Consider the following 144,179-nt stretch of genomic DNA (forward strand, 5'->3'; position numbering starts at 1 on the left):
TACATGGCCAACAGGTACTTTCAATGATTCCATCAAGGAGTGGCATCAGCAGTGGTTTTACATCACCGAGCCGCGCGGCAATGAATGGGCCGCTGCTCTGGAATTCAGATCCGGAGCCCCTCTGCGACTCACGTTCTGGCCCAAGAAGGGCCTGGACTGGGCCTCGTCTAACGAACTATCGGCGCTCTAGACACGCGTTCGAGATATGGAAGACAAGAGCATCAAGCTCGTCAATGTAGTCCAGGTGATGTTAGTTCGCCGAATTCTACCTTGTCAACACCGGGCTTGCAATTTATGGGAGTTCGACCCGGCCAAGCACTAGACCCTGCTAGAGCTCTTAGGCTCTTTGCATGAGGACATCTGGAAAGTGCTTTTCAAGTCCGGCAAATCGTGACCGGACTCCACCAAGGACCGCGGGTACCAACTGTCCTGCCCTGCAAGTTCGGTAAGTAATCGTACATTGATAATTCATATGTTTTATTAGCATATCCTTAGGAAAATGCTTAATGTGTTTCCCACAACTTCCCTAGGGCTGGGCGAAGAAGGCAGGATGGATCTACTGTACGGCCCCGTTGCCAGAGGAACCGGCCGGCCCACTTCTGACGAAGATGCTGTTCCCGACACCTTACAAGGCTCCAAAGAAGAAGGCCGAAAAGGAGGCTAAGAAGACCAGGGGCGGCCTCCGTCGCCACGGCGCTTCGAACATGAAATCCAAGGACTCCAATGCCCATCCTTCCTCCGAAGAGGGCGAGGAGGAGGAAGATGAATCCCCCACGGGGGGAAGAAAGAAAAGGACGGCCTTCACATCCTTGAAGGCCGAGCCGTCTAAGAGGGGGAAAATCCCCTTCTAGAGGAGTCCACTGCCGCTGCCGATAGCAGCCCAGAGTGGGATCCCAGGGCCCAGCCCCTGGTGAACTCGTGAGTATAAAATCCGAGCATGCTTACGCGTCCAGACTCGTTGTGGAATAACATTTTAATCTGAGCCATGTTTTCTTTTATAGTCCTGCGAGGTCCCGCGCCAAACAATCCTCGTCGGAGGATTTGCTGGGTTCGGATGCTATGGAGAGCGGGACACCCTCGAAGGCCCCCTCCCACGGACATGTGAATGGCACTGAGGTTTTGTCCCAGAAGGACCCAGGCCACGGAGGGGAGGGTAAGATCGTGAAGGCGGCACCAGGAGGCCGAACTTCAGGGTCCGGACACACGGGTGAGAAGGCTCCCGTGGATATCAACGGCGGGGGTCGTCTTGAATCCGGCCCCCAGCCGGACACGATCCCGGGACCAATAAGGCCCCAGAATCAGGCAGGCAGCCTCCATTGGCTGGAGGGGGTGTGTCTGTTCCACCAGCGACCTTTGTCCAACCAGAGGTGTCGGATGCTTTATTGGCGGCACTGAAGGGCGCCTCCATCGTTGATGAACACCGTGCCATTATGGGTGCGGTGATTGAGAAGATTTAGTCTGCTGAGAGTGGACTGAATGAATCCTGTATCAGCCTTATAAAAGGCTTCGAGGTATGTTTTATGAGTTTTGGAAGAATGTCATAGTATAGATAGCAGCCCCTGATACATTGTTCGGTGAAAAGAAGAACCGGACGGAGGATCAAATTTACGTTCGCAGGAGACTCACTTGATGACATCTATCTCTTTTAATAAGCAGGCGTCTGTAGAGACTGCCGCCTCTCATGCTGCAGAAGTATCCGGACGGAGGCGCAGTCTAGAGCAGGCCAAAGGAGAACTTGGCCAAGTGAAGAAACAACTGGAAGATAACCAGGGTATGCAGAAACCTTGTTCATTCAGCACAAACGATTAGGTGTACATGATGGAAATAATTTTATGATGTGCTCTAGGGGCGATGGCCGAAATTGAAGCTCTTAAAAGAGCTTTGGCCGAAGCCGAAAAGAAGGCAGCCACAAAGCAGGCTCACCGTGAGAAGCATGAAGCCAGGGTTATTGAGGCCGAGCAAGAGCTCCAAAAGGTCGTGAAGAAATGCGAGACCTTGGAGCAGAGTTTATCAGGGAAAGAATCCGAACTCTCCCAGGCTCGCCAAGCTGCAAGTGATGCCCGGGGGGAAGCCCAATGTGCCTTAAAGGAAATTCAGGAGGCGAAGAAGATTGCGGCTGGTAAGGCTTATTCTATACAAAGCAGGTATTTGAAAGGTGAAAATCAAGTTACTAATTTGAGTTCTGATTTCTCCAGGGGTATTTGTGGAGCTGTCGCGCAGCATATCTGATGCTGCTCAATTCTACCGAGCCAAAGAAAGGAATACTACGGATAAGCTCTTCTGGATGCAGTATCTGGTGCCAAATTATCCGGTGCCTTTCTCCGATCAACTGAAGCAGCTGATCGAACTACATAAGGCGGTCGAGCTAGCCAGGAAGGATGTGATTATCCGGCTGTGGCCTGCCGATCCAATTCCGAGCAGTTACTTCGGGCTCGTGAAGCGGCTTATGAGTGCCTGCCCTTGACTCGAGGTCATCAAACGGTCGGTCTGTATAGAGGGTGCGCGAATGGCCTTCGCCCGTGCAAAAGTGCATTGGGGGAAGATGGATGCGGAAAAGCTGATGAACGAGGGACCACCGGAGGGGAAGGAGCACCGCAAGCCCGAACTGTATTATGAAGGTGTCTTAAAAGGAGCCCGCCTTGCGGCGGAGCAATGCACCAAGGACATTATATTTCCATGAATACAGTCATGTTTGTCCTTTGTAATGTCTGGACAAGGTCATTTCTATTATTTATTGCCTGTTCTTTGAAAGTTTTTCCTCATGTGCGGCCGTTTTATATATTAATCCTGATAGTTGGCCGGTCGCCGGCTTCCGCCCCCACGTAGTAAGTACGGGGGGTGTTCGGGATAAACCTGAGCACTCTTTATCCCAGTTTTGGGTCCTTGAAGCAGGTGTTCAGCACAACGAACTAGGCAATCAGACTATAGGGCTTTATCACTCTCACTTAGCCATAGGAGTTTTGAAAGTATGGTAGGCGCAACCCCTGGTGTTTGGAAGACCGCACGAGGGGCTCTATAAAGTGCCTGGTCGGAAGAAAAACCGATCCTTCGCACGCTGCATTGGTTATGGCATTATGCAGAAGAAATCCTTAAAGATTTTACAACCTCTCGAACAGCGACCAGCTCTCGCCGCATCATGATAGTCAGTTTTCGGCTTTCACTACTGAGGTGCTCGTCCGGAAGAACCGGGACACAATCGCAGTAGTTCTCCCTGCGCTACCTTAGCCGATATAGCGAAATGTAAGGTACCAAAACATAGGAGTTGAGAAAACCCAACTATTGACCCAAGATATGATTCGGAGCTGATGCATATAATGCTATAAGTTCGGGGTGCCGAACTATCACAAGGGTGTTCAGACTTTATTGCCGTAGTATGGGTATAATGAAGCCCCTGGCAAACTGACCGTACCAAAGTGTACGGGTGCAATTTTATAGTATATAAACAGTCAAGGAAAAAAGATAAAGAAGATATAATAACAAGCTGACGTTGTATGTTTTTCCATTGTTATTTAAATGATACGTCAAAGCGTATGTATACAAGTAATGTGATAAGCAAGAATAGGACTATTTGACATGTCCTAACCAAGGGCAGGCTGCGTCTGTGTATGTAAAACATGTATAACGATCGTTATAAGAGACCACCTGGGTATTCCCTTGTACGTCAAAGCTTCTTGCCTCCTTGGTTGTTCCTTCCCGTGATGAGTCCGATAATCAGGCTATCTGAAAAGGCTTCCCGAAAGTAGGGTCCTGAAAGAAAGAAAATGATGAAGGTATACGGGTCCCGGGGCGGTTGAGCCGCATTGTGGACCGCTTCATAGCCGTGCCTCCACCTATGCCCATGGTATTTTAAGTGCGTAATTATGTACGTGCAGCATGGGTTTTGCCGCTTGGCTGGGACTAGGACGGAGGCCGAATTGCTAGTCGAGCTCTGGACGTGCCGGATGATCCTGTTGCGGGGTACTCCGGACTCGTTTGACGGTGTCCGGGTTCTTTAGTGCCGAATTGGTTGTTTGCCTGAGAAGGCTGTTTTGTACTTATACCGTGAGGGCCGCAGTGTGCTCCTCCATACGGAGCGAGCACTATGTGTTTCCATTAACTGTTATAACCATGCAAGGTCCTGGCATTTTGAGCTTGAGGTATGCATAATGTGGTACCGCATTGAATCTGGCGAATGCGGTTCGTCCGAGCAGTGCATGATAGCCACTATGGAAAGGGGAAATGTCGAAGATTAGCTCTTTGCTTCGGAAATTGTCCAGAGATCCGAAGAACACTTCTAGTGTGATTGAGCCCGTACAACAGGCCTCTACACCTGGTATTACACCTTTAAAGGTGGTTTTGGTGGGTATCGGTGTCAAAACAGGCGGATCTCGAGTAGGGGGTCCCGAACTGTGCATCTAAGGCTAATGGTAACACGAGACTGGGGACATGATGTTTACCCAGGTTCGGGCCCTCTCGATGGAGGTAATAGCCTACTTCCTGCTTGATTGATCTTGATGATATGAGTATTACAAGAGTTGATCTACCACGAGATCAGAGAGGCTAAACCCTAGAAGCTAGCCTATGGTATGATTGTTGTTGTGTCCTACGGACTAAACCCTCCGGTTTATATAGACAACGGAGGGGGATAGGGTTACACGAAGTCGGTTTACAGAGAAGGAGATCTACATCCGAATCGCCAAGCTTGCCTTCCACGCCAAGGAGAGTCCCATCCGGACACGGGACGAAGGCTTCAATCTTGTATCTTCATAGTCCAACAGTCCGGCCAAAGCATATAGTCTGTCTATCCAGATACCCCCTTATCCAGGACTCCCTCAGTAGCCCCAAACCAGGCTTCAATGACGATGAGTCCGGCGCGCAGATTGTCTTTGGCATTGCAAGGCGGGTTCTTCTCCAAATCCAGCACACCCAGCATAGCAAACGGTGTCCGGCCTCCAAGTACGGTTGTACTCCTCGGCTTCTGTGCTTTAATAATGGCCATCTCCACGTGTCGAGCAAAGACGAGGGGCTGGGGCATCTTTACATTTGCCACCCTAATCCCGTAGGCAAGACGTCTATTTGAAGAGACGGGAATTCTCATATCCAGATCACACCACCTTCTCCCGAGCAAGCATTCCGTAGAGCGCGTCCAAAAGAGGCCATCCCGTCATGTCTGGTCGCTGCAGCCCTGCCCGTCGCTCCCCTAGCTCGAAACCAGGGGATTGGGAAAAGTGTTCCATCCCTCACAGCCGCCTAATAGAGCTGTAGACCAAAGGGTTCCTTCCGCCCGCATACATGGTCCCCGTCCGATCCGGACTAGCCACCTATAATGGCGGGGAGCAAGCGGAGAGATTGCCTAACCCATCTCGGGGGGAGCGGGTATGCCTCATCCCATATCTGCTAAGAGGCGTCGGGTTTCCAACCCACCCATTCCTCCGCGGGCTTCTGGAGTTCTACGGTCTCCAGTTGCATAATCTTACCCCTGCCTCCATACTGCACATCGCGGGCTATGTTGCCCTCTGCGAGCTGTTCCTGGGCTGTGAAGCTCATTTCAAGTTATGGAAGAGGTTATTCTGCCTCGTCCCCCCAACCAGGAGGGATCTATGTATCAAGTGGGCGGAGCCGAAATATGGCGCATCGCCCAGACCGGATACCTTCTCGGTACTCCCAGGAAGGCGTCCGAAGACTGGCCCTCGGAGTGGTTTTATGTCGATGATGTTCCCCTTCCGGACCCAGTCCGGACGGGCCTTCCTGAGTTTACCAATGCTCCGCTGAAGAAACGCCAAAGCTGGCACCCTCGGAGCCCCTAGGAGGAAGACAGAGAAGTCCTCTATCTGATGAGCCGGATAAAAACCCTGGCCAAATCAGGATTGACAATAATCGAAGTTATGTCAATATGCGTAATAAGGGGAGTGGAGCCACTTCAATATAGGGGAAAACCCATGTGGCACTTCAATGGAGAAGACGATGCCTCCCGCTACGGTCGCAAATGTCCGGACTCTGCCACATCTTTGGCGAGGATACTGTCTGATTCATACAAAGGAGAAGAAGAGGAGTTCCTCCGCATTAAACCGCGGGATGGGTTCTCCATGTATAACCCCCGAAGCTGGGTAAGATGTCATCCTTTACTCGACTCTATCCATTCTTACCTTCCTTGTCACAATTATTTACCTTGCCGTTTCAAAATAGGAACTAAGGAAGGCCGTGAAAGAGTTCAACAGCCCCTCCCCGCAGCCAGAGGATCCCGGCCGGGCTGTTGATCCCGGACTTGAAGAAGATCCGGACATATCCGTGGAATTCGCTAACGGGACTTTCTACCAGGCAAGAAGTGGCGGCTCTTCAGTGGCCATCATCATGGATTATCCCGGACTGCTTCCCGTGTTGCATGTAAGTAATGTCGGGGTCCCAACCTTCCGAAAGGATTCCTTCATTTTGCCGTACCTTATGCTCACATGCCGTATTCTTATAGAAACAACAGTCGGGACGTCGTGTGGAACCCGCGGGGGCCTCTCAGCGAGAGGCGCCTAGACAAGGTAGGCTTAAAAGGAAGGCGGTTAGGAGCGAGACGTAGGCGCAGAGGTATTCATTAAACTTGCCCCGTGGTTATTTGGTCTTTTGGCGAGACGTGACGGCTTTAATTATGTCCTGGCAGGAAACGCTGGACTATATCCGGGGATCCTACCGGCCACGCCTCCAGCAGCCGGATTCCTGAACTGGATTCACCGGCAGAGGTTGATGTGGGGACAACGCCGAACTGTCCTCCTGCAGAGGATTTGGATAGGCTTTCCGCCACAAATTTTGAAGTGGAGAGTGCCATGTATCACCGGCGCCGACCGGCCGTACTTCGCGGTGGTATTTTTTCCAAAGAGGTGTTTAATGCCTTCAATTCCGGACACGCATATATCCGCGCTGCTCAAGATGGACTTGCCAGAGCAACGGACCAGTATGTGAAGGATATACGGGTAAGAAAATTTAATAAGTATGTGTAGTGGTAGCCCCTGAGACTTGAAACAGTTGGCACAACTGATTTAAGGATCATTAAATGCGTAGATTCTTGTAGAGAAGAATGCCCAGTTGTCTCAAGAGCTAGAGGAATGTAAGGCCCAAATGAAGGCCAATCTTGCCGAACAAGAGGAATCCAAAAAGGCCTCTTCTAGTAATAATTTCCTTCTACCAGTTTGTTTGTTCGGCATGTTTTATAAATCTGATGAAAGATTCGGCAGACGCTCCCGGAGGAAATCCGAAGACTGTGGGAGATAATGAGCTGCACCTGCTAAGTCAGCTGAAGGCGGGCGAACGCATGCTGATGCAGTCTATCCAGGAGAAAAATAAGCTCCAAGATGCTAATATCCGACTGAACATCGAGTTGAGAGATGTGCGGGCTCAGCTCGCGGACTCTGTGATGGAGAACAGGAGGCTTCGACGCAGCATTTATAGTAAGTGCTTTAAAAAAGCTGCAAAACAGTTTAGCAAGGAAGCGAATTAATAGAGTTATGTCTGCAGGTATGTTGACAGGCCGTCGCGGAGAGGAGATGCCCGGATCCGCGGGTGATATGCTGCAAGATCTTTCACAACTGCACGAACGAGCTTGGCAGGTGATGCAGGGTATTGCCCAGGCCTTGTGGCCATCCGCTTCCCTGCCAGGAGGCATGAGCGAACTTGTAGAGATGCTCAAAGGAGCACGGCGGCGCTTCCGGTTATGGAAGATATCAGCTTGCCGGCAAGGCGTGAGAGAAGCTTGCGCCATGGTGAAGACACGGTAAGCCAAGGCTGACCCGAACCATATGGCCGAAGTTGGACCGGTGGGGTCAGATGGACAAGAGGTACCCGTTAGTCTGGTATATGACTAGGTAGCGTTAGCTGCAAAGTATTCCCAACGGGATTGTAAGCTAGACAACCTGTTGGATGGTATAGAGGAAGAGTACAGCCAGTCTGAATGACTATGTAATTTGAATGGGATTATGTACTCCCTAGCCGGATTGAAAATCATTTGTCATGGCGGACCGTTTCGCTTCAGCCCCCGGACCCGACAGTCCGGGGTGTATCTGAACACCCGCACAGTTATGAAAAACTGGGGTATGCTTTGAAACCAGGCGTAGGGGTCATAAGTGCTTGAACAGACAAGTACCCAACTAGTTATGTTATATTACATGGATAAGAAACATCTTCCAGAGAGAATAGTTCCGTTAGGGGTTCCTTTCTCTAGGTGTGCATGCATCGATGTGCATGTCTGGACTACGAATAGAAGCACAGGAAACAAAACATCTGGGTATTTACGTTGTAATGAACAAGAATATCTTTTGTTCACCAACCGAATATTCCCTTAAGAACGCTAGCTTTCGGCTTCACCCAGTCTGAGGTACACATCTGTCTCAACCGGCAGCAACAATCGCAGAGGTGCTCCCCTTATGCCCTAGCCGAATTAACGGGAACGTAGGGCATAAATACAAGAGCCAGGCAACCCAGCATGGCCAAAACTTAAGTCATATCGATGCATATAATGGTGAAGAAAAGGCACATATGGAAAGAAAAATGCATATGTGCCTGGCAAGGAGCCATTAAAGTAGTTATATTTAGCTTCCGAATAGGAAGCCCCCAGGTATAGTGTGCACGCATAGTGCGGCCGGAGTGATCAGGACATCCGTACAGTTTTAAGGCTGTATGTTAAAAAAGGAAAAGGAGGGCGAGAAAGGAAGAAAGAGAACATAATTGAATAGGCGGAGTTAAGGAGACGAACGCTGAGTTCGGCACTAGGCGAAGAATCTCCGGAGTCTGGCCGCGTTCCATGGGTTCGGCTCGAGTCTGTTATTAGATGCACTACGCAGACGGTACGCTCCTCCGGTGAGAACTTTATCGATGATGAAGGGACCCTCCCACTTGGGTTTGAGCTTGTCCTTCTTCTTCTCGGGGAGGCGTAGAACGAGTTCTCCAATGTTATAAGTTTTGGCCCGTACTTCTCTGCTTTGATACCTTCGAGCATGTTGCTGATAGAATGCCGAACGGGCTTTAGCGACATCATGCTCCTCTTCCAAAGCATCTAAGTTTTCCTGCCGATCTAGCTCGGCTTCCTTCTCTTCATACATGCGCACGCGAGGTGAGTCATGGATTATGTCGCAGGGTAGCACTGCTTCTGCGCCGTACACCATAAAAAATGGAGTGTATCCGGTGGTACGATTCAGCGTGGTCCGCAGTCCCCAGAGTACAGAGTCGAGTTCCTCAACCCAATGTGTGTCTGATTCCTTCAAGGATCGCACTAGTCTGGGTTTAATGGCACTCATGATCAGACCATTTGCACGTTCGACTTGACCGTTTGTTTGGGGGTGATAGACAGAGGCGTAGTCGAGCTTAATGCCCATTTTGCTGCACCAGGTTTTCACCTCATCGGCTGTAAAATTCGAGCCATTGTCAATGATGATGCTGTGTGGGGACACCGTAACAGTGTACAACCCCTGATATGAAGTCTATCACTGGTCCGGATTCAGCCGTTTTAACTGGTTTGGCTTCTATCCATTTGGTGAACTTGTCCACCATGACCAATAAGCATTTTTTTCTTATGGCTTCCCCTTTAAGGGGTCCCACCATATCTAGCCCCTAGACCGTGAAGGGCCAAGTTATGGGGATTGTTTGGAGACCGGTAGGGAGCATATGGCTCTGATTGGCAAATAGTTGACAACCAACGCAATGTTGGACAAGGTCCTGTGCGTCTGCCCGGGCTGTCGGCCAGTAAAAACCTATCTGAAAGGCCTTGCTTACGACAGCTCGGGCTGTCGCGTGGTGCCCGCCTAGTCCGGAATGGATTTCGGCTAAGAGCTGCCGCCCTTCCTCTTCGGAGATGCATCGTTGGAACACTCCGGTGGTGCTCTTCTTGTAGAGCTCTCCTTCATGGACTTTGTAGGCCTTAGAGCATCGCACAATACAACATGCCTCATTTTTGTCCTCGGGGAGCTCTTGCCTATTTAGGTAGGCCAAGAAGGGCTTGGTCCACGGGGCGATGATAGCCATTATTTCATGGGCCGAAGGTGTTATTTCGGTGGCAGAGCCTCCGATTACGTCAGATGGTTCAAAAACTGGGGTTGTGTTCGGAGCCGGACTAGTAGTGCCGAACTCACCCTCCCATGCCACGGACGGCTTGAACAGCCTTTCTAAGAAGATATTGGGTGGGACGGGGTCGCGTTTAGCGCCGATGCGGGCGAGGATATCGGCCGCTTGATTATTTTCTCTGAGCACATGGTGGAATTCGAGCCCCTCGAACCGAGCTGACATTTTGAGGACGACATTGCGATAGGCTGCCATTTTTAGGTCCTTGGCATCAAAGTCTCCATTTACCTGAGATATTGCAAGGTTCGATTCCCCTCGCACTTCGAGGCGTTGGATGCCCATGGAGACTGCCATCCGAAGACCATGCAACAGGGCCTTGTATTCGGCTGCATTATTGGAATCTGTGTATAATATTTGGAGTACGCATTGAACCGTGTCTCCGGTTGGAGATGTTAGGACAACACCCGCTCCCAATCTGGCCAGCATTTTAGAGCCGTCTAAATGCATGATCCAATTTGAGTACGTGCCGTACTCTTTAGGGAGTTCGGCTTCTGTCCATTCGGCGACGAAGTCGGCCAGTACTTGCGACTTAATGGCCCGCCGTGGTTTGTATGTTATGTCGAGCAAGAGGATCTCAATAGCCCATTTAGCAATTCGGCATGTTGCATCGCGGTTATTTATTATGCCATTGAGTGGTACTTCGGAGGCCACCGTGATCGAACACTCTTGAAAGTAGTGTCATAGTTTCCGGGATGCCATGAAGACCGCGTACGCTATCTTTTGATAGTGTGGGTACCGAGATTTGCATGGGCTGAGGACAGTGGACACGTAATATACCAGCTTTTGGAGCGGGAGCTTGTGTTCGTCTGCCTCTCGTTCGACGACGAGCACTACGCTCACAACTTGGTTTGTTGCGGCTATGTATAATAGCATGGGTTCGCCAATGTTTGGCATGGTCAGGACTAGGTTTGTGGCCAAGATTGCCTTTATTTCTTCCAGTCCGGCCATGGCCGCATCCGTCCACTCAAAGTGTTCGGTGCGTCGAAGAAGGCGATACAGAGGTAGTGCCTTTTCTCCTAAGCGGGAGATAAAGCGGCTTAAGGCAGCCACGCATCCAGTTAGTTTTTGGATCTGCTTGAGGTCTGTTGGGATAGCCAACTGTGACGGACCTCAGATTTTTGCCGAATTTGCTTCAATTCCTCTATTGGAAATGATGAAGCCGAGAAATTTCCCGGAGGGTACCCCAAAGACACATTTCTCTGGGTTGAGCTTGATGTCGTATGTTCCGAGGTTGTCGAACGTAAGCCTCAAGTCATCTATTAAAGTTTCAACATGTCTTGTTTTGATGACCACATCGTCTACATAGGCCTCTACTGTCTTGCCGATTTGTTGAATATTGAATAAATCTGTGTGGGTGGGTGGTTTTGAATCCGAATCCTGACCCAATCTGAGACCCAGGGGCAAGGAAGTTCCCGAGATTAATGGCTCGGGCTCTGGGATGTTGCCCAATTTGTTTGACCCGTCGCCCGATCCTAAGTTCGGAGTTTCGGTCGTGTCCTCCCGCGTGCGGGTGTCCGGCTCAGAGAGCTCGGAAATCCAGACACAGTTCATCCTCAAAATAGAGGGAGAATTCGTATGATGCTCCTCCACTACCGCGATCTCGTGGGTGACCGGCGGCGAATGAATCTCTCTTTGGTCGGGTTTGAGCCCAATCCTATCATAGTCCGTAGCGACGCCCAGGGCGGCGATGCGATCCAAGAGCTCATTAAGGGAAGAGAGCTCCATTGGATCCATCTGTTCGGCGAGTTCCGAACTGACGTGGAGGCTGTTTTTGATGACCTGAGAAGTCATTGTCGGCGCGACAGCCGATTGGGCGGTCATGACGAAACCGCCCAGATGGAGAGTTTGGCCTTGGGCCAGTGCTCCTTCAGAGGTGATGTTGTCCCTGACAACGAGGCGTGCCATGAAGCCTTACTGCAAAGACACAGAGGAACTCTCAATGAAAGCACCAATGTCGGTGTCAAAACCGGCGGATCTCGGGTAGGGTGTCCCTAACTGTGCGTCTAAGGCTAATGGTAACAGGAGACTGGGGACACGATGTTTACCCAGGTTCGGGCCCTCTCGATGGAGGTAATACCCTACTTCCTGCTTGATTGATCTTGATGATATGAGTATTACAAGAGTTGATCTACCACGAGATCAGAGAGGCTAAACCCTAGAAGCTAGCCTATGGTATGATTGTTGTTGTGTCCTATGGACTAAACCCTCCAGTTTATATAGACACCGGAGGGGGCTAGGGTTACACGAAGTCGGTTTACAGAGAAGGAGATATACATCTGAATCGCCAAGCTTGCCTTCCACGCCAAGGAGAGTCCCATCCGAACACGGGACGAAGTCTTCAATCTTGTATCTTCATAGTCCAACAGTCCGGCCAAAGCATATAGTCCGGCTGTCCGGATACCCCCTTATCCAGGACTCCCTCAGTGGGTTTGATCCTTGAGGGATCGATGCCCATTTTGCATGTTGTATCCTGATAAAGCAGGTTCAGGCTGCTGCCAGCGTCCATAAGGACTCGTGTGAGGTGGAATCTGTCAATGATTGGGTCAAGGACCAATGCGGCAAAATCGCCATGATAGATATTGGTAGGATGGTCCTTGCGATCAAAAGTGATCGGACAAGAAGACCATGGGTTGAACTTTGGGGCAACTGGCTCCATCGCATAGACATCCCATAGTGCGTGCTTCCGTTCCCGCTTGGGAATATGGATTGCGTATATCATATTAACCATTTTCACTTGGGGAGGGAATTTTTTCTGTCCTCCTGTGTTCGGCGGCCGGGGCTCCTCGTTGCAGCCCCTTTTCCTTGTGTTCGGCATTCAACTTGCCGGCCTGTTTAAACACCCATCATTCTCTATTGGTGTGGTTGGCTGGTTTATTGGGGGTGCCGTGAATTTGACATGAGCGATCAAGGATGCGGTCCAGACTGGACGAGCCCGGGTAGTTTCTTTTGAATGGCTTCTTCCGCTGTCCGGATTTAAAGCCTCTGAATCCGGCGTTGACTGGCATGTCTTCGGTGTTGTCGCCAATGTTTCGACGCTTGTGTCTATTGTGTCGTGGCTTGCCATTGCTATCTCTAGTGTCTGAATCACCGGAGTTTTTGGTGTGACGTTGCTACGAGCCAGCCAGCTGTCCTCGCCCACGCAAAAGCGGGTCATGAGTGTCGTGAGGGCTGCCATGGACTTTGGCTTCTCTTGGCTGAGGTGTCAGGTGAGCCACTCGTCACGGATGCTATCCTTAAAGGCCACTAGGGCTTCGGCATCCGGACATTCGATGATTTGGTTCTTTTTAGTTAGGAACCGAGTCCAGAATTTCCTAGTTGACTCTCCAGGCTGTTGGGTTATATGGCTTAAGTCATCTGCATCCGGTGGTCGCACGTAAGTGCCCTGGAAGTTGTCAAGGAATGCGTCTTCTATGTCCTCCCAACTGCCAATGGAGCTTGCTGGCAGGCTATTCAGCCAATGCCGAGCCGATCCATTGAGCTTAAGTGGTAGGTACTTGATGGCATGTAAGTCATCGCCGCCGGCCATGTGAATGTACAGGAGAAAATCTTCAATCCATACCGCGGGGTCTGTTGTGCCATCATATGATTCAATGTTTACAGGTTTAAACCCTTCTGGGAGTTCATGATCCATTGCTTCATTAGTGAAGCATAGTGGGTGTGCGGCGCCTCTTTGCCGGGCTACACCCCAACGCAGTTCAAATGAATCTGGTCTGTTGTATTTGGCCTGGACGGACTTTTGTTTAATGTATCTGACGTGATGGTCATCGTCACGCGTTGTGGCGCGCCCCCGTGATCCGTAGATTGATCTTGACTGTCCTGCTTTGTTTTCCAATACTTCTCATAGGTCCTGCGTGTTGCCCCGGACCTTAGTATTTTTGTTTGATTGGCGGTAGGGTGCGGGCGGATGTTCGGTCTGATACGCTGCTTTGTCTTGGCCACGAGGTGGCCAGTCCGCCTCATCCTGCGCTGGTAGTTGCTATGTCTTGAGCTTGCGTTGGTTTTCCTTGAAGAGGAAAGGGTGATGCAGCACAGTAGCGTAAGTATTTCCCTCAGTTTTTGAGAACCAAGGTATCAATCCAGTAGGAGGCTCCTCACAAGTCCCATGAACCTACACAAACAAACAAAGAAATCGCAACCAACGTGATAAAGGGGTTGTCAATCCCTTCATGGCCACTTGCAAAAGAGAGATCTAATAGAGATAATATTATAAGATAAATAAATTTTTGGTATTTTATAATATAGATGCAAAAAGTAAAGATGCAAATAAAAGTAGATTGAAAGCTTATATGATAAAAGATAGACCCGGGGGCCATAGGTTTCACTAGAGGCTTCCCTCAAGATAGCATGAGTATTACAGTGGGTGAACAAATTACTGTCGAGAAATTGATAGAAAAGCGAATAATTATGAGATTATCTAGGCATGATCATGTATATAGGCATCACGTCCGCAACAAGTAGACCGACTCTTGCCTGCATCTACTACTATTACTCCACACATCGACCGCTATCCAGCATGCATCTAGAGTATTAAGTTCATAAGAAAAGAGTAACGCATTAAGAAAGATGACATGATGTAGAGGGATAAACTCAAGCAATATGATATAAACCCCATCTTTTTGTCCTCGATGGCAACAATACAATATGTGCCTTGCAACCCTTTCTGTCACTGGGTAAGGACACCGCAAGATTGAACCCAAAGCTAAGAACTTCTCCCATGGCAAGAAAGATCAATCTAGTAGGCCAAACCAAACCGATAATTCGAAGAGACTTGCAAAGATAACTCAATCATACATAAAAGAATTCAGAGAAGATTCAGATATTTCTCATAGATAAACTTAATCATAAACCCACAATTCATCGGATCTCGACAAACACACCGCAAAAAGAGTTTAGATCGAATAGATCTCCACAAGAGAGGGGGAGAACATTGTATTGAGATCCAAAAAGAGAGAAGAAGCCAACTAGCTAATAACTATGGACCCGAAGGTCTGTGGTAAACTACTCACAACTCATCGGAAGGGCTATGGTGTTGATGTAGAAGCCCTCCGTGGTCGATTCCCCCTCCGATGGAGCGCCGGCGAAGGCTCCAAGATGGGACCTCGCGGATACAGAAGGTTACGTTGGCGGAAATATTTCTTCAGTTGCTCCCTGGATGTTTTTGGGGTACGTAGGTATATATAGGAGGAAGAAGTACGTCAGTGGCCACTCGAGGGGCCTAGGAGACAGGGGGCGCGCCCAGGAGGGGTGGGCGCGCCCTCCTATCTCCTGGCCGCCTTGATTGCTTCTTGACTTGAACTCCAAGTTCTCCGGATCACGTTCGTTCCAAAAATGACGCTCCCGAAGGTTTCATTCCGTTTGGACTCCGTCTGATATTCCTTTTCATCGAAATACTGAAATAGGCAAAAAAACACAGCAATACGGGCTGGGCCTCCGGTTAGTAGGTTAGTCCCAAAAATGATATAAATGTGTAAAATAAAGCCCATAAACATCCAAAACAGGTAATATAATAGCATGGAACAATAAAAAATTATAGATACGTTGGAGACGTATCAAGCATCCCCAAGCTTAATTCATGCTCGTCCTCGAGTAGGTAAATGATAAAAACAGAATTTTTGATGTGGAATGCTACCTAACATAATTCTCAATGTAATTTTCTTTATTGTGGCATGAATGTTCAGATCCAAATGATTCAAAATGAAAGTTCATATTGACAAAAGAAATAGTAATACTTCAAGCATACTAATAAAAGCAAGCATCTCTTCTCACAATACATGGCTAAAGAAAGTTCATCCCTACAAAATCATATAGTTAGGCTATGCTTCATTTTCGTCACACAAAGATGTTCCCAAATTCTACACCCCTGATGACAAGCCAGGCAATTGTTTCGTACTTAAATAATCTCAAACTTTTTCAACCTTCACGCAATATATGAGCGTGAGCCATGGATATAGCACTATGGGTGGAATAGAATATGATGATGGGGATTGTGTGTAGAAGACAAAAAAGGAGAAAGTCTCACATTGACGAGGATAATCAACGGGCTATGAAGATGCCCATCAATTGATGTCAACTTGAGGAGTAGGGATTGCCATGCAACGGATGCACTAGAGCTATAAATGAATGAAAGCTCAACAAAAGAAAACTAGTGGGTGTGCATCCAACTTGCTTGCCCACAAAGACCTAGGGTATTTGAGGAAGCCCATCGTAGGAATATACAAGCCAAGTTCTATAATGAAAAATTCCCACTAGTATATGGAAGTGACAACATATGAGACTCACTATATGAAAAAACATGGTGCTACTTTGAAGCACAATAAATGAGACTCACTACATGAAAAACAAGGTGCTACTTTGAAGCACAAGTGTGGAAAAAGAGATAGTAACATTGCCCTTTTTATTTATTTTCTTTTTTTTCTTTTTTCTTTTTTTTCTTTTTCCCTTTTTTGGGCCTTTCTCTTTTCTTTTCTTTTGACCTTTCTTTTTTTTTTTTTTTTCTTTTTTTTCTTTTTGGGCAATGCTCTAATAATGATGATCATCACACTTTCATTGATTACAACATATAAATTACAACTCGAAACTAGAACAAGATATGACTCTATATGAATGCCTCCGGCGGTGTACCGGGATGGTGCAATGAATCAAGAGTGACATGTATGAAAATTATGCATGGTGGCTTTGCCACAAATACGATGTCAACTACATGATCATGCAATGGCAATATGACAAAAGTAATGTATGTCATGATGATAACGAACGAAATGGTGGAAAGTTGCATGGCAATATATCTCGGAATGGCTATGGAAATGCCATAAATAGGTAGGTATGGTGGCTGTTTTGAGGAAGATATAAGGAGGTTTATGTGTGATAGAGCGTATCATATCACGGGGTTTGGATGCACCGGCAAAGTTTGCACCAACTCTCAAGGTGAGAAAGGGCAATGCACGGTACCGAAGAGGCTAGCAATGATGGAAAGGTAAAAGTGTGTATAATCCATGGACTCAACATTACTCAAAAGAACTTATATACTTATTGCAAAAATTTAGAAGTCATCAAAAACCAAGCACTACGCGCATGCTCCTTGAGGGATAGATTGGTAGGAAAAGACCATCGCTCGTCCCCGACCGCCACTCATAAGGATGCACAAGCGAGGTACACTTCATGTTTCAAATTTGTTACACAATTTTAACCATACGTGCATGCTACGGGATTTGCTAACTTCAACACAAGCATTTTTTAAATTCATAATCACCCAACTAGCATGACTTTAATATCACTACCTCCATATCTCAAAACAATTATCAAGTATCAAATTGATCATAGCTTCCAATTCACTTCCTATGATAGTTTTTACTATACCCAACTTGGATGCTCATCATTCTAGGACCAATTTATAACCATAGAAAATACCATGCTGTTCTAAAATACTCTCAAAATAATATAAGTGAAGCATGAGATATTAACAATTTCTTCAAAATTAAACCACCGCCGTGCTCTAAAAGGTATAAGTGAAGCACTAGAGCAAAAACTATCTAGCTCAAAAGATATAAGTGAAGCACATAGAGTATTCTAATAAATTTCAATCAAGTAGGCTTCTCCCAAAAGGTGTGTACAGCAAGGATGATTGTGGTAAACTAAAAAGCAAAGACTAATATAATACAGGATGCTCCAAGCAAAACACATATCATGTGGCGAATAAAAATATAGCTCCAAGTAAAGATACCAATGAACGAAGACAAAAGAGGGGATGCCTTCCCGGGGCATCCCCAAGCTTAGGATTTTGGCTATTCTTGAATATCTCGGGGTGCCATGGGCATCCCCATGCTTAGGCTTTTGCCACTCCTTATTTCATAGTCCATCAAATCTTTACCCAAAACTTGAAAACTTCACAACACAAAACTCAACAGGATATCTCATAAGCTCCGTTAGTGAAAGAAAACAAAACCACCACATAAGGTACTGTAATTAACTCATTCTTTATTTATATTGGTGTTAAACCTACTGTATTCCAAGTTCTCCATGGTTCATAAACTATTTTACTACCCATAGATGCTTCAAAATAAGCAAAAAACACACGAAAAACAGAATCTGTCAAAAACAGAACAGTCTGTAGCAATCTGTAACTAACACAAACTTATGGAACTTTAAAACTCCTACCAAAATAGGACGGACTGGAAAATTTGTTTATTGAACATCATCAAAAAGAATCAATGCAAAATGTCGTTCGGTGATTTATTAATTTTTTTCTCGTGAGCGCAAAGTTTCTGTTTTTCAGCAGAATCAAATCAACTATCATCATAGGTTATCCTATAGGTTCTACTTGGAACAAACACTAATTAAAACATGAAAACACATCTAAACAGAAATTAGATCCAAAATTTATTGAATAACAGCAAGTAAAAATATTGGGTTGTCTCCCAACAAGCACTTTTCTTTAAAGCCTTTTAGCTAGGCATTGATAATTTTAATGATGCTCACATGAAAGACAAGAATTGAAGCATAAAGAGAGCATCAAGAAACACGTGACAAACACATCTAAGTCTAACATAATTCCTATGCATAGGCATCTTTTAAGCAAACAAATTATCAAGGCAAGAAAAAACTAGCATATGCAAGGAAGAACAAAGAGATGATAGCAATCTCAACATGAAGAGAGGTAATTTAGTAACATGAAAATTTCTACAACCATATTTTCCTCTCTCGTAATAATTACATATAGGATCATAAGCAAATTCAACAAAATAACTATCACATACAATATTTCCAACACGATCCACATGCATGCGAAGTTGACACTCTTCCAAAGAAGTGGGATTAACATTAACTAAAGTCATGACCTCTCCAAACCCACTTTTATCAAAAATACCATAAGATTGAACATTCTCCAAATATGTGGGATCTAAAGTTGACACTCTTCCAAGCCCACTTTCAATATTATTGCAAACACTATTATCAATCTCATATTCATCATGGGGCTTAAATAAATTTTCAAGATCATAAGAAGAATCACTCCAATCATGATCATTGCAACAAGTAGTAGACATAGCAAAACTAGCATCCCTAAGCTTAGGGTTTTGCATATTGTTAGCACAATTGACATCAAGAGAATTTATAGGAAAATCATTGCAATCATGCTTTTTATTCAAGGAGTTATCGTGAATCTCTTCATAAATTTCTTCATCATTATTTTCAGATTCACAAATTTTGAGAAAAGTTTCATAAAGATAATCTAGTGCACAAAACTCACTAGCAATTGGTTCATCATAATTGGATCTCTTACAAATATTAGCAAGCGGATGAGGATCCATAGATCTTAGGTTCTCTGTTTAGAAATAAATAAACAACTATTCCAACCAAACAAGCAAACGAGCCAAGTAAAACATCAAAGCAAAAAGACGAACAGAAGAAGGGCGAATAATGGGGGAGAGGAAAACGAGAGGCAAATGGCAAATAATGTAAATGCGAGGGAGATGAGTTTGTAATGGGTACTTGGTATGTATTGACTTGAGCGAATACCTCCCCGGCAACGGTGCCAGAAATCCTTCTTGCTACGTCTTGAGCTTGCGTTGGTTTTCCTTGAAGAGGAAAGGGTGATGCAGCACAGTAGCGTAAGTATTTCCCTCAGTTTTTGAGAACCAAGGTATCAATCCAGTAGGAGGCTCCTCACAAGTCCCACAAACCTACACAAACAAACAAAGAACTCGCAACCAACGCGATAAAGGGGTTGTCAATCCCTTCACGGCCACTTGCGAAAGTGAGATCTAATAGAGATAATATGATAAGATAAATATATTTTTGGTATTTTATAATATAGATGCAAAAAGTAAAGATGCAAATAAAAGTAGATTGAAAGCTTATATGATAAACGATAGACCCGGGGGGGCATAGGTTTCACTAGAGGCTTCTCTCAAGATAGCATAAGTATTACGGTGGGTGAACAAATTACTTTCGAGCAATTGATAGAAAAGCAAATAATTATGAGATTATATAGGCATGATCATGTATATAGGCCTCACGTACGCAACAAGTAGACCGACTCCTGCCTGCATCTACTCCTATTACTCCACACATCGACCGCTATCTAGCATGCATCTAGAGTATTAGGTTCATAAGAAAAGAGTAACACATTAAGAAAGATGACATGATGTAGAGGGATAAACTCAAGCAATATGATATAAACCCCATCTTTTTATCCTTGATGGCAACAATACAATACGTGCCTTGCAACCCTTTCTGTCACTGGGTAAGGACACCACAAGATTGAACCCAAAGCTAAGCACTTCTCCCATGGCAATAAAGATCAATCTAGTAGGCCAAACCAAACCAATAATTCGAAGAGACTAGCAAAGATAACTCAAACATACATACAAGAATTCAGAGAAGATTCAGATATTTCTCATAGATAAACTTACTCATAAACCCACAATTCATCGGATCTCGACAAACACACCGCAAAAAGAGTTTAAATCGAATAGATCTCCACAAGAGAGGGGGAGAACATTGTATTGAGATCCAAAAAGAGAGAAGAAACCAACTAGCTAATAACTATGGACCCGAAGGGCTGTGGTAAACTACTCACAACTCATCGGAAGGGCTATGGTGTTGATGTAGAACCCCTCCATGGTTGATTCCCCCTCTGGCGGAGCGTCGACGAAGGCTCCAAGATGGGATCTCGTGGATACAGAAGGTTAGGGTGGCGGAAATATTTCTTTGGTGGCTCCCTGGATGTTTTCGGGGTACGTAGGTATATATAGGAGGAAGAAGTACGTCGGTGGCCGCTCGAGGGGCCCAGGAGACAGGGGCGCGCCCAGGAGGGGTGGGAGCGCCCTCCTATCTCCTCGCCGCCTCGATTGCTTCTTGACTTGCACTCCAAGTTCTCCGGATCATGTTCGTTCCAAAAATCACGCTCCCGAAGGTTTCATTCCGTTTGGACTCCGTTTGATATTCCTTTTCTTCGACATACTAAAATAGGTAAAAAAATTAGCAATACGGGTTGGGCCTCCGGTTAGTAGGTTAGTCCCAAAAATGATATAAATGTGTAAAATAAAGCCCATAAACATCCAAAACAGGTAATATAATAGCACGGAACAATAAAAAATTATAGATACGTTGGAGACGTATCAGTAGTGTAGTCTCTAGCGCCTCCTCCTCGAGTTGGGGTAGCAACAGGTGCTTCAGGTAACTTTTGGTTGGGTGCTCGAGTCCGTATTCCTCGCCTGCTAGGACCTCAGTCCATCTATCTCTTAGCAGATATTGATCAGCTTGAAGCTGTTGCTGCTTCTTCTTGAGGCTTTTTGCAGTGGCTATAAGCCGGCGCTTGAAGCGTTCCTACTCGACAGGATCCTCAGGCATGACAAATTCGTCGTCGCCAAGGCTCACCTCATCTTCGGAGAGAGGCATATAATTGTCGTCCTCCAAGTCTCCGTTCGTTGCCTGTTCATCTGGGCTAGCTTGCCCATCCTCCTGCTCGACTTGCTCGAAGTCAGGCTGGGCTGGATTGTTTTCGTCTTTGGCACCATCCGGAATGCTATCATCTCCTGTGCCGGTACTGCTATTTCTGCCATGGCAGGGCTTAGAGCGGCGCCGATGACGCCAGTGCTTTGATTGCTTTCCCAAGGGATTATCCTCTGTTGCCTCATCGTCATTGTTTTCTTTGGGGGTGTCCACCATATATATATATATCATATGATGAGGTGGTTGTCCAGCGCCCTGCGGGCGGTGGTTCCTGTTTGTCTCCTTCATCACCGTCCATACCGTCGATGTCTTTGGAGTTGAAGTCAAGCACGTCGGTTAAGTCATCGACCATGGCTATTAAGTGGGTGGTGGGTGGGGAACGAATTTCTACGTCGTCTGCTTCCCACTCGAGCCGGACATAGTTCGGCCAAGAGTCTCCTGACAAGGAGAGAGACCTTAATCAATTTAGCACATCACCCAAGGGCGAGTGCTGAAAGATATCCGCGGAGGTGAACTCCATGACCGGTGCCCAATCTGATTCGATAGGCACGGGCGTACGCGGTTCGGATCCTGTAGCCGGAGACGAGTCCGAGGGTCCGATGATACCGGCCTCATAGGAGGTGGGGTCAGTGTTCAGCTCCGACGCCGATGAGTATGCGGCCTCCGAGGCGGGGTCCATCCACCCGCCCTCGGATGGCACAATTTGCTCCAGATTGATTCCCAGAGCAGTCGCAGGCGCGATTCCCCGCATACTGTCCGATGGCAGATCTAAGTCATGCTCGTCGTGACTATTCGGCGCACCTGACACGGGCTCAAATCCGTCAAAGATCAAGTCTCCGCAGATGTCGGCAGTGTAGTTCAAGCTTCCAAACCTGACCTAATGGCCAGGGGCGTAGCTACCGATCTGCTCCAGATAGCCAAGCGAGTTGGCCCCCAGTGTGAAGCCGCCGAATATGAAGATCTGTCCGGGAAGGAAAACCTCCCCCTGGACAGCGTCATTGAAGATGATTGAAGGAGCCATCTAGCCTTATCGCGACGGCACAGTGGAACTCTCAATGAAAGCACCAATGTCGGTGTCAAAACCGGCGGATCTCGGGTAGGGGGTCTCGAACTATGTGTCTAAGGCTAATGGTAACAGGAGGCGGGGGACATGATGTTTACCCAGGTTCGGGCCCTCTCAATGGAGGTAATACCCTACTTCCTGCTTGATTGATCTTGATGATATGAGTATTACAAGGGTTTATCTACCACGAGATCGTAGATGCTAAACCCTAGAAGCTAGCCTATGATTATGATTGTTGTTGGCCTACGGACTAAACCCTCCGGTTTATATAGACACCGGAGGGGGCTAGGGTTACACAGAGTCGGTTACAGAGAAGGAGATCTACATATCATAATTTCCAAGCTTACCCTCCACACAAAGGAGAGTCCCATCCGGATACAGGACGAAGTCTTCAATCTTGTATCTTCATAGTCCAACAGTCCGGCCAAAGTATATAGTCCGGCTGTCCGAGGACCCCTCAATCCAGGACTCCCTCAAGAGTCATGCCAATTTTTTTGTGATTTGTTGTTCCTAGTGCGTTTTTGTTGATCTCAATCCCTGAATCTGGTGTTCAGCAAGTAGATCCACCATCTATTGCGTCCCCATAGCCTAATTTTCTCCCTCCCTTCAAATTTGAGTTTGAAGTCGTGATTTCTCCGCCACCCCGGTGTCCACAGACCCCAGGCCCCGTGTTCACAGGCCCCCACAAAGTTCCTGGAAACCCCGTGCCCATGGCCTTGTACTATGAATATGGGACCCCGTGCCCATGGGACTTAGACCCCGTGCGCATGACCCCTACACACCAGCCAGCACCGCTTCACCGTTTCGGCCATATCTCCCACTCCCGAACTCTGATTGGGTGTTCTTCGGCTCGTTGGAAAGCTAGCAACGTCACCAAGCTGCTCATATTGGTTTTACCACCATTTGACTCTATAAAATTTTGTGCATTTTGTCATCTTTGCATAGGCCCTCCGCCATAACTTCCGCACCACCACATAAAAAATCTCCAACCTAACCCAATTTGGTTCTTATTGCATTTGTGGCTGTTTGAGTTGTGATTTGGGTCTCCTAAGGTGTTTCGGGTACTTAGGGACGGTTAGATCTTCATTCACCACCAGATACTTGTATCGTTCCATCGACTACATCGGCTATGAGCTTCCGCATCGGCGACGACCATCCATCCTTTGAGACCATCTTCAACCAAAAGCAAGGCCGGTTAACCCTGACTTTGTGAAAGGTTAAATGTGATGAAGGTATCCATTCCGTCATAAAATTTTCCTTCCTTGCCATTACATCTTGATAGGCCCACCATCTTCACGCATACTGATATGTCCATTTTGCATCATGCTTTTATATTGATATTTATTGCATTATGGGCTGTTATTACACATTATGTCACAATACTTATGCCTATTCTCTCTTATTTTACAAGGTTTACATGAAGAGGGAGAATGCTGACAGCTGGAATTCTGGGCTGTAAAAGGAGTAAATATTAGAGACCTATCTGAACAACTCCAAAAGTCCTGAAACTCCACTAAAGTCATTTTAGGAATTAATAAAAAATACTGAGCGGAAGAAATACCAGAGGGGGGCCACCCACTGTCCATGAGGGTGGGTGTGCACCCTACCCCCTGGGCGCGCCCCTGCCTCGTGGGGCCCCTGGCAGCCTTCTGGTGACCATCTTCTGCTATATGAAGTCTTTACCCTGGAAAAAATCATAAGCAAGCTTTCGGGATGAAACACCGCCGCCACGAGGCGGAACCTTGGCGGAACCAATCTAGGGCTCCGGTGGAGCTGTTCTGCCGGGGAAACATCCCTCTGGGAGGGGGAAATCATCACCAACATCATCACCATCGATCCTCTCATCGGGAGGGGGTCAATCTCCATCAACATCTTCACCAGCACCATCTCCTCTCAAACCCTAGTTCATCTCTTGTATTCAATCTTTGTCCCAAAACCTTAGATTGGTACATGTGGGTCACTAGTAGTGTTGATTACTCCTTGTAGCTGAGGCTAGTTGGTTTATTTGGTGGAAGATCATATGTTCAGATCCTTAATGCATATTTATACCCCTCTGATTATGAACATGAATATGATTTGTGAGTAGTTATGTTTGTTCCTGAGGACATGGGAGAAGTCTTGCTATAACTAGTCATGTGAATTTGGTATTCGTTCGATATTTTGATGAGATGTATGTTGTCTTTCCTCTAGTAGTGTTATGTGAACGTCGACTACATGACACTTCACCATTGTTTGGGCCTAGAGGAAGGCATTGGGAAGTAATAAGTCGATGATGGGTTGCTAGAGTGACATAAGCTTAAACCCTAGTTTATGTGTTGCTTCGTAAGGGGCTGATTTGGATCCACATGTTTCATGCTATGGTTAGGTTTACCTTAATACTTCTTTTGTAGTTGCGGATGCTTGCAAAAGGGGTTAATCATAAGTGGGATGCTTGTCCAAGAAAGGGTAGTACCCAAGCACCGGTCCACCCACTATCAAATCATCAAAGTAACAAACGCGAATCATATGAGCGTGATGAAAACTAGCTTGACGATAATTCCCATGTGTCCTCGGGAGCGCTTTTCTCTATATAAGAACTTGTCCAGGCTTGTCCTTTGCTACAAAAAGGATTGGGCTATCTTGCTGCACTTTATTTATTCTTGTTACTTGCTACCCGTTACAAATTACCTTATCACAAAACTATCTGTTACCGATAATTTCAGTGCTTGCAGAGAAAACCTTACTGAAAACCGCTTGTCATTTCCTTCTGCTCCTCGTTGGGTTCGACACTCTTACTTATCGAAAGGACTACGATAGATCCCCTACACTTCTGGTTCATCAAGACTCTTTTCTGGCGCTGTTGCTGGGGAGTGAAGCGGTTTTGGTAAGTGGAACTTGGTAAGGAAAGATTTATATAGTGTGCTGAAATTTACTGTCACTTGTTATGATGGAACATAATCCTTTGAGGGGCTTGTTCGGGGTATCTTCACCCCGACCAGTAGAGCAAAGAGTTGCTCCTCAACCTACTGAACCTACTGAAAATGTTTACTTTGAAATTTTTTCGGGTATGATAGAGAAACTGCTAGCTAATCCTTTTACAGGAGATGGAACATTGCATCCCGATTTGCACCTAATCTATGTGGATGAAGTTTGTGGATTATTTAAGCTTGCAGGTATGCCCAATGATGTTGTCAAGAAGAAGGTCTTCCCTTTATATTTGAAGGGAGATTCATTGACATGGTTTAGGCTATGTGATGATATGGGATCATGGAACTACAAATGATTGAAATTGGAATTTCATCAGAAGTTTTATCCTATGCATCTTGTTCATCGTGATCGTAATTATATATATATAATTTCTGGCCTCGCGAAGGAGAAAGCATCGCTCAAGCTTGGAGGAGGCTTAAGTCAATGTTATATTCATGCCCCAATCATGAGCTCTCAAGAGAAATGGTTATTCAAAAAATTTATGCTCGGCTTTCTCTCAACAATCGCTCCATGCTCGATACTTCTTGTGCTGGGTCTTTTATGATGAAGACTATTGAAATCAAATGGGATTTATTGGAAAGAATTAAACGCAACTCTGAAGATTGGGATCTTGACGAAGGTAAGGAGTCAGGTATGACACCTAAGTTTGATTGTGTTAAATCTTTTATGGATACCGATGTCTATCGTGAATTTAGCACTAAATAGGGCCATACCACCTCCTAGGCTCCCCTCCTAGGCTCCTCCAGGGCGCCAACCGCCGGTGGCCACTCCGGCCCCGGCGACCACCTCTCCCACCGCCGGTTGCCACTCCAGCGCCGGCGGCCACCTCCCCTCTGCCACTTGTCACTCCGAGGGTGGCAGCCACCAACCTTGTTTTGTTTCTTTGCGCGAGGAGCTGGGGCAAGGAAGATGGCCATGAATCCTCCCTCACTCAACTTTGCTCGAGGTAAAGATTTCCAACGTTCGATGAGGCAAAAGTTTGGTCATCCAGTGGTGTTTTCGCCTGGTTTTCATCAGCGAGAGTTCACTTTGGTGGTTTCTTTCTGCCGTGCTCGTTTTCGGTTGGATTGTCACACGGTTAGTATCGCTCTCCAATCCTGCTTTGGTGGATATCCTCAAGGTTTTCGTGTGCTTCATCTCGAGGACAGATCATACAAATTTTCGGTTGCTTCAAAAGCAGTGGGTTTTGAGATCTATAATCATGGCCGTGTGGTTGAAAAGGATTTTGAATTAGTTTTCAATCTGTGGGGTTTTGGAGGCCCCAACTGGTTGCATGAAGAGCAGCTTTTCTATCGTGAAGAGGAAGCTTCTTGGACTTTGGTCACTAGTGGTCCGCGCCCGCGATCGGCCGCCGGCGATGCTTCCGGTCATCAACTCCAGCCATCAGTTTTTGCTCGCCTTGCGAATATTCTGACCTCTAGCCATAATGAGGCCTCGGGCAATAATGAGCCCTCAATGATCAATGTTAATACCTCAGGAGAGGTTCATGCTACGGTTTCACAGGGCGGGAATCAAGGTCTTTCAAATAACTCGCTTCAGTGCTATGCATGTGGCAAGTTGGGCCACTTTGCCAGGGAGTGTCATGAGAGAAGTCTTCCTGGGCTTTTTCCTTTCCTCCAGTTTGCTTCCTTCCCCAGCCCACCTAGCGAGGCCAGGGATCTGGATGCAGTCCAGGACTGGTTTAAGTCTGTTGGCCCGGCCCGCGACCCTTCGCTGGTTTCCTCTTTTAGCGAGCTATGTTTGGGATCTTTTCCTAATTTTCAGCCTCGTCCTACACTTGTCTCCTCAACTTCTACGCTCTGCTCCTCTGTTTCTCCATACTGCACAAACCCCGCTCCCGTCACCTTGAGCTCGCCATCAACGGTGACCGCTCGTGCGGCGGCTCAGATGGCCAACATCCCGATTAACCCACGCCCCTTCGTACCCCATGGCTTCGACATTCAGCAGGTTCAGGGCCGCAATGGGGTGGCTCGGGTGGTGCTTCCGCATCGTCCTCGTCGCCATGAAGACTGGGCGATTGCGACCATCCATCCCCTTCCAGCCGATGCTCCATTTCCAAATGTAAGAGATGTTCTTGAAGAGTTTATCGTTGAGCATAGGCAGTTGGGGTTGAGGGATATTCAGAGATGTCCATTCGAAGAGGCTTATGTGCATCTGACGAGGGTTCGAGACAGGGATAAGTTGGTGCTAGATAGCCCGCATGAATTTGGGGATGTGTTCATTTAAGCATGATGAGGGCAGAAACCACAGAAGGGTGCATTTCAATAGGACTGTTTGGTTACTTCTGACGGGAGTTCCGTTTGATTTTCAAAACACTGAAGATTTCGCTAACACTGTCAGTAAGTTTGGCCGTATGATTTCCTGGGACAAGCAAGATGACCACATGGGGCGTATTGTGGTCAAAGCCAGAGTCATGAATCTTGAAATCATTCCCAAAAGTATGAGATGGTCTGAAGGAGATGAGTTTGAGGAAGATGGATGGTCTTCATCCATTGAAGTACTGGCAAGTGAGCTCCTTGGTGGGGGCCCAACAGATGAGGATCCTATTCCTCCTGACAATGTGGACCCACACCCATTGCCTGAGAATGTTGTGCCTGGAGCTGGTTTTCATGATGATGCTATTGACAAAAATCCTATGGATGTTTAGAATGAGGAGAATTGGGATAATTGGAATGTGAACCAGCAGGATAATCAGAATGCTGCACTTGATGATCTACTCGATGCAGTTCAACATGAAAAATTGGCCTGGGCAGATGGGGAAGAACTGCTTCCTGCACCCAGTAATAGTAGCTTATCTTCAGATATGTCTTTCTCTAAAGGAGATAACACAAACTTACTTCTGCCTCCAATGGCTGTGGACAACTTCCTCCCACGGGTTGTAGAGCATGCTGCTTTGCCTCCTCCTGCCATTGTGATTGCTAATGGCTTACAAAACATTATCTAGGCCTATCTATCTGATGATGAGGAGCCCCTCTTGCTGCAAGAGCAGAACCCTGATGCTGCAATGAATGAAGTAGACCTGCATGATCAAGTTGCTGAAACTCAGTTGCAACATGTTGCATTCAGTCCTTCTTCTGGACTTCTGGGGCAGATGACACTGTTACTGTTCCTGAAGCTCAAGATGTAGTTCCTCTCCCTCCTGTATTGCAATTGGAAGCTACTTTGGAGTCTGGCCTGGCCTCAGTCTTGCCTTTGGATACTATGGCATCTTCTGAGCACATTTCTGCCTCTCAGGCTGGTGAATCTTCCACTAAGGCCATTGTCTGCAATACTGACCACATCAATACTTCTAGAGGAAGCCTTCAGCCAGTTGAGAACTTGGGGGATCTTCAGTCAGGGCCTCAAGGTAACTGGGTTAATCAAATCAATGAGCATTTTAGTATGGCACCTTCTCTACTTGGTTTGAAATGCATTCAGATGGCTGCAACTGCTAACAATGACCATGTTGTTTCTGAAGAAGGCATGTTGCTGCGGAAGCAACATTTTCAACAGCAACCTCTGGATAACAAGATCTCTTTCTCTACCAACATTCCTGTAAGTTGGTTTAATTTTATTGTTCACTTACTTCTGTCCCCGGATAAGTTTGTTTGGACTGTCAATATGTTAAAATCTGGAATGTGGGAACTTTTCACTGCTGTGGAGAATATGGATCAAGCCATTCTGTTTCACATACCTGATAAGTGTCCTACCTCACATGCACCTACTTGTCAGGCCATGGAGGAACATGGTGCTAAGGAAAAGGAAATAGAGAATATTGGTGTGCCTGCCAATATGCAGGATGGAGAGTCCCAGGCTCTTCTGCAGCCTTTTGGAGCAGAAAATTTGAGGAAGGGGAGAAGTGGAAAAACTCCCCTGGTTGAAACCCAGGTAAGGAGAAGTGATAGAATAAAAAAGGATAATGCTGGTTACAAAAGAAACTCATGCTCAAATAATACCTGTCTACCTTGCAATGTTGTCCCTCCCATCATACAAAAATCAGTTGTTAAAAATCTCACTGCCTCCTTTTGTAAGGTTGCTGAGAGGGAGCTGGAGGACAAACTGGCTAAGAAGCCCAAGAGAAGGCAAGAGGATGTTTTGGACAAGGTGCCCTTGGCCAAAGGAGAAGGACACACATCCGACTCTTCATGATGATAGAGGTCCTTAGTTGGAGTAATGTGTTGAGGAGTAGTGTGTTTGGACACTCGTTTCCTATTTTGGATATCTTTATGAATGGTGTAAGACTTGGATGTTGGTGCTTTATGAAACTTGTTTACCTGGTGATGTACTATCTCCATAGTATGCATGTGATATGTGGTTGTGGGATGCTCTGCTGGTTATGTGATGTGATGTGGTTCAGAGTCTTTTGCCATATTCTACTTTTCCGGTTGATCAAGTGCTGGTGCTTGATTTCTAGTACAAATTATCATGTGTGTATCCATGAATAACACAAACAGAAACTGGAATATTCTAAACTAGAATATTAAAGGGTTGAATTCTGAGAACAAATGGTTGGCTCTAAGGCAGAAAATAGATGAGAGTGGCTGCAATATTCTGTGTCTGCAAGAAACAAAGAGAGAGTCCTTTGATACAACTTACATTAAAAACTTCTGTCCTAATAGAATTACTAAATTTGCTTTCCTCCCCTCTATTCGAGCTTCTGGGGCTCTTCTTGTGGCTTGGAATGGTTCTCAATTTGCTGGAGAAGTTATTGCCCAAAACAGTTTCTCCCTCTCAATTCAGTTTACCAGCCTGCTCTCTAATCAATCTCGGATCCTTTCCAATATATATGGGCCTTGTGACCCACAGGACAAAATTGAGTTCATTAATTGGTTTTTGAACATTCACATGCCTGATGATGTGGATTGGATCCTCATGGGAGATTTCAACCTTATGAGGGCACCTTCTGATAGAAATAGACCTGGTGGGGATGTAAATGACATGCTTATGTTCAATGAGGCAATCAGTAACCAGGGTTTAGTTGAATTGCCTTTACATGGCAGAAAGTTCAGTTGGAGTAACATGCAACATGACCCTCTTTTGGTCAAGCTTGACTAGTTTTTTACATCTGCTTCTTGGATGACCTCTTATCCAAACACCATTGTGCTCCCTCTTGCAAAGCCTATTTTAGATCATCTGCCCTGTGTTATAAAAGTTGGCACTTCTATCCCAAAAGCAAGAGTGTTCAGGTTTGAAAATATTGGCTACAACATTCTGACTTTAAGCAGGTGGTTGCTGCTGCTTGGAATATCCATGTGGGAAATCTAGATGTTGTCAAGTCTTTGAATGCTAAGTTTAAGAACCTAAGGAGAGCTTTGAAGATGTGGGCCAAGTCTCTTTCTTGTCTCAAATCTCAAATTGCAAAGCTAAATGAGCTAATCTTCTTTTGGGACTTCTTTGAGGAATTTAGAGAGTTGGACATTCATGAATGGAACTGCAGGGCTATTCTTAAAGAACATCTGATCATCCTTTTGAGAAACCAAAATATCTATTGGAAGCAAAGGGGGAAATCAAGGGAGTGAAATTTGGAGATGAGAACACAAAAAAATTCACACTAAAGCTTCCATCAATTATTGGCACAATCACATTGCTGTGCTCCAAAATGATGACCTAGCTGAAATATCTGATCATGCTGGGAAGGCTGCAATTTTTTTGGAAACTTTTAAGAAACGAATGGGCACATCCCAAAAAACATCTATGCACTTCGACATGGATTCCTTGTTTGGACAGAGACAAGATCCTGCAATTTTTGATAACCTTGAATTACCTTTCACTGAAGAGAAAATTAATGATGTGGTCAAAGATCTCCCAATGGACAAATCACCAGGCCCTGATGGTTTCAACAATGAATTTCTCAAGTCTTGCTGGGACATTATTAAAGGAGATATGCTCAAATTCATTTATGATTTCATGCAGGACCAATTTCCCTTGAAAGCCTAAACACATCATACATCACTCTTATTCCAAAAGGGAGTACTCCTTTGCCAGCAAATGACTTTAGGCTAATCTCACTACTGAACTGTTGTCTGAAACTTGTCACTAAACTGTTGGCAAACAGGCTACAGAAAGTGATTCTCAAGTTAGTTCACATCAACCAATATGGCTTTGTTAAAGAAAGATCCATACATGACTGTTTGGGTTGGGCCTATGAATATCTGCACCAATGTCATAAGTCCAAAGAAGAAACTATTGTGCTTAAATTGGATTTTAAGAAGGCTTTTGACACCATTGAGCACCAGGCAATGTTGGACAATTTAAAAGTCAAAGGTTTTGGGGACAGATGGATTACCTGGGTCAAAATGTTGTTCACTTCTGCATCTTCTGCTATCTTGCTCAATGGGGTCCCTGGCAAAAAAAAATATTGTCTAAGAGGGGTCAGGCAGGGAGACCCCCTGTCCCCCCTTCTGTTTGTGCTTGCTGCTGACCTACTACAGTCGATCCTCAATAAGGCCATGCACCTTGGTTTTGTTACTTGACCCTTGCAAGTGGAGTCATGTCCTGATTTTCCAATTGTTCAGTATGCAGATGACACTTTGGTTCTCCTCCAAGCAGATGCAAAGCAGCTCCACTGTCTCAAAGCCCTACTCAATACTTTTGCAGATGCTACTGGCCTGAAAGTGAACTATAAAAAATCAAGTCTGATTCCAATCAATGTGCCTGATGAGAAGGTGGAGATTTTGATCAATACTTTTCACTGCAAAAAGGAAACTTTTCCCATACAATACCTGGGAGCACCTTTAGGTATTCAGAAGCCTACTGTTGAACAATGTTTTCCTCTTGTCACAAGATTGCAGAAGAAACTGGTGGTTTTGTCTTCCTTCCTGACCATGGCTGGGAGACTGTTATTGGTGAAATCTGTCCTAAACTCTCTGCATATTTATCTCATGGGATGCCTTGATGTGCATGTCACTATTAAAACTCAAGCTATCAAGTATTTAAGGCATTGCCTTTCGAGAGGCCCTGACCTAGAGGATCACAGGCCTGCCATGGTGGCCTGGAGCACTGTTTGTCGACCAAAAATCAGGGTGGTTTGGTGGTGATGGATATTTTGTTTAAAATAAAGCTCTCCTGCTTAAGAACCTGCACAAGTTTTATAACAGACACAATATTCCATGGGTAAACTTGGTTTGGGAATCCTATTATAACAATGATTTGCTACCTGGCAGTAGTTGGATTGGATCCTTTTGGTGGAAGGCAAACATTAAGCTCATTGATCATTTCAAATCTTTGGCCAAATGCAACATAGGAGATGGAAAAGGTGCTTTATTTTGGACTGATCTTTGGCACTCAGCTTGTTTGCAGGACATGTTCCCCCACCTCTTCTGTTTTGTGAAAAACAAGACTTCTAATGTCCACACCATCATTCACACTGAATACCTGGAGGATCTATTCCATTTACCCCTGACTGTGCAAGCTTACCAGGAATTTGAAGCCATGGAAGACATTTGCATTGCATTAAGAGCCTCTGACACTCTTGATTGCATTGATACATGGAGTTATATTTGGGGAAATGAGCAATTCTCAGTTGCTAAGGCCTACAAAGTGATGATGGGTGTTAAAATAGTGCCCCAACATTTCAACTGGATTTGGAGCAGCTCCTGTCAGCCCAAACACAAAGTGTTTTTCTGGAGGCTACTTCATGACAGGCTCAATACTAGGAATATTCTAAGAAGGAAAACTTTTCATCTGGACAACTATAATTGTGTTGTCAATAATTGCCCTTAGGAGGAAACACTTCAGCATCTTTTTTGGACCTGCCCCTTTGCTGCTCAATGTTGGGACCTGATTTGTCCCTCAAGACAGGCCAATGTTTCAGTGCTTGAAGCTTTTGATGACCTTAGACAGAAACTTCATGTGCCCTTTTTCATGGAAATAATCATCCTTGCTTCTTGGGCTATTTGGATCTCAAGGAACAACTTGATCTTTCAAGCAATTCATCCTAGTATTCAGAGATGGAAAGTTATATTCCTGGAAGATCTCAACTTACTCAGATTCAGAATTAAGAAGAGCTATGCTGGAGCCTACTGTTCATGGCTTGACAATCTTCTTTTGTAGTCCTAGTAGCTAGTTTTTTTTCTGTTTTCTCTCTTTCTTTCTTGGCTTATCTCAAGCCTTTTGTACAGTGGGACCTTTGTTACTTGTTTCTTTTATATAAAATGAAAAAATTGCAGTGGGTTTTTTCCCTATTGTGTACAGTCAAAAAAGAATTTAGCACTAAATATGGACTTGACTCTGAGATAGTAGCTTCCTTCTGTGAATCATTTGCTACTCATGTTGACCTCCCTAAGGAGAAGTGGTTTAAATATAATCCTCCCACTGAAGTAAAAGTAGTTGCACCTATTAAAGTTGAAGAAAAGACTATCACGTATAATGATCCTATTGTTCCTACTACTTATGTTGAGAAATCACCTTTCCCTGTTAGGATAAAGGATCATGCTAAAGCTTCAACTGTGGTTCATAAGAGTAATACTAAAATGCCTACACCACCTAAGCAAATTAAAGTTGAACCTAGTATTGCTATGGTTAAAGATCTCTTGGCTGATAATATTGATGGGCATGTTATTTACTTCTATGATGAAGCTGCTAGAATTGCTAGACCTGATGCTAAAAATAAACATAGACTTGTTGTAGGCATGCCTGTTATTTCTGTTAAAATAGGAGATCATTGTTATCATGGCTTATGTGATATGGGTGCTAGTTCTAGTGCAATACCTATCGTGGTTCTAAGTCTGACAGTAGAATGGGGGGTAGGTATGGAGAGGCAAGATCCTAGCTATGGAGTAGTTGTACACACAAGTGTTTAGCGAGTTCAGGCCCTTCTCGGAGGAAGTAACAGCCCTACGTCTCGGAGCTCAGAGGCGGTCGACTGATTTCTGTGTATATGAGTTACAGGGGTGCGAACCCTTCTACCAGTGGAGGGGGGTGGCTTATATAGAGGACGTCAGGACCCCAGCCATCCCACATAGCAGAGGATTAAAGTACATTAAGGTCGGGCGTTACTGGTAACGCCCTACTTAAAGTGTCATCATGACCATTAATACTACTTAATTACAGACCATTTGGATGCAGAGTAGATCCTGAACTCCTGATGGTCGAGTGGGTCTTGATGGTCGAGTGTCTTCTAGCCGGTCGAGTGGAGTCTCTCTTGGTCAACTGGAAGGTAGCTTCGTCTAAGGATGTCCTTGGGCATGGTATCCTAGATAGGTCTATGACCCTACCCTAGGTACATATCCTCATCATTAGCCCCCGAATGGATCGAGGTTCGAGTGAGGAAGGAGTTGATGATTTTCTCCGACTCATTTCTTGCGCTTTGATTGTGTCGTATCTTGGATTGGCGATTTTTCTTTCGGTGTTGGCGTCAACTTTTACTTCAGTCGCCTTGATCCATTCCTATCTTCTGTCGAGTGAACTTTTGAACTTTGGAGAACTCCCGAGCGACGGATCGCGGTAAAGATATTGTCTGACAGATTGATCTGCTGCTAGCGGATTTTTGCGGGATCCGAAATTTGGGAAGCGCGCGAAGCGGGGCGGTCCGCGGCAATTGGACGGGATAAGGCGTGGACGCCTCGATTTCTGCGCCGCCTTTTTCGCCACGTATCGTGCGTGCGCGACTGTTTCGGGATGTGACAGGATCGCTCGGACCCACTCGTCAGCCACTCGGAAACGCCCTTATATAAAGCGCCGGGGGAGGGTTTTTTGAACAGTGCCTTCCCATTCTTCTCTCTTCCCTCTGTGCCTCCGCCCACTGCGCCTGCTCCCGGCTCCGCCTATCCACCTCTCGCGCGCTTCGCCGGCGACAATGGTGAAGGAGAAGACGGCGGCCCTAGAGCGCGCGAAGAAGGCGACGGCGACGGGGCAAGCGAAGGGGAGACCGTCCAGTCGGGGCGGATCTTCGTCGAGGTCCCGCCTGCCGAAGGGTTGGGTCCAAGGGGATTGGATCCGCTCGACCATCACTGAGAAAGATCTCAACGACCTGGCCAATGAGGGACTGATCCCCCACGGGTCAGCGAGGCTCCCGGGGTCCGAGTGTCAACCGCAGCCGCAGGAGGGTGAGTGCGTTCTCTTAGCCACTCACGTAGATCGTGGTTTTTCTCTGCCGCCGAGTGTGTTCTTCCGTGGGTTTCTGAATTTCTTTGGGGCGCAACTCCACCATTTCAATCCCAATTCCATCGCCTATCTTGCTGCCTTTGTGTCCATGTGCGAGAACTTCCTGGGTTGTCGACCGCACTGGGGTCTCTTCAAGCACATATTCACCTGTCGCTCACAGACAGTAAAAAAGGCGAGTCCGGATGATGAGAGGACCAAGGTTATTCAGATGTGCGGGGGTCTTGGGATTCAGTTGAGGAATAAGAGCACTTTCCCGGCCATGACCCTTCCTGAGTCGGTCAGAGGGTGGCAGTCGACTTGGTTCTACTGCCAAGACGAGTCGACGCCGGGGCAGTCGACTGGTCTCCCTCCGTTCTCCATGGACCGAGTGGACAAACCGTCTTCTCTGAAGGTGCTTCCTGAGGAGAAAGCCGAGGTAAAAATGTTGATGGAGCGCGTGGTCCAACTCGTTCGGGACGGAGTGACGGGCATGGATCTTCTGGAAGTCTTCCTTAGGCGGCGCATCCAACCGCTCCAGTACCGAGGCCACCCGATGTGGCTGTACTGCGGTACCGAAGACACCACTCGGGTCCATCCAGAAGCAGTCGACGACGCCACGCTGGAGAGGTGGGTGGCCGCCATCACAGGGAACAAGGACAACCCTCGAGGGGCTAGGAGGATCCCGCCACTCGACTGTACTTATACGCCGGACGCGGTATGGCCACTTATCCCCGATTGTGATCTTGCTTTATCCATTCTGCTTTGCCGCGAATTGGTCGATTGATCTTTGTTTTGCTTTGTTGTCTGACAGGCCACCACTGAATTGTACTCGATGCCCAATGGGGCGCAGACGCCGACTGAGGAGGAGGAAGGAAGCGGGGGCGAAAGCCCGGAGGAGTGGGATTCGGATGCTGACGACGACGACGAGGGTGATGACTCTGGTGAGGAGGAAGAAGAGGAGGAGGAGGAGGAAGTTGCACCTCCCCGCTCGGAAAGACGCTCGAAGCTTGCCCATGATCCCGCGACTGAGCGGGGTAAGGGGGTCGCAACCGCTTCCCAGTCGACCAAGCGCCCTCGGACTACTTCTCCGGCACCGACTGAGAAGGCTCCGAAGCAATCTCGAGTGGCACCGTCGAAGCCTGCAAAGGTCTTGCCGAAGATGAAGATGGTGATCCCCACTATCTCAGGGTAATGGTAGTTTTGAGCTTTCCCTGTTTCATGAACTTGTTCTTGGTCGACTCATGGGCCAATCGACTGACTTTTGGAACTGCAGCGCTGCTACTTCCGACACTTCGGCGAGGGCCGAAGACCACGAGATGGAGGATGCTGCAACCTCGAAACCTGGTATGACTCTTGTGCTGCCGTTTTCAGTCGACTGACTTATTGTCTCTAATTTTGATTCTTTCTGCAGTTTCATCTAACATTGTTATTGACCTTCCTGACGACGACGACGAAGAACCACCACGGCCGAGGAGAAGCAAGAAAACGTCTGCTGGCAAGGCGACTCAGGATGTGCCGGCACCCGAGACGTTGGTCGTGGAGGGAGACAATGTCACTCGACCCACCGTAACCTTCGCGGTGCCGTTGACGAGTGCTCGCCCTTCGTCGTCGAGTGCTGCTCAACCCTCGCTTTTCTCCACCTACCCCGTTCCAGAAGACCAAGCCAGTGCTGCTAGAGAAGCGATACGCCAAGCGGGGGTCATGATGGAGCAAGTGAAGGCGATACGAGAAGCTAGCCAGGCAGCCTATGACGCCAGTTCAGCTCTTCAGAGTAATGTTCAGGTCAGTCGGTCACTGCCTGTTCTGTTAGGATATGATATCTGTAAACTCTTCTTTCTGCAATTCTTAGAGTTTGTCCTGCACCCACTGGGTGTGTCGATTGAAATTCCGGACTAGTGGGGGCACGCTGAGTGCACCCACTGGGTGTAGTCCCCAAGGCTATGGTCGACTGCTGGCAGTCGACTATAGTCTTTATGTCTTAAGTTTTTTCCTTACTCGACTAGGTCGAATAGATTCATAGACCGGTGGGGGCACGCTGAGTGCACCCACTGGGTGTAGTCCCCGAGACTGTGGTCGACTGCTTGCAGTCGATTATAGTCTGAAGAACACCTCCGGTTTTTTTTGTGTTGTTGGTCGACTGGTCGACTCTAACTGATGAAACTAGTGGGGGCACGCTGAGTGCACCCACTGGGTGTAGTCCCCGAGACTATGGTCGAATGTTTGCATTCGGCCGTAGTCTTAGAAACGCTATGATTTTTCCTTACTCACTCGGAAGTGAATTGTCTTTGACATCTGTCGATTGGTTCTTCGTAGAAATCCTGTGACCTTGCGGCTCGTTATACTGAGTTGGAGAACAAACACATTCAGCTCGAGCTCGATCTGAAACTGGCCCAAGAGAACTTGACGAAGGCGAAGGAGGAAGCTAAAGGTATGCTTGGTGAGGCCTTTGACGACTGCCTTTGCCTCTCACTTGTTTCCGAATCTAATCTCACTGTAACTTTGCAGGCAAAGTGAGGGATGCCCTGAAGAAACAAGAGCTTGACTTGGCTGAGATGCAAAAAACTGCTTTAGAGAAGACCAGGCTTGCGGATGAGAAGCTGGCTTCAGTGACTAAGCTTGAAGAAGAAAACACCAATCTGAAAGCTGCTCTTGATGCTGCCAACCAGGAGGTCAGTCGACTGAAAAGCGACAAGACCACCCTGAATGACAAGGCCAGTGAGTTGAAGAGAAAGAAGAATGATCTAGAGGCTTATCTGGGTGGACTCGCCAAGAAGTTGTTCCTCATGCTTGAAGGTAATCCTTTGTATCAAACAAATATTTTAATTGTAACCTCCGACTGTTTGTCTTGACTCGGTGGTTGTGCTTGCAGAATTTTGTCAGAACTTTGAAGAGGAGACTGGTCGACTGGAAGTAAACCTGGACCCCATCAACTCTCCTGTGAAAGATGAAGTCGCCATGAACGTGCTCCGACTTGAATCTCGTGTTGCTGCCGTCATCGATTATCTCGCAAGGCTGAAGGTCGCAACTTCCCGCATCGACACAACACTCTGGCCAAGAGAGACACTCCAGAACGACCTCGAGTCTCTGATGACTCGACTGAACGAGGTCCCAAGTCGAGTGCAGGAGTGGAAGAAGTCTTCGGCCAGGTGCGGCGCGGATGTTGCTCTGTCTCTGGTCCGCGTTCACTGCAAGGATGCACGAGAGGACAAGCTGGTGGCTCTTAGGGTGGCCAACACCAAGAAGCACGATTTCAGATCTTTCATGGAGACCTTCATTGCCGCTGCCACTCGGATTGCAGATGGAATTGATCTGGACGAGTTTGTGGCACCTTCCAGCCCTCCACAGGAGGGGTAAAAAACTTCTGAGCTTGATACTTTAAATTTGCCTCGGTATGCCGAGTGAGTTTTGTAACCGACAAACCTTAACAGGCCTAGCGCCTGAGCACTTTCGGTTCCGTTAGGTGTTATCCGAACTTGGGTTCGTCGCTGAATATGTTTGCATTTGGTTTGAGGCGTCTTTTGCAGGTTAAAGCGAAGCGCTTATTGCCATCGACTTGTCCCCCAATTCACTTAGGCGAGCATTGGGCTGCAGCTAAGTCCCGGAGTGAGAGGTTTGCCCTCCACTCGGTAGGATTTTTAGATACTTAGGCGAGCACTGGGCTGCAGCTAAGCCCCCGAGTGGGAGGTCTGCTCTCCACTCGGTAGGATTTCAGACACTTAGGCGAGCACTGGGCTGCAGCTAAGCCCCCGAGTGGGAGGTCTGCTCTCCACTCGGTAGGATTTCAGATACTTAGGCGCGCACTGGGCTGCAGCTAAGCCCCTGAGTGGGAGGTCTGCTCTCCACTCGGTAGGATTTCAGACACTTAGGCGAGCACTGGGCTACAGCTAAGCCCCCGAGTGGGAGGTCTGCTCTCCACTCGGTAGGATTTCAGACACTTAGGCGAGCACTGGGCTGCAGCTAAGCCCCCGAGTGGGAGGTCTGCTCTCCACTCGGTAGGATTTCAGACACTTAGGCGAGCACTGGGCTGCAGCTAAGTCCCCGAGTGGGAGATCTGCTCTCCACTCGGTAGGATTTCAGACACTTAGGCGAGCACTGGGCTGCAGCTAAGCCCCCGAGTGGGAGGTCTGCTCTCCACTCGGTAGGATTTCAGACACTTAGGCGAGCACTGGGCTGCAGCTAAGCCCCCGAGTGGGAGGTCTGCTCTCCACTCGGTAGGATTTCAGATACTTAGGCGAGCACTGGGCTGCAGCTAAGCCCCCGAGTGGGAGGTCTGCTCTCCACTCGGTATGATTTTTGAATTGGTGGCGCAGCTCGGAAGGAGAGGGTAGCAGTCGACCTGCACCTCGTCCTCCTTGCAGAACGCACGTTGTACTTGTACTTAGGCGACTTCTTGGACTGCAGCTAAGCCTCCGAGTGGAAGGCTGGCTTACCACTCGGTAGGATTTTATTTATCTTAGGCGAGTACTTGGACTGCAGCTAAGCCTCCGAGTGGAAGGCTGGCTTACCACTCGGTAGGATTTTATTTATCTTAGGCGAGTACTTGGACTGCAGCTAAGCCTCCGAGTGGAAGGTTGGCTTACCACTCGGTAGGATTTTATTTATCTTAGGCGAAACGGATTTTGCAGCTAAGCCTTCGTGAGGGAGACTGGCTCACCACTCGGTTAGGATTTTTTTTACAGACTTGGGCGAATCGGATTCGCAGCCAAGCCACCCACTGGGGGATTGTTTTGAGAGGACAAAAGAAATAACGATTACAGGGAAGATTATAAAGCTTTCGTCTTTAATAAACAAACTACAGAAGTACTTTTATTACAACTCGTCCGAGTGAATACTTAGGTGTAAAAGGGGCGGAGAAGTTCCGCGTTCCAAGCTCGGGGCTCGTCGATCTGATGCTCGACATTGTAAAGACGGTATGCTCCATTGTGGAGAACCTTGGTGACTATGAAGGGACCTTCCCAAGAAGGAGCAAGCTTGTGTGGTTTCTGCTGATCCACTCGGAGAACTAAATCTCCTTCCTGGAAGGCTCGACTCTTCACGTTTTTGGCGTGGAAGCGACGCAAGTCCTGTTGGTAAATGGTCGATCTGATCAGAGCCATCTCCCTCTCTTCCTCTAAAAGGTCGACTGCATCCTGCCGCGCTTGTTCTGCTTCTGCTTCAGTGTAGAGCTCGACTCGGGGAGCATTATGGAGAAGGTCACTCGGCAAGACTGCTTCAGCCCCGTAGACCAAGAAGAATGGAGTTCTCCCAGTCGACCGGTTGGGCGTGGTCCTTAACCCCCAAAGCACTGAGGGAAGTTCTTCGACCCATGCACCAGCCGCATGCTTAAGATCACGCATCAAACGGGGTTTCAACCCTTTGAGGATCAAACCGTTGGCTCGTTCTGCTTGTCCATTCGACTGTGGGTGAGCGACTGAAGCGTAGTCGACTCGCGTGCCTTGAGATGTGCAGAAAGCTCTGAACTCTTCGGAGTCGAAGTTTGACCCGTTGTCAGTGATGATGCTGTGCGGGACCCCGTATCTGAATATCAATTCTCTGATGAAGCTGACAGCAGTACCGGCATCGAGGTTCTTGATGGGTTTAGCTTCGATCCACTTAGTGAACTTGTCGACTGCTACCAGCACATGGGTAAAACCGCTTCTGCCTGTTCTCAAAGGACCGACCATATCCAAACCCCACACTGCAAAGGGCCAGACGAGTGGTATAGTCTTCAAAGCTGACGCGGGCTTGTGTGACATATTGGAGTAAAATTGGCATCCCTCGCACTTGTCGACTATCTCCTTCGCCATTTCATTCGCTCTTGGCCAATAAAATCCGGCTCGGTATGCTTTGGCCACGATGGTCCGAGAGGACGCATGATGGCCACAGGTTCCCGAGTGAATGTCATCAAGGATTATTCGACCTTCCTCTGGCGTTATGCATTTCTGACCAACTCCAGTCGCGCTTTCTCTGTACAACTGTCCCTTTATCACGGTAAAGGCTTTAGATCGGCGGACGATCTGTCGAGCCTCTTCTTCGTCCTCCGGGAGCTCTTTCCTCAAGATATACGCGATATATGGTACTGTCCAATCTGGAGTGATCACTAGAACTTCCATGATCAGGTCGACCACCGCTGGGACTTCAACCTCAGTCGGGTCCATGACACTCTTAGGTTGCGGGGCTTCATCGGTAAAAGGATCTTCTACGACTGACGGAGTGTGGATGTTTCCAAAAACACATCACTGGGGATAGCTTCTCTCTTGGATCCTATCTTCGCCAGATCGTCAGCTGCTTGATTTTTCAGTCGGGGTATGTGGTGGAGCTCTAACCCCTCGAACTTCTTTTCGAGCTTCCTCACCGCATTGCAGTATCCAGTCATGGCTGGGCTTCTAACGTCCCACTCCTTCATCACTTGATTGACCACCAAATCTGAATCGCCATAGACCATAAGGCGACGGACGCCGAGTGAAATGGCCATGCGTAATCCATACAAGAGTGCTTCATATTCTGCTTCATTGTTGGAGGAATCAAAGTGGATCTGGAGCACATATCTGAGCTTGTCTCCTCGGGGGGAAACCAAAACGACCCCAGCACCAGAACCATTTAACATCTTAGAGCCATCAAAGAACATGGTCCAATGCTCCGAGTGGACTTGAGTCGGCTGTTGTTGCTCAATCCACTCGGCAAGGAAATCTGCTATAGCCTGGGACTTAATGGCTTTCTTTGCCTCGAATTTGATATCAAGGGGAAGGAGTTCAATCGCCCATTTAGCCACTCGACCAGTTGCATCTCTGTTGTGCAGAATTTCTGACAATGGTGCGTCGCTGACGACTGTAATGTCATGATCAGAGAAATAATGAGCAACCTTCTTCATGGTCATGTAGATCCCATATACGAGCTTCTGATAATGAGGATATCTTTGCTTCGATGGGGTCAAAACTTCAGAGAGATAATACACTGGGCGCTGAACTTTGAAGGCTTTCCCTTCTTCTTCCCGCTCGACCGTAAGTACTGTACTGACGACTTGTCCTGTGGCTGCAATATAAAGCAACAGAGGCTCTTTGCTGATTGGAGCAGCAAGCACCGGCTGGGTGGAGAGCAGAGTTTTTAACTCGGCAAACGCTGCATCAGCTTCTGGAGTCCACTCGAACTTGTCTGCCTTCTTCATCAGTCGGTAAAGAGGCAACGCCTTTTCACCGAGGCGAGAGATGAATCGACTTAACGCGGCCAAGCATCCAGTAAGCTTCTGGACGTCGTGCACACGCACAGGGCGCTTCATTCGGAGTATGGTACCAACTTTTTCTGGGTTAGCATCGATTCCTCGTTCGGAAACGAGAAAACCGAGTAACTTTCCGCCAGGTACTCCGAATGTGCACTTTGATGGATTGAGCTTGATATCATACCTCCTGAGATTGGCAAATGTTTCAGCTAAGTCAGTCAACAGGTCGGAACCCTTTCGCGACTTGACCACGATATCATCCATGTATGCTTCCACATTCCGACTGATTTGAGTGAGTAAACACTTTTGAATCATTCTCATGAACGTGGCTCCGGCATTCTTGAGGCCGAATGGCATGGTGATATAGCAGAAGCACCCGAATGGAGTGATGAAAGCTGTTTTGATTTCGTCGGGCCCATACAGACGGATCTGATGATACCCGGAATAAGCGTCTAGAAAAGACAATCTCTCGCACCCTGCGGTCGAGTCGACAATTTGGTCGATGCGAGGGAGAGGAAAATGATCTTTCGGGCAGGCCCGATTGATATGTTTGAAATCAATGCACATACGAAGGGAATTGTCCTTTTTGGGAACCATGACGACATTGGCGAGCCACTCGGAGTGGTATATCTCTCGGATGAACTCTGCTGCAAGGAGTCGAGCCACCTCCTCGCCAATGGCTTTTTTCTTCTGAACGGCGGACCGTCGAAGATGTTCCTTAACAGGTTTTGCTTTTGAATCGACTCTAAGGCGATGTTCAGCCAGTCCCCTGGGAACACCCGGCATGTCAGCTGGCTTCCATGCGAAGATGTCCCATTTCTCACGGAGGAACTGGATGAGCGCTTCTTCCTATTTAGAGTCGAGTGTTGTGGAAATATGGGTCGGAGCTGCATTGGGGTCAGTCGGGTGGATATGAACTGGCTTCGTCTCACCGAATGACTGAAATGCTGACTCTGTGGCGGGCTTCTTGGCCCGCAGTAAATCACTCGGATCTGCATTCTTCTTGTATCCCTCTACCTCTACCACTGTTATCTGGTCATCCGCAATCTTTGAGCCTTTCTGAAAACACCCTTCCGCTTTCTTCCGGTTGCCAGTGATGGTGATCACGCCTTTGGGGCCAGGTACTCGAGTGGACTCCAGACACTCAAACTTGTCTGTCTTCTTCTGGAGTCCACTCGAACTTGTATGTCTGAAAACACTCGAACTTGTCTGTCTTCTTCCGGTTGCCAGTGATGGTGATCAACTTGAGGTACACATAGCATGGTCGAGCCATGAAGCGGGCGTAGGCTGGTCTTCCCAAAATGGCGTGGTAGGCGCTCTGGAAATCCACGACTTCAAATGTCAGCTTCTCTTTGCGCAAATGTTTCGAGTCGCCGAACACCACATCCAGAGCTATTTGGCCGAGTGACTCGGCCTTCTTTCCTGGGATGACTCCGTGAAAACTCATGTTGCTGGAACTGAGTCTGGACATCGGAATGCCCATTCCCTTGAGCGTCTCCGCATACAGTATATTCAACCCGCTGCCGCCATCCATCAATACCTTTGTCAGTCGAGTGCCTTCGACGACCGGGTCGACCACCAGCGCTTGCCTCCCAGGGGTGGCAATGTGAGTAGGATGGTCAGACTGGTCGAAAGTAATGGGAGTTTGCGACCATCTCAGATAGTTTGGTGTCGCCGGGGCGACCATATTGACCTCACGGTTGATCACTTTCAGTCGACTTTTGCTCTCTACATCAGCAAAAATCATCAGAGTGGAGTTGACATGAGGGTACTCTCCATCACTGTCCTCCTTGTCCTCAGCCTTGTCCGACTCCTTCTCTTTATCTTTCGGCTGTTTCCCTTGAAACTGCTGGATTAAGAGCCGGCACTGGCGAGTGGTATGCTTTGGGTAGATGAAGTTACCCTCTTCGTCTTTCTTCGTGTGGATATGACACGGTAGATCCATCACATCATTACCTTCCTTATCTTTTACCTTCTTGGGGTTCCAAGATCCTTTGGGCTTCCCTTTGAATTTGCCCTGAGTCACGGCCAGAGCCTCTCCAGGAGCTGCTGGCTCGGCCTTCCGCTTTTGCTTCCGACTGGAGTTTCCTTTATCCGACTGACTCGGCTTGTACTTGCCGCTCCGGAGTCGGTCCTCTTCTTCGCCGTTGGCGTACTTGGTGGCTATTTCCATCATCCGACTCAGGGTCATATCTCCAGTTCGACCAAACTTCAGGCTCAACTCTCTGTTCTTGACGCCATCCTTGAAGGCGCAAACCGCTTGATGGTCTGACACATTCTCTACAGTATGATGCAAAGTGATCCACCTCTGGATGTAATCCCTCAGTGTTTCACTCGACTTTTGTACACAAACTTGCAGCTCAGTCAATCCGGCAGGTCGCTTGCAAGTTCCCTCAAACGTCCTGACGAACACTCGAGAAAGATCTTCCCAGGTGTAAATGCTGCTAGGAGCTAACTGATTCAACCACGCCCTGGCCGAACCCTCTAGCATAAGTGGCAAATGTTTCATGGCCACCTCATCATTACCGCCACCAATCTGAACAGCCACTCGGTAGTCTTCGAGCCAAGTTTCAGGCTTAGACTCTCCGGTGAACTTACTCACCCCGGTCGCCAACCTGAAGTTGGGGGGTATCACTGCGGCTCTGATCGCTCTGCTAAAACATTCTGGACCTGAAACATGGACTCGGCTGCTTGTGGGCACATCTCTGTCATGACCACCTCTATGAGCTCTGTTTCGGTCGACCAAACATTGCACGATGATGGATCTCGCGTCAAAGCCTGGCTCTCTGGGGTCGACTGGAGCTCCCCGCCCAACACTGAGCTGGCGTCTGTCATCTTGCTGCCGATGGGCGTTAGACCCACTTCTCGGAGGAGGAGTGGGCACTCGATGCCTGTCATCACGATCAAATCGATCATCATAGTGGTCCCGCCGGCCTTCATGTCACATGCGCCTCAGAGGCGACCTTGGACTGTGAGCCGACTGAACAGTATTCGCAGCGACGGATCGACTGTGAATCCTGTTGCGCGACTGTGACACAGCTGAATTCTGATCTCCTGCCGCCCGGAGCAAATCTCTGATCTACATCAAGCCTCTTCCAGCCTCTGACTGAGAGGGCTGAATTGACTCCACTATGCAGGCTACAGCTGCCAAATTCTGAATTGGGGGTCGATATACCTGAGTTGGTTGCGGAAAGAGATGACGTCCGTTGGAGTTGGTCACTCATTGACGCGCACGCTCGTCGAGTGCTCGCTGGAGGTTCTCCAGTCGAGTGCGTTCAGCCAGGTTGGCTAAACGCGCCTCTTCCAGGGCACGAGCCTCAGGAGTTTCTCCTGCAATGGGAGTATGCAGGGCATCCATGTTCCGGCGGCGAAGTTCTTCCCTCTGCTGGGAAGTGAGCGGCTCGGGTTGGTACTCTTCATGGGCTTGAGCAGGGTCGTCCTCGTCGTCCATCCCGTCGCCGCGGGGGAAACCGGGAGGACTACGGGGCCCGTTGACCATCAGGACCTCCGCCGCTGGATCACTGCTATCGCACTCGGATGCAGTCTCTACGGAGCCAGTCGACAGGTCGAACAGGCCGTAGAGAGATTCATCGGGCTCAATCTCCGCGACTTGGGTGGTGGCCGATTGGCGAGCCACTGCGTGTCTCACCCATCGCTGGAGCCTCGGCCGACTGGAGCGCTTGCGCTGGCGGGAGACAGGGAGGGAGGACGGCGCAGGAGTCGACCGGTATGGGGTCGACGGCTGCCGCAGCAAGATGACGCGGACACACGCCCGAAAGTGCGTCGCCCTGCGGATGGGGAGCGCATCGATGTCGAGTGGTGCCTCCTGGAGCCAAGCGGAGTCGTCGGCAATGAAAGTGAGCGCACCGAGATGGATCTCGTGGCCCTCGACCAGAGCTCCGCCGGAAACCATGATGAAGGCGATCTGACAAATTGTAACTTCTCCAAAAAAGTCGCTAAGACACCTGCCCCACGGTGGGCGCCAACTGTCGTGGTTCTAAGTCTGACAGTAGAATGGGGGTAGGTATGGAGAGGCAAGATCCTAGCTATGGAGTAGTGGTACACACGAGTGTTTAGCGAGTTCAGGCCCTTCTCGGAGGAAGTAACAGCCCTACGTCTCGGAGCCCGGAGGCGGTCGACTGATTTCTGTGTATATCAGTTATAGGGGTGCGAACCCTTCTACCAGTGGAGGGGGGTGGCTTATATAGAGGACGCCAGGACCCCAGCCATCCCACGTAGCAGAGGATTAAAGTACATTAAGGCCGGGCGTTACTGGTAACGCCCTACTTAAAGTGTCATCATGACCATTAAGACTACTTAATTACAGACCGTTTGGATGCAGAGTAGATCCTGAACTCCTGATGGTCGAGTGGGTCTTGATGGTCGAGTGTCTTCAGGTTTGTCGAGTGTCTTCTAGCCGGTCGAGTGGAATCTCTCTTGGTCGACTGGAAGGTAACTTCGTCTAAGGATGTCCTTGGGCATGGTATCCTAGATAGGTCTATGACCCTACCCTAGGTACATATCCTCATCAATACCTCATTCCTTATATAAAGAAATTATGCATGATATTGCACCTGCTGAGATAGAAGAAATAGATGTTACAATTAAGCTTGCTAATAGAGACACTGTTTCACCAGTTGGGATTGTTAGAGATGTTGAAGTCTTGTGTGGGGAAGTTAAATATCCTACTGATTTTCTTGTTCTTGGTTCCCCACAAGATAGCTTTTGTCCCATTATATTTGGTAGACCCTTCTTGAATATTGTTAATGCTAGGATAGATTGCGAAAAAGATATTGTTACGATTGGTTTGGGAGATATGTCTCATGAGTTTTATTTTGCTAAGTTCCGTAGACAACCCCATGATAAAGAATTGCCTAGTAAGGATGAAATTATTGGTCTTGCTTCTATTTTCGTGCCTCCTAATGATCCTTTAGAATAGTATTTGCTAGACCATGAAAATGATATGTTCATGAATGAAAGAAGGGAAATAGATGAAGTATTCTTTAAACATGGACCTATTTTGAAACACAACTTACCTGTTGAAATTCTAGGGGATCCTCCACCACCCGAGGGTGATTCCATGTTCGAGCTTAAACCATTATCTGATACTCTTAAATATGCTTATCTTGATAAAAAGAAGATATATCATGTTATTATTAGTGCTAACCTTTTAGAGCGGGAAGAGGAGAGGTTATTGAAAACTCTGAAGAAGCATCGTTCTCCTATTGGATATACTCTTGATGATCTTAAGGGCATTATTCCCACTCTATGTCAACACAAAATAAAATTGGAGAAATATGCCAAACCAGTTATTGATAACCAACAATGGTTAAATCCTAAGATGAAAGAAGTGGTAACAAAGGAAATAATAAAGCTCCTAGAGGCAGGTATAATTTATCTCGTTGCTAATAGTCAGTGGGTAAGTCATGTCCATTGTGTCCCTAAGAAGGGAGGTATTACTGTCATTCCTAATGATAAAAATGAAATGATCCCACAAAGAATTGTTACAGGTTATAGGATGGTAATTGATTTCCGCAAATTAAATAAAGCTACTAAAAAGGATCATTGTCATTTACCTTTTATTGATAAAATGCTAGAATGATTATCCAAACATACACATTTTTTCTTTCTAGACAGTTACTCTGGCTTCTCTCAAATACCTGTGTCAGCAGAGGATCAAGAAAATACCACTTTTACTTGCCCTTTCGGTACTTTTGCTTATAGACGTATGCCTTTTGGTCTATGTAATGCACCTGCTACCTTTCAAAGATGCATGATGGTTATATTCTCTGACTTTTGTGAAAAGATTTGTGAGGTTTTCATGGATGATTTCTCCGTTTATAGATCTTCTTTTGATGATTTCTTGAGCATCCTTGATCGAGTTCTACAGAGATGCGAAGACACTAGTCTTGTCTTGAATTGGGAGAAGTGCCACTTTATGGTTAATGAAGGCATTGTCTTGGAGCATAAAATTTCTGAAAGAGGTATTGAAGTTGATAAAGCTAAAGTTGATGCTATTGAAAAGATGTCGTGTCCCAAGGACATTAAAGGTATAACAAGTTTTCTTGGTCATGCCGGTTTTTATAGGAGGTTCATTAAGGACTTCTCTAAAATTTCTAGGCCTCTGACTAATCTCTTACAAAAAGACATTCCTTTTGTCTTCGATGATGATTGTGTAGAAGCATTTGAAATACTTAAGAAAGCTTTGATTTCTGCACCTATTGTTCAGCCACCTGATTGGAATTTACCCTTTGAAATTATGTGTGATGCTAGTGATTATGATGTAGGTGTTGTTCTAGGACAGAGAGTTGATAAGAAACTAAATGTTATTCAATATGCTAGAAAAACTCTAGACGGTGCCCAAAGAAATTATGCTACTACTGAAAAATAATTTTTAGCAGTTGTATTTGCTTGTGATAAGTTCAGACCTTATATTGTTGATTCTAAAGTAACTATTCACACTGATCTTGCTGCTATTAAATATCTTATGGAAAATAAATATGCTAAACCTAGACTTATTAGATGGGTTCTCTTGCTACAAGAATTTGATTTGCATATTATTGACAGAAAGGGAGCTGAGAATCCCGTTGCAGACAACTTGTCTAGGTTAGAGAATATTCTTGATGACCCACTACCTATTGATGATAGCTTTCCTGATGAACAATTAGATGTCATAAATGCTTCTCGCACTGCTCCACGGTATGTTGATTATGCTAATTACATTGTTGCTAAATTCATACCACCTAGTTTCACATACCAGCAAAAGAAAAAGGTTTTCTATGATTTAAGACATTACTTCTGGGATGACCCACACCTTTATAAAGGAGTAGATGGTGCTATTAGATGTTGTGTACCTGAGCATGAACCGGAATAGATCCTACGCAAGTGTCACTCCGAGGTATATGGAGGACACCACGCTGGAGATAGAACTGCACATAAGGTATTGCAATTTGGTTTTTATTAGCCTACTCTCTTCAAGGATGCCCGTAAGTTTGTCTTGTCTTGTGATCAATGTCAAAGAATTGGTAATATTAGTAGACGTCAAGAAATGCCTATGAATTATTCTCTTATTATTGAACCATTTGATGTTTGGGGCTTTGATTATATGGGACCGTTCCCTTCCTCTAATGGGTATACACATATTTTAGTTGCTATTGATTACGTTACTAAGTGGGTAGAAGCTATTCCAACTAGTAGTGCTGATCATAACACCTCTATTAAGATGCTTGAAGAAGTTATTTTTCTGAGGTTTGGAGTCCCTAGATACTTAATGACTGATGGTGGTTCACATTTTATTCATGGTGCTTTCCGTAAAATGCTTGCTAAGTATGATATTAATCATAGGATTGCATCTCCTTATCACCCACAGTCTAGTGGTCAAGTAGAACTGAGTAATAGAGAGATCAAATTAATTTTGCAAAAGACTGTTAATAGATCTAGAAAGAATTGGTCCAAGAAACTTGATGATGCATTATGGGCTTATAGAACTGCATATAAAAATCCTATGGGTATGTCTCCATATAAAATGGTCTATGGAAAAGCATGTCACTTACCTCTCAAACTAGAACATAAGGCATATTGGGCCATCAAAGGGCTCAACTATGATTTCAAACTTGCCGGTGAGAACAGGTTATTTTAAATTAGCTCACTTGATGAATGGAGAACCCAAGCCTATGAAAATGCAAAATTGTTTAAAGAAAAAGTTAAAAGATGGCATGACAAAAGGATACAAAAGCATGAGTTTAATGTAGGTGATTATGTGTTGCTCTTCAACTCTCATATAAGATTTTTTATAGGAAAACTTCTCTCTAAATGGGAAGGCCCTTACGTTATCGAGGAGGTCTATCGTTCGAGTGCCATAAAAATAAACAACTTTGAAGGCACAAATACGAAGGTGGTGAACGGTCAAAGGATCAAACATTATATCTCAGGTAATCCCATAAATGTTGAAACTAATGTTATTGAAACCATAACCCTGGAGGACTACATAAGGGACACTTTCCAGAATGTTTCAGACTCCAAAAAGGAATAGGTATGTGGTACGGTAAGTAAACCGACTCCAAAATAGTTCTAATAGAAATTTTTCTCCGTTTTGGAATATTTAAGAAAATAGGAAAATAAGAAGTAGCGGGAAAGACACGAGGCGTCCACGAGGGTGGAGGGCGCGCCCTACCCCCCTGGGCACGCCCCCCTGTCTCGTGGGCACCTTGTGTGCTCTCCGACAAGTGGCAATATAAAGTGACGTTCTTTTGCATTAAGATTTCGTGCATCCAACCATAAAAGCACATGAAAACCTCTGCTTCCCTCTGCAAAGGGCCTATCTTTTACTTTTTGTATTATACATTATGCAAGAGTCATGGTGATCTTCACCTTTCCCTTTTATATTTTATCCTTTGCCAAGCACCTCGTGTTGGAAAGATCCTGATATATATATCCAATTGGATGTAAGTTAGCATGAACTATTATTCTTACCCTTGAGGTAAAATGTTGGGAGGCAACACTATAAGCCTCTATCTTTCTCTGTGTCCGATTAAAACTTCGTACCCATAAGTATTGCGTGAGTGTTAGCAATTGTAAAATACTAAATGATAATTGAGTATGTGGACTTGCTGAAAAGCTCTTATGTTGACTCTTTTTGCTGTTATGATAAATTGCAATTGCTTCAATGACCGAGATTGTAGTTTCTTAGTTCTCAATGAAGTTTCTGATTCATACTTGACATTGTGAATGGATTGTTACTTGAGCGTAAGAAATCATAGGACAATATAAAGATGACCATTGTCAAAATCATTTATCTAATGAGTCACCCTCTCTAGGAATTGATCCACCACATGAAGATGTTGAACATGGATACTATGATGAGGATGATGATAGTGACTATGATCTTGATGATGCAATGAGACACTTTGGTCTTATGGCAAATCTTCGGGGATACATGGTAGGAGGAAAGGAATGGGTCCTTGATAGTGGATGTACCGGTCACATGACCGGAGATAAAGATATGTTTCGTGAGCTTGCTGAAAATGACGGCCCTCGAAAGTACGTCATTTTTGGTGATAACTCAAAGGGTAAGGTGGTTGGCCTCGGCAAGGTGGCCATCTCAGATGATAGCTCCATACAAAATGTCATGCTCGTTGAATCTCTTGGCTATAATCTGCTTTCTGTTTCTAGACTAGCTGACTTTGGTTTCAGTGTCCTATTTACCAAAGTAGATTGCCAAGTGTTCCGTAGAGATAATCATAAAATGGTCTTTACCGGTATACGTAAAGGTGATCTATACATTGTTAATTTCACTAAAAAAGGCTCAACCTAGAACTTGCTTAATTGCTAAATCTTCTAAAGGCTGGTTGTGGCATAGGCGGTTAGGTCATGTGGGCATGCGAAACCTTGACAAGCTTATTAAAGGTGATCATATCCTTGGTGTTAAAGATGTCATATTTGATAAGGATAGACTTTGCAGCGCTTGCCAAGCAGGAAAATAGGTTGGAGGAAGCCACCCCGTGAAGAACATCATGACCACAAGGAGACCGCTCGAGCTACTTCACATGGATCTTTTCGGTCCCAATGCTTACAAAAGTCTCAGTGGAAACTCATTTGGTCTAGTTATAGTTGATGATTTTTCAAGATTTACGTGGGTGTTCTTTCTTGATGATAAATCGCAGGTCCAAAAGATCTTTAAAAACTTCGCTAAGAAGGCCCAAAATCAATTTGAAGTGAAGATCAAGAAGGTTCGCAGCTACAACGGAACGGAGTTCAAGAACGCCAATGTGGACACCTTTCTTGACGAAGAAGGGATTTCACATGAGTTCTCAGCTACGTACACACCTCAACAAAATGGAGTTGTTGAGAGGAAGAATCGGACGCTCATCGAAATGGCAAGAACGATGCTTGATGAGTACAAGACGCCAAAGCACTTTTGGGCAGAAGCGGTTGAGACAGCTTGTCATACGACAAATCGCTTGTATCTTCACAAGCTACTCGACAAGACGGCATATGAGCTCCTCATTGGTAACAAACCCCAAGTTGGATACTTTCGAGTATTCAGCTCAAAGTCGTCGTTCTAAATTTGCTCCTAAATCTCATGAAGGTTTCCTACTTGGTTACGGCTCAAACTCTCACACTTACCGTGTCTACAACAACTTCACCTGAAAGGTTGAAGAGACAGTAGATGTGATGTTTGATGAATCTAACGGCTCGCAAGTAGAGCAATTGCCAATTGATGTAGGAGATAAAGATCCTTCAGAAGCAATCCAAGAATTATCTATTGGCAAGGTTCGTCCAACGGACGTGAAGGAGAGTACCTCGTCCGTCCAAGTGGAAGCTTCTACCTCACGACAAGGTGAACCAAGAGTTGATATGGAAGCATCCACAAGTGGGGCACACTAAGATGAAGAAAACGAGGAAGTACACCAAGATGAACCTCATCAACCTCCTTCTCCACCACGACAAGAGAACGACAACGTCAACAATGATGAAGGCCAAGAAGAAGAACGAGATGATGAAGAAGATGTTCCACCCCGATCAAAGCAAAAGCTCTCACGAGTTCGAGCAAGAATTGCTAGAGACCATCCCGTCGAGAAAATCTACAATGATATCCAAACCGGGAGAATCACTCACTCTAAACCTCGTTTGGCTAATTTTTGTGAACATTATTCATTCATCTCTAGCATTGAACCCATGAAGGTTTAAGAAGCATTTGAAGATCCGTATTGGATAAACGCCATGCATGAAGAACTACACAACTTTGAGAGAAACCAAGTGTGGACATTGGTCGAGAAGCCCGACAACAACCATAACATCATCGGTACCAAATGGGTGTTTCGCAACAAGCAAGATGGAGATGGACAGGTAGTTTGCAAAAAAGCACGTCTCATCGCCCAAGGCTACACTCAAGTCTAAGGTATGGACTATGGTGAGACATATGCCCTCGTTGCTACACTTGAGTCCATTCGCATCTTATTTGCCTACGCTAATCACCATGATATCACTTTATACCAAATGGACATTAAAAGTGCTTTTCTAAATGGTGAAATTGAGGAGGAAGTTTATGTTAAACAACCTCCCAGGTTTGTTAATCCTAAGAAACCCAATCATGTTTACAAGCTTCACAAAGCTCTTTATGGTCTTAAGCAAGCTCCTAGAGCGTGGTATAAATGCTTGACCAAGCTTCTTGTTGAAAAAGGCTTTGAGATTGGAAAATTTGATTCTACTATTTTCACTAAAAGGGTTAATGGAGAATTATTTGTGTGCCAAATCTATGTTCATGATATTATATTTGGATCTATAACCCTCATTTTAGTGAGAAGTTTGGGAAGCTTATGTCGGAGAAGTTTGAATTGTCTATGATGAGTGAACTCAAGTTCTTTCTTGGTTTGCAAATCAAGCAAACTAAGGAAGGTACCTTTGTCTCTCAAACGAAGTATACCAAGGACTTGTTCAAGAAGTTCAATATGCAAGAATGTAAAGTTATGAGTACACCCATGCCTACTAGTGGACATCTTGACTTGACCAAAGATGGTGAACCCGTTGATCAAAAGGTTTAGCGCTCTATGATTGGTTCATTATTCTATCTATGTGCCTATCGTCCCGATATTATGCTAAGTGTGTGCATGTGTGCACGATATCAAGCGTCCCCTAAATAATGTCATCTTAAGGCCGTGAAAAGGATAGTGAGATACCTAATACATACACCATATTTTTGGCATTTGGTATCCAAAGAGATCCTCTTTTAATCTTGTTGGCTACTCCGACTCGGACTATGCCAGTCACAAGGTTGATAGAAAGTCCACTTCGGGTACTTGTCAATTTCTTGGTAGATCTCTTGTGTCTTGGTCCTCCAAGAAACAAAAATTGGTATCCTTATCCACCGCCAAAGCGGAATACATTGCCGCCGGTTCATGTTGTGCTCAATTGCTTTGGATGACCTAAACTCTTAGAGATTATGGGATATATGTGAAACATGTTCCTTTGCTTTGTGACAATGAAAGTGCTATTAAGATTGCTCACAATCCCATGCAACATTCTCGAACTAAGCACATCGAAGTTCGTCATCATTTCATTCGAGATCATGTTGCCAAGGGTGATATCAACCTTAAGCATGTTTGCACCGACAAGCAATTGGCGGATATATTCACTAAACCACTTGATGAGAAAGTGTTTTGCAGGTTGAGAGGTGAATTGAACATCATTGATGCCTCAAACTTGGAGTAGGAACTCTATTTGGATACATGCAAGACATGAGCCTATGACTAATCCTTGATATTTCTCTTATGATGATAATCACATATATTGGATATATTTGCACCCTTGCATGTCATCTAATCCTTGTAGATACTTGGATGGATCTAAATCTATGAGATTGCAACTCACTCACATCTTGAGCAATCTCTACATCACCAAGTCTCTAGTTTACGGTTGTTGAAGACAATGAAGCATGAAACCCTTCAAACATATCCTTTGACAAATTCCTAAGTCAAATTTCATGATTGTCATTTTGGATACACAAGTGCTATTCCTTGCAAGGCTAACTCATGTAGGTAGATGAACTTCAATTACAAGTGGTGCTCCAAATGAACTACATCAACATTGAGCATCCCACAAGTTCAACTACATGATCAAGATCATCATCACCACCCAAGGTATGTCATTCCATCTTAGAGAAGCTTTACCCCAAGATATGGGTCAAAGCAACTCAACAAGATGTGAATACATCAAGATGCTTAAACAAAAAATGGCAACCCCATTTTTTAGCTTAAACGATGAGTATGACCTATGATCAAGTGTCTTCACTTGACAACTAAGTCAATATACTCTAACATAGGTGACTTTGTCGCCGACCAATTCTAGATGAAGTTATCTAGTGTATCTCCTTGTTCTTGCATTTTGTCTCATGCATATTTGTTCCTGCATTTTGTCTCATGCATATTTGTTCCCCTTTCAAAAAAAAGTTCATCTAGATTTCTTCTCTTTTGTTTCTGTTCTGCATTTCTCTGCATTTAATTCCTTGCAAATCCTTGTGAGATCCTATTCGCTTAGTGAGCTGAGGTGACTAGTGCCTTCTCTCTATGATGAACTTGGCCAAACCAATTTTCCTCTTTCGGACAAACCAAAACTTTTCGGTGCCACCGAAGGAATCAACTCGGTGTAGCCGATTTCAATGCTGAGAAACCACCTTGTCACTTGCATCTTGCACATTTTGTTCTAGCTCCACTCGATGATTCTTATCCTCTACCAGCATCATATTCTATATGCTGCGTTGCTCTGTGACTCAAGGACCAAACCTATTTGCATCACCGTCCATAAGAACCATTCTTGGAAATTGATGTTAAAGGGGGGGGGGAGAGAGAGTTCACATCAAAGCTTAATCACTCCAACAGGGGGAGAGAGCAACAGGGGGAGAAAGATATTCTTTTCAAAAGAGAGACCCCAGTTGCTTGGTATTCAAAGAGGAGAGAATTTACATGTCTTTAGAGGGGAAAGACATGTTCATGTTGTTTATATGTTTACTTTGCTTTTCTCTGATTTTCTTTTCCCTATCTTCTCCCAATATCCATTATAAGATTCAGGGGGAGCAAGATATCTAAGGGAAGGAAATCTTCAAATTCACTGCATATCTTTACCTTTGTGGACATGTCGACACTCAAATAGAGTACCTAGTACTCACTCTATACATGTCATTCCAAATATTGGTACTCTTGTGGTTTACTGCTCTTGCTCTGTTTGGTAGATGTTTTTGTGTTGTATAACCTTGTTTACTCAGGTTCATCTCTTCCAAAGCTAGCTCAAGACCACAAGGTAAGTATATGCATCACACTCATGTGCATGAGGATCTCTTGCTAATGTACATATTGTTTGCAAGAAGGACTCATGAACATGAAGATACATTTCTCATACTCACATCATTTACTCTGATGCATATAGCCAAGATACATGTAACTCATTGCTTTCTCTGTCATGACTATGCACTCACATGATCTTATGTTCCATATTTACATGATTGCATACATGTAGGAGTAGCCTATGCATGTTACATGTCCTTCCAAAGCTTTACTTGTCTTTCACTATATCTTTATCTAAAGCTTTGATGTATGTTGTCATCAATTACCAAAAAGGGGGAGATTGAAAGCACAAGTGCTCCCTGAGTGATTTTGGTAATTAATGTCAACATATCTATTGTTGGACTAACACTTTTATCTAGTATATTTGATATAAGTCCAACAGTGGAGTGGCATGGACAAGAGGATGTGGAACCCCTTCAAGATGCTAAGGACAAAGGATTGGCTCAAGCTCTAAAGCTCAGGACTCTACATTTTCTATTTTAGTGATCCAAGATCACATTGAGTCGATAGGAAAGCCAATACTATTAAAAGGGGATGAGGTGTTGCTTAATGGCTTGCTTGCTCAAAATGCTTAGTGATATGCTCCAAAGCCCTCAACCACTTTCTCATATCCACATATGTCTCAAACCAAAAGTCAAACTCGGCCCCACCGATTTGATCCATCCGGCGCCACCGAGTTCACTTGACATAGCCACTTCTAGAAACCCTAATCAATTCGGTCTCACCGATGGGATCTCGGTCCCACCGAGATGGGCTTGCAAACTCTCTGTTGCCTATTACAATAATTTCGGTCCCACCGAGATGATGTAATCGGTCCCACTAAGTTTGCTTGACCAACTCTCTGTTTCTCTTATTACCCAAATCAGTCCAACCAAGTTTGTGTAATCGGTCAAACAGAGATGAGGTTCTACCCTAACCCTTGCACATTGGTCCCACCGAGTTGATCATATCGGTCCCACCGAAATTCCTGACGGTCACATTATGAACTAAATCGGTTCGACCGAGTTTTCTGATTCGGTCCCACCGAGTTTGGTAAATTGTGTGTGACGGTTATATTTTGTGTGGAGGCTATATATACCCCTCCACCCACTCCTCATTCGTGAGGAAGCCATCAGAACGTGCCTACACTTTCACTACTCATTTTCTGAGAGAGAACCACCTACTCATGTGTTGAGATCAAGATATTCCAATCCAACCATTTGAATCTTGATCTCTAGCCTTCCCCAAGTTGCTTTCCACTCAAATCATCTTTCCACCAAATCCAATCCTATGAGAGAGAGTTAGTGTTGGGGAGACTATCATTTGAATCACAAAAGCAAGAAGTTCATCATCAACACACCATCTATTACCTTTTGGAGAGTGGTGTATCCTAGATTGGTTAGGTCTCACTTGGGAGCCTTCGAAAAGATTGTGGAGTTGAACCAAGGAGTTTGTAAGGGCAAGGAGATCGCCTACTTCGTGAAGATCCACCCTAGTCAGGCAAGTCCTTCGTGGGCGATGGCCATGGTGGGATAGACAAGGTTGCTTCTTGGTGGACCCTTCGTGGGTGGAGCCCTCCGTGGACTCGTGCAGCCGTTACCCTTCATGGGTTGAAGTCTCCATCAACGTGGATGTATGATAGCACCACCTATCGGAACCACGCCAGAAAATATGTGTTTCCAATTGCGTTTGCACACTCCAATCCCATCCCTTTACTTTCTTGCAAGTTGCATGCTTTACTTTCCGCTGCTCATATACTCTTTGCATGCTTGCTTGAATTGTAATGTGTTTGCTTGACATTGTGCTAATCTATTACCTCAACTTGAAAAACTTAAAAACTGCCACCTTTGTTTGTTGAGGGTCTAATCACCCCCCCCCCCTCTAGACACCTCTTCTCGATCCTTTCAATACGATATCATATTGTTGCATCATTGGATATATCATATAGTGCAATTGCTTTTTCACGTGCATATCTTGTGGTACTTATCTCATGTGTTTGGTTGAAGCTCAATAAGCATAGTGGAAAGGAATAAAAGAGCAAAGAAAAGCTTTTAATCAAGGAAAGAAAGATCATAAGCTTATAAGCAAAAGAGTGTTGAGCATGAAAAGAGATACTTGTGCATGAGGATACATGGAATAGGAAACATTTTGCTTTCATGCATATAGGTTGGTGCCAAGTGGTGAATCATGCCCAAGTGTGCAATCAAGCTAGTGCTCTCCTAGTGTTTGTGCAACACGAGCTTAGTCTTCGTTAGGCAATTTTGTATTGCTCATCCCTATAGTTGCACAAGCCCCATTATCCCATCGTGTGTGTTTCTTTATTTCCCTCCTCTATATTTGTGATCACTTTATTTGCATTTTGAGTCCTTTGGATTGATTTCAACATTTACATATCTTGGACTTCAATTTGCATGAATTTGTGCCACTTGTCCTAACCAAGCCACTCGATAAGCTTTACTTTGTAGGTGTGAGTGAACAAGTGAGGTACCAATTCCACTATTCTACATTGAGTGACATGGGATACATCATCAATATTGGGAAAAGGTAGCTTCTTATTGCTTATCTCATTTCTTACTCACCTTTGCTTGAGTCTTGTGATGGATAGGCAAAGCACATCATCTCCGGTCTACAACCATGATGACGAGTTTGATGCAATGAAGAAATTCATCGACGCCAAGATGGACAAGCACTTGGCGGAGCTCAAGATCCTCATCAACAACCGCAAGAGATCTTCCTCATCTTTGAGAAGATGCTCAAGTGCACATGCTTCTGAGCTACCATCTCCGACAAGTACACCCCGGCATCGACACTGACAAGACCAGAAGCTCAAGGCCATCAAGGACGTACCACAAGAATGGAAGAGAACCCTTTCAAGAGTGTGTTGGCTTCTCTACCAACCCCGTGCGCACGGGCATGCAACCCCCATGCACACAGCCTTCTACACCCCCGTGCACATGGGCTATACAGAACCACGACATCGACCCCAAGGTTGCGGCTTCTTCAACAACATTCACATCTTCGCCAACTGACTTCAAGGCATCTTCGCTTTCGGATGTACGGCATCTTCGGCTACTCCACGAGCTCAACTCCACTACCTCCACGAGCTACTTCGACTTTGATGATGACGTTGAGATTCCATCCTTTGGGACTCAGACCCCGAAGAGTACCTAGAGTGGGAGTGCAAGATGGACGACTACCTCAAGCTACATCAAGTTCCCTCCGAAGATCAAGTGAAGTGCGCCACAAGTACTTTCCACGACTACGCTTTAATATGGTGGCTTCACACACCTTTGAAGAGCTTCAACATGAGTTGGTCCAAGATGAAGAAAGCGATGCGGCGAGAATTTGTGCCTTCCATCTACACAGAACATCGTCTTCGCCAATTGGAGAACACCATACAAGGATTCAAGCTCCTCAACGAGTACTTCAAGAACATGAAGAAATCCTTGCGATGGGCTGGTGTGGACGACCCAATTTGGATGAAGTTCTACTTCACGCTGGGATTGAACAACAGCATCACCAAGACTCTCTTCATCAACAAATACGAGTCCCTCGATGACATGTACTTTGGTGCTCTCAAGGTGGAGCAAGAACGCGTGAAGGCCAAGTCTACTCGACCCCAAGCAGACTTCGTGACGACCACGCTCCAAGACGACGAGCATGAGGCTAGTACCACCGAGATGTCGAAGCCCAAGGAGCTCCAAGATGACATTCCCAAGTTCGACTTCATCGCCATCCCTCTTTGTGTCATTGGCGATGCCGAGTCTACTACGACTCTTTTTCAAGACGGTGCAGCAATGAGTACGACTATGGAGCAACTCAAGCTAGGCTCAAGATTAGGAGGCGAGCGACATGGTGGAGAGCAAGGATGATGCTTCCATCTTAGGAGGGGAGAGTGATGATGTGCCATCTTCGGCCTTCATCCACGGCGACGACTACGAGATGGTTGAGCATGGTATTTTCCCTTCGACCGAGGAGGCGTATGGTGATGAGTTGAGTGACTTGTGCCACCATATTGGGAGTGTTAGTGTGTCTTCACCACTAGCCCCATATATGATGAGATGTACCAACTCCCGTGTGAGGAGAGCCACCACCACCACTACCACTTGAACGATTTGAGTGACTCCACAAGATGTGACATTGAGTGCACCTATTTTGAGGGAGTGGGTGAGCCACCACCACATAGAGAGAGTGAGGTAGTTGATAGGGCATGTGAGGCCATTTAGACTTCTAACAACTTAACATCTACCTCTATTGTGTCTTCTCATGTGGTTCTAGGTCCCATATACGACAACGCGCCAATCCTCGACGACTTCGTCCTTCCTTTGGGAAAGACGATGGCCATGGTGGAATGTGATGCACCCCCCACATGGTTCCATCACGATGATGATGTTGACCACGATTTGGTCCTTGCCACCTCACCTACACCACATGAGTGGAATGATAAAGGTAACATAGGTGATGGTGATGATTTAGTCCCACTAGTGGACATTCTTGACATTGACTACTTGCATGATGTTGATCCTCCTATTGACATGCTTCATGCTAGTGCGACTTCCTCATGCGATGATTTACCCATTTATGATGAGTTTGAAGTCTATTAGTTGTGATGCCATGTTGCATAGGATTTCTTGTGATAATTCCCTCGGTCACATCATGTTTGCCAATCCACTTGACTTGTCATATGCTATGCATGAGATCACCCATATGTCATATTTGCAATCTCATCCTAGTGACTATGCACATGCCATTAAAATAAACCCAATTTGCACATATGGCATAAATGACAAACCAATGGTTATTGTCATTTGTTTTTCTTGTGATGACATTGATATGATCCCTTTGCATCATTTATCTCATATGCCATGCCATGACCACCTAGTTTCTGATATGCATTGTTTGTCATGTTGTCAATTTTCTCCATATTATGCTTCCGCTATTGCACTTGAGGAGACCCCCATGGTTTCCTCATACATATCACGAGATTTTGACCCATCTTATGAATTGCATGATTGTGACACCCGGATAATCAAGCTACAGTAACCCTCTACTAACGATGCCACGTCACCTCCATTACGGTTACTAATCTTGCGTTAGTTCGAAACCGATTCAAACCCAAATTCAAAATCAAACAAATAATAAAAAAATTTCAAACATTAAAACTAAAATGTTTGGGTTGTGCCAAATAATGCATAGGTATTTATGGTGGAGAAATCACACTTTTATAAAATTTTAGAATACTCTAAAATGATTTAAACAGTAGCAAAAACAATTATTTAAATGCTTTGAAAATATTGAAACAAATGAAAACTATTTTATTTAAAGTTCCCAATTTAATGTGGTTGTGGTATAATTAGAACTACCAATTTAGGATCTATTGCAGTAATTATTAAACCTAAATAAGCTTAAGAGATAAGTGAGAGTAGAAAAGAAATAAATAAAAAGGAAAGTAATAGAAAAGTAAAATAGGAGAAAGACCCCCTTGGCCAACTGGGCCAAATGGCCCAGCCGGCCAGCCCACTAACCTAGCCGGCCCACCCCACTCCCTTAACTCCCCTGGGCGACCGAACCCAAACCCTAGCGCACCCCCACTCTCCCACTCGCCCCCACTCCCTCTCCCTCGTCCCACTCCTCCACTGCCCCCCGATCTGGATCGAGGGAAACGGCTCCCCGACCCCATTGCCGCGGCACTTCGCTATCACCTCGCCAACCACCGTCGCAAGGAGAACGACCCCGCCGCCCGGATCGACCGCGCCCGCCGCCGCCGGAGCTACCTCACCGGACGCCATCGCCGAACGCCATCGCCGGCCTGCCTCCTCTTCCCCACCGGCCTGCTTCCTCTCCTCCTCGACCCCACTGCCCGGTGCCCTACGCTGCTCGGTGAGGCCCCCGGTTTCCTCTCCTCCTTCCCCGTCCCCATGTGCACACCGCGCCCTCGCGCGCTATTAGCCACGACCACGTGCCGCGGCCACCCCGTACCCACCGTACGCAGCCACCGCGCCTGTCCGTGCTCACCACGGTCGCGTCGGCCACGCGCTGCATCGCCCCGGCCGCGCTCACCGCGGCCCCGCCTCCACCGCGCCCGCTCGTCGCCGTCCTTGCACGGCCCCGCGGGCGCACGACCCCTGCCTTCCCCGCCACGAGTCTGCTTCCTCCCGCGCCTCCTAGGCTGCTCGCGCACCCGCGCCCGACTCTGCGTGACCTCGCCGGCGGCGACCCGCATTCGCCCCACGGTCACCCCTGCTAGCCACCGCGCCACCGCCCTGGCCGGCGCCCCACTACAGCCCCGGTTGGCCTCGCTGCGCCTATGGTCGGCCCTCTATCGATCTGGGCGAGCGCCATATCGGGCTGGCGCCCAGCGCCCGTCGCCCGCACCCGTTTGGCCAATGACAGGGGGCCCCACCCCAGAACGGTTTAATAATAATAATAAAAAGAATTAGAATTAGAATTAAATAAAAATAAAAATAAATAATAATAATATGATTAATTAATTAGCTTAATTAATACTGTTAATTAATTATATTAAGCCTAGTTAATTAACCTAATCACTTTAATTAATTTAACTAAACATGTTTAGTTAACTAAGTCAATGACTAGTGGGACCCACACGTCAGCGACCCAGTCAACACCTCTGTTGACTGCTGACGTCATGATGACGTCAGCATGCACTGTTCTGGATAATCTTGAATTAAATTAATTAAATAAATTCTAAAAATGATTTAAAACTTTAGAAAATCATATAAAATAAACTGTAGCTCGGATGGAAAAACTTTGTACATGAAAGTTGCTCAGAACGACGAGACGAATCTGGATATGCAGCCCGTTCGTCCGCCACACACCCCTAGCATAGCAAACACGGAACTTTCCCCTCCGGTTCATCTGTCCGAAAACGTGAAACACCGGGGATACTTTACCGGATGTTTCCCCCTTTCACCGGTATCACCTACTGCCGCGTTAGGGCACACCGAACACCGCGTATTGTCTTGTTACGCTTTGTGATGCTTTGATTGCTTTGTTATTTATTGTGTTCCCTCTCCGTTACTTCTTTCCGATAGACCCCGAGACTGCCGGCGACCCCCAGTTCGACTACAGTGTTGGTGACTCATCCTTCTTGCCAGAGCAACCAGGCAAGCCCCCCCCCCCTTGATCACCAGATATCGCCTATTCTCCTCTATACTGCTTGCATTAGAGTAGTGTAGCATGTTACTGCTTTCCGTTAATCCTATTCTGATGCATAGCCTGACATTGTTGCTACCTCTGTTGATACCTTACCTGCAATCCTAAATACTTAGTATAGGATGCTAGTTTATCATCATTGGCCCTACATTCTTGTCAGTCTGCCTTGCTATACTATTGGGCCGTGATCACTCGGGAGGTGATCACGGGTATATACTATACATACATACATACTATACAGATGGTGACTAAAGTCGGGTCAGCTTGATGAGTACCCGCAAGTGATTCTGATGAGGGGGCTGAAAGGACAGGTGGCTCCATCCCGGTAGAGGTGGGCCTAGGTTCCCGACGGCCCCCGACTGTTACCTTGTGGTGGAGCGATAGGGCAGGTTGAGACCACCTAGGAGACAGGTGGGCCTGGCCCTGTTCGACGTTTGCGGATACTTAACACGCTTAACGAGATCTTGGTATTTGATCTGAGTCTGGCTACTGGCCTATACGCACTAACCAACTACGCGGGGACAGTTATGGGCACTCGACGTCGTGGTATCAGCCGAAGCCTTCTTGACGTCAGCGACTGAGCGGCGCGCGCCGGGTTGGACTGCGTTAACGCAACTTCCTTTGTAATGGAGGTTGCTAGGTCTGCTCACCGGCCGCGTACGCAACATGCAGGTGTGCAATGGGCGATGGGCCCAGACCCCTGCGCGCATAGGATTTAGACCGGCATGCTGACCTCTCTGTTGTGCCTAGGTGGGGCTGCGACGTGTTGATCTTCCGAGGCCGGGCATGACCCAGGAAAGTGTGTCCGGCCAAATGGGATCAAGCGTGTTGGGTTATGTGGTGCACCCCTGCAGGGAAGTTAATCTATTTGAATAGCCGTGATCTTCGGTAACAGGACGACTTGGAGTTGTACCTTGACCTTATGACAACTAGAACCGGATACTTAATAAAACACACCCTTCCAAGTGCCAGATACAACCCGGTGATCGCTCTCTAACAGGGCGACAAGGAGAGGATCGCCAGGTAGGATTATGCTATGTGATGCTACTTGGAGATGCTACTTGGAGGACTTCAGTCTACTCTCTTCTACATGCTGCAAGACAGAGGCTGCCCGAAGCGTAGTCTTTGACAGGATTAGCTATCCCCCTCTTATTCTGGCATTCTGCAGTTCAGTCCACTGATATGGCCTTTACACATATATCCATGCATATGTAGTGTAGCTCTTTGCTTGCGAGTACTTTGGATGAGTACTCACGGTCGCAACCAGATGCTGGAGCCCTGGAGCCAAACGCCACCATCGACGACGATTCCTGCTACAATGGAGGTGCCTTCTACTACGTGCATGCCGCTGATGACGACCGGGAGTAGTTTAGGGGGATCCCAGGCAGGAGGCCTGCGCCTCTTTCGATCTGTATCCCAGTTTGTGCTAGCCTTCTTAAGGCAAACTTGTTTAACTTATGTCTGTACTCAGATATTGTTGCTTCCGCTGACTCGTCTATGATCGAGCACTTGTATTCGAGCCCTCGAGGCCCCTGGCTTGTATTATGATGCTTGTATGACTTATTTTTATTTGTAGAGTTGTGTTGTGATATCTTCCCGTGAGTCCCTGATCTTGATCGTACACGTTTGCATGTATGATTAGTGTACGATTGAATCGGGGGCGTCACAATGATTCCCATGATCGTGTGCACCATATGCATCCCATGAATAAAAATGCTTTTGTTGTGCCACACACTTGCTATAATTTGCGTCCCAATAGTGTTGAACACAATAACTCATTGCATGATGGATGACATATTCCTTTACCGGGCCTCAAATTTCTTTGAGCATTTCTTATATTGTGCTAACTCTCACGCGCACATGCACATCATGATGGATGATGTGTACATTTACCACGCAAACACATTGTTTCATTTGTCTACTTGTTGTGTAGGTACACATGCTTCCTCGTCAACCTCACAATCCCATGAGTTGACAAAACGAGCTCTAGAGAGCAATGATGATTTGGGATCCCGTGGATTGTCCTTACCACTGCTCCCTTCGCGCAAAGACTTCACGCATTTCTTCTACATGGCCCTCACATGGTTATGGGTTATATACCACTTCTCACTTTATGACCATATTGCCATGTTCACTTTGCATGATATGCTCATTTCTATACCTTTGCCATGCATTTGTGACCCATGCTTTGCATCTCACATGACACTTGATTCTAGTACTTGTATGTGTATTTGCAAGCTTGCTGGAGATATTGATTGTTATTGCGATGTTTGCTTTGTGCCCAATGCCTATGATGGTCCTTTGATCATATCTTGTTTTCATGCGTGTGATATGTCATGTGCATCACGTATGCCTACTATTTACACACATGACATGATTTCCATGATTACCTCTAGTATGTTGCATCATCGCACTACTAGCATGATTGATTTGATTGCCTCACATGTATTGAACAATTGCTCCTTCTGCTGTGTTGAGTGCCACACTATCTTCACTTCACCATATGCACGTCATGCTTGGATTGTCTTGCACTTGCCCCCATGTGTTTAGACATTTCATTTCCTTTGGTGTTGTGAATGATTCATATGCCTACCATAGACCCTTTGTTGAGCACTTTGTGCATGCTTGCTATGACATTGAGGTAGATGCTTGTTCGATTGTCACACATATTAGCATCTTTACCTCCCCTTTGCATGATTGTTTCCATGATACCTTTTCATGTTCTCAATTTATATGCTTAAATGCCATGCCACACTTATTTGTCAAACCAAATACTATGCTTGATGACGACACTTGTTGGGTGAATCACCTCTTGAATGCTTGGTTTTACACTAACGCTAACCAAATTTGTTTTTCCAAGTGTTTGTTTTCTTTGCTCCTTTTGAAGGAACCACAAGATGGTGCGACATTGGAGAGTGCCCATTTCGAACTTCAAGATGATGAATGCTTGGTGACCATCCACTTCTACACGGAGACATCATCTCTTTCCCATGGTGATTTGGTTTTTGATCCAAGGACGGATCTTCCCCAAGGGGGAGGGGATGATGCGAAGCATCCTATGGACATCACCATGTCAAGAGTTCCATTGCTAAGAGACACGCCCAACTCCTACCTCAATCATACTAAGGTGAATTGAATTCCATCCTTAATGCATGCCCTCTTAGTTCCCTTGAGCATGGTATACTACTTGATCATCCTACCATGTGCCCATATAGGTTTGAGCCCAATGATGAACGTGCCATGGAGGAGGTCATCCATAAGCGAGCGCCTACATCATCCACGAGAGAAGCCTGGAAAAGGATAAGGAACCATCAAGGAGAAGGCGAGGTTCCACATGCTTCGATGGGCGTGCACGAGAAGGCTGACAGCAAGGTTTAGGATCCCCCGTGAACACAGGACCCGCGTGACCACGATACAAGCCCGTGCCTATGGGCTAACGCATCAGGTTGCTGGACACCCCGTGTGCATGGGATACACTTACCTCGTGCGCATGGGGCCTCCTGCGTGTGGTTGTTGGGATTTTGCCTTGTATTACCATTTCGCCCCTCCTTACCCCTTGATGCCTTGGACCTATATATACTCATCCACCTCCTCCATTTGGGGATAGCTAAGAATAGATCTAGACATTAGAGCTTAGCTCATGTACCTCCCCTTGTCGGATTCCTCTTGAGAGAGAGAAGATCCCTAGTGGGTATCAAGACCCCATCTAGGGAAGGAACTATCTAGATCATCAAGACCTCATCCCCTTCATAGGATTTGGGATGAACTCTATCATGTATATTATTTCCCTTTGATTTTCATGTACCTTGTGGATCTTGTGTATTTGTTGGTCTAGTGGATGTGTGATTGGACTTGTTCTTGAGTGTTCCTCTTGTGATTTCCCCTCTTATTCTTGGTGTTCTTACGCTCTTCATGAATCCCCCTCCAATTCGTGAAAGATCTCCACTTAGGGTCTCCACCCTAGAACACATACCCTTTTGGTTGTGCGGAGCTGAGGCACCCACATTGACCAGGAACGGCCGTCTTTGGTGACAAGCGCAAAATGGGGAGTGGCCTACTCTGATGGGGCCTAGTCTAAAGTGGAGAGCCTCCACTTTCCCCTCGTCCCAGGCGGGACCTTGGGTCTCGTCGTTGGCTTCTTGCCAGTGTTCGCCTCCTGGATCTGCGTCCTATCTCTGGCCATGGCATTTGATGAGGCTATGGATGGAAAGCACGGTTGAAAGTATCAATATGGTCGATTAGAGGGGGGTTAAATAGGCGACTAATTTTTTTTAACTTTGTTCTCAATTTTAGGCTCAAGAAAGATATGTTGTCTAGATATGCAACTAGGTGGAAAATCTATATGACAAGCACAAGGAGCAACACAAGCTAGCAAGAGTAAACACAAGGCGGAATCTAGCAACAAGTAAAGGAACAAGATAATCGCAAGTGGAGACGATGAAGACAGGAATGTGTTTCTGAAGTTCCATTCTTTGGGGAGATATGTCTCTGTTCGAGGGGTGTGGAGGCACAATGCTTCCCAAGTGTCCCAAAGACTCACTTTATTCTATTCATGCCCTCGCACAATGCAAGGTGACGCAAATCCACTAGTACCACCCTTGAAGGCTGAAAGAGCATGGTGCCCCCATGTGTGGTTTTGGTAATAGATGACGTTCTCTATGGACTAATGGTTTCCTTGAGTTATATTTGAGGATTTGTCCATAGGCATTTCTTGAAGTCCATGTGTTGGTTTCAAGGAGTTTATGAGATGACCAAGGTGCTATTCAAGGAATTATCCAAAGATTAGTCATGTAGAAGACGTGATAAAAGGTTGATCAAGACTAAGTCAACGTGTGAATCAAGCTGATCAACACGCAAAGCCTAGAAGATGTACCGAAAGGGATCAAGTGATCCCATGGTATGGTAAACATTGCCCATTACGCTTTGTGTACTAAACCATGGTCTATGTGAGGGTTCTATGCGGGGTTAGGTTGCGGTGTGCAAGTTCAAGTGGAGCATCACGAAGAGATCACGTCCTGAAGCTTGCTGTCCATTGTGGTGATAATGGACTTCTGCAGATGTGCTGAAGAGTGGCTCACCGATAGTGGGGTATGGGGGAGCAATCTACTAGTCTTCATCGAGCCAGCGCAATCAAGAAAGGTGTCCAACTTGAGGACGTCAAGATCGCCATCATCTCGATCAAGTGGGCAAAGGTTTGCCCTTGATAGGTTTTATATTTTATCGGTCTCATGGTGGTAGTTGGTACGTAGACCGGGTTATAGGATCGATTGTCGTACTATCAAGGGGGGCTATCGAGTGAGTAGCTTGATCGTATCTCTCGTAGAGAGCTCAAACCATGCATCCTTGCATCATCTTTCTTAGTTCTTGTTTGGTATTTCTCTTTGTGAGTTTTAGAGTTTCTGGTCATCTTCCTGACAAGCTCGAGTTCATCGAAAACGGGGTTCATGTGCATCTTCTATGATGTTTTCGATGTGGGAGTTTATGTCGGTTCTTCATTGATGGAGGTTTCACTCCTCTATATCACAGGCATACTTCCCCTGCCACTTCTTACTATAACCAACAAGGTTGAGTTTGATCAATTCAACAAGGTTGAGTTTGATCAATTCAACAAGCCTGAGTTTGCTCAATTCGGAGCTCCTTTGCAGAAGTTATGGAAGTTTTGGTTTTCCTGCATCCATCTGTTCTGCTTGGGCTTCTTTGTAGCAATCCCGCGGTAGTACCACTTATAAGTGGTACTTCCACTGTCTGGTACTAAGGCTTCTACCACTACTTCTGGGGTCTCGACTTTTCATGTCGGGTAGTGTGGCAGTGAGCGGTAGTACTGCTTATAAGCAGTAGTACTGCCCGCCCGCGCACTACCGCTCCACCTCTGCTTATTTTTTAGCATCTGCACTCGTTTGCCTCTTCGCGGTTGTAGGGCGGTAGTAAGGTGCGGTAGTACAGCTTATAAGCGGTACTGCCACTATACTCTTCCCTACCTCCGCTTCTCCACTGTGTATTGCAACCCCAGCGGTAGTATAGCTGGGGGGCGGTAGTACTGCTCCAGCGGCACTACCGCCTGGGGGTGCTTCACCTTTGCACTATATTCCAGGATCTTCTACCCGAGCGGTAGTACCGCTTGTGTGCGTCCAGTGCACATAACGATTGGATTTGGGGGGCCTATAAAAGGGGGTTCTTCTTCCCCAATGGACCTCATCCTTTGAGCTCATGTTTCCCCCCATTATTGACCTTCTTTAAGCTTGCTATCTCTCAATCCCTCCAATGATTCTTCTAGTTCTTGAGGAAAAAGAGAGGAAATTTAGATCTACATTTTCACCAATCATTTTCTCCTCTATGTGAGGGGAACCCCTTGCATCTAGATTTTGGAGTTCTTTGTGTTCTCCTCTTGTGTTCTTCCTCTCATCTTCCTCCATAGCATTAGTTGTGGTGGTGGGATTTGGGACAGAAGGACTTGGGCACTCCGTGTGCACTTACCATTGCATTTGGTGCATCTGTTTGAGTTTTCCACGGTGATACGTGAAAGTGAAGTTTGAGAAGCTTATTACACTTGGGTGCTTGGTACCCTAGAGCTTGTTCCTCTTAGGTGCTTGGGCGCCCTAGACGGTTGATGGTGTCTCGGAGCTCAATCATTGTGGTGTAAAGCTTCGGGCAAGCATCAGGGTCTTTAATTAAGTTGTGGAAATTGCCTCGAGCAATTTGTACAAGTTTCGGTGACCGCCCCCAAGGGTTGCTAAAGTGTACATGTTCGGTGACCGCCCCCGAGGGTTGCCATTTGTACGAGTCCGATGACCACCCTGAAGGGTCCCTTAGTGAATCACGGGATCTTGGATTGTGCGAGGGCGTGAGAAGATTACAATGGCCCTAGTGGTTTCTTGTGGAGCATTGTGCCTCCACACCGCTCCAAACAGAGATTAACATCCGCAAGGGTGTGAACTTCGGGATACATCATCGTCTCCGCGTGCCTCGGTTATCTCTTACCTGAGCCCTTTACCTATGCACTTTGTGAGAGCCATAGGGTTTCTTGATATATATCTTGCTATCACTTAATTGTTTATCTTGCTTAGCATAAGTTGTTGATGCACATAGATGAGCCTAGTTGTTTTAGGTTTTTGCTTGACAAATTAAACGCTAGTTTATTCCACATTTGTTCCAGCTTAAACTGTAATTATTTAAAGCGCCTACCCCCTCTAGGCGACATCCACGATCTATCAAAGGTGGCAACCGGAACCTGTACAAACATGGTTGGGGCTCATAGCACTTCTATGATATGCCTAAATAAATAATGTTTTCTTTATAACCAAATTGGTCAAATTATCTTATACTCCAAAGTAAGCACATCAAACATTGAATAGTGCAATGATTAGATCGGTAACATCATCATTTTTTGATTCTCATGTGGCAACCACGGGCATTCGACTAGTACACTAAACATGCATTTGCAACATGTAATGAAGCAATATATAAGGGCAAGAATAATAACATGGCTCCACAAACATGAACTTAAACAACATGATAAAGATAGATAGGGATAGCATGTCTCACACCACGTAACACAAAAAATCTCCAAACCAAATAAGTTCACAACTCAAAGCAAATAAGTTTCAATGAGAACTTCAATGAGATTTGGCGAAAGCTATCACAACATTTTTGTTCTACAAAAACATAATTTTCCATGTGATGGGATATTTGTTGCATACAGTGGAAACACGTAGGCTAGGGTCGTACTACAAATATATAGCATCTCCTTCGTCCACTCCATGATCCGCTTCCAGTTTTCAAGGTGTGTCGAGATCAACCTAGATGCACAGGAGGAGGATTGTGAGCAATGCAAGGAACGCTTCCGCGAATTTTGGTGGGAACCAACAGAGTACACTTTTTCCACAAATGGGAAGCCTCGGAAACCCCAAGTTCTGTTGTGAGCAAATAGGGGTTTTCTTTTCCTTTCTCGAGAGATGTTTTCTATATCGAGGTAAAAGAGCACAAAGGATAAGCATAGCTGCAGAAGTGTGGTGAATGAAGAATAGTAGACAACAGAAATGGACTCGGTGCCATCATCTTACCATAGCTGATAAAGTTCTTCAGTCTTGGTTGGAACCAAATTGTTTCCTTATGTCACCAAATGATACAGTGGCAGAACCCCTTCTCTTAGGCTTTTGCTGTGATGAATGCTCCTTCCACCCAGTCATGTAAATTACCTGTACAAAACAACTACTCCCTCAATTGCAATATATACAAAGATCGTATTTGTTCTTAGCATGGAGATTTAAGTGGCTTAAAAGCAGCGAAAACCGTAGAGAAAAAGTCCAAAACTAGCCCAGCTGCATTTATTTTGTTTTGGAAAGCGTGAATTGCGCATGCACTTCCCCTCTCAGATTTACTCCCCGCTCTCCTAGGCGAGTCCGGTGCAGTAAAGATTGGTTGCTTATGCATATGTACAGCAAAACGGAGTGAAAGCACTAAGAGTAAGATCAGAAAATTAATGGGGAGCAGCATGGTTTCTACTCTGCATTTAGTCAAGTTGGAAAACCGTAAAGAAACGAACTGGACCCTGCAATATGAAATGAATGGAGTAACAAACTTTAAATACGTGAAATGTTTATAATGAGGAACTGCATGGTTTCTACTTTCTACTCTGGATTTAGTCAAGTTGGACAAGATGGGATATTATTTTGAACTGTACAAAACCTGAAAGGTTGCTGGAATGGTTCCATCTTCTAACCCAAACATTGACTGGTAAATGGCTGCAGTAGCTAGTGCTGTATCTCTCTTTAATATCTGACAATAGAGAACCAATGTAAATTCAGTTACTATGTTAACTAAATTAATTGGGACTAAGCCATTTTCAGTAAACATTATGATAAGAAAGGCTCACAGGGCTTCTTTGAAAGAGAGCATTCGTTTCTGCCATTGCTCTAAGATGTTCCACAAGTTCAAGAGCTAGTTGGCAATAAGTAATAAAATTGTTAGGACAAATAAATAACTTGGTGAATCGACATATGCAAATATTGTGGAGATGTTTAAAACAATAACAAATTAACGTGGTTCTTGAATATAAAATATATTTATCAGACACAACATTGCTAATTGTATGTTGATGAGACAAAAGTGACCATTGCAATCTGATAGTCACAAGAATATTTATTGAGCAGCCAGAATAAAGAAAAGATGTTCATTCAATCTTCACAAAATATTGTGCGAAGAAATTCACTAATTGGAAAATCCAAGTTTTTTTGTACGCACCACTATTGTACTTGACTGTATATCGATCTACATCAACTCCTGGAAGGGCGAAGCCTGCCCTTGACAAAAGGTTTCCTGCATCACGGACCTTGAAATGTACAACCCAATGTCACCATTAGAACCAAAGACACTAATAAGTCAAGGTAAAGGCAACGGTTTGCAATGACAGGCTATTCAACAGAGGCATACAAGAAGAACAAGCAATCCCTATTGGACGAAATCTCGGATTATAAAAGAATCATACTTGTGCTAATGGCGACATTCGAGGACTGATGCCTCCCTCACGTTCCATTTGAGCAATAGTGCATGCAATTCTTAGTTCCCTGATCATAGCATCCAAGAAAAGGCAAGTCAAAAAAGAAACTGGAAAATGTTGATAAATGGTAAATCTAAGATTATCACTTCAGAGTCTCCCCGCCAAGAATTGCTGCAAGAAAAAGGCCATCAGGCTTCAACGCCAACCTACACTGCCATAAAAGGACAGCCAATTACCATAATTCAGATGTTTTAGCGCTTGATAACTTAATGCTTTTAGTGTTTAAAATAAAAGACTTACCTGTATCATTGCTCCAGGTAGATCATTTGTCCAATGAAGCCCAAGACAGCTCATTATCAAATCCTGGGAGCTTCAGAAACCAAGAGCCACATCAATAGAGGAGTAGACAATGCAAGATCACAATTTATTTACTTTTAAATTTGACAATTAGCCACTCACACCTAAAATATATTGACCCACTCAAGCATAAGATAGCAGACTACAAATTGACAGTTTATCTCTTTGGTGTATATATAAAGTGGGGGCCCCAATACATTAGCATTCAAGGGAGCTGGAGAAAGTATGCGGATCCAATGCAGTTTACTCTAATCATATGTAAATGGAACCAACAAACACACTGAAAGTATAACATGGCTGGTATTAACTTCTCTTTGATAGGAAGATACTCTTCATCTCCAACGATAAAGTTCATCTCGGGGCCGTCCTCAGTAGCACTCTCCAACTCCCGCCACCTGTTCACCATGTCTACCGACATGTCCATCATGGTCAATTTCTCGATTCCACCTGGCACACAAATCATCAGCGCCATCTTGCAGGTTAGTTCAAGATATCAAGGAGAAGCAACGTGTGGCAGATCATTTCAACTGTCGGATGTGAAAACCGGAACTCTCAGGAAGACATTTGACATGGTTCAACGCAGTGATTAGTACACATGATAAGAGGTTGGTGCAAGAAATAACAAGAAAAGCGAGTTGAGTAGCTTCTTACCACGGCCGCGAAGCGACCGGCGGACGGCGCCGGCCGAACCGCCGAGGCAGAGCGCCGAGGGGAACGCCTTCCTGCAGTCCTCGAGGCGGTCGAGGAGGTTATCGGCGACCGCGTCTACCAGTGGGTCAGTTTCCCGCATCGCCCATGCCGCCCTGTCCCGGTGTCGGCGCTTCAGATCGCGATCGAAGATCTTGACGCGGCCCCCGTCCAGCACTTCGTCCGCCGAGGAGGAAGAGAAGTGGTGATTGGGAACGAGGTGGCGGCGGCGGTGGCGCAATAGCAGAAGGCGACGTGCGGCGGCCGCGGCCCCGGAAGCCATGGCGAGCGACGGAGCGAGCACCGGCGGTTGGAGAGAGAAGGGCTTCTTTTTTAGTTCAGGAGACCTTTGTCTTTTCTTAGAAATGGTTATTTAGGCAATCCGGCAAAGCTTTACTAGTAGTACTATTCATCAACAATATTTAAAGGAACTAGTTAAATATCTGTGTTTGATTCAAATACAACATCCACATGAGCAATTTCATGACCAAGTGAATAATTATTTGATAGAACAATTTTATCAACCAACCAATGATTGAAACACAAATTCAAAACAATAAGCTACGTGCTATGGGCGCCCTCTCACAGCATCCACGTGGGCAAGAGCGACGGGCGAGGCCACTGTTTTGTCGGTCGAGGATTTTGCATAAGCGCAGCAAAAAGGCCTCAACCACGCGGCCCAGCCCCACATTCCACGCTCTCTCCACCCCACACGCAACCTCCTCTTCTCGTCTCTCCTCTGCCTCGCCGCCGCCGTCAATGCTTCACCCCCTCTCCATCCCATTGCGGCAACACGATGTCGGCCTGCATGGTCTCCCCTCCGTCCTATGCTCTCCGCCACCACCGCTCTGCCTCATGAGTAGGTATTCTCCGTCTTGGTGTTGAGCAAGAAGAAGCACACAGATGGGTGGACCTTGGTGACGGCTCCCATGCCAGCTTCCCAAAAAGAGGGACTCACCAATCTCCCCACACGACGAGGGGGAGGGGGGAGAGTATGTCGTCCACCGCGCGGCGCGGCCACCCAGCGCTGGTGAACGACGACGGGGCCACCTGACGAGGATGGCGGGGTTGGCGTTGACAACTGCAGTGATAGGCCGTCAGTTCCGCCGCCCGCCGTTCTTCCGCTTGAGGCAGTCGTCGTCCACACGTGCTCCTAAAGTTCGTCCTCGCCACCATGGGTGGATGCCGGTGAGGCCAACCTTCCCTCCATGCGCAGGTACTCCCCCGCTCCCCTCTCCCTTCCCCTATCTCTCTTCCCTGACCCTCTCTCTGTTCCATGGTGGTAGCACATTAGTGGTTCAGTAGATAGGTTAGACAGTTTCTGAAGTTTGTAGAGAAGACTGCACCAAATCTTCCCCATGCTGATTCTTCCATTTGTCTTTTTTATTATTCATCTGTATTGCCAGTCAGTTTAACCATCTTTCTTCATGATGAAATTTGTAACTCTCTTTCCAAGTTCCGAGTTGAGTACTATCAATGGTACGATGACGATAATGAGCACATAGCTGGACATAAGGATAATCGGCGCGACCTAGGAGTATTTCACTTGGATAATAATAGCAGGGAAGACCTTGTGTTTCCACAGCTTTGGTCCAACTGGTCTGCTCCTGTGTGGATTACAACCAATCTTACAATGATGAAATTGTCGTTGAATATGTAGATCGGGTATAAGAAGGCCTAATAGGGTGCTCACCTAAGCGAGCTGGCGGGCAACGGTGTTGCATGGGCCCTAAGCCACGAAGGACTATGTGCAGGAGGAGGAGAAGGTTGCTTTCGACGGCACGAAGACAAAATGGTGGCATCAATGTACTGATGAGTAAGGCGATTGTGTGAAGGCATCATGCTGTCAAGCTATCATTCGTCGATGTACTTATGAGTAAGGCGGTTCCATGAACATGCATGTCTGTTTCATATATGTAGGACTCTGGCACTTTGTTATGTGCTATGGCTGATGTATTTGCGATTGCATGTCTTTTGTGGCTTGTGAGAGATGCCAGAAAAATAAGATCGTTCTTACTCTTGTTTTATTGTGATTTTTTCTTTGTGGACTTGTGATGATCACTAGAACATTGGCAGGCTGCTGCTTTGACCTGTCGTGTTGTCTTTTGGAGCCGATGTGCAGCTGTTCCTACTCTGCCCTTCTCTCAGCGTTATTCATTTATTCAGTTAATTGACTTGCCATGTTGGATCTGTATGACTGCTAACAGCGAGACATCAAGAAGCCAAGAAAAAAGGTTTAGGTGCAGTTTCAAGAGTATGTAGGGCGACAGGAAGCCAAGAAAAGGAAGTTAATCTTCATATTCGATATTCGGGACATATATATTCTCCAAGCTCCATGGCGTGTGGTTTGCTGCTTGTTTGGAGATTAGAAGTGTACGAGGAAAATCATGTTGGATTTCATTCATAGATCGATTCCATTGAATTATCATGAAAAATGCAGAATATCAAGTGAGATTCTAAACTGACAATTCAACAGCGAGTATGATTCTAAAATGCTGGTGTCTTCAGTAATTTACAGGTAGATGTTATTTCATCATATTCGTATATTCGGTTGGTGCTGAATGGCTTTAGGTTTCAGGCTTGTTGATGTATTTTACTGTGGTACATACAACAAGAGTCGACTCATTTAGTGTTTGGTTGACTCTTACTTATTTCTTTGCAATGAAAATGTTGCTCTGGCTGATAATCTTGTGTCTGGCCACGTGGGGGAAACGAGGCAGAGCAACATTTCACTAATCACATATTGGATTTTGTGTAATTAATGAACTGCTATAACCATAATCACATACTGGATTATTTAACCTAAAACTGTGATTAGTGTTTCTGCTTTGGATCTTGTAAGTTGTAACAGTTCATCAATCACATAGTGCTAATCTCTAAGGTAAATACAATATATGTTTTAGAAGAAAAAATGGTGTATGCTATTCCTTTTAAGAGCGACCATCAGTTTCAAGAAAGATAGGTTTCCTTAATAGGTCTCATTTCTTGCGAAGAATTATTTGCTTGTGGAATCTGTCAATTATTAAGAAAATGTCATTGTTGCAGAGTTCAGGAACCAAGTTCCTTTAAATGAACCTTATTGTGTCATACTCGGCGATTCCAAGGATAACTTATATTATACATGCGGACGTTCTCGCCATATATTGACAACTGGAGTTTCAGGCATCCTGAGGAGTCAGCTGTACTAATGTCGAGATGGTGAGCTCCTATCATCAAATATGACTTCTTTGTGAATGTTGCTACCATAATTTGTCTAATCCTCCTCATATGTTCTAGTTTCTCGAGCTTCTCGAACTACGCTACAGATCTTTGTGTGCTTGCGGCGACAAACCTATAGCTGATGGAAGCCTTCTTGAATTCTTGCGACAAGTATCAATATGCTTTCAAAGGTAGATCCCAAGACAAGAACAAACACTATCGGGCGATGTTAAATGTACCAGTCCTTTTTTTTCATAAAAGCTTCTTGCATATATGTTCCTGGGCAACAAGCGATGGCAGAGAGTAAGGTAATGTTGCATGAACAGAAACACAATACCTCTATAACCCCGGATAGTAACTTCGGTATGCTTATCTAAATCGAATAACTTGTTCTGTTCACTCCAAGTTATTGTTCTGTGTGTAAAACGCCATTCCTTTCCTACGCAACATGAGTTTTTTTGGAAGGAGGGGCCATGGTATTGGCTGGTGGCGAAATAGTTTGTATCGATGAATTTTGACAAAATGAGGCCAAAAGATAGGTTAAATTTTAACTAATTCTTTGTCAAAACTAGAATATAACAGTGTGCGTGTATATTTTGTAGCCTCTTATATCATTTTCATCTGTTTTGTTATTGCACCCAACAAATTCATGGATGACCTTGCAAAGCCCCTCAAGTATATTTGTAGTTAAACTGTGAATTTGAAAACAAAAAATTCATACATTTGTTGATGTTAAATTTATCAGTCCTTTTGTTTTGATAATCACCTCCTACATATGTGTTCCTGGGCAACAATTGATAGTAGAGAATACATGATGGGCGATGGCCTTCATTGTTACAAGTACTTTTCCTATCCCTCCTTATTTACTTGGATGTATATTAGTTTTTGTTTGCCCCTTTGTTTTTCGGGGAAGCTTTCTCACTGCCACAACTTGTTTGTTCTAGCAGGATAATGTATTTGTTATGAAAAACATAGATGAGTAATTACATGATATACTATTAATATTAAACTGTGTTGTTTCTCCGAAACTAACTTGGTATTCAGGACATGGTGAGCCTTCACCGAGCACACTAGCCTCGGAAGCGCCGGCAACAATGGCACGAGGTAAGCAGCCTTACCAGTGTTGCGTTGTTCATTTAGACATGCGTCCATGCAACAAAGAAGTCCTGATCTTTCTATGCACCTTGTGCCATAATTTATCAACTTGGATATGGATTGGTACCAAGACAGAAGGACCAAAAGCGCCTTTCAATTTCTATTGACCGGACCTATGAATGTGCATAACTCGGGATTGGTTCCATATTTCAGTTGACCGGAATTCTGTCGGCCTTTCTATTTATGATGGGTACATTGCTACTGGGTCAGAAACAAATGAGGTATGCATGTAGTTCATCGTCGATAGTATCGTTACGTCCATAACTCCTTTGTTTTCTGTGCTTCTATGCAAAAATAAAAAGGGCAGATACTCCACCTTATAGCTTTGATGCTTGTCGATAACCATATGATTGTTTTCTGACCGAGCAAGATTAGATTCTCATGCGTACCTTTATATGCTCAATTTGTATTCTGCAAGTCAAATCTAATTCTTGTCAGATTTACTTGCAATGTTCATTACTCACCATTCACAGCTCGGTCTATAAAATTTGTTCCATTTAGCCTTCTTTTTTTCATCTAACTTTATTGATTATCTTGGTTGCCAATAAACAGTTTACATCCAACAAATGGTTTACATATCTAATGTTTAAATATCATTATCTCCTGCATCAACATGTTCCATTCCATTATTTTACAAAACTGAATCAAAAGAAGGTGCTGACACTAACAACAAGCATGTCCCTGGTGACGAGTTTCAATACATCGTTGTTGCATCAATATCATACAGAGTCATGACATTTCATATTCATCCACTATGTTGTGTGCCTTTCTTTGATTTTAAAATTAAAGTTCTATTGTTGATACATCCATAAGCACATAATTCTATTATCCATCTGTCTTGCCACCAATGGCCTCATAAGAACCGACATCTTTTATCTGAATACATGATTCACAGAGCGATGATGAGGAGTCTCAAAATTACATCATCCGTGGTAGGTGTATCCCTAATTCGCAATGTATCCACCGCTCATACATCACTTCTCAAATCTTGGTTGTACTATACATTGTGGCACCGCCCAGGTTCCTCTCAGGTGGTGGCGGCGAGTCTGTGATGGGCAAGGATTGTGGTCTTATATGGTGGTTGGATGCAAGGTGGAGCTGGAAAAAGTATTTGAAAAATTAGTGGTTGCTTATTCAATTGAAAACCAACTAAAATTTGTGTTCTGCATAGGGGTTAAAATAGTTGGCTACAGAGTTTTATAGCCAACAGTGGTTGTCTTTTACTGTAAATCTGCAAAAGAAGGAATATATACAAGTATAATCATTTAATGGTTTCCAACTTGAGAAAGCAAAATGGTTGAGAAGGGTTTATTTACAACTTAATGTTTTCCACACAATTTCCCATGTCTACCTATATGATCTGTGGAACTATGCCTTTGCTTTTGGAGACTGCTAAACCCCTATTTGAACTATGTTAATATAAACCTATTAGTATCTATGAACTACTAAGCTTCCTCTACTTTATGAATAGACACTTCTTGTTGATATTTTTGGACACCGCTTGTTCATATTTCTGGCATATAATTGATGAAGTTTACATAAATATGTGTTCTTTCTTATAGGTTTGCACAAGAATCAAGGATGAGTTCAATGGCAATTGGAATGACGAAGACGCTTGTTTGAACACATGTGATCCTCGTAATAACAAGTTTGTAATAAATTTTAGAACTCCTTGCGAGGTTAAAGTCAACAAGGATAGCATATACACCTGTTTGTAAATCACTTTTGTTGTATATTGCCATCAAGAATAAACTTAGACCCACGAATGTGTGTAAGCATAAGTGCACACAAGAACGCACAGGAGGCGTGCCAACCACTAGTTCAATATCAATTGCGTTTAAGCACACTCATCGACAATCTTTGGATTAGCCGGGTGTGTGCTACACTTGCTATTCATAATGAGAGGTAGTCTTTTATAATTGTTTTCTATTTTCTATAAAAATATGGTACGTGATGACCCACAAGTATAGGGGATCTATCGTAGTCCTTTCGATAAATAAGAGTGTCGAACCCAACAAGGAGCAGAAGGAAATGACAAACGGTTTTCAACAAGGGATTCTCTGCAAGCACTGAAATTATCGGTAACAGATAGTTGTGTGATAAGGTAATTCGTAACGGGTAACAAGTAACAAAAGTAAACAAGGTGCAGAAAGGTGGCCCAATCCTTTTTGTAGCAAAGTACAAGCCTAGACAAACTCTTATATAAAGCAAAGCGCTCCCGAGGACACATGGGAATTACTGTCAAGCTAGTTTTCATCATGCTCATATGATTCACGTTCGTTACTTTGATAATTTGATATGTGGGTGGACCGGTGCTTGGGTACTGCCCTTCCTTGGACAAGCATCCCACTTATGATTAACCCTTCTTGCAAGCATCCGCAACTACGAAAGAAGAATTAAGGTAAACCTAACCATAGCATGAAACATATGGATCCAAATCAGCCCCTTACGAAGCAATGCATAAACTAGGGTTTAAGCTTCTGTCACTCTAGCAACCCATCATCTACTTATTACTTCCCAATGCCTTCCACTAGGCCCAAATCATGGTGAAGTTTCATGTAGTCGACATTCACATAACACCACTGGAGGAAAGACAACATACATCTCATCAAAACATCAAACGAATACCAAATTCACATGATTACTTATAACAAGACTTCTCCCATGTCCTCAGGAACAAACGTAACTACTCACAAAGCATATTCATGGTCATAATCAGAGGAGTATTAATTATCATTAAGGATCTGAACATATGATCTTCCACCGAATAAACCAAATAGCATCAACTACAAGGAGTAATCAACACTACTAGCAAACCACAGGTACCAATCTGGGGTTTTGAACAAAGATCGGATACAAGAGATGAACTAGGGTTTGAGAGGAGATCGTGCTGGTGAAGATGTTGATGGAGATTGACCCCCTCTAGGATCGATGGTGATGACGATGGCGATGATTCCCCCCTCCGGGAGGGATGTTTCCCCGGCAGAACAGCTCTGCTGGAGCCCTAGATTGGTTCTACCCAGGTTCCGCCTCGAGACGGCGGCGCTTCGTCCTGAAAGCTTCCTTCTTATTTTTTTCAGGTCAAAACACACCATATAGCAGAAGATGGGCATCGGGGGCCTGCCAAGGGGCCCACAAGGACTGAGGGCGCGCCCAGGGGGTAGGGCGCCCCTCCACCCTTGTGAATGGCAGGTAGCCCCCCTTTAGTGCTTTCTTCGCCCAATATTTTTTATTTATTCTAAAATTATTCTCCGTGATGTTCCAGGACTTTTGGAGTTGTGCAGAATAGGTCTCTAATATTTGCTCCTTTCTAGTCCAGAATTCCAGCTGCCGGCATTCTCCCTCTTCATGTAAACCTTATAAAATAAGAGAGAATATGCATAAGTATTGTGATATAACATGTAATAATAGCCTGTAATGCAATAAATATCAATATAAAAGTATGATGCAAAATGGACATATCAGCACGCCATAGTGTACTTTCGAAAGTTTTTTTGAGAAATTTCTCAAAAATATTTTTTTCTAAAAAGAATTCTTTTTAGGACAAAGCTAAGCTTTATTGATCATAATCCACATGGAGTGGGATATAGTTCGGATTATGAGGGTTAGCTAACCACAAATGGTGCCCCGCACCGAGAGAAAGTGCATGCTTAGCTAAACTATAAGCTTCACTATTTGAAGAACGACTTTCAAAAACAAAATTGCAGATAAAACTCAAAGAACACATCTTGATTTCTGTTATCACCAACCCATATGATCCCTGATTGCCATTGTTGATGTCATCGACAACCTGCTTGCAGTCTGTAGCGATGATTAAGTTCCCTAGAAGAAGATCATCTACCAAAACAAGTCCTTCTCTACATGCTATTGCTTCCAAGGTGGTTGGGTCTGTAACTCCGACTATGACCACGGCCGAGCTTCCCAATTAATTGCCAACATAGTCCCGACATACTACAGCCGCGGATCCCTGTCGATCTCGATACACCGCTCCATCCATGTGGATCTTTACGTATCTCGTCGGTGGAGCTCTTGGCCTTGCATGTGCCGCCCTAGTTTGCCGGGGGGCTCCCTGCAAATTGAGTTGAGGCTTTGCATGAATTAACTCGAGCTCTCTAATGAACCTGCTCACAAAAAGATGAATGGCTTGCGGGCTTTGTGTGACTCCCCTCGTGTATAAACTTCTGTTGTGCCATCCATATAGACCAAAAGGTCACAACCACTCGAACAAAGCTGTTATGAGGCAAAGATGCCATAAGAGTGAAGATCCACTATTTCGCGTTCGGTTCCTTCATGGCAATCATCTGGTCTACTGTCTCCCCATCTTCTAACACCCAGACACATCTTGCCATTGAATACTTAAGGAGGGAGTGTCTCCAGGAATCCCGTGAGCCACAGAAACCACAAGAGCTTGTGGTAGACATGTTGCGGTGAGCTTGAATATCTTCGGTACAGAGAGACTGTCTTGCTAATCGCCACAAAAACATTCTGATTTTTGCTGGTACCTATACATTCCACAATAGTTTCCATGACTTCTCCTCATTACACATAGTCGAAGGTGCCGCAGCTCCCTCGATCCAAGCCCCCCTCCGATTCCGCGTCACCACCATCATCCTATAGGCCAAGCGGACTATGAACTTGTCGTTTCTTTCAAAGTGCCAAGCCCAATAATCCTCAAAATTGCGAGTGCATATAGGAATCGCTAGGATAGTCGCGACGTCCATTGGCATAAAAGTCTATTCTACTTTTCTGCTTGTCCCATGAGGCCGTACTTAGATTGAAGTAGTCTGAAGCCAGCCTTGGCGGATTCGCAATCCTGCTGTCATAAGCTCGAAGCATTTCATCTCTAGGGATCCAGTTGTTGATCCAAACATCAATGGAATTCCCATTACCAATGCGCTTAATGAGACCCAATTTCAGAATATCCACTCCTTTTATAGCTCTCCAGATCTGACTCGGGCGAGAACCTAACTCCGCTTGCAGAATCATTGAATCTGGGAAGTAAACACTCTTGAGGATCCGGGCACTCAACGTGCTTGGCTATTGCAAAATCCTCCAACCATGTTTTGCTAGCATTGCAAGATTAAAAAGTTCAAAGTCCTTGAAGCCCAATCCACCCATCACCTTAGGTTGAGTCATCACCTCCCAAGATACCCAACTAGGTTTCCGGTGACCATGTTTGCTGCCCCACCAAAACTTCCTTATGAGCATGTTGAGATGTTCACAAAGTCCCATCGGAAGCTTAAAGCAAGACATAGAGAAAATGGGTATAGCTTGCGCCACTGATTTAACCAAAACTTCGTTGCCTACTGTAGAGAGTGTTTTCTCAATCCACCCTTGAATTTTACTCTACTAGTAAGTATGAACTTGTAACGCATGTATCATATAGTTATGAAATAGAGAGAAAATTGGATCGCATGAAGGGGAGCGGTGGCATAAGTGTCGAGGGAGGAGGATTGATTATTGCGGTGACCATGCCTGCAGGTTTTCTTGGTATTTCCAAGCTAATTTTAATGACTTCTTTGATTATGTTGGACTATTGTGGAAAAGATTATTGGGGACTTTTTTTGTGTAAAATTAGTAATCAATAATTGGACAACATGCCCGTGATGCATGGAAGAGGTAAAAGAAATTTTCAAGGTAAGACCTGAAGCTTCCTTGAACTGAATGTTGGTTATGCAAGCAGTCGAAGTTAGGATCTAGCGTGTCAGTTATGCACTCTGAAGAATGTAAATATTTGAACTTGTCTATCAAATCAAGGATACATGATCCAACTATCGACATACTTTATAAAATCTGTCAGAACACCATCTATAATAAATATAGCGAAAAAGCAAGCACAATGTCTTAAAATATCAAACTGTGTACAAGTCAATTTTACACTAAAAGTAGAAATATATTTTATGCACTGTAAATGAATGAATCTACCAACAAAGCTTAAAGGCACGGACTGGCAATATATATTTGTGAACCGAACATGACATAATCTGGCAATATAACCTCACACCACAGTTTGGAAATAAATATGATGGTACATGCCATTAACATTAGAAGTAATGTTAAAGAAATTTCAAGCCATCTGACAAAAATAGAATATCACATTAACCAACAACCTAGCCTGTTTTTCACTCTAATTTAAGGGAAATAAACATGTTTTTTACATGACGGGGAAGACAAATGACACATGCTCCTTTTCAGTGGCAAAACAATTTCACTCCTGAAGATAAGTGTTGGAAACATGCACATCTTCTTATTTGACACCTGACCAAGCGATTGGATTGCTTCCAGTATTACAAGGACCAAAGGCCATGAAACATCAGTGTGAATCCCATATCACATCAATTTGGATTTTCCCTTTCATATCTGCATTGTGTAAAGTTGGATCAGATTGCAGTATTTATATGTAATTTAGCAAGAGTTCTACCAAGCCATTAGCTATAGAATCCAAATTTATTTCTTAGGAAAATATTGATATTATTTAGGAGTGAAAGACATACCTGAGCCCACAAATTATTTTTGGAATTTAAATTGATTAATATCAGTAGCAAGTTAGGAAAGTCATGTATGTGGCTAATCAGTAGTTAGGAAGGTCATATCTCCATAAGCGATAGGTAACTACTTCATAATTCACAACATGAAACCATTTCAGACTTGTAAACACATTTCGTAAATCAAAAACCATCTAAAAACATTTCAGAATTTGTTGGCGTGCCCATATGGATTTAAATAAAATGATGATTCAAATAAAAAAATAAAAAAACTAACAAAGTATGGTTGACTACAAAATAGCTTGAATAAATATGAATCAAAGAAGAACGAACCTGCATCAACCCTCTAAAACATCTCTATAGACAATATTCTTGGCGCTTTTTCCTGATTTATCAAACTGTTTATTCGACTTGGCCAAAATTAGTGTCGTCCGCCTTAACACACCCCTTGACAAGGCAACATACAACTGACCATGGGAGAACACTAGCTCGGGAAGATAATGCCAACATTTGGGATTGTCTGGCCTTGCGCCTTGTTAATGGTCATCGCAAAACTTAGGTAGATGGGGAATTGTTTCCTCTTAAGCTTGAAGGAAAGCGAGATGTCCTCCGATGGTGACAAAGGGATCCTCGGTATAAAGACCCTCTTCCCAGCATGTTGCCCACCAACAATCTCTCCATCATTTGCATTATATTGGAAGGCGCACATAATCATCACCTATTGTTTCTTCATCATTAGTATGACCGATCACAGTGTCCTCAGGGAGACGCATATAGTCATCACCTATCGTTTCTTCGGTTCCATTGCCAATCCTTAAGAGATACTCAGAGAACAAAGGGTCAGCTTGTGATCTCATGTTACGTGTATCTATTTTTGCATCTATTTTTGCTTGGCGTGCTATTCGTAGTTTCTTTAGGTATTCCACTTTCTTCTCACCGGACAGACGAGCATACCACCCTCCACCATTGCTCTGATTATTCTCCAAACCAGTACATGATTCCAAATTCTGCAACAAATGGATTTTGAATCTTGATTAGCAAACAGAGAATAGTTATGACCGAAGAGCACTGAAGAAGGGAACATATAGGATGTTAGTTGGTTGTGAGCCCACTCGGATTCAGATTTGAATAATCCTCTCATGGATGGATTTTGCAAAGTTAAAAAAGTGATAGTGCACAAAAAATTATCACTGGTTTTCTGAGATGGAGAACATAAAGTAGCACTTCTGAATTGAAAAATCTAATGTACTGTTCATAGACGTTATGTCAGTTTGTTAGGTAGATGTAACTCGGCCCCAAAGTTTGTAGAAAGCAAAGCACATCACACTACTACCTTTTTAATTAATCTTTTCAAACTATTATTAGTAATCACCTGCTTTTGGTTAGCACACTCTGAAACCTTTAATAATCAGTACAACACATTCCGAAATATCTAACAATTTGAGGGAGTTAACAATGACAGTGAAAATTCGGTTTGAATTTATTTGGCCAGTGCCCGCACCTTCGAATCATGTTGATCGATACCAGTGGATTTGATCCCCAACTGCATATCTTACGTAACACATCCGCTTGCCCGCTCGCTCGTCGATGTAGCCGCTCAGGGCTGTTGAAACATCTGGCAAAAGATCAATATACAAAATATGATGGATTCAGAATGATAAACCAATTCACAAAGGAGCAGGAGCACGTACGCAAAGCTTCGCTCAAACAAGCAGAGAGGCGGGTTAATTGATATATTGTAGACAGGGCTGGTACTGAGAATTTAGGGCCCCGGGGTGTGGGGGAACATAGTAATTTTCAAAAAATTCCTACGCACATGCAAGATCATGGTGATGCATAGTAAGGAGAGGGAGAGTGTATCTTCATACCCTTGAAGATCGCTAAGCGGAAGCGTTTATCGACGCGGTTGATGTAGTCGTACGTCTTCACGATCCGACCGATCCAAGTACCGAACGCACGACACCTCCGAGTTCTGCACACATTTCGCTTGATGACATCCTCGCCTTCTTGATCCAGCAAGACGGGCGAAGTAGTAGATGAGTTCCGGCAGCACGACGGCGTGGTGACAGTGTTGGTGAAGAACAATCTCCGCAGGGCTTCGCCTAAGCACTACGGAAACTATGACAGAGGATAAACTAGAGGGGACGGGGTTGTCGGCACATGGCTTGGTGTTTCTTGATGTGTCTTTGGTGCTAGCCCTGCCCCTCTATTTATATGTTGAGCCTTGAGGTCGAAACTTGGAGTAAAAGCCTCCACAAAGTCGGTTTCACCCGAAAGGCAAGAGTCCTTCTCGGACTCCAGGGCCAGACTCCAGGGTTCCCGGCGTCTGGACCTAGATGCCAGGGACCCTGGCGTGTGGCCCCTGGACTCCGCAAAACTTCCTTTTGCGCTTTCCAAAAACCTTGTGGGCTTTCCCCTCTGGCCCAAATAACGTGTTCTCGTACCCAAACATTTCGGGAAACATCCGGAACCATTCCGGAGATCAAACAACATTATCTCATATATTAAACTTTATCTCTGAACCATTTCGGAGTTCCTCGTCATGTCCATGATCTCATCCGGGACTCCGAACAACATTCGGTCACAACCATACATAACTCATATAATACTATATCGTCAACGAACGTTAAGCATGCGGACCCTATGGGTTCGAGAACTATGCAGACATGACCGAGACATTTCTCTGGTCAATAACCGATAGCGGAACCTGGATGCCCATATTGGCTCCTACATATTCTATGAAGATCTTTATCGGTCAAACCGCATAACAACATACGTTGTTCCCTTTGTCATCGGTAGTTTACTTGCCCGAGATTCGATCGTCGGTATCTCAATACCTAGTTCAATCTCGTTATCGGCAAGTCTCTTTACACGTTATGTAATGCATCATCCCGCAACTAACTCATTAGATACATTTGCTTGCAAGGCTTATAGTGATGTGCATTACCGAGAGGGCCCAGAGATACCTCTCCGACAATCGGAGTGACAAATCCTAATCTCAAAATAAGCCAACTCAACATGTACCTTTGGAGACATCTATAGAGCTCCTTTATAATCACCCAGTTACATTGTGATGTTTGGTAGCACATAAAGTGTTCCTCCGGTAAACGGGAGTTGCGTAATCTCATAGTCATAGGAACATGTATAAGTCATGAAGAAAGCAATAGTAACATACTAAATAATCAAGTGCTAAGCTAACTGAATGGGTCAAGTCAATCACATCATTCTCCTAATGATGTGATCTCGTTAATCAAATGACAATTCATGTCTATGGCTAGGAAACTTAACCATCTTTGATTCAACGAGCTAGTCAAGTAGAGGCATACTAGTGACATTATGTTTGTCTATGTATTCACACATGTACTAAGTTTCCAGTTAATACAATTCTAGCATGAATAATAAACATTTATCATGAAATAAGGAAATAAATAATAACTTTATTATTGCCTCTAGGGCATATTTCCTTCAGTCTCCCACTTGCACTAGAGTCAATAATCTAGTTCACACCACCATGTAATTTAACACCAATATTCACATATGTATGTGATTAATACCCATAGTTCACATCGTCATGTGATCAACACCCAAAGGGTTTACTAGAGTCAATAATCTAGTTCACATCGCTATGTGATTAACACCCAAAGAGTACTAAGGTATGATCATGTTTTGCTCATGAGAGAAGTTTAGTCAACGGGTCTGTCATATTTAGAGCCGTATGTATTTTGCAAATATTCTATTTCTACAATGCTCTGCATGGAGCTACTCTAGCTAATTGCTCCCACTTTCAATATGTATCCAGATTGCGACTTAGAGTCATCTGGATCGGTGTAAAAGCTTGCACCGATGTAACTCTTTACGACGGGTTCTTTTATCACCTCCATAATCGAGAAATATTTCCTTAGTCCTTACTAAGGATATTCTTGACCGTTGTCTAGTGATCTACTTCTAGATCAAAAATTGTACTCCCTTACCAAACTCAGAGCAAGGTATACAATAGGTCTAGTACACAGCATAGCATACTTTATAGAACCTATGACTGAGGCATAGGGAATAACTTTTCATTCTCTTTCTATCTTCTGCCATGGTCGGGCTTTGAGTCTTACTCAATTTCACACCTTGCAAAACAGGCAAGAACTCCTTCTTTGACTGTTCCATTTTGAACTACTTCAAAATCTTATCAAGGTATGTACTCATTGAAAAATCTTATCAAGCGTCTTGATCTATCTCTATAGATCTTGATGCTCAATGTGTAAGCAGCTTCACTAAGGTATTTCTTTGAAAAAACTCCTTTCAAATACTCCTTTATGCTTTCCAGAAAAATTCTACATTATTTCCAATCAACAATATGTCATTCACATATACTCATCAGAAATTCTGTAGTGCTCCCACTCACTTCCTTATAAATACAGGCTTCAGCGCAAGTCTGTATAAAACTATATGCTTTGATCAACTCATCAAAGCGTATATTCCAACTCCGAGATGCTTGCACCAGTCCATAGATGGATTGCTGGAGCTTGCACATTTTGTTAGCACCTTTAGGATCGACAAAACCTTCTGATTGCATCATATACAACTCTTCTTTAAGAAATCCATTAAGGAATTTAGTTTTGACATCCATTTGCCAGATTTCATAAAATGTGGCAATTTGCTAACATGATTCGGACAGACTTAAGCATCGTTACGAGTGAGAAAATCTCATTGTAGTCAACTCCTTGAACTTGTCGAAAAAGCCTTTTGCGACAATTCGAGCTTTGTAGATAGTAACACTACTATCAGTTTCTATCTTCCTCTTGAAGATCCATTTATTTAACTTGGCTTGCTGATCATCGAGAAAGTCAACCAAAGTCCATACTTTGTTCTCATACATGGATCCTACCTCAGATTTTATGGCCTCAAGCCATTTTGCGGAATCTGGGCTCATCATCGCTTCCTCATAGTTCGCAGGTTTATCATGGTCTAGTAACATGACTTGTAGAATAGGATTACCGTACCACACTGGTGCGGACCATACTCTGGAAGACCTGCGAGGTTCTGTAGTAACTTCATTTGAAGTTTCATGATCATCATCATTAGCTTCCTCACTAATTGGTGTAGGTGTCACAGGAACCGGTTTTTGTGATGAACTACTTTCCAATAAGGGAGCATGTACAGTTACCTCATCAAGTTCTACTTTCCTCCCACTCACTTCTTTCGAGAGAAACTCCTTCTCTAGAAAGGATCCATTCTTAGCAACGAATGTCTTGCCTTCGGATCTGTGATAGAAGGTGTACCCAATAGCTTCCTTTGGGTATCCTATGAAGACGCACTTCTCCGATTTGGGTTCGAGCTTATCAGGTTGAAACTTTTTCACATAATCATCCCAGCCCCAAACTTTAAGAAACGACAACTTTGGTTTCTTGCCAAACCATAATTCATAAGGCGTCGTCTCAATGGATTTTGATGGTGCCCTATTTAAAATGAATGCAGCTGTCTCTAATGCATAACCCCAAAACGATAGTGGTAAATCGATAAGATACATCATAGATCGCACCATATCAAATAAAGTGCAGTTATGACGTTCGGACATACCATTACGTTGTGGTGTTCCAGGTGTCATGAGTTTGTGAAACTACTCCACATTGTTTTAACTGAAGGCCAAACTCGTAACTCAAATATTCATCTCCACGATCAGATCGCAAAAACTTTATTTTCTTGTTATGATGATTTTCCACTTCACTCTAAAATTCTTTGAACCTTTCAATTGTTTCACACTTATGTTTCATCAATTAGATATACCCATATCTGCTCAAATCATCTATGAAGGTCAGAAAATAACGATACCCGCCACGAGCCTTAATACTCATTGGTCTGCATACATCAGTATGTATTATTTCCAACAAGTTTGTTGCTCGTTGCATTGTTCCGAAGAACGGAGTTTTAGTCATCTTTCCCAAAAGGCACAATTCGCAAGCATCAAATGATTCATAACCAAGTGATTCCAAAAGTCCATCTTTATGGAGTTTCTTCATGCGCTTTACACCGATATGACCCAAACGGCAGTGCCACAAATAAGTTGCACTATCATTATCAACTTTGCATCTTTTGGCATCAATATTATGTATATGTGTATCACTACGATCGAGATCCAACAAACTATTTTCATTGGGTGTATGACCATCGAAGGTTTTATTCATGTAAACAGAACAACAATTATTCTCTGACTTTAAATGAATAACCGTATTGCAATAAACATGATCAAATCATATTCATGCTCAACGCAAACGCCGAATAACATTTATTTAGGTTTAACACTAATCCCAAAAGTATAGGGAGTGTGCGATGATGATCATATCAATCTTGGAACCACTTCCAAGATACATCGTCACTTCACCCTCAACTAGTCTCTGTTTATTCTGTAACTCCTGTTTCGAGTTACTAATCTTAGCAACCGAACAAGTATCAAATACCCAGGGGTTACTATAAATACTAGTAAGGTACACATCAATAACCTGTATATCAAATATACCCTTGTTCACTTTGCCATCCTTCATATCTACCAAATATCCAGGGCATTTCCACTTCCGGTGACCATTTCCTTTGCAGTAGAGCACTCAGTTTTAGGCTTTGGTCCAGCTTTGGGCTTCTTCGTGGGAGTGACAACTTGCTTGCCATTCTAATTGAAGTTCCCTTTCTTTCCCTTTGCCCTTTTATTTAAACTAGTGATCTTGTCAATCATCAACACTTGACGTTCTTTCTTGATTTCTACCTTCGTTAATTTCACCATCACGAAGAGCTCGGGAATCATTTTCGTCATCCCTTGCATACTATAGTTCATCACAAAGTTCTACTAAATTGGTGATGGTGACTAGAGAACTCTGTCAATCACTATCTTATCTGGAAGATTAACTCCCACTTGATTCAAGCGATCGTAGTACCCAGACAATCTGACCACATGCTCACTAGTTGAGTAATTCTCCTCCATCTTTTAGCTATAGAACTTGTTGGAGACTTCATATCTCTCAACTCAGGTATTTGCTTGAAATATTAACTTCAACTTCTGGAACATCTCATATGGTCCATGACGTTCAAAACGTCTTTGAAGTCCCGATTCTAAGCTGTTAAGCATGGTGCACTAAACTATCAAGTAGTCATCACATTGAGCTAGCCAAACGTTCATAACGTCTGCATCTACTCCTGCAAGAGGTTTGTCACCTAGCGGTGCATCAAGGACATAATTTTTCTGTGCAACAACGAGGATAATCCTCATATCACGGATCGAATCCGCATCATTGCTACTAACATCTTTCAACATAGTTTTTCTCTAGGAACATATCAAAATAAACATATGAAAGCAACAACGCGAGCTATTGATCTACAACATAATTTGCAAAATACTACCAGGACTAAGTTCATGATAAATTAAAGTTCAATTAATCATATTACTTAAGAACTCCCACTTAGATAGACATCCCTCTAATCATCTAAGTGATCACGTGATCCAAATCAACTAAACCATGTCCGATCATCACGTGGGATGGAGTAGTTTTCAATTGTGAACATCACTATGTTGATCATATCTACTATATGATTCACGCTCGACCTTTCGGTGTCAGTGTTCCGAGGCCATATCGGTATATGCTAGGCTTGTCAAGTTTAACTTGAGTATTCCGTGTGTGCAACTATTTTGCACCCGTTGTATTTGAACATAGAGCCTATCACACCCGATCATCACGTGGTGTCTCAGCACGAAGAACTTTCGCAACAGTGCATACTCAGGGAGAACACTTATACCTTGAAATTTAGTGAGAGATCATCTTATAATGCTACCGTCAAACAAAGCAAAATAAGATGCATAAAGGATAAACATCACATGCACTCAATATAAGTGATATGATATGGCCATCATCATCTTGTGCTTGTGATCTTCATCTCTGAAGCACCGTCATGATCACCATCATCACCGGCGCGACACCTTGATCTCCATCGTAGCATCGTTGTCGCTTCGCCACCTATTACTTCTACAACTATCGCTACCGCTTAGTGATAAAGTAAAGCAATTACAGGGCGATTGCATTGCATACAATAAAGCGACAACCATATGGCTCCTGCCAGTTGCTGATAACTTGGTTACAAAACATGATCATCTCATACAATAAAATATAGCATCACGTCTTGACCATATCACATCACAACATGCCCTGCAAAAACAAGTTAACCGTCCTCTACTTTGTTGTTTGCAAGTTTTACGTGGCTGCTACGGGCTGAGCAAGAACCGTTCTTACCTACGCATCAAAACCACAACGATAGTTTGTCAAGTTAGTGTTGTTTTAACCTTCTCAAGGACCGGGTGTAGCCACACTCGGTTCAACTAAAGTTGGAGAAACTGACGCCCGCCAGCCACCTATGTGCAAAGCACGACGGTAGAACCAGTCTCGCGTAAGCGTATGCGTAATGTCGGTCCGGGTCGCTTCATCCAACAATACCGCCGAACCAAAGTATGACATGCTGGTAAGAAGTATGACTTGTGTCGCCCACAACTCACTTGTGTTCTACTCGTGCATATAACATCTACGCATAAAACCAGGTTCAAATGCCATTGTTGGGGAACATAGTAATTTTCAAAAAAATTCCTACGCACACGCAAGATCATGGTGACGCATAGCAACGAGAGGGAGAGTGTATCTTCATACCCTTGAAGATCGCTAAGCGGAAGCATTTATCAACGCGGTTGATGTAGTCGTACGTCTTCACGATCCGACCGATCCAAGTACCGGACGCACGACACCTCCGAGTTCTGCACACGTTCAGCTCGATGATGTCCTCGCCTTCTTGATCCAGCAAGACGGGTGGAGTAGTAGATGAGTTCCAGCAGCACAACGGCGTGGTGACGGTGTTGGTGAAGAAAAATCTCTGCATGGCTTCACTTAAGCACTACGGAAACTATGACGGAGGATAAACTAGAGGGGACGGGGTTGCTGACACACGACTTGGTGTTTCTTGATGTGTCTTTGGTGCTAGCCCTGCCCCTCTATTTATATGTTGAGCCTTCGGGTCGAAACTTGGAGTAAAAGCCTCCACAAAGTCGGTTTCACCCGAAAGGCAAGAGTCCTTCTCGGACTCCAGGGCCAGACGCCAGGGTTCCCGACGTCTGGACCGAGACGCCAGGGACCCTGACGTCTGGCCCCTAGACTCCGCAAAACTTCCTTTTGCGCTTTCCAAAAACCTTGTGGGCCCAAATAATGTGTTCTTGTACCCAAACATTTCGGCAAACATCCGAAACCCCTTCCGGTGAATTCCGGAACCCTTCCGGAGATCAAACAACATTATCTCATATATTAAACTTTATCTTCGGACCATTTCGGAGTTCCTCGTCATGTCCATGATCTCATCCGGGACTCCGAACAACATTCGGTCACCAACATAAACTCATATAATACTATATCGTCAATGAACGTTAAGCGTGCGGACCCTATGGGTTCGAGAACTATGCAGACCTGACCGAGACATTTCTCTGGTCAATAACCAATAGCGGAACCTGGATGCCCATATTGGCCCCTACATATTCTACGAAGATCTTTATTGGTCGAACCGCATAACAAATACGTTGTTCCCTTTGTCATCGGTAGTTTACTTGCCCGATATTCGATCGTCGGTATCTCAATACCTAGTTCAATATCGTTACCGGCAAGTCTCTTTACTCGTTATGTAATGCATCATCCCGCAACTAACTCACTAGCTACATTTGCTTGCAAGGCTTATAGTGATGTGCATTACCGAGAGGGCCCAGAGATACCTCTCTGATAATCGGAGTGACAAATCCTAATCTCGAAATACGCCAACTCAACATGTACCTTTGGAGACACCTGTAGAGTTCCTTTATAATCACCCAGTTACGTTGTGATATTTGGTAGCACACAAAGTGTTCCTCCGGTAAACGGGAGTTGCATAATCTCATAGTCATAAGAACATGTATAAGTCATGAAGAAAGCAATAGCAACATACTAAACGATCAAGTGCTAAGCTAACAGAATGGGTCAAGTCAATCACATCATTCTCCTAATGATGTGATCCCGTTAATCAAATGACAACTCATGTCTATGGCTAGGAAACTTAACCATCTTTGATTCAATGAGCTAGTCAAGTAGAGGCATACTAGTGACATTATGTTTGTCTATATATTCACACATGTACTAAGTTTCCGGTTAATACAATTCTAGCATGAATAATAAACATTTATCATGAAATAAGGAAATAAATAATAACTTTATTATTGCCTCTAGGGTATATTTCCTTCACGGGGCCCTTCGAGGCTCTTAGTATAAATGTGTAATAGTAATTAACATGCGTAGGAGACGTGCTCGAGATCTAACAATGAGAGGGGAAAGAAAGTTTATTTAATAAACACACAAATAAAAGCAAACACCTCAATGCATACTGAGCAAGCTGGTTAAGCATATCCAACTGTACCACTGTGACAACATTGCCAAGCAAGGCATTCAAGACCAACTGCGTCGTCGGCCAGTCTCCATAGGCTGAGGCCAATATATTGCAGCGCGCATGCACCATAGTACGTATGAACTGCGGCCTTTAAACAGTAAGGCCATGGCATATGCTACATGAGATCAGCATGTATGAGCAGTTTAATTGGAATTATCATCAAGTTCGGCAGACCACACGGCAAGCGTGGTAAAAGCAATCACAAATTGACAAAAAAAATCATCAAGTTCGGCAGCAGGCAGGCATTAGGGATCGATGCTAAGTATGGGGCTCTGCTCGTACCAAAGTACCACGTACGAACTAGCTGCACCGAGCTTAATTACTATTGTTCCGCTTGCGGTGTCCCATCTTAACTGGATGGAGATTATGTGCGTGGTGTACGAACTTGCAGGCCCGGATCGATCGGGTGCATCCTTAGCAGGAGGTACATCCGATCTCCCTGCAGCGAGCAGGCGTTTAAATGGAGCTGCGATGGGATCAGGCTTTAATTTATTTGTCTGGTGCTGATCATGCATTTTGTTCCACGAAAATGGATTTGATCCAGGATGAATTGATGGTCGATCTCTGAACCCCAGTTCCAGACAAGTTTGAGTAATTAACAGTACATGCGAAGTCATAGGGCGCTGGGCGCGACTACGTAAGGAGACGTGCTCGTACCTGTCGTGGCCGTGTAGCGCTGCAGGCCCACGTCATTGTTGTTCCTCAGGACGAGAAGATCGGGAGAGTCAAACCAAAGTCCAGCCGTCGAAGACGATGAACACTCAAACAAGTGAACGAAAAGAAGGAATTGACAGAAGTCAAGAACGATCGGAATCAAGGTCAGGGTCCGAACAAACAGGGAAATGAGCGATTTGGTTTCCATGTTATTCTCTGCCTACATGCGAACATGGACATGCCTTTTTCTTTTTTCGTTCTATGTACGCAGTACACAAGGCTGGGTTTAAAAAAATACGATGGCGTAGCTCATGATAATTATTGCTAATTGATATTTTCCTTCTCTGTACACGGCACCCAAGACTTAGTTTAAAAAATGATGGCATAGATCATGGTAATTCTTACTAATTGATATGATTAAAATAGGCCCAGGTTGGAGCGAGATCGTGGTAATTATTGCGTAATTATGATGGCGTAGATCATGGTAATTATTGCTAATTGAATATGGTAAATAATGTGATACAACATTGAGGCAATCTGATACATTGAGAGATGGCGGATGTGTGGCTGAGATGTAATGTTTCTGCCACAACTCAATTGTTTAATAGTAGTAGAGATAAACTATCTTTCGAAAACGTGAAAGCTCCATTTTTTGGAGATCACTACAGGAATCAGGCACTTTGCCGTCCGCCATGGCTGACAGCAAAGGCATGCCTGGCGGACGGCAAAGGCCTTTGTCGTCCGTCAACAGATGGTAACCACTATAAAAAAAGACACATCCGTGACATTTTGGGCCGAATGATTTTTTTTCTGTCATACTTATGACACTTCTATGACGATAATTGTGACAAAACCCGGTATCATCATAGATGTGGTGAGCTCCTACTTCTATGACAAAAAATCATGACAGAAAATGGGCTTTTTTTCCTGGGCTGGCCGGAGACGCGGTTGCATGACATTCTTTGGGCCGTCCATGACGGAAAAAACCATGGTAGAAGCGAGGGCGAGGAAAATTTCGGGGAGTTCACGGTTACGGTGGGTGGTCGAGGGCCGAGCGATGCGCGTTTCTCTCGTACACGTACACGTGTGTGTGTGTGGCGTTGGGCTCTAATTGAACCCAAGCAAGGCGTTGGGCTCTAACTGAACCCGAGCGATTGCACTAGCTACGCTACTGAACCCGAGTGATTCCTTCGCTACTGAAGCCGATCGAACCCTGCTGCCTCCTTCCCTTGATGAACAGCGAGCGTTGCTGGGGGGTTTGGATGAACAGTTCCCGATGGGGGTGGATGAACAGGACCCCGCGGTTGCCTCTGGATGAATAGGACCCCGATCGATCAAGCCGGTTGGGGCTGGATGAACAGGACCCCGTGGAGGGCTGGATGAACAGGACGACCCCGTGGAGGGCTGGTTGAACAGTAGCTGGTGGAGAGCTGGATGAATAGTAGCCCATGGAGAGGTGGTTGAACAGTAGCCCGTGGAGAGGCTTGGTTGAACAGTAGCCGGTGGAGTAGCGCACGGTGGAGGCGGGATGAACAGGAGCCCGTGGATGAACAATCGCAGGTGGAGGCTGGAGGAGGTCGACAGTGGATGAACAGTAGCCCGTGGAGGCTGGAGGAGGTCGATAGTGGAGATGAATAGTATCCCGTGGAGACCCGTTTTGCGGTATGCCACACCCATCCCGATGAATAGGACCCATGTTTCGACCGTAGCACTCCAACACAAGTCTGTTTCCTCCGTTTTGCGGTACGCCACACCCCTCCCGATCAACAGGACCCCATTTCGACTGTAGGAGGTCCAACATAAGTCCGTTTCCTCCGTTTTGCAATATGCCAGACCCCTCCCGATGAACAGGATCCCATTTCGAATGTGGCCGGTCGAACACAAGGCCGTTTCCTCCGTTCTGCGGTACGCCAGGCCTCGTTTCCATCGGCTGTTCCATCCAAGCCGGTTGGCTCCCACTCGTTCCGTTGCCTCCCGATGAACATGACGCATTCCGTTGCCTCCCCATGAACACGACGACGATGTAGTTTCTCCATTCCGACCCATCCATGTACATGAGCCCCGGCCGTAAGTATGCGCGAGTAGGCGCTCGAGACCCCGCCCGTATGTACGTACGTGGCCGTATTTTCTTTCTTGCACATTGGCCGATGTATGTACATGCACATGCTACGTGTGCCCTTACTACGACACGTGCGCGCCTCTACATCGACCAGTACGTACATACACGTTCGCGACCAGAATGACAACGCTATGTACGCTTTGACCAGGTGGGTCCCGACAGTCAGCCACTTCCTTGCATGCGAAGATGTAGCTGGTGGGTCCCAGCAGTCAGAGGGGTGAATCGTTTTTTTACTCGGACGCACTTCCTTGCGTGCGAAGATGTAGCTGGTGGGTCTCAGTAGTCAAGGGGAAATGTTTTGTTTGCGAAATACGGTGGCCCGTCCAGTGGGTCCACGCAGTCAGGTGGATGAATAATTATTTTGCGCGTAATAAGGAGGCACTTCCTTGCAGCTGCCGTGGACCCAGCTGTTAGCCTCTCCACGTACAATACTCTTCCAATGGAAGTCGGTCGTTGACCACATTGATCACGCCGCGCCGAGAGCACCACAGCTGCGGAGCCGGGGAAGACGCGGCAGTGGATGCCCACATGGAGAGGAGTACGAGGGTTCACTGGTTTGGCTGCAGTGTGAGGCTGTCATCGCTGCAGAATAACAGGGGGTGTGGGTGAGTGGAGGGATGGCCTGGCTAGCGGTGGGAGTAGTAGGGGGCGGTGAGGCCTCCGCAGCAGCACAGCCGGCCACGGGAGGCAGGAGCAGGCGGCACGACCGGCACTGCTTTGGGCAGCTGGAGCAAGAAGACCAGAGGTTGAAGAAGCACTACGGCCGTTGGATGGACATTGTACGGTCACTGGAGGTAGAATCGTGCATATTGACTAAGTTGACAAAGCCCTCCATCCCCGTCAACTTAGTAGGCCCACAAGTCAGCCTCCCACTATACTGGGTCCCAGCTAGCAGGGGGAGTATTCATTTTTGTGTGTAATAAGAAGGCACTTCCTTGCATGCGAAGATATAGCTGGTGGGTCTGAGCTGTCAGCAACGGTAACATTTTTTTGCGAAATACAGAGGCCCTTTCGGTGGGTCCCAGATGTCAGGTGGAGGAATCATTATTTTGCGCGTAATAAGGAGGCATTTCCTTGCGTGCAACCGTGGACCCAACTATCAGCCTCTCCACGTACAGTTCACTTCAGATGCATGTCGGTCGTTGACCACGCCGCGCTGAGAGCACCGGGGCGGTGGACGACGACGAGGTCTAGGAAGGGAACGGCATAGAGCCAGGGAAGACTCGGCAGTTGTTTCCCATGCGGAGGGGAGTATGACTGTACGAGGGTTTACTGGTTCGTCTGTGTCGCCGGAGAATAACAACAGGTGTGGGTGAGTAGAGGGATGGCTAGGCCAGCGATGGGAGTATGGTGGGGCGGTGAGCCTGCCTAGCAGCATAGCCGGCCACGGGGAGGAGGGAGCAGGCAGTCCCGCCTGCGCTTGTTTGAGCAGCTGGAGCAGGAAGAGCAGAGATTGAAGAAGCACGACGACCGTTGGATGGACATCCAACAATCACTGCTTGTGAGTCAACCTTTTTTTAGGAAAGTCTCAAATCTATGGAAAATAGCATACATCCATCTGCCATTATTTCTAATAATTTACAGCCCATTTGCTAATTCTTAAGGTTTTTTTGGAGGCCATATTCTTTTTATTAGCATTATAGCCCATATTGTGGCCACGGTTAAAAAATTATACGAAATTTTGCATATTTCGGTGTGGTCCGAACTGTTTTTAATCCCAAAATTTCGAGTCACATTCAAACTGATTTTGAAAATAAATGTATATTAATATAAAATCCAACATATTGTCCACACATAAAAATCAATGCAATTTAAAATCTCAAAGTGAAAAAAGAAATTTGAAACTAATTGATGGTTTGATGTGTTTTAAAAATGTACAACCCATTTCTCATTACTAATAGGCCATTTTCTCAGCCAACCGAATGAAGCTCTCCTCGTCTTGAAAGATTTGCATTCCAACAGGCCTGACAAGCGACTTACTTGACAAATCACAAAAAATCTGGGCTAGCCATTTTCAGAAAGAAAAGAAAACTACTGGGCTGGTCTGTGGTAAACATAAAAGAAAAGGCTGTCTAGACAGGCCAGAGTGCCTGCACAGCCCAGTCAAAAACAAATTAGATAAATTCCACTCTAATTATGGCGATTCATAAAAATGCCACTACAATTTCCAAACTTTGAAAAATGCCACTGCAATTTTTGCAAACTTTGAAAAACGCCACTACAAGTTGCAAACTTTGAAAAATGCCACTCCAGACTTTGAAAAATGCCACCGGAAATGGCATGAAATGACATTTTTCAAAGTTTGAAAATTGCAGTGGCATTTCTCGGAAACACCAGATTTGGAGTGACATTTATCAAATTAACCCAAAACAAAAATAACCAGGTGAGATGCCGGATCCCTGGTGTCAGCCGCTTGTTGTGCAATTCTCTCGTTTATTGACTACGTTGACAATGGCATGGGACCCAGATGTCAGAAATCCATTTGGAGGAGCTATTTTTTATTGGCTTGGAATAAGGAGGCACTTGCTTGCGTACTGCCATGACCTTGGCGGGTCCCTGTTGTCATCTTCTCCACGTACAATCATCTCCTGATTGTACGCGTCAACTTGGTAGGCCCACAAGTCAGCCTCTAAACCCGTGGAGGACAAATACAACCCATTTAAAAAAATAACAGCCCATTCCATATGTTCAAACGGAAAGTTCAACATTCAGAGCAAAGTAACATGTCTGATCCACTTATAGAGTACTGAACTTCCATGTTGACAACCATCATAGCCAAGTTAACTATCTACTCCCACTAATACTCCAGTAGCGCACAAGTACTAACTTACTCTTAGCTAACTAGAAGATGTCGGCCGCCATCTGCGGTACACGCTAAACACCGGCACCGGCATCCTCCGCCTCGCCTCGGACTTGCCAGAGGTGCGATAGGGCACGTTGCTCGCACGTGTTGGCCCTTTCCATGCCAGCATGGTCCACCGAAGCTTCGGCTTCTAAGCGGGAAACCCACTTGACGAGCTGGTAGTAAAAATCGGCGTCGTGAACGCGTGCATGCCCGACAGCCTCCAGGGCTATTTGCCGAGCGCCGGCCTGCACGTAGTCGACCCAGTTGCAGGCGCTCTGCTCGCGACTCAAAGCGTAGGTCCACTGCTGCTCCATGTCCCGCTGGCGGCGCAAATTGGTGATACGCTGCTCCTCCGCTAGGCGGTCGTGCTCCAACAACTCCTGCTCCTCCGCCAGGCGGTCGCGCTCCAACAAGTCCTCGATCTCCGCATTGCCATCTAAAGACCGATAGAATGCCTCCTCCCTCCATCTGCTTTCCGGTGAAAAATTGAACACTAGTTCCGGCGGTGACCGCCTTCGGCCTCGCCTATCGCGGATGGGCGGGGGCATGGCGGACGTGGAGAGAGCGAGGATAAGTGGCGAGCGATGTCGGGCTGGTGGGGGCTTATGAGGATAGGGCGAGTTGGGTCACGGTGCCACTGGAGAAGGCCGGGAAACAGTACTTATAGGCGGAAGGTAGCGCGACGGTCATCGGAATTCAATGCATAAGCAGGCATGGCTTAGTGCGCCGGCTTGCCGTGGAAACTAGAGAAACTGAAATTATGACTGTGTCGTCCTGTCCCGTCCGTGCTGGGTCGCACGCCAGCATGACGGTCAAATGAGGGCACTCGAATCATCCAGATGAGGTACTCCCTCCTTGTCAATAATGATTCGATGGATTTAAAAGGCCCACAACAATTAAATCACATCTTTTTCGCATCAGTTAGCTACCTTAATTACGGCTGGCTGCATGCAGGCACTCGGAATCGCTCGCAGCCAGTACGCGGAGCAGCATGCAACGAGTCACAGCCGAGGGCATGTATGCAGCCACTTTAATCACTAGAATTAATTAGGCTTAAACTTCTGCATGTAGTTAATTATTGCCATACCTTGGTATTGCTGCTTTGGCTCACGGGACTAATAAACCCGGACGGAGGGAGTACCTTGAGCGGTGAGATTTTTGAATTAAGCCCTGCAAACCGGAAAGGAGGTACTAGTATGTGCGTGATCTGCTATTTATTCGTGTAGGATCGAGTAGGTCATTTCTTGAATTGAGCCCTGCAAACCGAAAAGGAGGTAGTACATGCGTGATCCGCTATTTATCCGTGTAGGATCGAGTAGGTCGAATAGTGTACGTGTAGGATCGAGTAGGTCGGATGGTGTACGTGTATGATCGCATTAGCTGATGAATGTTAGCTGGGAGATAAGGCATTTGCGAACGTTTTTGCTGGCAGTTTCTTCAGATTCTCATGGCATTTTCTTCAGAGCAGCTTGTCAGTTTCTTCAGAGGTAGGCATTTTTATTCAAAAAACTGCCACTTTGGATCTTGCGTCACAACTAAAACTGCCAGGAGCGCATTAGTAGGCTAGCTAGTGATCGATCAGTAACTTGTAAACACTGAGCAAACAGAAATAAGGAACTATTAATGCATCTCAATGATTCACAGATCATATACAAATATGTAGCCCCAAAAGCAAAGATCAACCACTTTGGATCTTGTGTCACAACTAAAACCAACTAATATGATTCCCATACATAATATCAACATGTTAATGCATCTCAATGATTCACAGATCATATACAAATATGTAGCTCCAAAAGCAAAGATCTAGAAAAAGCATCTATTCTTTCTACTAACATGGATGCTTCTCTTGGCCAACATTCAATACAGACTGAAAGAAAATTTTGGTTGTAAAGTCTACAATTCCTCTTGCAAACGTAAGTGGTTTGACCAACAGCTGGAACCATGAGAATGAACCACACATAATGGAGGAACATCCACTGCAATATGATTTGGTCTTCTCTTGATCACACGGCGAGACTATTTTTAGAATACAAACTTTAACTTAGGCAAAATGATGCCCATTGTATAATCAGACCAAAGCAATGAAGCACCTAGTGTTGGAAAATAGATAGTACATTACTACTTTTCTGCAGTCCATGAAGTGACTATCCAATCTTTCTGTGTCTATTTTCAAATGGCACCGCATGCCGTGACTATACTATTCTGTTGTGCAGTTCAACCAAAATTGTGGTCACTTTGTTTATTTGCCAAATAGCAACGGGCAGACATCTCTATATGCACAAATATCAAGCAACTAGTAAATATATACCCCACCTTGTATTTTCGGTTTAAACATGTCTCTTCCGCTTAGCATCTGTCACGTTTTGCACTGGACATTTTGATACAGTCATGTTTTGCCCTGAACAATTTCATACTGAATTGATTTGCTGGTTCAGAGCAGAAATATAGCGCCTATTCTTCATCAGACCAAGGATATCCATGTTCGCAGTGATGGAAAAGGTGAAATCAATACAACCGAAATTGAGCATCGAATCATTGAATCCTATCCTACACCTCCAATGTAGGTCCACCCTACCAATAAATTCACATGCAAACCACTAGTATTACTATATAATGACAGTACAAAAAGAGTAGCAAGATAGTAGCAAACCATGTACCTTCGTAATGAACAGCTCATAGTGCCACCAATTGGATATAAAGGTTTGGAAGAAAACATGCTCCTAATGTTGAACCAGTTGGACTTTTTGTGCAGTTCCACTAAAATTGAGCATCCCTGTTTGCATAGATATTGAAAGTGTGATTACTATAAAAGTAGCACTAGTTGAAGCATAGACTCACAAATATAAGCATTCCAATTTCTTAATGGGAAAAGGTAGCAAGACTGCTTCTAACCACCTGTTTGAAGGAATAAATAAGGCAACAACGGCTGATGTCAGAAAGGCATATATAGTTCTTTCTGAAAGAATGCTCAATTCCTGACCTTTCGTCTTCTTTTAAGCATATTTTGTGTAGTTCAACTAAAATAAAATGCCATCACCGCCTTGACAATTCAGTGACATTGTACAAAAGGAAATGACTTAACATTATGTCATGATGTCAGGTATGTAGTCGACAGGCATTAGAGACAAACATACAGACCTCCTCCGATAACATAATGAACATTAATTTTAACAAAGGTGTGACTAGCTTTACCGGGATAATTTGAGTGAACTCTACACCCTCTGTTCCTTAATATAAGACGTTTTGCAGTTCAATTTAAAGTACCCAAACGTCTAGTATTTAGAAAAACAGGTAGTAGTTTTCTTGAGCACATATCTGGGAAAGCTTGCCACACTTTATTTATGCCCATACGCTAATGCAACACCATTCGAATACTACAAATATACACTAATCCGGTGGCTAGTGCAACAGTAGAGCAGTTATTTATTACAAGGTACAGTACAATGGTTTTATAGAACATATTTCAATAAACTCTAGCACTGGAAGATTTCTATAAGAATTAACAATACAAAATGTAAAGGTAACAAGTTTTAACATTGGTATACTAGTTGTGTATGAGCAGTAAACCAAATACAAAAGTCTGAAGGTAACTAGCATTATTAACTAATGATAGTATAAAAAAATGCAAAACCTTCAAGGTAAATATCATTTCGAACTCGAGGGGACCTAAAAATTGCTATCCCAATCTTGATAATCGGTCAAACATAAAAACTTGATCGAACGAATCAAGAGAACAGCCAGAGGAGGAGGTGCCCACTCTTGACCTTTCCTCTTGACACTGTACAAAAAATGACTCATCTCATGAAAGTGAAGTATGTAATCTATAAGCATTAACAGTGCAAAAATCTGAAGGTAGAAACAAGATTCATCATTGGTATATTGGTTGTGCAACAACATTAGAATGCCTTAGCTGAAAAATCTTTAATACATCCACAATCAACAGCTAACCCTGAAATAATCCAGTGACATTAAATGGCATTGCTTAAATTTATCGGTGTCATTAGACTGAGTGCGGCATTAGTTAAATGTGGCATCACTTTAGCAGTAGCATTGCTTGACTTGACTGCTGGCGTTATACTAACAGCAAAACGTGGCAATAAGAGCATGGGAGGCCCATTCAGACAGTGGGTGCACCAGTACAATGTACCTCCATGGACGCATAGAGTGGTGAGGGAGGTATGGTTGACGAGAGCAACAAATATCCAGGCAACCTATGTGGATTACGTCCCATTTTTGTTCTCTTTAGCCACCTTTTCCTATGCGAGGACAACAAACCGATCAACCTAGTCATTCTCTATTGTGTTGTCATGCCTTTCTACCCTTCTTCAACCAAGAGACACAAGACTCGTTCCTTAGCTACTAATTTTCCCCTTTTCAACCTAGATGTGGGTTCGATGCCTACTCTCTTGGACAGTATAGTCTCCCTTCCTTTCCTTATTCAACCCAGACATGGATTAGTCTGCATGAAGTAGGGTTTCCTTTAATAGTGCACATTAAAGTTTTCATTTGCGTGACCAGCAGCGTAGAGGATAGCAAATTGGGAAGATGGTGGAGTGGAAAAAGATCCACATGCAGCGACATGGCAGATGGGGCAATAGAACAAGGGTATGGTTCGAAAAGAGGTAGCATACTTGAGGGTCAGCGGGAAGTGGCTTCGCTCGTGGTCGTCATCCTCTGCACACACTACGGCAGCGAGCTTGGGGACGGAGGCCATCCGGCGCGGGCGCTAGGTCTGAGAGGGCGGCCTTGTCGTTAGTGTGTGACCTCGCTCGCCAACGACGAGTGTGTCAATGCTGCACATCCTTTTCTTCCATGGTGGATCTGTGACCACCGATGAGGAGGGAGAGAGAGGCCGTGTTTTTTAGATCTGGAGAGAGGGTGATAGTGTGAGAAGCAAGTGGGCAGCCCTTAGCAAGAAAGCGCTAAAGCTCCAGCCTATATATCTTTTTTATACTATTAATACTAGAGGTGGAGTAGTGGTAGAGTAGTTTATATTTTCTCTGCATACAGTACCAGTTAGTCATGCTTCAAAACTGAATGGCACGCCATTAAAAAAATAAAGTCGAGAAATAATGCGGCACTTCGGGCCAACACAGCCAGATCGCATTTTGCACGAGAAATTACACACCATGTTTCATTGACATGTGGTCCCGTTCCAACATGTCAGTGAGATGACGATGAGTCCTTTTCTACTATTTCCGAACGGACGTGTAGGCCGGGGTGCGTCTTCATGTATCGTGGCAAACTGGCAACCGTCCACCGACTCTTCGCCTTTCCCTCTCGATTTGGAACTATTGTTGCACGCTCTTCCTCCCTCCTCCATTTTCCTTCACCCTTCCTTCTGCCATTGTTTGATCGTCTTCTCCATGGAGGGAATAGGCCGGAAACGACCCCATTATTCTTGCCCCAATCTGAAAGATGACGTGGTGGAGGAACTCATTGATCAGTGCGGCGTCATCACCTCGTCTAGCATGGCAGGTTTGTTCAAGACCATTCTCGACTCAAGTAATAACATCATTACAAGGAACCCAAGGGTCCAAGAGCGGTTTGATCTCCCTTATCTTCTTCGCTATAAGCCTGTTCGCATAGGCGCAGATGACGGAGGCCTCGCCTTGTGCAAGTTGATGCCGCTTGATAATGATATGTGTGATGTTAAGATGCCATCGCTTAAGGGTAAGGCCTGGGCTGGCACAAATGGAGATTGGGTTGTTTATATTGGGTATAATTGCAAGTGGGAACTTGTGAATGTGTACACTCGTCAGCGGATTCCACTTCCAAAAATCTCAGAGTGCCCTGAGGTTGAGCACACAGATGATCTACGCACGTTCAAATACGATCATGGTGGCTGTCTTCTACAGAAGATAGCAATTTGTCGAGTTCCCAACCGCTCTTGGAATTACAAGAACTATGAAGTTGTTTCTATCTTCGACAAGCTTGTTGCCGTCGTTACTGATTCCACGGTTCGTCCATGGATATTTCTCAAAAATCAGTTTCTGTACACGGATGATGAGTACTATGATGCAATTGAATACGAGGATCTTGTGTTTGCTTCCACCACTCATGGCACTGTTTTTGCATGGGATCCTCATAGTTTCGGTACATTTGTCTTCCACCATAATTATAATTGTTTCATCCACATGCATGCGGGTTAGCAAGTTTCCCTTTACTAATTAACCTTCTTCTTGTGTTTCCAAGGTCCTGTGAACATTCCACCACATATACTTGAAAAATCTTATAACCAAGGGGGAGATGACGATGGTGATGATCATGATCATGAGGACGAGCAGGACTTATATACTCAGTGGTGCCTAGCAACTAATTCCGATGGATCACCTCTTCTTGTCTGTATATAGTGCAATGAGATTGTTACTACTGAGGGATCACGTGTTGTCTCCCATGGTCGCCCTATCCGGACCTATTCCAACACCCGTTGCAGGGTATTCGGGATGGATACTAGTGTGCTAGCGCCAACACCTTCTCCCTGGTGCAGTATTGATAGTCTTGGAGAAAACTCGCTCTTCCTTGGACCAAACTATCCAATGATGGTTAAAGGCGATCCAGCTGCTGTTGACACAACATTGCTACCATTTATGAGAAGCAACTATATCTATACCTCGGACATAGTGGTGGTTCCCTACCCTGCTCCTGATATATGCCACTTCAGCCTGGATGATCAGTGCTGCTTTGCTCTCAATATTGACAATAGTTGGCCCTTCCCAGAGCACCTATGGTTCAAAGCAAGTGTTTCCAACGCTGAGGATTGGTTGAGTTGAAGTTCATTGCGTTGCTTGTTATTTGTTGTGTGATGAAAACTTCAATATTTACTAGAATGTTTTGTTGGAAATAGTCTATAATCCAACATGTATCCTCATTGTCGGTGTGTGTTGATGACTTGTTATATGTAATGAATGGTACATTTGCAAATGCATGTCATAGACTAAATTTATGAATGGTTTTCGAGTCACTTCTTGGAGTGTGAGTACCGTAGTAGTATAGCCAGCATCCGGTTAGTATATGAAGTTGCCACATCACATAGAGCCAACCTAATATTGGAGTATGCTAGCCTTCCACCGGCGTGGCGCTTCAAATGGCGGACAAAGTGAGAGGTCGTGTCACCTTGTGTCCAGATCTGAGATGCCACGTGTACTAGATGAATGACTCCAAGTTCGACCACCGTGATGCTAGGTGCAAGCCAAGGAACACTATTGGAGAGACCCCCTCATAATTTTCCTACATTGGTCGTTTGATTCATATGATAGAATGCTATAGGATTTTTTCCCTATGTAATCATGTTTTAATTGGCAATCTAGCATCCACTCCAACTTTTGTTTCACTTCCTTTGATCCTACGAAGAGAGTACTTGCTCTAAATGATGTGCTGCTGCAAGAGCCACCTATATTAATTAACCATGGTCTAAAAAGGTGGACCAACTTTGGCTATAGTAGTACTGTACTAGGTTAGTAGGTGACCTTGCGCTTGGCTCTTCTCCTCTTCCGGAAGTCGAACAATAATGATGGTACTTGCTACCTCTTGAGCATGCGTTGGTCTTTCCCTTGAAGAGGAAAGGGTGATGCTGCAAAGTAGCGTAAGTATTTCCCTCAGTTTTGAGAACCAATGTATCAATCCAGTAGGAGGCTACGCTCCAAGTCCCTCTTACCTACACAAACAAACAAGAACCTCGCAACCAACGCGATAAAGGGGTTGTCAATCCCTTCACGGATACTTGCGAAAGTGAGATCTGATAGAGATAATAAGATAAGATAAATATTTTTGGGTTTTTTATGATATAGATTGGAAAGTAAAGAATGCAAAATAAAGTAGATCAGAAACTTATATGATGGAAAATAGACCCGGGGCCCATAGGTTTCACTAGTGGCTTCTCTCAAGATAGCATAAGTATCACGGTGGGTGAACAAATTACTGTCGAGCAATTGATAGAAAAGTGCATAGTTATGAGAATATCTAGGCATGATCATGTATATATGAATCATGTCCGCGACAAGTAGATCGAAACGATTCTCCATCTAGTACTATTACTCCACACATCGATCGCTATCCAGCATGCATCTAGAGTATTAAGTTCATAAGAACAGAGTAACTCATTAAGCAAGATGACATGATGTAGAGGGATAAACTCAAGAAATATGATATAAACCCCATCTTTTTATCCTCGATGGCAACAATACAATACGTGCCTGGCTGCCCCTGCTGTCACTGGGAAAGGACACCGCAAGATTGAACCCAAAGCTAAGCACTTCTCCCATTGCAAAAAAGATCAATGTAGTAGGCCAAACCAAACTGATAATTTGAAGAGACTTGCAAAGATAACCAATCATACATAAAAGAATTTAGAGGAGATTCAAATATTTCTCATAGATAAACTTGATCATAAACCCACAATTCATCGGATCTCGACAAACACACCACAAAAAGAGTTACATCGAATAGATCTCCAAGATGATTGAGGGGAACATTGTATTGAGATTAAAAGAGAGAGAAGAATCCATCTAGCTAATAACTATGGAACCGAAGGTATGTGGTAAATTACTCACAACTCATCGGAGAGGCCTTGGCGATGATGTAGAAGCCCTCCATGATCGATTCCCCCTCCGGCAGAGCGCTGGAAAAGGCTCCAAGATGGGATCTCACAGGAAAAGAAGGTTGCAGCGGTGGAAATAGGGTTCCGTGGTGCTCCTCGATGTTTTTAGGGTACGTAGATATATATAGGCGAAGGAAGTCGATCAGGGGAGCCACGAGGGGCCCACGAGGGTGGGGGGCGCGCCCACCCCCTAGGGCGTGCCCTGGACCCTCGTGGCCGCCTAGGTTGCTTCTTGACGTCCACTCCAAGTCTCCTGGATTGCGTTTGTTACAAAAATAACTCTCCCGAAGGTTTCATTCCGTTTGGACTCCGTTTGATATTCCTTTTCTCGAAACACTGAAATAGGCAAAAAACACCAATTTGGGCTGTACCTCCGGTTAACAGGTTAGTCCCAAAAATGATATAAAAATATATAGTAAAGCCCATAAACATCCAAAACAGGTAATATAATAGCATGGAACAATCAAAAATTATAGATACATTGGAGACGTATCAAGCATCCCCAAGCTTAACTCCTACTCGTCCTTGAGTAGGTAAATGATAAAAACAAAATTTTTGACGTGGAATGCTACCTAGCATATTTCTCTTTATTGTGGCATGAATATTCAGATCCAAATGATTCAAAATAAAAGTTCATGTTGACATAAAAATAGTAATACTTCAAGCATACTAACAAGTAATCACGTCTTATCAAAATAGCATAGCCAAAGAAAGCTTATCCCTACAAAATCATATAGTTAGGCTATGCTTCATTTTCGTCACACAAAATACTCCCATCATGCACAACCCCGATTTCAGCCAAGAAATTGCTTCATACTGTTTAACGCGCTTCAACTTTTTTAACTCTCACGCAATACATGAGCGTAAGCCATGGATATATCACTATGGGTGGAGTAGAATATGATGATGGATGTTGGGGATATGACTACTGAGTATAAACCGCCCAGGAGGGGCCGGATCATACTCACAAGGAGTCATCTATACAGAAGCCCATGAAGACGAAGGCTATGGAGCTTTACTACAGAAGTTTAGAGGCCCAGAGCCCAATGGCGGATTAGGTCCCATGTATGTAAACCGCCTTGCAATGTGTAACTTGTATTGTAAGTTAGGGAAAGGAAGAAACCGAGCCGTACACTTGTATGAGCCGGCCTCAGGATTCTGTAGACCGGCCGGGCGTCAACCTATGTATATAAAGGGACGACCCGGCGGCGGTTCAGGGATAAGAAACAACAATTTGAGAACTAGGCAAAGCATATTTGCTCGCTGGTGATCAAGACTCCATCAAAAACACCACAACTGGATCGTAGGATTTTACCTTCATCGCAAGGGGGTGAACCAGTATAAACTCCCCATGTCCTTTGTCTAGTTTAACCCCTCTAAGCTAACCTAGTCGCGATGGCTCCACGACTAAGTCCTCACACTAGGACATCTGGCGTGATAATTCCATGACAGTTGGCGCCCACCGTGGGGCTATCACATGACGGTTTCAAGTTCTTGGAGGGCAAGTTCGAAGGGCTCAAGGGATATGCAGTGGGCCGGATGACCAAAAGTCATCGCGGCAAGCTCTACATCGACGATGCAGGCTGGGGCCCCGATGCCGGCTCAATCGACTACGGGTACTGATACGTCTCCAACGTATCTATAATTTTTGATTGTTCCATGCTATTATATTATCTGTATTGAATGATTATGGGCTTTATTATACACTTTTATATTACTTTTGGGACTAACCTATTAACCGGAGGCCCAGCCCATATTGTTGTTTTATTGCCTGTTTCAGTATTTCGAAGAAAAGGAATATCAAACGGAGTCCAAACGGAATGAAACCTTCAGCATCGTTATTTTTGGGAAGAATATCACCCAGGAGACTTGGAGTTCACGCCAGAAGAGCCTTGAGGAGTCCACGAGATAGGAGGGCGCCCCCCCCTACTGGGCGTGCCCCCTGTCTCGTGGGCCCCTCGAGCACCTCTCGACCGACTTCTTTCGCCTATATATTCCCTCGTACCCTAAAAACATCGAATATCAAGATAGATCGGGAGTTCCGCCGCCGCAAGCCTCTGTAGCCACCAAAAACCTCTCGGGAGCCCTTCCCGGCACCCTGCCGGAGGGGGGGGGGGGTCCTTCACCGGTGGCCATCTTCATCATCCCGGCTCTATCCATGACGAGGAGGGAGTAGTTCAGCCTCGAGGCTGAGGGCATGTACCAGTAGCTATGTGTTTGATCTCTCTCTCTCTCTCTCTCTCTCGTGTTCTCCCTCGTGTTCCCTCTATGGCACGATCTTGATGTATCCCGAGCTTTGCTATTGTTGTTGGATCTTATGATGTTTCTCCCCCCTCTACTCCCTTTTGATGAATTGAGTTTTCCTCTTGAAGTTATCTTATCGGATTGAGTCTTTTATAAGAACACTTGATGTATGTCTTGCCATGCTTATCTGTGGTGACAATGGGATATCATGTGCCACTTGACGTATGTTTTGGTGACCAACTTGTGGGTTCCGCCCATGAACCTATGCATAGGGGTTGGCACACGTTCTTGACTCTCCGATAGAAACTTTGGGGCACTCTTTGAAGTACTTTGTGTTGGTTGAATAGATGAATCTGAGATTGTATGATGCATATCGTATAATCATGCCCATGGATACTTGAGGTGACAATGGAGTATCTAGGTGACATTAGGGTTTTGGTTGATTTGTGTGTTAAGGTGTTATTCTAGTACGAACTCTTGAATAGATTGATCCAAAAGAATAACTTTGAGGTGGTTTCGTACCCTACCGTAATCTCTTCATTTGTTCTCCGCTATTAGTGTCTTTGGAGTGGCTCTTTGTTGCATGTTGAGGGATTGTTATATGATCTATCTATGTTATTATTGTTGAGAGAACTTGCACTAGTGAAAGTATGAACCCTAGGCCTTGTTTCCCACCATTGCAATACCATTTACGCTCACTTTTATCACTTGTTACCTTTCTGTTTTTATAATTTCATATTACAAATACCTTTATCTACCATCCATATTGCACTTGTATCACCATCTCTTCACTGAACTAGTGCACCTATACAATCTACCAATGTATTGGGTGTGTTGGGGACACAAGAGACTCTTTGTTATTTGGTTGCAGGGTTGTTTGAGAGAGACCATCTTCATCCTACGCCTCCTACGGATTGATAAACCTTAGGTCATCCACTTGAGGGAAATTTGCTACTGTCCTACAAACCTGTGCACTTGCAGGCCCAACAACGTTTACAAGAAGAAGGTTGTGTAGTAGACATCAAGCTCTTTTCTGGCGATGTTGTCGGGGAGGTGAGTGCTTGAAGGTATATCTTTAGATCTTGCAATCAAATCTTTTTGTTTCTTGTTTTATCACTAGTTTAGTTTATAAAATAAAACTACAAAAAAATAGAATTGAGTTTGTCTCATACGCTTCATCTTTTTAATATCTTTCGTGAGAATGATGGAAGGGAAAATTGTGCTCAGGTGCTAGAATAAGAATGCATTAGAATGTTTGGTACTAGATCTTTGTATGATGAGCATGATTGCATTGTTGTTAGTATGAATTCCTTGAATATCCATGATGCTAATGATATGCAAAGCCACAAGCTTGGGGAAGCTATGTTTGATGAATATGATATTTTTTGTCCCCCAAGTTTTGATGAGAATATTTATTATGATGAAAGCATGCCTCCTATTTATGATGATTATATTGATGAAAGTGGGTTTGGAAGAGTGTCAACTTTAGGTAGTATTGATCCCACTATTTTTGAGGATATTGAATCTTATTGTGACGAATATGAAAGTGGATTTGGAAGAGTGTCAACTTTATTTAGTGATGATTCCACTATTTCGGAAGAGATTCCAATTAATTATGAGAACAAAGTTGCTATCTATGATGATTGTTGTGATGACTTGTATGATATTAAGAATAATGATAACCATGAAACTTGTCATCATGATTTTAGTTTTCAATTGGATTATGCTTCGCACGATAATTATTTTGTTGAGTTTGCTCCCACTATTATTCATGAGAAGAATTTTGCTTATGTGTAGAGTAGTAAAATTTCTATGCAAGTAGATCATGAAAAGAATGCTTTAGGTGCTGGTTATATTGTTGAATTCATTCATGATGCTACTGAAAACTATTATGAGGGAGGAATATATGCTTGTAGGAATTGCAATAATATCAAATTTCCTCCCTATGTGCTTAAAATCTTGAAGTTATGCTTGTTTTACCTTCCTATGCTAGTTGATTATTGTTCCCATAAGTTGTTTGCTCACAAAATCTCTATGCATAGGAAGTGGGTTAGACTTAAATGTGCTAGTCATATTCTTCATGATGCTCTCTTTATGTTTCAATTCTTATCTTTTATGTGAGCATCATTGAAATCATCATGCCTAGCTAGAAAGGCATTAAAGGAAAGTGCTTGTTGGGAGACAACCCAATATTTACCCTTACTGTTTTTGTGTGTCCACATGATTATGATACTGTAGTAATCATGTTTCATAGCTTTTGTTTCAATAAAGTGCCAAGTAGAACCTTTGGGAAGACTTGGGTGAAGTTTATGTGATCTTGCTGTAAAAATCAGAAACTCTTGCGCTCACGAGATTAGCTGCCATTTTTTACTGGAGAGTGATTTTAGGTTGATTCTTTTTGAAGATGATTAATAGACAAATTCCTCAGGTCCAGCAATTTATTTCAGAATTTTTGAGTTACAGAAGTATACGTTTGATACATATTACTACAGACTGTTCTGTTTTTGACAGATTCTGTTTTCATTGTGTTGTTTGCTTATTTTGATGAATCTATGGCTAGTATGTAATGGTATGTGTCGGTGTACAAAAGTAGGGGTCTAGATTTTGACCCCTTTACTTGTGCACGGGCAGTCAGAGCCACCTGCCGCGACCACACAAGAGCAAGGCAAGAGAGGGAAGCCGGAGAAAAGCCAAAGCCGCAAAGACAAGCAAAGCAAACGACAAACGACCAAGACCACGAAGGCCACGTGGGCGATGCAAGTTGCCCGGCAAGGACCATTGCCGGGGGCAGCCTCAGCAGCCCCGGCAAGATCCTTGCCGGGGCGGCTCGCCCACACCTGTGGAGCGAGCCACCTTCGAGCCTACCAACGCTGAGCAGTTGCGTTGGGACAAGGTTCGGGAGGCACCCCTGTGGTGGCATGCAGATCTTTGTGAAGACAAAGAGCAATCAAGATCAGAAGAGGATAGGAAGGCAACCATCCTCACCAAAGAAATCCATAGGGCTCCCCGGCAAGATCCTTGCCGGGGAAGCCAGCGCGCCGCGGCAAGACCCTTGCCGGGCCGCCCGGCAAGGCCACTGCCAGGCTCGCACCAGCCAAGTTCTTACCGCCTTTCATATGCAGCCACCGAGCCAACCAGCTGGGCAGGCACCTGCGTGGCAGCATGCAAACCTTCATGGAGACTCCACCACTGCGCCACCTCAGCTGCGTGCCTACCTACATGGCGCTGCATGCATAGATTTTGTGGGAGCTTCAGAGCTTTTGTGGGAGAACAAATTTCCCTTGAACTGGATAGTAAACCGGATATTTGAGAGCTGCAGTTAGACTGACTTCCCTTGAGCCGGATTTTAAACCGGAATCCTTTCTGATGACCCGGATCTTCTTCATTGAACCGGGATTTTGTAACTGTCATATACTTTCTAAACCGGAAATTTTCTGACGGCCTTTAAACTTTTATCAATATAACAGTAGCCTCCGGGACCGGGTTATCCTTTCCTCCATCGTCCTGGGGTTCTTAAATTTGCTGAAACTGGCAATATTCGCTGAGTCATGTCATCGTAGCCCCCGAGTCTCAAAGGTGACTCGAGGAGTTGGCTTGAGACTCTCCATATTTGACCGTGATATAAACCGGCATAACTTGTATATCATTGGCATTGATAGCACTATGTGAATCCATAGAAGGTTGAGGTGACTGCGGCGGGTTGTAAATGATCCCATATGAGCCATGTCAGCAACTCGGCCGATGGCTCCTTCCAACTGGCGATTTGAAGTTAACCAAACTGTAGTGGCGGCGACTTCTGCGCCTGCCCATTGAACCATCCAGTGCAGACGGTGGTTGATAATAATTTGCCTCCAATTTGAAAGAAACCCGGGCTACCCAAGCTGTGACTTGCTCATATCCAATAAACAGCTTATGCAGACAGGTGCGGCCCGGTATGTCGATGTAGACCAGGCCGCGAGAGACAGATGGAAAAGATGACCTCAGCATTGTAGGCGGCTCAAACAGATGAACCGACCACGGTGTTGTAAACCGGTTCGGACGGGCGAGTCAAACGCAGGCACGGTCCCGGCAAGCTGATGTAAATCGGGCCATAAGGGCGGCGTCTTGCACGCGTCCATTCACCGTGTAATGTGGCACGGACGAACACCGGGCAGGATGTTGCCAGCGCGTGCTTCGTACCCATGGTATAAACCACGTTTATAATGAATAATTGTCCTGCATACAATATTGCAGACCAAGGCAAAGATAAACTGCTCTTTGACAAAAATAATATGTACCAATAAAAGATATTTTAAATGGATATCACCTGATATGCGAGGCCGGAAATAATCCGCCATGAAATTTATGATTGCTAGGTGGATTTGAAGTCGCTCACGGGTGAACCGGCCGCAGCGCTTGTAAGCCTTCCGAGGGCTGGGTGGTGATGGCGGCGCCAGAGGCAGAGCTCAAAGACGAGGCGGCATGATGCCAACACACGACGAAGGCATCGGTGTCCGCGTACTCTGACTTGACGGCCTCGTCGCTCGTCCTCTTCCTCTTCTGCAGCCTACCTATGCCAGCCGCCCAAGGAGGCGACCCTGAGAAGTTCAAGGAGCCGGTGACACGGATGATGGGTCCGCCGGTGCCGCTCGAAGCGACGCCCGATGCCTAGTCGGACCCGTCATCCTACCGCCTGCTGCCCTCGTCGTTGCTGCCATTGTCTTCCTCGCCACTCTCGCTTGAGGAGGACTCTTCATTGTCGGAGGAGCTCTCTACACAGCACCTCACGCGGGTCCCGAGGTGCCCAAAGATCTTGACGGAGAGGAGGCCGCCCTCCATTAGTTTGAAATGGAGGGCGAGCCCGTTCGTCAAGCTGTGGAGGCGAGCGAAGGTCTTCCACCCTCCGTGGAGATACATGACGTGGGGGGCAAGGAACTCGACGTCGACCCACGTGCAGCTGTTCCCACAACACCTCATGTGCAGCCGCAGCGCCTGCAGCGGATCCAGCTCCATCTCCCGTGCAAACAGGGTTGGGAGGTGTCGGGGATATACCCCGTGGCATAAACCGGCCGGAAGTATAAACCGGCCGGACTGGATGACTCACTGGTAACCCGCCCGGAGCTTGGCGGTTCACCGACTACCCGCCCGGTCTTGGCGGTTCATTAGTAACCCGGCGGGCGGGTCAGATGGATGACGAGGCCCATGGCCCAGAAGGCCGGTTCATACTACGGTGGGCCGGTTTAAGAGGAAAGGCATGAGGAATATTTACCTTACAAGGAGTTAAGACCAGGGCTTGTATCCGGTTTGTATTAGAGATAGATTAGTCTTAATCCTAATAGGACTCCACATGTAACCCGCCCCTTCAACATATATAAGGAGGGGCAGGGCTCCCCAAAGAGGGACAAGCTACAAGCAAGAAGAAACAATCTTAGGGCTAGACACAAAGAGGAGAGCCGGTTTACGGCAACTCCCTCATGATGATAATGAGACCTAGCCTCAAACAGCATGTAGGGCTATTACCGGACGATGTTTCCCGGGGCCCGAAGCTGTCTAAATCCTTGTCTTGCATGTTGATCCTCCCTGCGTCTCTCGTCCCACTCAACCCCTCTCAAGCTACCACATAGATGCGTTGGCCTCGCGACTAAGTCCTGACACTAAGGACATCTGCCGTGACAATTCCACGACAGGAGGCGAAGACGACGGCGTGGCGGGTGGCGTAGCCTGACGAAGAATTCGCAGGGATTATCCCCAGCGTGGACCTCCATCGGAGGAAAGGCTGCTGGAGGGGGTGAGGCGGATCTACCGCCACGTCCTCCTCTCCCCCGGGCTCCACTGCGGCCTCGGCCTCGCCCCCTACCCCTCCCTCTAGCGGCCGGCTCCGTCGCTACAAGTTCCTGGGGAGGAGTGATGTGCTGCCTGGCCGAAACCCTCGCCGCCACTGACGAAGCGTCGACATGCCCCCGTGCCATGGCAGAAGAAGAAAGGAAGCAGGAATGGGGAGAGGCAGATGGCGAAGGACTGAGAGGCACCGTCCCTCTCTCTCCCCTCTTTATAAAGAGGCCGGGGCGAGACCCGGCCGCCCCCTCCCAGCCAATCCGGCCTCTTGGAATGACAGTGAGCGGGGCCGTCGACCGCCCTCCCTGCTCCATTGAAGGCGCAAGGGAATCAACCCGCACGCGCGCGACTACCCATGACCCCTGCGCCTGTCATTCGCTCTACATGCGGCGAACGTGGCACTAGGGGCGGGTGCAAGGGGACGCATGGGACGACGGTTCCCGAGCGAGGGAAGTAAATGGGAGGCGGCCCTGCGGTCTAAAAGAGACACGCAAGCCGCCTCTTTACTGTCCACCACAAAGGTGACGCCAGCATCCCACATCATGCGTGCACGACCCCCACGTCACGCGTTCAATGCGGGTCGTGGGGGAGCGCAGCGGGTGGAACAGTGGTCGCGATAAAATCTGCCTCAACTGCCCGCGCACCATTCTAGGCCTGGCCCAACAACATGCTGCGCTTATGTGTGGCCCAAGCCCGGGGGCTCCTGTCGGTGTACAAAAGTAGGGGCCTAGCTTTTGACCCCTTTACTTGTGCACAGGCAGTTAGAGCCACCTGCCACGACCACACAAGAGCAAGGCAAGAGAGGGAAGCCGGAGAAAAGCCAAAGCCGCCAGGACAAGCAAAGGAAACGACAAAGGACCAAGACCACGAAGGCTACGCGGGCGATGCAAGTTGCGCCGTCAAGGACCCTTGTCGGGGGCAGCCTCAGCAGCCCCGACAAGATCCTTGCCGGAGCGGCTCGCCCACACCCGCGGAGCGAGCCACCTTCGAGCCTACTGACGCTGAGTGGTCGCGTTGGGACAGGGTTTGGGAGGCACCCCCGTGGTGGCATGCAGATCTTTGTGAAGACAAAGAGCAATCAAGATCAGAAGAGGATAGGAAGGAAACCATCCTCACCAAAGAAACCCACAGGGCTCCCCGGCAAGATCCTTGCCGGGGAAGCCAGCGCGCCGCGGCAAGACCCTTGCTGGGCCGCCCGACAAGGCCACTGCCAGGCCCGCACCAGCCAAGTTCTTACCGCCTTTCATATGCAGCCACCAACCCAACTAGTTGGGCAGGCACCTGCATGGCAGCATGCAAACCTTCATGGAGACTCCAGCACCGCGCCACCTCAGCTGCCTGCCTGCCTACATGGCGCTGCATGCATAGCTGGCCGGGGCACGTGTCGAAGCCAGGGGGCGGCGACGAACGGGACGGGCCTCACCCCGTCCCCCGATAAAGCGAAGGACACCTAAACCCCGCATTTAATGCGTGTCGTCCTGCAACAATAGCGATAACCACGCAGCACTGTAGCGCTTTCCACCTCCTGTGTACCACTGTGGCAACCCCTTTCGCCTATAAAAGGAGGCCCAAGGCACACGGGAGAGGGATTCGGCTTTTTGGAACCTCACAGCACCCAGAGCTAGTGTGAGAACTCAAGAACACTAATACAACCACCAAAGCAGGATCATAGGGTTTTACGCATCTTTGCGGCCCGAACCTGGGTAAATCCCCTTTGTGCTATCCACTAGTCCCGCTCTTCTCACGATTCCGTGCCCCGCAACCGCAGAAGGGATTCCGGTGATCCCATAGGTGTCGTTTCCCACCGACAGTATGAACCATAGAGAAGTTAGAATACAGTATATATTTCACCAATATGAATTTAGAATGAGTTCATGACAGTACCTAAGTGGTGATTTATTTTCTTATACTAACGGAGCTTACGAGTTTTGTGTGGTTCAAGTTTTCAAGTTTTGGGTAAAGATTCGATGGACTATGGAATAAGGAGTGGCAAGAGCCTAAGCTTGGGGATGCCCAAGGCACCCGAAGGTAATATTCAAGGACAACCAAGAGCCTAATCTTGGGGATGCCCCGGATGGCATCCCCTCTTTCGTCTTCGTTCATCGGTAACTTTACTTGGAGCTATATTTTTATTCGCCACATGATATGTGTTTTGCTTGGAGCATCATTTTATCTTGTTAGTATTTGCTTGCTGTTATTTAGAATAATGTTTTGCATCTTTATTTTCAATAAAAATGTCAAGGATAGCCTTTACCATGCTTATTTTGCTAGTATACATGTTGCTGTTTGAAAACAGAAAGTTTACCGCTGTTGCAAAAATTCCCTAGAAAATTCAGAGAGCGTTATAATGTTGAATCTTTTTGCATAATGAGCTCTGATAAATCTTTTACAGCATAGTATTTTTCTTATAATTTTTGGAGTTAGGGAAGTATTGATACTCTTGCATTCTTTACAGACTGTACTGTTTTGGCAGATTGCTGTTATGGTTGCATTGTTTGCATATGTTTGCTTGTTTAATGATTCTATTTAAGGATAGGATTATTAAATATGCAGAGGCATTTAGTATTGAATGTTGAATAATAATTTTAGTAATTTGTTATAGTAGAAGATGATAAGGTTTTTGCATTGGTTTATACTAACCTATCTCACGAGTTCTTGTTGAGTTTGTTGTGAATGAAGCTTTTGATAAAAAGAGAAACCATGATATGAGAGGAATTAAGGAGACACAAAAGTTCAAACTTGGGGATGCCCAAGGCACCCCAAGATAATATTTCAAGAAGTCTCAAGCATCTAAGCTTGGGGATGCCCCGGTAGGCATCCCACCTTTCTTCTTCAACAACTATCGGTTAGTATCGGTTGAGCCTAAGTTTTTGCTTCTTCACATGAGTTGTGCTATCCTTGCAATGCCATTTTGTTTTCCTTTTATTGCTGCTTGAATAGAATACCAAGATCTGAAATTCTTTATTGAGATAGAGTCTTCGCATAGTTGCATAAATATTTAGCTACTCATTTATCTTCACTTATTTCTTGTTGGAGTAGTTTGTCGTTTGCTCTAGTGCTTCACTTATATATTTTTAGAGCACGGCGGTGGTTTTATTTTGTAGAAATTAATGAACTCTCATGCTTCACTTTTATTATTTTGAGAGTCTTAAACAACATGGTAATTTGAATGAAAACTATCATAGGAAGTGAATTGGATGCTATGATCAATTTAATACTTGATAATTGTTTGGAGATATGGAGGTAGTGATATTAAAGTCATGCTAGTTGGGTGATTATGAATTTAAAGAATGCTTGTGTTGAAGTTAGCAAGTCCCGTAGCATGCACGTATGGTTAAAGTTGTGTAACAAATTTGAAACATGAAGTGTACCTGGCTTGTGCATCCTTATGAGTGGCGGTTGGGGATGAGCGATGGTCTTTTCCTACCAATCTATCCCCCTAGGAGCATGCGCATAGTGCTTGATTTTTGATGACTTCTAAATTTTTGCAATAAGTATATGAGTTCTTTTGACTAATGTTGAGTCCATGGATATATGCACTTTTACCTTTCCACCATTGCTAGCCTCTTCGGTACCGTGCATTGCCCTTTCTCACCTTGAGAGTTGGTGCAAACTTCGCTGGTGCATCCAAATCCCATGATACAATACGCTCTATCACACATAAACCTCCTTATATCTTCCTCAAAACAGCCACCATACCTACCTATTATGGCATTTCCATAGCCATTCCGAGATATATTGCCATGCAACTTTCCACCGTTCCGTTCATCATCATCATGACATACATTACTTTTGTCATATTGCCATTGCATGATCATGTAGTTGACATCATATTTGTGGCAAGGCCACCATGCATTATTTTTCATACATGTCACTCTTGATTCATTGCACCATCCCGGTACACCGTCGGAGGCATTCATATAGAGTCATATCTTGTTCTAGTTTCGAGTTGTAATTCATATGTTGTAATCAATAGAAGTGTGATGATCATCATTATTAGAGCATTGCCCAAAAAAGGCCAAAAGAAAAAAAAGAAAAAAAGAGAAAAAAGAAAAAAAAGAAAAAAAAGGAAAATAAATAAATAAAAGGGCAATGCTACTATCTCCTTTTCCACACTTGTGCTTTAAAGTAGCACCTTGTTCTTCATGTAGTGAGTCTCATATATTGTGCTTCAAAGTAGCACCATGTTCTTCATGTAGAGAGTCTCATAGGTTGTCACTTTCATATACTAGTGGGAATTTTTCATTATAGAACTTGGGTTGTATATTCCTACGATGGGCTTCCTCAAATGCCCTAGGTCTTCGTGAGCAAGCAAGTTGGATGCACACCCACTAGTTTTCTTTTGATGAGCTTTCATTCATTTATAGCTCTAGTGCACCCGTTGCATGGCAATCCCTACTCCTCATGTTGACATCAATTGATGGGCATCTCCATAGCCCATTGATTATCCTCGTCAATGTGAGACTTTCTCCTTTTTTGTCTTCTCCACACAATCCCCATCATCATATTATATTCCACCCATAGTGCTATATCCATGGCTCACGCTCATGTATTGCGTGAAGGTTGAAAAAGTTTGAGATTATTTAAGTATGAAACAATTGCTTGGCTTGTCATCGGGGGTATAGAAGTTGGGAACATCTTTGTGTGACGAAAATGAAGCATAGCCTAACTATATGATTTTGTAGGGATGAACTTTCTTTAGCCATGTTATTTTGAGAAGACATGATTGCTTTTATTAGTATGCTTGAAGTATTGCTATTTCTTTTGTCAATATGAACTTTTATTTTGAATCACTTGGATCTGAACATTCATGCCACAATAAAGAAAATTACATTGAGAATTATGCTAGGTAGCATTCCACATCAAAAATTCTGTTTTTATCATTTACCTACTCGAGGACGAGCAGGAATTAAGCTTGGGGATGCTTGATACGTCTCCAACGTATCTATAACTTTTGATTGTTCCATGCTATTATATTATCTATTTTGAATGATTATGGGCTTTATTATACACTTTTATATTACTTTTGGGACTAACCTATTAACCGGAGACCCAGCCCATATTGCTGTTTTATTGCCTGTTTCAGTATTTCGAAGAAAATGAATATCAAACAGAGTCCAAACGGAATGAAACCTTCGGCAGCGTTATTTTTGGGAAGAATATAACACAGGAGACTTGGAGTTCACGTCAGAAGAGCCTCGAGGAGGCCACGAGATAGGAGGGTGCCCCCCTACTGGGCGCGCCCCCCTGTCTCGTGGGCCCCTCGAGCACCTCCCGACCGACTTCTTTCGCCTATATATTCCCTCGTACCCTAAAAACATTGAATATCAAGATAGATCGGGAGTTCTGCCGCCGCAAGCCTCTGTAGCCACCAAAATCTCTCGGGAGCCCTTCCTGGCACCCTGCCCGGTGGGGGGGGGGTCCTTCACCGGTGGCCATCTTCATCATCCCGGCTCTATCCATGACGAGGAGGGAGTAGTTCACCCTCGAGGCTGAGGGTATGTACCAGTAGCTATGTGTTTGATCTCTCTCTCTCTCTCTCGTGTTCTCTCTCGTGTTCCCTTTATGGCACGATCTTGATATATTCCGAGCTTTGCTATTGTAGTTGGATCTTATGATGTTTCTCCCCCCTCTACTCTCTTGTGATGAATTGAGTTTTCCTCTTGAAATTATCTTATCGGATTGAGTCTTTTATAAGAACACTTGATGTATGTCTTGCCGTGCTTATCTGTGGTGACAATGGGATATCATGTGCCACTTGACGTATGTTTTGGTGACCAACTTGCGGGTTCCGCCCATGAACCTATGCATAGGGGTTGGCACACGTTCTTGACTCTCCGGTAGAAACTTTGGGGCACTCTTTGAAGTACTTTGTGTTGGTTGAATAGATGAATCTGAGATTATGTGATGCATATCGTATAATCATGCCCACAGATACTTGAGGTGACAATGGAGTATCTAGGTGACATTAGGGTTTTGGTTGATTTGTGTCTTAAGGTGTTATTCTAGTATGAACTCTTGAATAGATTGATCCAAAAGAATAACTTTGAGGTGGTTTCATACCCTAACATAATCTCTTCGTTTGTTCTCCACTATTAGTGGCTTTGGAGTGGCTCTTTGTTGCATGTTGAGGGATTGTTATATGATCTATCTATGTTATTATTGTTGAGAGAAGTTGCACTAGTGAAAGTATGAACCCTAGTCCTTGTTTCCCACCATTGCAATACCGTTTACGCTCACTTTTATCACTTGTTACCTTGCTGTTTTTATAATTTCAGATTACAAATACGTTTATCTACCATCCATATTGCACTTTTATCACCATCTCTTCGCCGAACTAGTGCACCTATACAATCTACCATTGTATTAGGTGTGTTGGCGTTACAAGAGACTCTTTGTTATTTGGTTGCAGGGTTGTTTGAGAGAGACCATCTTCATCCTACGCCTCCTACGGATTGATAAACCTTAGGTCATCCACTTGAGGGAAATTTGCTACTGTCCTACAAACCTGTGCACTTGTAGGGCCAACAACATCTACAAGAAGAAGGTTGCATAGTAGACATCAGGTACCGGGTCCCCTTCGGAGGAATTCACGTCTTCATCGGCAAGATCGGCGAACCGGGCCCTGAGCCGGACATCTGCACCGACCTCATCGAGACGGTGCGAGCCCTGCCCGGGTTCTGCCCGCCATGAAGCGTGCATTCATAGGATTCATCCATGGTACCGAATCTGAACCGGTATCTAATGGTGAGAAGGCCGTCTATTCCGATGGCGAGTCATCCACGGGCGAGACCGAGTCTTTGTATCAAGTGCAGGATGGCCTGTTCGGGGGTTGTTCTGATGGCGACAGTATTCCGGACCCCTTTGAACCGCCAAACCGGGTTGCAATCTTCATGGCTGGCACACAACTCCTGCCTCAATCTTCAACAGCGGCGACAATGATTTCCGGATCGGCAGCCGAGGCAGGAGGCCTCGCGTGCCCGCCGGCTCAAGTCTTGTCCGATTTGTTGGATGCTTTAGCAACATTGTTGACCACACAGGTTAACCTGGATAATCGGGATGAGCATAATGCGGAGGTCAGAAAGTTGCGGGATCAGATAGCTTAGGCTAAGGAGGACATGGCTGCTGAGGAGACCAGGATGGCCGAGGAGCGGGCAGCTTTGAATGCTCAAGCTCAGCGAGTTCACGCAGAGTCTTATCGGCTTATGTTGGATCAGAACGCTTCAAACGAGGTAATGAGGAGGAGGCACCAGTCTCGTGTGCCACCGGTTTACGAAGCAAGGTCTCTCTTTAATACGCTAGGAGTGGGCACCAGCAGCCCGCCTGTGGTGAACCAGATTGAAGCACCTAGGACAGGAGCGCCGGATCAGCAGCGCACGATGGACCCGCCTCAGTAGAACCATGATCCGCCAGAGTACATGCCGACACCATCGAGTCACTTTCCTACCCCTTTGGATAATATGATTGCCGCGGCGTCAAGATTGGCCGCTATCCCAATGGAAGGTGATTCCCCCGTGGCGGTTGAAACACGACGGGCTAGAGATTTACTCCAGACAACAATGGTTCAGCAGCAGGCTTATTCATACAGTCGGTACATCATTCACTCTACCCCTCGCCCAAGCCGGAGTTACAGCAGGCATGTTGAGGAGCCGACTGTGTCAAGCAGTGGACGGAACCATAATCCGCCACGGAGGCCTAACCCGGCAGGGGGAAGGAATGAAGCACATGATTTAGTGGACCAAGGACGAGCGTGCCGAGGACCCGGATTAACTGTGCAGGATATGGAGAGACAGCTTACGCCGGTTCATGCAACTACTACAATGGAGCCGGGAGTCGGTTTTACTACTTTGGGGGTGTTGTGTCTTACACCGGACTTGCGCAATGTGCGGTTTCCCAAGGACTTCAAGGGCCCTCGGAAAGTGCCCAATTACACTGCTGACTGGCACCCCGAGTCATGGGTTGAAAGTTATGAGACGGCAATGGAGATGCTGGATGTGGATGTAGCAGCGTGTGCTAAGTACTTCACTATGATACTAGAAGGAACAACCCGCACTTGCCTAAAGAGTTTACCACCTAATTTTATTAGGTCATGGGAAGAGTCAAAGAGCCGGTTTATCAGCAACTTCAAGGATACATGCAAGCAACCGATGTCAACTATGGATCTGGCCGCTTGTGTTCAAGGAGAGAACGAATCGACCACTCATTGGATGCACCGGGTTTCTGAGATCTTACATTCATCAGACCGCATCAATGCAGATTCAACAATTATAACATTGGAGGGCAATTGCAAGTTTAAACCTTTGAAGTTAAAGTTGGGACGACTCAAGCATCACTGCAATGACATGGGGACACTCATGGGGGCTCTGGTTAAGTATGCTGACTTTGATAGTACCAAGGATCCCGAGTCTGACGAGGAAAAGCCGGGGAAGGGAAAGAAGAGCGGCAACACCAAGGGGCAGCAGCCTAATCCGGCGGGCCACGGAAACAATGGTAAGCGTAAAGTGGACTGTTCAGATTTTGTGGCTAACACCAATGTGCAGGGTAATGCTCAGCGTCGCAAGGGTAAACCGCCCCAATGGGGTGGAAGTATGAATCTGGAGCGCCTGTTGAACCAGCCTTGCCCAAAGCATGGGATGAAGGAGGTTCCAGCCACGCACCTCTGGAATGATTGTTTCATTATGCGAGAGTTCAAAAACTCTGATCTTTTCCGGTATGGTCAGGGCCCATCTGGCGGTTCAGGTCCTGGATCTCATGGGCCGGGTTACGGCGGAGGCGGTTCAAGCTCAGGTTTCCAGAATAATCAGGGCAATCAGAACAATCAGGGTGGTTATAATTAGGAGAATAATCAAGGGAATCAACAACAATCGGGTTATCAGAGTCATCCGAAGCAGTTGAATAGTGGGCAATATCATGTTTTCACCACTAGTTTGTGCAAACACGATCAAAAGCTTCACAAAAGGGCAGTATCATGTTTTCACCACTAATTTGTGCAAACGCGATCAGAAGCTTCACAAAAGGGCAGTTAACACCGTTGAACCGGCAGTACCTTGTTACTTGCGTTGGTCTGAGCAGCCCATTGTGTGGAGCAGAGAGGATCATCCGCCCCGGGTTGATAATCCGGGTCATCTGGCTTTGGTGGTGGCACCTCAGGTTGGGGGTTATAAGTTCACCAAGGTACTCATGGATGGAGGGAGCAGTATCAACATTCTGTACTACGAAACCTTCTATCACATGGGATTGACGGATAAGAATCTTAAACCGTCAAACACTGTTTTTCACGGGGTGGTACCAGGTAAATCGGCGTACCCAGTGGGTAAGATAGCTCTGGAGGTTGTGTTTGGAGATGACCGTGATTCCAGGTCAGAAACCTTAACTTTTGAAGTGGTGAAAATCCAGAGCCCATATCATGCCCTGTTTGGATGGCCGGCTTATGCAAGGTTCATAGAGAGGCCCTTTTATGTTTATCTACATCTCAAAATGCCGGGTCATAAGGGGACCATTACGGTACATGGGAGTCGTAAGATCGCTTTGGACTGCGAAGAGGGTGATGCGGCTTATGCTGAATCGGTTTGTGCGGCAGAAGAGTTGAAGTTCTACAAGGACAATGTTGATCCGGCAGATATGACTCCTCTGAAGAAACCCACCATAGAGCATGACCTGACCCTGAAGTTTAAACTGGCTGATGAGACTAAGCTGGTTGATTTTGTTCCTGGTGATTCATCCAAGCAGTTTAGTATCAGCACTAATCTGGATCCGAAATAGGAAAGCGCACTCATCGAGTTCATCCGTGAGAACCGGGACATCTTTGCATGGAAGCCTTCTGACACGCCAGGTGTACCGAGGGAACTCGCTGAGCACAATCTCAATATTGATCCAAAGTTTAAAACGATAAAGCAATTTCTTCACCGCTACAATGAAGGAATGCGCAAGGCTATTGGTGAGGAGGTAGCCCGGCTTTTGGTAGCAGGGTTTATCATTGAGGTTTTTCATCCGGAGTGGCTGGCTAATCCGGTACTAGTGCTTAAGAAGAATGGCAGTTGGCGCATGTGTGTGGATTACACGGACTTGAACAAGGCTTGTCTGGATGATCCTTTTGCTCTCCCTCGTATTGATCAGATTATTGATGCTACGGCGGGTTGTGAGCGTTTGAGTTTCTTAGATGCTTATTCTGGTTATCATCAGATCAAGATGGCAGTTAAGGACCAGGAGAAAACAACTTTTATAACTCCCTTTGAAGCCTTCTGCTATGTGTCTATGCCCTTTGGGCTCAAGAGTGCCCAGGCAACTTATTAGTGATGTGTGCAGAATTGTCTTCATACTCTAATTGGGTGCAATGTTCATGTTTATGTGGACGATATTGTGGTCAAGTCTAGAAAGAAGGAGACACTGATAGATGACTTGAAGGAGACCTTTGACAATCTTCGGGTTTATAATATGATGCTCAATCCGGCCAAGTGCATCTTTGGTGTTCCGGCAGGCAAGCTCTTAGGTTTTTTGGTGTCTAATAGGGGCATTGAAGCTAATCCGGAAAAGATCAAGGCTATCACGTCACTGGCTAAACTGGCATGTATCAATGATGTTCAACGTCTGGCGGGTCATATTGCGGCCCTGAGCCGGTTCATCAGCCGTTTGGGAGAAAAGGCAATCCCTCTGTATCAGATGTTGAAGAAGATAGACACTTTTGTCTGGAGTAACGCCGCCGATGCGGCGTTTGAGGACTTGAAGAGGCAGTTGGCTGAACCGCCGGTTCTTGCTGCTCCAGTCGATAAGGAGCCGCTGTTGCTATATGTGGCTGCTAATGCCCGGGCCGTCAGCGTGAGAAGGAATATCCGGTTCAAAGGCCGGTTTATTATATCAGCGAGGTGCTCATCGAGTCAAAGCAAAGATATCCGCATTGGCAGAAGCTTGTGTATGGGGTTTTCATGCGAGTCGGAAACTTAAGCAGTACTTTCAGGGCCATCCCATCACGGTGGTCAGTTCTGCTCATTTGGGAGATATAATTCAGAACAGGGAGGCAACTGGCCGGATTTCTAAGTGGGCTATTGAGCTTGGACCGCACGGGTTGAAATACATGCCTCGGACATCTATCAAGTTTCATGCCCTTGTGGACTTCATCAATGACTGGACAAAGCTGCAGGCACCGGAAGACAAACCCGATAACACATACTGGACTATCCACTTCGATGGGTCCAGGCAATTGGAGGGCTCGGGGGCTGGAGTTGTCCTTACTTCCCCTCGAGGTGATAAAATTCATTATGTTCTCCGCTTAATGATTCCTTGTACTAACAATGCAGTTGAGTACGAGGCCTTGCTCCATGGTCTTCGAGTGGCTAAGGAAATGAACTTAAGCCGGGTACGATGCTTTGGGGACTCTGATCTGGTGGCTCAGCAGGTTTTAGGTACTTGGGATTCTAAGGATCCATTCATGGCGGCTTACTGACGAGAGGTGGATATTGTTGTTGGTCACTTCAAGGGTTATCAGGTTGAGCACATTGATTGGCGCAAAAATGAAGCAGCAGATGCTTTAAGCCGGCTGGGGTCTCAGTGTAAACCGGTGCCGCCCAATACCTTTCTGGATGTTTTACATAACCCATCTGTTAAGTTGCCGAGAGAGGAGGACCTAGCTATTCCTGACCCGGAGTCTCAATTGGTGGCTGCTCTGCATATTACTCCGGATTGGACGGTTCCATATTTGGCGTATATGAACCAAGGCGAGTTACCAAAAGATGAAGTTTTGGCCAAACAGATAATTCGGCGGTCCAAGTCCATGGTTATTCACAATCGCGAGTTACACCACTCTAGTGCTCGGGTGTGTTCCAGCGTTGTGTTTCCCCTGAAGAAGGACGTGATATTCTGCGTGAGATCCATGAAGGAGACTGTGGTCACCACGCCGGTTCAAAATCCTTGGTTGCTAAAGCTTTTCGTCATGGCTTCTATTGGCTAACGGCTCATGCTGATGCTGAGGACTTGGTGAAACGGTGCGACGCTTGTCAGAAATTTTCACGCCGAGCTCATGTTCCGGCTCAAGAGCTAAGGATGATTCCAATCACTTGGCCGTTTTCTACTTGGGGGCTTGATGTGGTAGGACCTTTTAAGCGGTCCAAAGATAAGAAGACCCACCTGTTGGTGGCGGTTGACAAGTTCACTAAGTGGGTTGAAGTGGAGCCAGTGAGCAAGTGTGATGCAGCCACGGCGGTTCAATTCCTGAAGAAGGTGATCTTCTGTTTTGGTTTTCCACACAGTATCATCACAGATAACTGCACAAACATGGCACAAACCTTTCCAAAGGTGAGATGGAGGATTTTTGTCAAAGAGAGCACATGCGGCTTGATGTGTCATCAGTGGCCCACCCCCAGTCTAATGGTCAAGCTGAGAGAGCTAATCAGGAAATCTTGAAGGGTATCAAGACCCGGCTTATGGTTCCTTTGAAAAGGACACCGGGTTGTTGGGTGGAAGAATTACCTTCTATGTTATGGAGCATAAACACCACCCCCAATCGGTCTATGGGTTATACACCGTTCTTCATGGTTTACGGGGCAGAGGCGGTATTCCCAAGTGATATTCGCCATGACTCACCCCGGGTTGCCAATTATGTTGAAGCGGACAACGAGCAAGCACATCAAGAAGCACTAGACCTGTTAGATGAGAAACGGGACATGGTGTTGGCTCGTTCGACGGTTTATCAGCAAGACCTGCGGCTTTATCACAACCGCCGGGTTAAAACAAGAACCTTTCAAGAAGGCGACTTAGTGCTTCGGCTCATCCAGGATCAGACCGATATGCACAAGTTATCCCCACCTTGGGAAGGGCCCTTTGTGGTCAGCAAGAATCTGCACAACCAATCATACTACCTCATCGATGTTCGAGAGCACAAAGACTCAGGCAAAGCGGAGGAGGTGACCCATTGGCCGTGGAACATAGCTCATCTTCGGCCTTACTACACCTGAGCCATAGGCTCCTCTTATGTACATATTTTGACAATGTATATATTATGATCAATATAATAAACCGACATCCTTGCTATAAGCAAGGCCTCTGCTGTTTTTTTTTCATATTTCTTGATTACATGGGGGCTTCAGCTGACAAAGCGGAGTTCTCCGGCTATCACGCCACAACAAAGCTTGGGAGCTTCACACCCGAGGGGCCAAAGAGAGTCTTGTGCTCAGCATAGCTCAAACATAGGCACCCATTGAGCACAGCTCACAAAAGTTACTTGGGGGCTCTTTGTGCAAAGAAACAAAGAGTTTGAAAGGACCCTTGTAATAGGCTATCGAGCCAGGCTTGGAAGCCAGGTGTATTCACCTAAAACCCCGGGTTAACCTACCTTCATCAAGTAAGCCACTCCTTCCAGGTAATCCTGGCATGACCCATCGAATGTTTGACAAGTCAATCTTACACAGACCTTAAACTTGTCAAAGTTAAAACGATGATTGGTTAATTGGAGGCTCATCTTGAAAGGCTTTGTGAAATGGTTTAACTCAGCGGCCTGGCAGCCCATGAAAAGCCTCGGATTTGGGCCTGGCAGCCCTTGAAAAGCCTCGACTACAATATTTTATTTATCTGTTAAGATTTTCTCTTTTGCTAAGGTTTTATGTTGAACCGGCGTCTATTGACCCGGCATGACTATAAGTCATCACATTAACCCGGTGTTTATTAACCAGGCTTGGCTTTTAGCTACAAGTTGTTAGTCCACATTCAATTATAAACCATTGATTGTTAGCCCGGTCTGGCATTGACTATGTGTCGCCAGGATGATCATCCGGTGTTTATCATAACCCGGCATGGCTTATTATACACCAGCACACCATGGTGGGAGTTATCAACACTCAAGATTTGGGTTATCACCCTTACTACAATCAAGTTGGTAAACCAACGACATGATTCAATATCACATGTATGATCTATTTCATATTTCGGTATTCTTGCAGCCTTGGTTATAAACCAGGCTTTATATTGGGCATTATGACCCGTCCGGCGGTAAACCGCCAGGACAATTTTTTATGTGCAGAAACAAGGATTGCATGAAATTACTAAGGCACATAAGCAAGCATAGCAACAATCATGGTGGATTAAACAGTGTCATGTAGCAGTGCATGATGACAGCATATCAAAGTATTTCGACTAGCCTATTACAAGGCGCTTTGATGCCCAAAATAATAACTGTTTGTTGCACAGAACGCAATCTGCAGAAATCAAGCCGGCTACCAGATTATGATTCTTCACCAGGTTGACGTGAAGTTGATGGATCATCTTGTGCCGGTTCACCCTCCTCCTCCCCATCCACTGGCTAGAAGTCAATGTTTGCCCAGTCAATTCCAGACAAAGCTCAGAAGACAGCTTTATCACTTATAAGATTTAACAATTCAATGTCAGGGGCATAAGTGTGCTTACGGATTGGGGGATTAGATTTTGGGCCTCATAAACCGATGCATCGATCCATCTATTGTCTGCATCATAGATGGACCGGTGAAATGACAAATCAGTTTATTCGGCCAATCTACTTGCAAGTGGGCGCATTTTTTTGTCAAAGCTTTAAGGGCAGCATTGTCAAATTCCGACCCGTCTTCTTTTTGGCTAGGATAGCCATTTCCAATATCTTTCGGATCAAGATCGGCTATCCAAGCCTTAGCCCGAGTCATTGCGGATAAAGCGCCGGCCCTAGTAGCAGATCTCTTCATCTCTTCTAGCTGGGCAGGTGTCATGGATAATTTGGCCAATGTGTCCTTGATCAATATTGGCGGCGGTTTGTTGTACGAGGCGGAGCGGATGACCCATTGAGCACCGGTATATAACTGCTCTATCAACGTATAGGCAACTTTCAACTTCTTCCGCATATCCGAGCCAAGATGAGCAACACGACTACCTGCAACGGTTTAAGAAATTGTTGTTAAACCGGCAGTGTCAAAGATGTTTAAGAAAAGCTGAAGAAGAATACTTACCAAAGACAGCAGAAGTCAGAGCACTGATTTGCCGCTTTAAGCCACTTAGTTCTTCCACCACCGGTTTAAGTGCCGCTTCAGCATCCTCCGCCCGTTTTAGCAAAGTGGCTTTTTCTGTCTCCCAACCTGCCCGCTCATTCTTGAAGTCATCCTTCAATTGTTCCATGGATGTTAAAACACCCTTCAATTCATCTTTGGCTTTGGAGGTTTCGGCTTGCTGGGACTTGATGTTTTCCTGGAGGTTGGCGATTTGAGAATCCTTGTTGGTTAAGTCAGCCTGCAAAAGACAGATAATCAATTGGTAATACTTTTTCAAAGTCCCGAGCACATAAAAAGTTATACACTTGGCACTTGGGGGCTAATGCGGATTACTTCTTCTTAACTGCTATTTTAAGTCCCAAGGCTCAATACAAGTATTAATCTTGGCACTTGGGTGCTAATGCTTAATTGATCAGATAAACATGATGTGAAGAAATTCAACAAGGATAAGCTTTACAACAGGAAGTACCGGTTCATCTTGAAGAGATAAACTGGCCCTTGGGGGCTACACAGTTGAAGTCTTTCTTATCAAAGTCCCGGTTCATCTTGAAGAGATAAACCGGCCCTTGGGGGCTACACTGGAGGGGATATAAAGCAAAAGGAAGAACAATTTATGAAAACGTTCAAACAGGAATTACCTCATAGCGCTCCTTCATCAAGTTGACTAAACCGGCCTCATAATCAAGACTTGTATACAGGCGGTTTAGATATCTAGAGTGGAGTTCCTGAGCACTAATGTGAGCACAGCTGGATAAGTCTGTTTTCCACTTGCCCTTGTCCACAACAGAGAATTCTTCCTTGGCAATGTGCTTTGATAAAGCTACAGGATTGCCAGGAGCAGTGTGACCAACACCGGTAATCACCACATCATTTGTCGTGCCATCAACAATCTTGTCTCGGCTTGAGGGATCGGCAGCTGGGCTCAGTGGACCGGTAGATGGGCTTGGTGGATCGGCAACCGGGCTTGGAGGATCAGCATGATGACTAGTTGGGTTAGCTTCTGGCAGATCAACGAAAGTATCCTGACCCTGCGGTATCGGATCATCCAGAGTAATGTCAGCATTTTGGACAAGAGCTTCTTCGGTCCTCTCCGGTTCAGTAGCCGGATTATCATCAGTTGGTATAGCCAGCTTGGCTTTCTTGCTAAGTCTAGCCTTGGCACTGAAAAGAATAAGATACAGAGATCAATACAGTAAACCAGAGCAAGGAATAAAAATAAAATTTATCATACTTACCCAGGAACGGTCTTGAGTGGAGGCACCTGTGTGGTTGATGAATCGCCAGAGGATGAATTGGAAGTTCCCTAATAATTCGAATCATACGGATTAAGCGGTTTTTGTAAGTAACATGCCTTGGCATAACACATATTAGAAGTACAAGAGACCTCTGGTCGGTGTTTTCGAACCGGGGTATCTGGTAAACCGGAGGAGGTAACTTGTTGGCCACTATGCCGGGTTGTGGGACGAGCTTCATGTTGCTATGTCTTTAAAGAAAAGTGTGGATCCAAATAAGCAAGAGGATGTGAATGTTTTACTTTCCGGATTGTGTGATGGAGTTTTTGTACTGGCACATGATCTGAATCGGAAGAAAGGGAAATTACCTCTACATGGTCAGCACGGCTGGCTTCCGCATCATCCTGATAATGGTCATTGTCAATAAGGTGCATGAAAAATGAGCCAAGGGAATCAAGTTCTACCTCTGATTCCGAGTCATCAACATCTTCGGCCGGATCAGGGGACTCGGCGGTTCTCTTCTTTGTTGGCCTATTTGTGACCTTGGTCTTAATACGAGGCGCTCTCACCGGTTTGTCTTGTGGCTTGGCCGGTTTGTCCTGAGGTTTCCTCTTCCAGAACGGATCATTGCCCTGCAAAGATAAATAGAAGGTCATTAGGAACTGTCAAAAGGGGGGCGGATTAAAGCAGAAAGATATAATACTTACAACCGGCGGTCTGTTGGAGGCATAAAAGGGACGCAGCCCAGTCTTGTTGCACTCAGATATCGGTTCATCCACCATCTTTTTGACAGCTTCAGTAATCTCTTCATCAGTTAACTGAAAATCACTATGACGTTGAGGGTCTTTATGTCTCCCGTGTACTTGCACATTAAACCGGGACGCCGTCTTAAGGGCAAGATCCTCCACGAAACCCAGCAGCGGACAAGGTCAATACTGATTAAACCGTTTGCCATGAAAGCCCGAATCTTAGAAATCTGTGGTGCATATTTCGATCGCTCCCTGGCAGGAAGCCGTTGAGGTAGTGGATGTTCATTACTAAGCCGGTGAGCACGATAACCCGACAGAGGATTTTCATCATCAGGAGCAGTATTCCGGCAGTAAAATCAAGTTTGATTCCAATCCTTGGGGTGTCTGTGATGTCTGGCATGAGGAAAATTGACTTCTTTCCTTTTTTGAATCGACACACTGCCAAGTTCAGTATTGGGGCCGTCGGTAAACTCAGTGCGGCGGTTCAAGTGAAAGAAATCTCTGAAAAATTCAATGGACGATTCTTCTTGCAGGTAAGCCTCACAAAATACTTGGAAATTGCAAAGGTTGGACACAGAGTTCGGTCCAATGTCTTGAGGGTGGAGTTGGAAGCTGGCAAGTACATCACAGAAATTTTTTGGTCCGGGAGGGCTAAAACCTCGGTCCATATGATGTACAAACACAACTACTTCTCTTCCTTGAGGCTCAGGAGGATTTTCAGTACCCGGGACTCTCCAATGGATGGTTTCTTGGCTTGCTAAAGCGCCAGTCAGAACATACCCAGTCAGTTGCTCTTCTGTAACCCGGGAGGGAACCCGATTGCATACACGTGTAACGCACGTCTCAATTAATATTAGAATCATATGTAAAAAAGCACATCCTTTGTTATAATTAGTACCCTCAACCTGAACATATGCTACTACCATACATCCATTTTAAATTATGTATATAATTAAGATCCATTTATACAAATCTGTTATTAGGAACAGTATTGATCAGTTTTAGATTTATGTATACACCTAAATGAAGCAAGCATTTAGATATGACATTCATTTCCAAAGTAGCACCGAAAGAGAGGAGAACTGTTTGGCCATTTTTGATGACAAGCTGTAAAACAAGTTCAAACGCCGGTTCACGGTTCAAGATTCATATGTATAAACCAGCGTCGGGCCGGGGGAAGGAGTCAGTCAGAGCATATGTGCATGTTAAATCGGATACTAATGTTCAGGTAAAGTTGGCGGTCTAAGAGAGGGCTAATGGTACCTGGCGGATTATCATTTTTTACAGGTTAAACCGCCTACAATGGTATGGAAGAAACAGATCTGAAAATTGCTAAGTGTTGCAGAAACATGTTTCACAAGCTGAAGTTATAATTATGGATCTAGCACAGTCCAGGAAAAGGAAAAATATCAACGCCCTAAAATGGCGACAACAGCACATCAAAGGTCCAGATGGGATCTGTTCATGGATGAAGGGATGCTATGGTGAGGAAAATAAAACTATAGCTTAGGCCGCGTGGGGAAGATGTCAAGTTCGTCAAGATGCGACGAGGCAGTAAGGGAAAGCAACAAACGCCGACAAACACTGATGAACTCCGACGAAGGCGCAAAACCCTAATGCAGATCTAAGGTTGAAGAAGGAAGGCTTACGAGCTTCACAGGAGCGGCGGAGAAGTACCGTGTTTCTCTGGTATGTTCAAGTCGATGCAGCGGCCAGTGGTGATGCAGAGCTTGAGGGTCGAGGGCGGCGGCGGAACTTTAGGGCTTGGGCATCGCAAGGAGGAAGAAGAGGCAAAGAGGCACGAAAGGAGAAAGAAAAAGACCGTATGGTCCTATTTATAAGGCAAATGGATAAGTAGGCAGGCGCAGGAATCGAGGAGCTCAAAACGGAGAATGAGGCACAACTGTCGCCTCGGTCTTCGGAGATTAATTAATAAAGGGAAGTATTTATGGGTTTTTACGCAGATGACTTGATGGCGGTTTATGGTGATTCCAGAAGATGATGTCACGGCCGTTTACAAAGTCAACACGAAGATGTTCAAATTAGAATTTTTCTAAGTTGAAGATTGACATGAACAAGTTCAAACCAATCTGGGGCCTAATGTTGGGGATATGACTACAGAGTATAAACCGCCCAGGAGGGGCCGGATCATACTCACAAGGAGTCATCTGTACAGAAGCCCATGAAGACGAAGGCTATGGCGCTTTACTACAGAAGTTTAGAGGCCCAGAGCCCAATGGCGGATTAGGGCCCATGTATGTAAACCGCCTTGCAATGTGTAACTTGTATTGTAAGTTAGGGAAAGGAAGAAACTGAGCCGGGCACTTGTATGAGCCGGCCTCAGGATTCTGTAGACCAGTCGGGCGTCAACCTATGTATATAAAGGGACGACCTGGCGGCAGTTCAGGGACAAGAAACAACAACTCGAGAACTAGGCTAAGCATATTTGCTCCTTGGTGATCGAGACTCCATCAAAAACACCACAACTGGATCATAGGATTTTACCTTCACCGCAAGGGGCTGAACCATTATAAACTCCCCGTGTCCTTTGTCCGGTTTAACCCCTCTAAGCTAACCTAGTCGCGATGGCTCCACGACGAAGTCCTCACACTAGGACATCTGACGTGATAATTCCACGACAATGGAGGTTGTGTGGAGAAGACAAAAAAGGAGAAAGTCTCACATTGACGAGGCTAATCAACGGTCCACGGAGATGCCCATCAATTGATGTCAACATTAGGAGTAGGGATTGCCATGCAACGGATGCACTAGAGATATAAATGTATGAAAGCTCAACAAAAGAAACTAAGTGGGTGTGCATCCAACTTGCTTGCTCACAAAGACCTAGGGCATTTTGAGGAAGCACATCATAGGAATATACAAGCCAAGTTATATAATGAAAAATTCCCACTAGTATATGAAAGTGACAACATAAGAGACTCTCTATCATGAAGATCATGGTGCTACTTTGAAGCACAAGTGTGGAAAAAAAAGGATAGTAACATTGTCCCTTCTCTCTTTTTCTCTCATTTTTTTTATTTTGGTGGGCTTCTTTGGCCTCTTTTATTTTTCATAAGGTCCGAAGTCTCATCCCGACTTGTGGGGGAATCATAGTCTCCATCATCCTTTCCTCACTTGAGATAATGCTCTAATAATGAAGATCATCACACTTTCACTACAAAAAAAAACACTTCCGTGATGATACGTGTTTGTCACAGTAGGTCGCGTTTTTTGTCATGCATGTACATCCATGATGATTTTATGACAGAATCAAGATAGTCATACCTGTGCTGTCGTAGAAGTGTTCCATGACATTACCAAAATGATCATCACGGAAGTGTCCACTTCCATGACGATAAATCGCGTGTCACAGAAGTGCTTTCGTCAAGGGTGACCGACACGTGGCATCCACCGTAACGGAACGCCGTTAAGCTATCGGGTCCGGTTTTGGATCCGATAACCCGTTAACAGCCCCGACCAATGGGGATTTTCCACGTGTAAAATCATCATTGGCTGGAGGAAACACGTGTCGGCTCACCGTTGGGACAGATGTCATCCACTCATTGGACAGAAGGCGCCTATGATACGGCGACACGTGGCACGGCCCAACAGAGGCCCATTCTTGTGAAAAGGCCGACCCGTTTGACTTGGTCAAAAGGTGGCGGCCCGGCCCACGGAAAGCCTGTTAATGGCCTGTTCGCATATAGCCCATTTACAGCCCGCTAACCCAGGGCCCGTTACGCCCTATCCGAATTAGGCCCAGTAGCGTCATCTGGGCCGTCCAATATGATTCCAGCCCGTTTTAACTTCCGGCCCATGTGTGGCCCATGACTTCTTTCGGCCCATATGAGGCCCTTTGTAACTCTTGGCCCATTAACGGCCCGTGGTGAAACTGGCCCGTAATGAACAGTGTATCACTTTATACCCATTAACGGCCCGTTATTCCATTGGGCCGTTTCCAGCCCAAGTTATCTTTCGGCCTTCTCAGGGCCCATTGATTCTTGGGCTCATTTGCAGCATTCGGTTACATACGGCCCGTTACTGTCATTTTCTGCTTGTGGGCCAAATTCAGCCCGTCGTTACAGTCGGCCATTTGGGACCGTTAATACGTTGGGCCGTTTTCATGTCAAAAAAACCCGTTGGGCTGTTTTCATAGAGTTATCAAATACGGCCTATTAACGGCCCGTTATGGTCCACGAATAGTACGGCCCATGATTGGCGAAATGATGATACGCCCCGTAGAAGGCCCATGGATCCTACGGCCCGTATGAGGCCCATGGATAGTACGGCCCGTAGAAGGCCCATGGATCGTACGGCCCGTAGAAGGCCCATGGACCCTACGGCCCATAGAAGGCCCATCGACCCTACGGCCCGTAGAAGGCCCATGAATCCTAAGGCCCGTATAGAAGGCCAACGGATCCTACGGCCCGTATAGAAGGCCAATGGATCCTACGGCCGGAAGAAGGCCCATGGATCATACGGCCTGCAGGAGGCCCATGGTTACAACAGTCCGTGTGTTGCCATGATTATTTTGGCCTAGTTACCAAAAATAGGCTATTGTGGCCACTAGAAAAACACAGAAAAAGAACTGCAGTGACTACAAGCAAACGACTAAACAAGACAATAAGGAAATAAATAAGCAAGCAATTAACGCTAGCCTATTACCGCTATTACACATATTACATCCACTGGGCATCAAAGTTCGCCACCAGTGCAAATATAGGGAACAAAGCAGCATATTACATACACTGGCCATCAAAATTGGCCACCAGTGCAAATAAACGCGGCAGCAAAACAAGAGCATAACTGAAACAACTTCAGAAGAGCTCAAGAAACGGTATCCTGGGTATCCACCATGCTGGAAATAAGCTTAGCAAGCTTATTAGCTTTGTCCTGTTTGGCGCTAAAATCCTCCAACACTTGCTGTTGCACCAGAAAGTATGCATCTGAATGCTCCAGGGACTTCCGCAGTCCTTCCGCTTCTTGTCGCAGCACAGCTGATCGATGTCTTTCAGCTTGTAGTTGAGACTCAAGAAACCGAACTGATTCAGACAGTGAGTTTGAATAGCTTGTGCAAGCGGTAGTGGCCAGTAACTCGAACACTAAACCAAGACAGGACTTTGGGGTTGTCTCGCTGTCTTCAAGATAGTCTTCCTTAGCTGTTTTATCAGCTTTGTTGGAGACCAACAAGGATGTGTCACTATCCTGAACCTTATCTGCATTACTTCCTTTACCATTGCTTAATAAGGCACTCTTCCCCAATATTCTGTCAGCATTCTAAAAGAAGAAACAAGCAGACACATAACAAGTTTAGCATGTACTAGTATATGAAACTCATTTCGGTGAACCAGTTCATTAGTAAGGTGGACAGGATTAAACTACCAAGTCTTCTATTGCCAAGTACTAGTACATAATAAAAGCATCAAACAAACATATATCTATGTCCTATGGTCACTGCATTGTCTTGCCAAATCAAAATAGAGACACGGTTCAAATCATATCAGTTCAAGACAAAGCAGCAGTGAAAGAATACAAAGCGTGGGAAACTACACGGCACAACAAGATTTCAGATGGGTACCACGGGTCTACATGTACAACAACACCATTGGCTCTGTTGTGATGCTAGTAATGTGCATGATATGAAAGTCAAATGTATACACAATTGAAATTGAAATCAACAGAGCTATTGATAAGAGCAAACCTGTTAAAGAAACATGTGTGAACATACCTGCTGTGCCATTGGAGTTTCGATTGGATCCTTCAATTTAAAAATAAGTTTGTATGAGTAAATATAGTGATACAAGAGCAAAGCAATCATAGTTAAAAAAGGCGCGCCTAAGCGAGTGCTTAAGCGCGCCTAGGCTCTAGGCGTTGGCAAAACGCATTGCGCATAATTACGCTTAATCTCTGCATAAGCATGCGCTTTGGTCAGTAAAGCGCAAGGCGGTGGCAAAACACACAATTAACGCCTAGAGCTTTTTTGACCTATGATAGCAATGGAATCTTAAATTAGAACAGTTGTTCTTCAGGTTTAGGCACTTGTTCTACATGAACATAGTACAGTAAGACGCAAGAATATGATACTTAAAAATAGAAATGAGCTCATAGACCTTACCACATTCTTGGTTCAGGACCAGTACAGAACAAGGCGTTCCCAGTCATCGTCCAGTAAATGTGTCCTAGGAGAACGTAAGGGAATTTGATGAGTTTCTTTGCCGGTGAAGTACATTTTCTTCAGGTAATTTCGATACTGCCACCAAGCATTCTTGAAGATAGCAGAGGTATTAGCACAGGTTACCTCATCTTGAGTTTCCAAATCGGTCCTTCTCTATAGAGAAAAATAGGAAAATTTGCTGTATTATAACCATCATGGAGGTAGGATGTATGAGACGAAGCAAAGTAATTGCCATGAATAACATTACTTACACATAACTCCTGGACAAACACCTGCAACTGGCATTTTCCTTCATCTTTAGTATAATATTTCCAAGATGGGAAGATACGCACATATGATTTAACAACATCAAATGCGATAGATGCTAAACTACGACTAGCTGGTTGTGCTTCCTCCACGGGAATAGGCGTACTAACTGGTGGAGTTGGGGTTCGCCGTGACAGTACTGGCCCTTTGGGCACTGGAGCTACCTTACTAACTGCTCTTGTTTGGGAGCTCTGTGGTGGAGATGGTGCTGTGTCAACAGGAACTGGGTTACTATCGGCTGGGGTTGGGGTTAGATTGGGTGAAGCTGGTTCTCTGTCCATTGCAGTAGGGGTACAATCTGCGAGAGTTTGGGTTATGTGTGGTAGGGCCGGTTCTTGTGCATGTACAATCGGGGTGCTATCTCCACCAAGAGGTAGCACTGTTTTATTTGAAGACCGTGTTTTTAGTCCGCTAGATACTGGCATCACCCGCTCCAATTCAAATGGCCGATAAACAGGAAACATAGTTGAATGTACAGACATTGCATGAGAGACAGATGCAATAGATAGTGTGGAAAAAAGAGGGCGTGAAATAGTTGACATGTATATTGTTTAACTAAAATGGATAGCATGACATAATTTCACATATATGATGTCTATCTAAACTAGATAGCATAGCATAACATAATTCAAAGATATAATGAATAACTAAACATGATCGCATGACATAATTCACCTACATGTTATTTAAGTAATTCGGATCGCATCATTTAATTCACATAGGTGATTTATATGCTAAACAGAGGGCATTCGATATGATGTATGAACTAAGAACATGGTGTTGAATATTGTGTATATGATGTCTAAAATATGCAATGCAAGACACCATATGCATGATATGAGCAGTATAACCATGCCAAGTTAGAGCATACACCTCAGTGGGGGAATAGGATTGGTCATCTGTCTTTGAATCCATCTCCAAGGAGCTATCGGGACCCAACAAGAGATCAGCTTCGACAGGTAGCACTGTCTGCTCTGAAGGCCTTGTTTTCACTCCAGATTTTTCCATCTCCCACCCAAATGGTTGATTCACAGGAAGAGTAGTTTAATGTACAAACATTGTCGACAAATGGAAATGTAATGAAGAAAAGGATGGGCAAGATATCATTCAAATATATGATGCCTGGTTAAACAGGATGGCATTGCACATTTCACATATATTATGGTTGGCTAAAAGACATGAGACTGCATAATTCCCATATATGATATAGAAACTAAACAGGTGGCATTACAGAACATGTCTAAACTAAGTAGATGACATATATGATGTCAAAAGTAGGCACTGCAAGGAAACATATGCATGATATGACTAACATCATCATGCCAAGGTAGAGCAAACACCTTGGGGGGTAAATAGGAGTGGTCAGTGACATCTGAATCCACCTCAGAACAGATATCTTCCTCTGGACTACAATCTGGAGAGGGCTGGGGAGTGTTTGCCATTGAACCCACCATGGAGCGATGTCTGCATGACATTGTATTGTCGCGCAAAACTCTTCTCTTTTTCTCTGCATGTTCAGCATGACTGTGTATAATATCTGACATGCATACGAAAAAAATATGGTGAGATTATGTAAGGAGAGCATGCATAAATTTAGAGTGATGGTAACAACCAGTTGATGGATCCAAAAATAATGATAGAAGGCTGATGATTGCTTTAATTTAATAAAAAGACAGATGATGATTGCTTTACTATTTGTTTCCCACCCAAGATGAACAACATAGGCATACCCTAGGTGAACCAGATATTAGACATACATAATATTCATTGTTGCCTCGATATGTGCCCCACAACTAATTTAGAACTCAAGTTTGAACATTAATTTGGACCTGACTTGGGAGTCCAAGAGATGAACAAGATGATAAAGTAGCAGGTAATTTTAAGCAATGCATAACATAAGCAGAAACAAAAGAGTGCGACCTCTCTTGTGGACCCGTGTACTCCTCAAGTTCATCTGTTGGGTCGATGATGGTGATGCCGTTGTGGTGGGTGCCGGCGGCAGGGAAGGAGATCTGAGGCGGCGAAAGACGGTCATGAGTCGTGATGTATGGTTTGGTGGATGCTTCTGTCGATGGAGCAGCTCAGGTGAGGTGGACGACGTCGCGGCAGGAGTAGGACAAACCACACAAAGTTCCCTTCGACACCTACCTGTAACTGAAGTAATTCTGTAAGGGCTCATTTGGCTTGCATGATTCTAAAAATGCAGGGATAGGAAAAACACCAGAATAGGATAGGAATGCACATGGTAAACAGAGCATTTGTAAACACAGGATTTCTGTCAACTTGGGTGTTTGGTTTACAGGAATTTGAAGAGTAGAGGAATGCAAAGAAACATGGCCAAAATAAAGTGAAACCATATTAAAGCGTGTACAGTTAGAATGTTATTCTGCCACTAATGCACTTGGTCTTGTTTTCATGCATAGGATTTTGAAAAGTAGGTCCAGGTGGATGTTTTGCTTGATTTCTTTCAACAAAATGCATGAATAATTGAATCGTAGAGTGCAATTGGAAAATTCCCTGTTGCTATGTTTTTCCGTTGAACCAAAATAGCCCTAATGGATTGACGTGAATGTATAGTAATAAGTGATGCAACAAGTGTACAACCTCTTTGCCATAGCCGTGTAGACCTCAGCATCATTGGGTTGGTCGCTGAAGCAGTTGAGGCAGAGGTGGTTGTCGGGCGTGTGGAGGAAGATCTGAGGAATCTATAGACAGTGTCCAGGGCACTGCTCTGTTGTGATGGATCGTTCTGTCATTGGAGCAGCTCCGGTGAGTCGTAAGACGTCAAGGCTGAAGCAGCAC

General features: G+C 45.2%; 1 protein-coding gene across 4 annotated transcripts; it reads right to left on the bottom strand.

The window, feature by feature from the left end:
* Positions 1–71,300: 71,300 nt before the first annotated feature.
* On the bottom strand, positions 71,301–74,712 carry LOC123136543 (putative methyltransferase At1g22800, mitochondrial). Of its 4 annotated transcripts, none has more exons than XM_044555943.1 (10): positions 74,310–74,708; positions 73,967–74,105; positions 73,602–73,671; positions 73,448–73,512; positions 73,290–73,368; positions 73,046–73,133; positions 72,678–72,742; positions 72,491–72,580; positions 71,866–72,000; positions 71,301–71,601 (listed from the first exon to the last, which is right to left on the bottom strand). In XM_044555943.1, the coding sequence occupies exons 1-9, from the start codon at positions 74,626–74,628 to the stop codon at positions 71,884–71,886; spliced, it is 1,032 nt and encodes a 343-aa protein (XP_044411878.1). In that variant the 5' UTR covers positions 74,629–74,708; the 3' UTR covers positions 71,301–71,601; positions 71,866–71,883. The 4 variants fall into 4 exon arrangements, 2 of the variants coding, with proteins under 2 accessions (XP_044411878.1, XP_044411877.1); XM_044555942.1 differs by having other exon boundaries at positions 71,301–71,764; positions 74,310–74,707; XR_006467055.1 differs by lacking the exon at positions 72,678–72,742 and having other exon boundaries at positions 74,310–74,712.
* Between the last annotated feature and the right edge of the window lie 69,467 nt (positions 74,713–144,179).

Source organism: Triticum aestivum, chromosome 6B (assembly GCF_018294505.1).
Source record: "Triticum aestivum cultivar Chinese Spring chromosome 6B, IWGSC CS RefSeq v2.1, whole genome shotgun sequence".
NCBI lineage: Eukaryota > Viridiplantae > Streptophyta > Magnoliopsida > Poales > Poaceae > Triticum > Triticum aestivum.

What these genes read in the sequence shown, in the direction of transcription:
- LOC123136543 (XM_044555943.1), bottom strand. Translation starts at nt 74,628, where the DNA reads ATGGCTTCCGGGGCCGCGGCCGCCGCACGTCGCCTTCTGCTATTGCGC. An exon ending in CTTGGCGGGGAGACTCTGAA is followed by an intron (nt 73,369 to 73,447) that starts GTGATAATCTTA and finishes TGCTATGATCAG; the next exon opens with GGAACTAAGAATTGCATGCA. An exon ending in CCATTCCAGCAACCTTTCAG is followed by an intron (nt 72,001 to 72,490) that starts GTTTTGTACAGT and finishes TGTTTTGTACAG; the next exon opens with GTAATTTACATGACTGGGTG.